Raw genomic sequence first — 144,179 nt, 5'->3', positions numbered from 1 at the left:
TTTTTATCGATTTTGAGCAAGTTTTCTGAAAATTCCACAGGCCACGTCTTTCACTTGTTTATGCTCATATTTTCTGTGGTTACTTCTTTTGTGCTCCTAAGTAAAGGAAAAATATCAAAAAAATAAAATAAAAAAGTTGAAATTTCCCAAAAAAAACAACGACAGTCCAAAAATAGAAAAAAAGAGGGGTAAAAGAGGAACAATATTTAGAGGAGCACATTGAGAAGACCAAAGTGAGCTGTGATAGTGTGTGCTTTCTGGTTCCTTGTTTGTGTTGCTGTTTCCATCCACCATACTTGTTTTTCATATACCTGTCACCTTGCTATCCACCATACTTTTGTCACACACCTGGTACTTGGAACATTTTAGATCAGCAACGAGAACAAGTACTTTAGACTATAATTCAGCATTACTTTCTATTACTGACTTGTGTGCTAGATATACATATTAATTTTTGTGTGCCTTCCAAGCTCCACAAATTCTTTAGATCAGTACAGAAAAAGGGCTTTATAATCTCGGTACCACTACCTCACAGGTATCACGAGCCAACCACCGGTTGTACCGCCTTTACGTGGGTTGGTAAGAACTTTGTAGGAGCTTGGTAAGACGCTTCCACTTGCTATGAAAAGTGACACCACTGCAACCACGTAGTCATTTGGTAGGGATAACTTTCATCGTTTGTTCCTTGTTTTTGTGTTTACAATGACAGGTTGTTCGTATCTACCGACTTATGATGGTATAGGTGCTGATGAGTACATGGAGTGAGAAATTGCCATCGATAACATATTTGCTACTCGCTTTATGTGTCCAAGGAGGAAGGTAAAAAATATAGCTAGTGTTTTGCGATATTCTGCTTTATCTTGGTGGGAGTCTTTAGATCCTTCTGATAAACCTCAAACTTGGAATGATATGAAACTTCTTATGCAAGAAACCTTTGTTAATCCACCTCCTGTTTTGACTTTGTATGCTGAGATGCACCATTTAGAGGAAGAGTCTGTTGTTATTTCTCTTGCTTTGACTAACCTTCTACAGAATAATGTACATAAGCGAGAGGATGATGTGGAAGAAAATAAGGAGCTCACAACCTCATATGTAAATTCAGAACCATCACTTCACCATGCACCTATTACTCCTGCTGAGAACATAGGTAATGCCCATGGTCCTACACTCACGGAAGGTGAAAATTGTCTTAATGTACTAAATTTTTCCACAAACCATGCTATCATAGAGCAATTGCTAGTGGAACCCTCTCTTGATTTATCTTTGTTCTATGATAATTTGCTTGATGTTCCTTGTGACAAAGATGAATTGGTTGAAGATGCTTCAGTTTTACATGTTTTGGAACTAGTGACTTGTGCTAAAAATAAATATGTTATTCATATTGCTACTAAAATTGATGAGTTCAAATTGTTGTCTTCTTTACATACTTTGGGTTACATTGAATTTGATGTTTTATGTAACCTAGATTGTTTAGAAAAGAGCTTTTTGAAATATGCTGATTTGCCTTGGTTTTCTAAACACACATATCATGTTATTGGCAGATATAACAACAAGGGACAATATATGATACATCGAGTATACATTCATAATAATATGAATTCTCCTTTTGTTGTACAAGATTATGATCGTTTAGAGGGCAGCCATAATAATACAAACATTTTCTCATGTTCCTTAAAGAAACAAGTTCACTTCCAAGAAGGGGAGCATTGTTGGTTGCTACCTATGTCTGATCGACCATCTATTCCTGTATTGTCTTTGGTCAGTTCTAATCTTTCGCAGGATATTGTTAACATACATCGTGTGCATTCGGATCATGGAGTCTACATGCTTGCTAAAATTTTTATGCGAGATGACATGCTAGAAACTTGGAAACATGGTCACATTCCTTCTCACAATTATTTCAGTTTTCTTTGTCCTCGCAACCCTGTTCTCCTTTATGTTGTGCAGGATCAGTTTCAAGCACAATCGACGCCGAGGATGGCTTTTCATCAAGAAGGGGAGGATGATGAGGACATGACACCCATGCATATGACCATGTTTGGTGCATGAAATGGAGGGGAAGGAGGCCAGCAAGGGTGTCCAAGCCAAGAAGGAGGCCCGAGGCTAATTCAGTTCGAGTCCTCGAGGTGGAGGCCCAAAGCAACTCAAGTTCGAGTCTGCCTCGGAATCCAGGACCAGTCTGCCTTAAACTGGTCACTCAGGACGCATCCGGACTCCATTTTTGATGATCCACATATGGATGGAAAGATAATTTGATAAGGAAGCCAATCCAAGTAGTTTCACATCAAAAGCTCTTTGGAATCAACGGGAATCATCGAAACAAGTCAGCATCCAGAATCTGCCAGGGTGCTGCGACACCTTTTGGTCCGTTGGACCGTGTATCATGTTTGGGCCCATTATGGGGCGTGTCCATGGTAGGCGATGACACTAAGAGCTTTATAATCATATGCCGCCACCATCATTAGGGTTTGGGTTTTGCTTAGATTATTCTGTCAAGAACAGTTTCGCCATTCATCGGTTTGTGAGACCCCAACTTTGAGAGATTAATCGTTCATCTGCAATTTGGTTGTGTTCTTTCTTGTTCTTGCTTGTGTTCTTCGTTGCGCAGGTAGGGATTAGCCTTCTTGGCGAGGTCAACCTAGTCCGAGACTCGGTTGATAACTAGAGGAGCTATGGTGCTAAGATTGCAGGGTTTGATCTTTCGATCTAAAGCCGGATCGGTGTGTCATTCTCCGCCACAATGATAGTTACCACCACCTGACGAAAGATCGGGATCCCCGTTCCCATTAATGGGGAATTGAATCAATTCCAGCACGAGTCCAAGGATCAATCCTCAGGCACACACCAACACAAATCCTCGTAGGGATCCAGAATGGTAAACCTCTAGGGTTTCATGAGCGACGGCTCGACGGGGAATAACTCCATGAATAAAATCCAATCTAATCTTTAGGCACACAAGCCCTAGGCATATATGGCATGCAAATCACCTTGGACTCTAGGTCGGACTCAACCACATGGTGCACGCATGTAAAAGACTCCAAGTCCGACCACTAAAACCAAAACCCACGTGACAAGCTTGCTAACCCAAACCAAGTCCTAATTACCTAGGACTCAAACAAAACCTTCCACATTATAAAATAATTAAATAATTCGACAAGGATACAAATCAATGTGAGGACCTATGGCCTTCACCTATTCACCGGCAGCATGAAGCAAATAGCGAGCACTTCTCTAAGTTTTCCTTGATGCCAATAATATTTCTGGTGACATCAACTTTCATAGAACCAACTTAAATATATTTTCTTGGCTTTTCATCATCTTTGTTCTTAAATGTTGCACCCTTAAAGATGATCGTAGATGAAAGTCCACCTGGAACAAATATTTCCTTTGCCTTCTTTATATATTTTTCATCAGAAGAAAAAGCACCAAATTGAGGACCAGTTACCATATTTGAAACTAAACAAGTATTTTTTTTAGATATATTCTGTGAAACCATGAGCTCATTAGAATGCCCCCATCCTAAGAAGAACAACAATTAGAACCAGAGCAATCAGAGATAGGCAAATCCTAAAGCACGTCCTACTTACGTGCATTATACCGCTGTTGAAGAGGTTCCTACAGGAGAGGTTGTCACCGCTGGTGTGTTTCTTGTTAACAAACATCCCGCCATTATTTTTATTTTATTCTGGAGCTTCTCATTCATTTATGAGCCAAGCATTTGCATCTAGAAATGATCAGAAAGTAATTGAGGTAAGCAAGGGTGGTTATAGTATAAGTTCAGCTGAGATACTATGTCTACAAATAAGATAGTCAGAAATGTGCTCATCTCTATACAAGAGAGGGAGTATACGATGGATCTGATAGTATTGCCCGGATTATCTATAGATGTGATTTTAGGCTTGAAATGGATGAGTGATCATGGAGTTCTCATTGACACTAGAACTCGTACAATTATGTTGAGAGAACCAAAGGAAGGTAATGTGTCATAGAACCGACCAATTTATAAGAGCACAAGTGCAAAAACAATCGCCAAAACGATCAAATTGTCGCACTTGAGCCCATATAAACCCGTTAGTCAACTAAAACCTCGAAGGATTACAAACCAACTTGCATATAACCAAGATCACAGTAATTCAAGATAACATATCGTACATTACAACATTTCACAGACGGTTTGCAAATAGGTTACAACACCTCAGAGTCATCGTTATTACAAAACAAGTCTTGTAAAGTACGTGGAAGCAAATAGTTTAACTTACACACCCGAGTTCAAATACAAATACTGGTTTGCTGATCACAACCCGCAAAAGCATTCAGATAAGAGAAACAGAGATCATGCCCATGATCTAGTCTTCGTCACCCACTGGGTGGAGACAATACTTACAGAATCCTTGATATAGAAGGTCATCTGCGACAAGAGGGAATAAACCCTGAGTACGAGAATGTACTCAGCTAGACTTACCCATCGGAAATCAAAACAAATCACACCAAGGATTATGCATAGCTTAATTTAGTGGATCTAGCTGACACTTTCTTTTTCAGAAAAGCATAAGTAATAATGATCAACTCTTAACCTAAACTAGCAGTGACTTTTAGCCATTAACCTATCATCTATATTAGCACCTGTACTATGCAATCATTTGATTAAGATGTAAACATTAATAACCATATCAGGTATAAATCTTGGCAACATTATCATCATCATCCATTTAACCATATCGTTAAATTAATTGAATCTACATTGCCGCTGCTCAGTCAAGTTCTCACTATCCAGGAGAGACGACGATTTGAATCGATTCCTATCCAGCTGGAGGGGTATTCCTAAACACAAACCCTGCTTCCCCCATCAGGGTCGCAAACGAGTCACCTTTGGTACGATTCAGGAGTCGTGAGTCTGAGCAGATCGACATTCTCAGAGAACAACTCTGCCAAGGTTGTTCGGGACTCTAACCTGCCTTGGACTTATGCCAATGGTTCTCCGCACATCCTTACTACCTCCAGAATCCACGTCACTGCTCACGTCCCCAGCCTGAGTCGAGCTACTAGGCTTCACGGTTGGAACGACTTATCTGGCCAGCTAAGTGTTAGGCTACGTTCAACATGACATAAGGACGTACAGTGTATCGGTCCTTAAATGACTTAGACGGAGTCACTATGTCCAAACCTACACAAGACTCCGCCTGGTCTTAATTCATTATTAACATGGTTCTTTTCCACAATAGCAAATATAGCCAACCATGATCCACCTCATCCTAAAGCTCGTAGGTGATAGAAAATCACCTGACTTCTACCGCACTAAGCATGGCTAAGCATTTAACCTGTTCCTAAACTTAAATAGGATTCCAGTGCGATATCTAGACAAGGATGGATATATAATGCAACAATTGATTCCAACCAATTCCTATACTTAATGCATCATCAACGAATAAAATATACTCAATGTATTTGTAAAAACATGGGAGGCTTAATATGCTCTAGGGCTTGCCTTTCAGGAAAGAGGAAGGACGGTGGTCAGGGCACTCAGGCAAGTCCTCCTCGGTAGCTGCTTCGTCGGCTTCCTACACCTCGGGCTCCTCCTCCTGGTTGGCTCCCTCGAATTCCAATAGCATCACTCCCTCTAGCACACCTATTGCATGTATGCGCATGATAAATATCATGGATACACATGAACGAAGTTACGGATGCTCGGGGAATACACATGCTCACTGCAGTCCGTATATTCCAACTTAAGCTCTATTCAAATCACTTTAACTTACAAAGTTTATACAACCTAATGTATAATTGCTCATCTTTAGTTAAGGACCTAGCACCTGCACCTAAGCATGTTCTCAAGTTAGGCTAGCCCTAAACAATTAACAAGCACATTGCAACAAAACATACACACAAGCATTTGTATTTCAGCAAAATAGGAACTATATAGCGGTACAGTAAACTGGTCATAACTAGAGATTTAGAAATCCAAATGACATGCAACAAGACAATTTGGAAATCTTAAGAAATTGTATACAATTCATTTTCAGACCTCAAAGCATGATTCCAACCTTTACCAGGTCAAATTCTTTAATCAACAGAAATCTGTCTTCACAAGACAGAGAGGAGGCAAAGCTGTGATCCAACTTTAAACGACTGTAACTCCTAAACTACTAGGCCAAATGCCACCAAATTGTGACAGGAGCTAGATACATAAGTTATCTACAACTTTTGTATTCACCACATTCATAGCAAACCAAACTATCATGGGGAACTTTGTAAAGTCCCTAGAACTATCCCGAAAGACATAATGCAAGCGAAATAATTATTAACTTATATTGCAAACACATAATTGGACCAAACTAACTTTACTCACTCATTACACATATCACAAGAACACCAGAAAGTAAGGTGTTCCTCACCAAACCATTTCTTTTAATACCTTTCTTAATTTAATTAATTAATTAGGGGAAATGGTAAACATATATGAAAACTATACCATTAAATCTACAAAAATTATAGTAGGTACTACATGCTCTAAGTAGACCACTATAAAAGTTTCACACCATTTGAGCAAGTATAACAGCGTACACAAAAATGATAAGGCATAATGGCTTAAAATGACATAATTAGGAAACCTTAGTGAAAAGTGTCAAGCAACAAATTTTATATTTTTCCTAGCATCCTTTAGGTACTAGGATACTCCCCACAAAATTTCATGGTCATAGGATTCCTAGATAATTTATAAAAATTCACACAAGTATCAATCAATGATAAAAGGAAAATGTATAACTCAAAAACCATATATGCAATGACTCTCAAATTTTTACCAGAGCTTCTACTAAGCAATAATAGCTTATCCACAAAATTTCATAATTTTTAGAGCACAGAAACTCAAGATATAATTTAAACAAGTTTACATGCATTTAAAAACACATTTCAAGTTCCTATTTAATTCATCCAAAATTTCCACTTCAAGTGTTCATGTGATATTTTTCCTAAATACTAGACTTCCCTATGATCCTAACAAAATTGGAATCACTCCATTTGGATGTACCAATTTGGAGATACAAAATTCACAAAACAACATTCAAATCTGCAAATTTGAACTAGCTTTTGAATAAACAGTCACTGGCACGCGGGGACCACACGTCGGCAAGGCCCACATGTCAATGAGATAGAATAGGGGAGGCGGCTTGTGACGGCGTGGCAACGGCGAAGCTCGCCGATGGTGGCTTCTCCGATGACACCGAGGGCACCTACATGATCTACGTGATGAGCCGCATCGAATGATGCTACCGGCAAGACCTAGAGCTAACCGGAGATAGCTCGTCGTCGGCCAAGGTGGCACGGTGGAGCTCTGGTGCAGGGTACGGACAACGGCGAGCCCCCAATGCCTCTTCCGAGCTCAGTACGAGCTTCACGAGGTCACCACGGAGCTAACCAAGAAGAAAAGGGAGGACGAGAGGACTCCGGTGGTGGTTGGCCTCGATGAGCTCTGCTCTGGCGACGTATGGCCAGAGCAACGGTGTCAGAAAAATGGCCAATGGTCCTCACCTACAATTCAGTTGGCTTGGCTAGAAGGTCAACGAGGTAGAGGAGGACATGGCAGAGCTTCAGGCTAGATGGAGGCATCAATTTTGCGGCGACGAGTGAGCTAGGCGATGACGAAGCTTGCTCGGTAGCAATGGCGAGGCGGTGCTATGCTTCGGCTACGGTGGGAAGCAAAGGAAAGCGAGAAATGGAACTATGAGCAGGTCGGGCAGAAGGGCGCGGGTTCAAGCAGCGGCCAGCAGTGCTAGGATGGCCATGGCACGTGGCTTGCATGGTCAGGTGGCCGGCGACAGGTGGCCTCCACGCGGCGTTCATTTTCTAAAACCGGTCAGTCACTGTAGCTGCGTTTCAGCATTGCCGGTCGAGCCTGACAGCAAGGATTGAAAAAGCTTGATCTCCTAAACTGTGAAGAATCGGTGGAAACAATATACATGAAAGTTGTAGAGCTATGATAGGGCTACAACAATGTTTTAGAAATCATCAGCTAATTCTCAAGGGATCACAAGTTACATCAAGCCAAAGTCAGCTCAATCAAACTGAAATTGCAATCCAGACTTAGAAAATTTTCTAAGTGTTGAATCAGCCCTCAACACTGACTTGTGGGCCCTTTTTGAGCATGTTGTGCACATTTTCATGACTTGGCTTCTAAACAAAGTTTGTTCCTTATAAAATTTGCTACAACTTTGCTTTAGGTTGCTTAGACATGTAAACACTCTAAGTTGTACTTTTTAAACAGTCAAACAAAAGAGTTTAGGGGTCAAAACAAGTCAAACCACTATTTGAAATCATAATTAGACAACATGGTCAACATGAACAATGTTCCAAATGACATTATAAGTATAACTAAGTTACTTAAGAGGATTATTAGCCACACCACACATTGGTCACAAAAAAATCAAGCATTGCATGTACTAAAACATGGAAAAACCAATGAAATGTTACCTTTGTTTCATAGTGATGTTTCACATGTTTCATGATTTTGTTGCATAGTACTAACTAACCATGTTTCACTAAAGTGAGTTGCACATATTGCACTTGGGTGTTGCACACTATTCATTTCATAAAAACAACACACAGGAAATATAATAATATGTTGCAATGTTTTAAAAACATGTTTCATGCAATATAAGCTCATGAATGGATGAATGATGCTCATGTTCATGAAATGCAAGTGCAAATGTGGAAGCCAAACACCTAGGGTGTTACATAATGCTTTTCTAGTACCACTTTCTCGAAGCTTTGAACTCCAATACTTGTCTTGTGCTATCCAAGCCACTACCCTTTGTGATATTCTAGTGGTTTGTGAGTTTCCTAATGTATTCCTAGATGAGTTACCCTGTTTACCACCTAATAGGGATGTGGAATTTAAGATTGAGCTAGTGCCAGGTACGACACCTATCTCAAGAAGTCCCTATTGGATGCCACCAAATGAGTTAGCTAAACTTAAAATTCAGTTACAAGAACTGTTGGACAAAGGTCTCATTCAACCTAGTTCGTCTCTATGGGGATGTCCAGCTTTATTTGTAAAGAATGACAAGTCATTGAGAATGTGTGTGGATTATATTCCACTTAATGTTGTGACCATTAAAAATAAGTATCCTTTGTCTCGTATTGATATCTTGTTCGATCAATTGGCAAAAGCAAAGGTATTCTCCAAGATTGACTTGAGGTTAGGCTATGATCAGATAAAGATCAGGCCAGAGGACATACCTAAAATAGCTTTCTACACTAGGTATGACTTGTACGAGTATTTGGTCATGTCTTTTGGACTAACGAATGCCCCTACCTACTTCATGTACTTGATGAATTCGGTATTCATGCCCGAGCTCGACAAGTTCGTGGTTGTGTTTATCGATGATATCTTGATTTATTTAGAGAATGAGGCAGATCATGCGGAGCATCTGAGAATTGTTTTGTCCGGATTGAGGGAATATAAGTTATATGCCAAGTTTAGCAAGTGTGAATTTTGGTTGAGCAAAGTACCTTTCTTGGGTCATATCTTATCTAGAGATGGAATATCTGTAGACCCATCTAAAGTACAAGAGGTCAGGGATTGGAAGGCCCTAACTTCAGTTCATGAAGTTCAGAGTTTTCTAAGGTTAGCAGGTTACTATCGTTGTTTCATTCTGGATTTCTCCAAGATAGCTAAGCCCATGACCAGACTACTTTAGAAAGATAAAAAGTTCAGATGGACTCTACAATGTGAAGTAGCTTTTCACACACTAAGGACCTTATTAACCACAGCTCCTATTTTAGCACAACCCGACATTGAAAAGCCTTTCAATGTGTTCTATGATGCATCGGGTATAGGTTTGGGGTGTGTGCTCATGCAAGAAGGAAGAGTTTCACCTATGCTTCTTGGCAATTGAGAAAGCATGAAGTCAATTACCCTATGCATGATTTAGAGCTTGCAGCAGTTGTTCATGCGTTAAAAATTTGGAGACATTATTTGTTGGGCGACGTATGTCATATATATACTGACCACAAAAGTCTCAAATATATCTTCACTCAACCGGAGTCAAACATGAGATAGCGAAGATGGTTGAGCTGATCAAGGACTATAATTTGGAAGTGCACTACCATCTAGGAAAAGCCAATGTTGTAGCAGATGCACTTAGTCAGAAATCTCATTGCAACACTTTGGAAGCATTATTGGAAGATGGATTTAATTTGTTACATCTTGTTGTGTTGCACAATATCACTATCAGTTGTTCACTTGAGAGCAAAATCATAGAACTACAGAAGATAGATGTAGGTATATTTCACATCAAGAGAAAGATGAAAGAACAAGAAACTAAGCATTTCAGGTTAGATGAAAGATGTGTGCTATGGTTTGAGGACCGACTTGTGGTACCAAAAGACCGTGAGCTTATAAATCAAATTTTAGATGAAGCTCATTCATCTAAGTTGTCTATCCATCCGGGTAGTAGCAAAATGTATCAAGATTTGAAAACCCGTTTTTAGTGGACCAAGATGAAGAAAGAGATCGCCGCCTATGTCGCTAGGTGTGATAATTGCTGTAGAAATAAGTATGGACTTTATTATAGGCCTTTTGGTGACACAGCAAGGTCACGATTCAATATGGGTCATTGTTGATCGCCTCACCAAGTCAGCACATTTTATACCGGTTAACACAATGGATCACGCAGGGAAATAAGCCAAACTATATGTTTCTTAGATTGTGAGACTACATGGAATACCAAGGACCATAATCTTATATCGGGGACCACAATTTATAGCTCATTTTTTGGAACACTTGCACCAGGCTTTGGGGACTAAACTAATCAGAAGTTCAGCATACCATCCACAAACTTCAGGACAGACCGAGTGAGTGAACCAGATCTTAGAAGACTTGTTGAGAGCTTGTGTTATATCTTCCAAGGGTTCATAGGAGAAATGGCTACCTTTAGCTAAGTTCTCCTACAACAACAGTTATCAAGCAAGCATCAAGATGGCTCCGTTTGAAGCCTTGTATGGTTAGAAATGTAGAACTCCTTTGAATTGGATTGAGCCCGGCAAAAGAAGATACTTTGGTATTGATTTTGTCACTGAAGCTGAAGAGCAATTGTGTATTATCCAACAACATATGAAAGTAGCTCAGTCAAGACAAAAGAGTTATGCTGATAAAAGAAGAAGACCACTGACTTTTGAAGTGGGAGACTATGTATACTTAAAAGTATCACCCATGAAAGGAGTACAAAGATTTGGAGTGAAAAGAAAGCTTGCGCCTAGATATGTAGGGCCATACAAGAATACTGAATGGAAATGGAATGTTGCTTACAAGTTGCAACTTCCCCTAGAGATGATTGCTATATTCGATGTCTTTCATGTTTCTCAATTGAAGAGATGTCTTCGCATATCTGAGGAAGCCATTGCACCCACCAACATTGAGCTCCAATCAGATTTGAGTATGAAGAGAAACCAATCCAAGTGTTAGAAGAGATGGAAAGAGTCACATAGAGCAAGTTCATTAAGTTCTACAAAGTGGTGTGGAATAACCACAGTGAACAAGATGTCACATGGGAATGGGAGGATTACTTACATGAGGTTTATCCTGCCTTTTTCAAACAATGGTAGGACTTGCAAATCTCGAGATGAGATTTCTATAAGGGGGAGGGGCTATAACACCCTAGGTGTTAATCTTGCATTTAACCTTGGCATTGCATGAGCATAAGCATCATTGATCATTCATGAGCATGAGTATCTCAAATATCATTTCTATGTTTGCTTATATTGCTTGTGTTGTCACTGAATTACCTTACCTATGCTAGGGTTTATATGTAACCAATGTATAAAATGATTGTGGAACCATAGGAATACCTTAAACATGTTTAGAATGTCACTAGGAACAACTTTGGTATTCATGACTAAGGCTAGTTTGGTCTCTAAGTCATAGTTATAGTGTAAGTCATCATTTTCAAGTGGTATGTTTAACCTAGGTTGAACTATATCATAGATTGTTTGCATGCTAGTGGACCCTTAAGCAAAGTTGTAGTACTTGATTAGAGCAACAACTTTTATTTTTGGGTCATGAGCTAATTTAGTGCCTAACTTGGTTATTTTGAGCTCACAAGAATCAACATTTCACTGTTTTTGGAACTTAGGAATTTTTCTAAGTCTAACTACTCTGATAGTGTTGATGTGCCCGATTTTGTGATGATTTAACTCCATAAACAGCTTGAATTAGACCTTAATCACTTAAGCAAAGTTGGAGCTGGAATGTAGCTCTACAATTTTTGTTTGTGTCGTGCACTAATTCACTGTGGTTTAGGAGATTGGAAGGGCTTAATTGGCGCTGTCAGTCGCTCAATCGGGCTCTGATGGCTGAGTCGACCTGGCCGTGGTGGCTGACCGGGTGCAGCACCTAGCCACCACGTGGTCACCGCTGGCCAGTGTTGGGCCCTCATCATAGCACATTGGCATGCGCTTAAGGATAAGCTGCACCACTCTTTTTCACTCTCGCACCCGCATTCTCTCCCTCTCTGTTGCTCTCTCTCGCGCTTGCCGCGGAAGCACCGAGCACCACCGAGCCACAGTGCTGCTCCATTGTTGCCTTGAGCCCACGCCACTACACCATTGCCATCTCCATCTAGCCAGTAGCTGCATCGTCTTCTCCTCCACCTCCTCGACGTAGTAGCAGTGCTAGGCGAGCTGCGGTGAGGGCGAAATCGCCGTTCTTGTCTGTGTCGGGATCTAGGCTTCCATAGCTGCCTTCACGGTGAGCTTGCCATTGCTTAGCTTTGTTGCGCATTCCTTCTTCTTTGTCATGTTAGGGCTTGGTTAGGGTGTGTCCTTGCTTGTGGCATGACGTTATGGTGAATAGTTGCCTCATCGGCACGGAACACGACGACCAGCGCCACCGCGCTCTCGCCGTCGTGCCACCGCACACGTGGACAGATCTGTAGCGGCATTCCACCTAGCCTAGGTAGCCTTGGTAGACTCGCTTGGTCACCGCGTATCTCATGCACTTCTCATCGAGCCTTGTTGTGGCCTATAATGGCCAACGTACCTCAGTGCAGCGCCGCCGTGCTGCCATGGCCGGCGATGAGGTAGCTCCAGTGCATCCGCTCCTCCACCACCTATATCAATCGACGCGGGATAGTGAGTAGAGCACGTAGGTGGGGTCGGTTTCACCGGAGAGCTCGTCGTCGGTGAGCTAGCACCGGTCAAACGCGCTCCTCTGTTTTGGTTAGGCTGATAGGTGGACCCCGCTAACACTTGGGTCCCACACGTCAGTGACTTCGGTTTAGAGTTTTGTTATTTCATTTATAGATTTTTGTGCTAAATTTGGAAAATCATATCTAGAGCTAGAAATGTCTAATTTTGGTGAACCAAATTTTATTGGATTCCTTATGAAGTGTAGTATTTTATAAAAATATGAGTTGCACTATTTTTGGTACTTTTCTAGGTGGATAAAATATAGCTAGATAAGTACTTTTTGAATGTTTACAATTTTGTAAAATGTGTAACTTGGGCTAGGAATGTGATAAAATTATGATTCTAATTTTGCTGGTCTTGTGTTGACATGCTCCAGCTAGAAAAAATAATAAACTTGCAGTAAACTTGATTGAAATATGATCTTTCTCTTAATCTATTAATAAATGGTGTTTTCTGAGGAAATTTATAGGGATAAAAATAAATAACATATTGCTATGCAAATTTTTTATACAGTATTATGTCACTAGGATGAAGCTAAGAAAAATATAGAATATGATGTTTCACACTTTTCTATAGGGTTAACTATTTTCACTAAAATAAACCTTGCTAGCTTGTCATTTTTGTAGAGGGTGTTATACAAGTTTAAATGGTATGTAATTTTTATAGTAGTCTATTGGGAGCACTTGAAAGCTACTGTAATTTATGAGAATTTATTGTGCACATTTATTATATGTTTGTTATTTCACTTAATTATCTAATTAAATTAATAAAGGCATTTAAATAAATAATTTGTGCTTGACCATGGTGTTTTCTATGGTAATTGTGATCCATATGAATTGTTGATATTAATAATAAGGATTAGAAGTAACTGGTTATATGCAACTAATTAATTATTGCTTTATAATTCAAATAAATGGTTGCATGTGTAGTTTTGGTTGAGTTGATATTTTCATATTGATAATGGCCTTTTCTGTAAAACTTATTAATAACAAAGTTGTAGATAACTTACTAATCTATCTTGTGTTAAAGTTTCATAGTCATTGGCTTTAGGGTTTAAGAGTTTTGGGTGTTAGAAGTTTGCTGTCCGAAATACTTGCTCTCTGGACAGATTTGTTTAATTGAATTTTTTGACCTAGATAACTATTAAATCACACTAAGGGTATTAAAAGAAAGTTGTAGACAATTTCATTAGATTTTCAGAATGTCCACAACCATATTATTTTGATTTATATAACTCTAGTTATGGTCAAAACAAGTAACTGTTGTCTTATAGTTCAGAAAATAATTTATAGAAGTGTTTGCTTAAGTAGTAGAGAATAGATATGCACCTACTCAGTAGAAGAGGATGCACTTGTTATTACTTTTACACCATGCTATTGAAAGTACTTATGAGGATACATTCATCATGTTATATCATACTACACGTGTCATCGTATATGCATTCGTGATATCTTATTTCATGCTCATGCATATAGGATCGTCCGAAGAGATAACATTGATGGAATTCAACAAAGAAGAGGAGGAGGGTCAGCAGGAGACTCCTCAAGCCATTGCTCTAGGAGAAGAGTAGCAAACTCCTGAAGATCTCCTTGAGTGCCTAGATCACCGACCCACCTCTTTCCTCAAAGGCAAGCTCCGGAGCATTCTAAGTCTCCCATGTTTTATAAAATATTACTTGAGTCCTTTATGTTTGATGCATTATGTTATAAGAGTTGGTTGGAAACACTTGATGCATGGAACTACTTTGTCTATATACCTATACCTTTAACTCTGTGTAGGTCCAGGATCGAATATATGCTTAGCCATGCTTAGACCGGTAGAAGTCAGGTGATTTCCTATCACCTACGAGATATAGGTGGATACCAAAGCACGGTTAGCTATATTTGCTATCATGGAAAAGAACCATGGGGTAATGTAAATAGAGGTTGGGTGGAGTCTATGTTTAGGTTGACTCATGTGATTCCGTCTATGCCGATTAAGGACCATACCGTTGTTGGCCCTTCTAACAAGATTAAACGCATGCCTATCACTTAGCTGACCAGATTACTCGTTCCGATCGCGAAGCCAAGTAGCTCAACTCAGGCTGGGCCCCATTCTATAAAAGTGTGCACTCTAGATGGTAGTAAGGATGTGCTGGGAGCCAGACATGAGCCCAAGGGTAGGCTAGGCCTAAACGTCCTAGCAGCTGGTTGTCCCTGATTGTGTGGCGCTGGGCGAACCCGCAAAATGGGGACTTGAGTTGTACCAAAAGTGACCTAAGGTGACCGCTGATCTGGTCTACCTGGGTTTGTGTTAGGAATAAATTCCTAACTAGTTGAAATCGATTCGAATCACCATCTCTCTCAGACAGTGAGAAACTTGGCTAGTTCCAATATCGTAGTAATTATATTATAGAATGTGATGGTTCGGATAATTATGGAATTACTACACCGGCTATGGTTACTATTGTATGCTCTTAAATGATATACCACATGTTTGGCTTGGTTAGGGTGTGTCCTTGCTTGTGGCATGACGTTATGGTGAATAGTTGCCTCAGCGCGGAACACGACGACCAGCGCCACCGTGCTCTCACCGCTGCGCCACCACGCATGTGGATAGATCTTGTAGGCGCATTCCACCTAGCCTAGGTAGCTTCGGTTGACTTGCTTAGTCACCACGGAGCTCGTGCACTTCTCGCCAAGCCTTATTGTGGCCTGTCACGGCTAGCGTACCTCAGTGTAGCTTCACCGTGCCGCCATGGCCGGTGACGAGGTAGTTTCGGTGTGTCCGCGTCTCCACCACCTATATCAATCGACGCATGATAGTGAGTAGAGCACATAGGTGGGGTCGGTTTCACCAAAGAGCTCGTCGGCGGCGAGCTAGCACCGGTCAAATGCTTTCCTCTATTTCAGTTAGGATAACAGGTGGACCCCGCTGACACTTGGGTCCCACACATCAGTGATTGTGGTTTAGGGTTTTGTTATTTCTTTTACAAATTTTTGGGCTAACTTTGGAAAATCATATCTAGAGCTAGAAATGTCCAATTTTGGTGAACCAAATTTTGTTGGATTCCTTGTGATGTGTACTGTTTTATAAAAATATGATATGCACTATTTCTAATACTTTTCTAGGTGGATAAAATATAGCTAAATAAGTGCTTTTTGAATGTTTACAATTTTGTAAAATAAGTAACTTGAGCTAGGAATGTGATAAAATTATGATTTTAATTTTGCTGGTCTTGTGTTGACATGCTCTAGCTAGGAAAAATAATAAACTTGTAGTAAACTTGATTGAAATATGATCTTTCTATTTATCTATTAATAAATAGTGTTTTCTAAGGAAAATTATAGGGATAAAAATAAATAACATATTGCTATGCAAATTTTTGTATAGTATTATGGCACTAGGATGAAGCTAAGAAAAATATAGAATCTATTATTTGACAGTTTTCTATAGGGTTAACTATTTTCACTAAAATAAACGTTGCTAGCTTCTCATTTTTGTAGAGGGTGTTATACTTATTCAAATGGTATGAAATTTTTATAGTAGTCTATTGGGAGCACTTGGATCATTAATCGAGACCCATCGTGGTACTTGATGGACTACCAGGTTTATATGGGCTCAAATATGACAGTGTGACTGCTTGCGGGCTGCCATTGTACTTGTACTCTTATAAATTGGTCGGTTCTATGACACTTGCCATGGATCCCATCCCATAATGGGTGAGATCATACGCGCGTCCTGTCGGTCCATATTTGGATGGTGGATTTTGTACCCGTTGCCACTGTTGTGTGGTGTTGTCTTGTTGGTGCGGCATGATGTAGGGATGGTGTTTGTCCGGATCGAGGTGATCGTTGTCACATCGGTCCTTGTGGGTCAGTGCGGCATGCTCAGTTTTGTCAGAACTGGAGCGCTTTGGCCAGATGTGACCTCTCCCTATCTCTTCTGATGATCGTAATAGGGAGAGGTCATGCGCCGAGTGCCGCGCGGCTAGGGCTGGGGGAAGAGGTGGTGGCTGACCCTCGCTCTTGTGTCCGACCAGGCTTGCTTGGCTTGATTGGGCCTTGGTCTGTAACACCTCGGGTGTTTTAAGTACTAAAACCTACCATGTCATCATATGCATTGCTAAGCATTTGGTCTTAGTGAAAACGTGGGTATGCATTCACTAAAACAAGTTTAGTTTTATGTTATATGTGTTGACTTGGATGGTTGAATCAATTTCAAAACAATTGTGTTGGATTGGATTTCCGAAAATCCTGATTTCAACATTTAATTTTACCCTGGAAAACCCATTTCAAAATCTAAGCACATTTTAGGGTTGAGACCAAAAGCAAAAGTGTAGAGCTTGTCGAGATGTACAAAGTTGGTCTTTGGAGTTTTCAAAGTTGTTTTATATAATTTGAAGTAATTTGAAAAGACGTAAATTCTTGAAATGTCCCCTTTTTGAATTCAAACTTGCATTTCAAAATATAGACCGAATTTGGGTATGGTTATAAAAGCAAAGTTGTAGAACTTTGAATTTGGAACAACTTTTATTTTTTGATATTTTTGAGTTACCATATAAATTTGGGAGTATTTCGGGTTTCAAATCGAGTGGCAATTTTGTAATTTTGGTGAACAGTAACCACGGAAGCCACCTCACCGACGGTGAGCTTCTATTGCGTTCTGGTCATCGCCGTGGCCACCTTTGGCTCCACACTGGCGTGGAGAAGGCCCCTACATGGCTTCTCTTTGCTTCCTGGTCACTTTTTAAGCCCCGACGCAGTCGCCGTTCTCTTCTTTCTCCTCCTCTATTTTTCCAGTCGCCACCGTCGCTGCTCCGTCGTGCTTGCGCCGTCGCCGTAGTGTCTTTACCGTCTCGGCAAAGCCTATCCCAGCTCCACCTACTCCTTGTGAACCTATTTTACCAAGCCTTGGTGCCTGATTTCACCGAGGAACGCCGCTCGGTGCCTTTTTCCTCGTGGCCGGTAGCATCGCCGTCGCATGCACTTCACTGTGGCCGTTGCTCTACGGTGAGCCACTGCTCTTGCTACGTGTTGATCCAGCTTCACCTTGATGATGTGGTGCTTTATGCTTTGTTGCTTGGTCATTTCTTCCACCACAGCCATCGAAACATCGCCGTTGTCATTGCTCGCGCCGCCGCGGCTACTCTGACCGTCAACCTACCTCTCTGCTGCTCCTCCGGTCCCGCTTTTTGCTCAATCGCGTTCAAGGTGAGCTGCTGAACCTTCCCATGTAGTTTGTTTAAGCTCTACTAGTCTTGTTTCATCGGCATAGCACAGCCGCTCTGCCATGTCTGCCGTGGCCGACGTCGAGCTCGTATTGAGCTGTAATCGATGCAAGTAGTGACATCAGTAGGTGTGCCTCATCGTGATGAACATGTTGGTGCCTTTGTCGTTGCCATTGATCTCACCGATGGTAAGTAATCGCTCGTCAGTGTGTGTTGTCGCTGTGGTCAACATGGGGATCGGTACTGACAGGTGGAGTCGATCTGTCAGTGGCGGTTTGGTTTAAAAATGGAAATTTCTCTTTTTCAGAAATGGATGAATAGTATGAGTTCTTGTTATTTTTGTGTAGAATTATTTCGAGCTCCAAAAATTATGAAAATTTTTGTGTGACCTCTCTGTGATGTATAATATCTAGGAAAAATATGAAATGTTGCTTTTCAGTAATTATTTAATGTGATAAAAATTGCTCAATTAATTAATAAATGAGTTTCCATGATTTTTCTAGGCCTAAATAATTATCCAAAAATTATGAAAACTGTTTTACCACTTAGTTATCATGTGGTGAACCTTTACAAAAAATTTGAACTCAATTGGAACAAGTTGATTTATTTCATAATTTTGAATTAAATAATTAATTCATAAAAGCAAATAGTAACCTTTAATGATTTAGGTTTTGTTTGAATTTTTGGATTGAGTGATGACCTTGGGTCATTAGTTGGTAATGATCCTTGGCAATTGAAATAAGTGTTATGAAAAAGGTTTAGTTAGTTTTGACTTGTAACTGTACCGCGAAGGAAAGTTGTATTCAAGTTTTTAACTTTCGCATCCATTATCAAGCTTCACGTTTTGTATCTCGCATCATGTAAAACATGGCATTGTTACTACATGTAGTGAATGAAAGTGAGCACGTGGTAGTTAATTAAGTTGAGGAGGTGAATCCATCTGTTGAGGTCAGATTTGATATCTGTTGAACGACTCTAGAACCTGACTTTTCCACCAATCAAGGCAAGCCCTAGATGCATTTAAACCTACCTTGTGTTTTACAAATTTATATCGCTTTTGCTTTTCTCTACTGCATTAAGTGATTAGGAGTGAGTGAAAACCTAATTGGTGCATTACCAACCTTGTTTTTCCATATCTACCTTGTTACCAGTTTTACTTCATAAATGCCTAGTTATGCTTAGCCATGCTTAGACAGATAAAAGTCGGGTGATTACCTGTCACTTGCGAGTTTTAAATGGATCTTTGGTTACATTTGGTTACTTATGTTATCATGAGATATGAGCATGTGGAATAATAAATCTAGACTGGGCAAACTCAGTGTATGAGAGCCACAAGACATGAATGTCTTGTGAGCAGGTTCTTTCTGCCTGTATCGATTGAGGCCCATCCGTTGTTGAACTACATGAGGTGAGACTTTGTAGTACTAACCATATACTCCGGTAAGCCTTAACTTGGCGATTCTATTACAAGAATGGCTACTCACGTAGTGGGAGTGGAGAGATAGCGGGAATAGCGTGTACCCATGTGGCAATGGGCTAGATTGGAGGAGTACTATATTCTCGGGTGGCGCAAACCCGTTCTTGCTTTAGAGGACCTAAGTGTAGGTTGGTATATGTAGGTAGGGACCTGCATATGTCGTGTGGTTTAGAATCCCCAGCTGGGTTTAATCGGTTTGAATCGTCGTTGCTCCTCGGTTATGGAGACTCAACTCACTGTTCATCATCGTCATTTAATAGTTAGAACTTGAGTAAGGTTTGAGAAAGTGTTGGATATGAAGTTTCATGATCTCAATACGGATCATGTCAGCTTTGTATATGATCTTTTTGATGATAAAAATGTTGATATAAAGAATCTTGTTAGAGAGCTTTTACGCAAAAGAACTTTGATTATTGCTAAAGCCATACCTTGAATCCCTAAGCCTGCATTCCTGAGTCTTCTCAATTTTATTTCGGTTAAGTCTTGTTGAGTACTTTTGTACTTAGGGTTCGTTGACCCTTGTTGCAGGTGAGCCTCATGAGCAGGTCTGTTTTGGACCGTGCTGCATGACTATTGTTCGATCCGATGGCGATAAGTAATTGTGTGGTCCTTGGGCAGGGCACTTTAATTGTGTGTTTTGTATTATGTTACTAATGCCACTCCACTACTATGGTTTGTAATATTTATCGAACTTAGTTTGTAAGTTTTGAAACAACTGGTTTATAAACTAAGTTATTGTAAGACTTTCGCTAATTTACTCTGATGTAGATATTTGAATAAATGTTGTAATACTGCAGTGACTCTGTAATGGGATCCTGCTCAGAAATCATGGATAATTCGGGGTTCTTCGTGGACACCCGACAGTCTTCTTAAGTTACCAAGAACATATGCATAGTCATCAGAGGTCATTGAATAGTGGCAGTTGCATGTGGGCCCTATAATTTAGGAGGTTCTACCATAGAGTGGTATCAGAGCGATCATTACAAAGTCTTAGTTGTATTGTTTTACAAAAACTTCAAAATGATTGGGGACAAATATATATAACTTGTTAATTTGGTCTAAATTGCTTCCGACTTATCTTATTTCATTCTCTCCATTCCTTATTTGATTAAAAAGGCTTTGTGTGGTGGAGTAGTAATCTTATTATGCCCTATATAATAACAACTGTTGTTTTTGTACCTTATAAGTTTTGATGTTTATGTTCGTATGGACGATTCATGCATCATGATTAATCAACTTGTTACTTACTTTTCCTCTTAGTCTAGAGTTAAGTAGTGAGTCTGGGTTAAATAGTATAATCCATCCTGGCTGCTATTGAGACTTGTATTAGATTGTCTTATTTGGATTAATCTTGCTTCCTACAGTATGGCTCGTACCAAGATAATGCCCTGTAAGTCCATTGGAGCCAAAGGAGTTCCTCGTCACTAGCTTGCCCCTAGGAGCGATGGTGCTAGCAGTAGCAGTTCTAGGCCTGATCCCTAGTCAGAGATATAGAGGCTTTTAGCAGAGTTAGCATAGGCTACTAGAGATAGGGCTTTGGACGCCGTCCAGGTGGGCAAATTGAAGGATCAATTGAGGTGTCTCAGCACTGTGCATAAGAACTGCGAGCGTATGTTAGTTCATATGGTGGAAGGGAGAAATGAGGCTTGGCATAGGGAAGATGTAGCTAGAGCCCGAGCTCATGAGCTAGAATTCTATGTAGAAGACTTAGAAGAACATAATACTAATCTGCATGAAGAAGTCCATAGGTTGAGCAATCTCCTGGATCCAAATCATGAACCTCAAGCTGATGCAATGGACCCTGGTTTCATCATTGCTGATAATGATGAACTTGAAGAGGAAGAAGAAGAAGATCTAGAAGAATTAGTGATGGTCGATGAAAGTGATAATGAAGGCAGAAATGTTTCCGGAATGGATACCGATCCCAAAGCTTGAGGTGATCAAGGAGAAGAGTAGAGTTGTAAAATAGTGAGATCTAGTTAAGTTAAGTAGTCTTGTTTAGGTGTGGGCTTGTGTTTAAATAGGTGAAACCAATGTAATGCGTTGTAGTAAGCTCTTTTATCGTTTAATAAAGGCTTGTGAGTAAAGTTTGGTTTGTTATGAACAGATGCGTCGTACGCGGGGTTCACATATTCCTGGTACTTCACAAGATGAGGATGGTATTCCTGATCTGCCACTGGTTCCACCAAATCTGGCTGATGTTATCGCTGTACTTGTTAATGTGACTGTTGAGAATGCTCGGTTGCTTTGAGAGATAGCTCAAAGCAATCAGAATATGATGCAAGGAAATCGTGGCCAAAATCATCCCAGGCAGGAGGCTACATATGTTGACTTTACAGATACAAGACCACCAGTGTTCACCAAGGCCGATGAACCATTTGAAGCTAATGATTGGCTTCGTATAATGGAGTAGAAGTTTGATCTCATTCCCTGCATGGAGTATCAAAAGCCTATTTTTGTTGCCCAACAGCTTAGAGGTGCAACATGTGTTTGGTGGGCAAACCTTGTGGCTATGCAACCAACAGGTGTTTAGTTAACTTGGGCAGAGTTTCGTACTGCTTTCTGAGCCCATTATATCCTAGAGGGAGTTATGGCTATGAAGCTGGATGAGTTCCTTGCTTTGAAGCAAGGGGATCAAATGGTTATGCAATATGTGGGTAAATTCAATCACCTATCACAGTATGCATCTGAGCATGTCAACACTGATGCCAAGAAGAAGAGGTGGTTTATGTGAGGTCTGAATACCAAACTATAGACAATGATGACTACTTGTATCAATATCACTTATCATAAGGCAATGAACATTGCTATTGCTTCGGAAGAAAAATATCGGCAGCATAAGGAGATCAAGAAAAAAAAGAGTGTGGCATCTAGATCTTTTGGTGGAAATCAAAAGAGGCAAAAGATAATCTATCACCCAGTCAATCATTATCATCCTCCTTATCGCCCGCCACAGTTCTAAGCCGGGCAACAATCAAATGTCCATCCTGCCACAACTTACCAGAATCCATAATAGACAAATGCTCCTAGTGTCCGTGCTCCAACACCCCAAGGTCATAGTTATCCATGTTTCAATTGTGGAAGGTCCGATCATTTCTCTAGGGAATGTCCGTATCCCAAATAGTATAATCCAAATTTTCAGAAGGCTCCTAGCAATCAACAACAGGGTCAAGCTCAAAGCAAGAACAACAACCAAAATGCTCAGAAGGGCAAAGATGAAAAGAAGATGGGACGGGTGTTCTATATTCAAGCCGGGGAGATTCCAGAAGGGGAGCCCATGATGATGGGTATGTTTCCTATCGCCGATCATCCTACAGCTATGCTTTTTTATTCTAGTGCATCTCATTCATTCATCAATAGAACCTTTGTCGTAAAGCATGAAATTCCAATGGGGGAAACAAAGGAAAATTTCTTTATACAGTCGCCTGGGGGACATTTGTGTACTAAGGAAATGGTATACCAGGTACCCATAAACCTGGGTGGGCATATTTTTCCCACTACCATGATTATTCTCAATGATCAGGATATAGATTTGATCTTGGGAATGAATTGGATGTATCAGCATAAGGCTGTTATAGATGCTTTGAATAGGACAATAAGGGTGAGTTTGCCTAATAGTAATTCCCAACTTCTTATCCAACTTCCAACCCTATGGAGATCAGTGGAAAATGTTTATGCAATTTCTATCAAGGAGGTTAGAGATATCCCAGTAGTTTATGAATTTTCAGATGTTTTTCCTAAAGATTTACCCGGTCTACCACTAGATAGGGCTGTTCAGTTTAACATAGAGTTAAAACCTAGAACAGCTCCGATCTCTCGGAGAGCTTATAGGATGCCTCTCAAGGAATTAGCCGAGTTGAAGACTCAGTTGCAAGAGTTGATTGATAAGGGGTTTATCCAACCTAGTTCATCACCTTGGGGATGTCCTACAATTTTTGTGAAAAAAGAAAGATGAGACCCTGAGGTTGTGTGTTGACTATCGTCCATTGAATGAAGTAACCATTAAGAATAAGTATCCCTTACCTCGGATAGATTTGCTTTTTGATCAACTGGCTAGAGCCATAGTTTTCTCCAAGATTGATTTGAGGTCAGGTTATCACCAAATCAAGATTAAGCCTGAGGATATCCCCAAAATGGCATTTACCACAAGATATGGATTATATGAATACCTGGTAATGTCTTTTGATTTGACGAATGCCCCAGCTCATTTCATGTATCTGATGAATTTAGTATTTATGCCTGAGCTAGACAAGTTTGTAGTGGTCTTCATTGATGACATCTTAGTATATTCTAAGAACAAGAAAGAACATGCGGAACACCTCAAAATTGTTCTAACCCGCTTGAGAGAACATCAGCTTTATGCCAAATTCAGTAAGTATGACTTTTGGCTAAAGGAAGTATAGTTTTTAGGACATGTTTTGTCAGCCGAAGGTGTTGCTGTGGATCCAAGCAAAGTTAAGGATGTACTAGACTGGAAACCACCAACCACAGTTCATCAGGTTCGGAGTTTTCTTGGAATGGTGGGTTATTACCATCGTTTTATTCTAGATTTCTCTAGAGTATCCAAGTCCATCACTAGGTTGTTGAAGAACCAAGCCAAGTTTGTCTGGTCATCTGATTGTGAAGAAGCCTTCCAGACTTTGAAGAGATTGTTAACCACTGCACCAGTATTAGCACAACCAGATATCGAGAAGTTATTGGACGTTTATTGTGATGCTTCTGGTATTGGTATTGGATGTGTATTGATGCAAGAAGGCCGAGTCATTGCCTATGCTTCTAGACAACTTAAGCAACATGAAGAACATTACCCAACTCATGATTTGGAGTTAGCAGCGGTTGTCCATGCTTTGAAGATTTGGCGGTATTACCTGCTTGGTAATACTTGCCATATGTATACAGATCATAAGAGTTTAAAGTATATCTTTACTCAATCAGAATTGAACATGCAACAAAGAAGATGGTTAGAATTGATTAAAGATTATGACTTAGAGGTACATTACCATCCTAGTAAGGCAAATATGGTTGCAGATGCCCTTAGTCGTAAGAGTCATTGCAATTGTCTGACAGTAAAAACAATAGATTTGACTTTATGCCAAGAGATGGAAAAGTTGAGTATAGAGGTAATTCAACAAGGTAGTTTGACCAATATAACTATTGGATCAACTATTCGAGACTAGATTATTGCCGCTTAGAAAGAAACAAGGGTATAGCCCATATCAAAGAAAGAGTCCAGAATGGAAAAGCGGAATGCTTCAAAATAGATGATGAAGGTGTGCTATGGTTCAAGAATCATCTTGTGGTACTAAAGGTTCCTGAGTTGCGACAGTCAATTCTTGAAGAGACACATGCTACTAGGTTATCTATTCATCCAAGAAGTAATAAGATGTACCATGACTTGAAATAGAGATTTTGGTGGACCAAAATGAAGATAGAGATTGCTCGATATAAAACAAAGTGTGATACTTGTCAAAAGGTAAAAGCTATACATTTGAGGTCCGTTGGAGAGTTACAGCCATTGCCTATTCCAGCTTGGAAGTGGGAGGATATTAGTATGGACTTTATTGTTGGTCTACCCAAGACATCTAAAGGCTTTGATTCAATATGGGTTATTGTAGATCGACTAACTAAGTCAGTACATTTTCTTCCAGTCATGAGTACATACCCCACTATCCAATATGCCAAGATATATTTAGCATGAATCGTGAGCCTACATGGAATACCAAAGACTATACTGTCAGATAGGGGTACACAGTTTGTCTCCAACTTTTGGAAACAATTGCATGCTTTGTTGGGTACCAAACTCCTGCATAGTATAGCTTATCACCCATAGACTGATGGTCAGACTAAAAGGGTCAATCAAGTATTTGAAGATATGTTGAGATGTTGTGTTCTTAACTATTCCAATAAGTGGGATGAATGTTTGACTTTGGCTAAGTTCTCATACAATAATAGTTATCAGGAGAGCATTAGAATGGCTCCATTTGAAGCACTCTATGGTCGTAGATGTAGAACATCACTAAATTGGTCTGAACCTGAGGAAAGATGGTTCTTTAGAGTTGACTTTGTGAAAGAAACAGAAGAGAAGGTTAGACAGATACAAAGTAATTTGAAGATAGCTCAGTCTCGACAAAAGAGTTATGCAGATAAACAACGTAGACCATTGGTGTTTAACAAGGGAGATTTTGTATATCTAAATGTATCACCAATGAAGGGAGTTACCCATTTTAGTGTTAAAGGCAAGTTGGCACCTCGTTATATTGGACCATTTCAAATTTTGGAAAGGTGTGGAAAGGTGGCATATCGCTTGAAGTTACCAGAACATCTTTTAGCTGTGCATGATGTGTTCCATGTTTCTCAAGTAAAGAAGTGTCTCCGAGTGCCTGAGCAGAATGTTGAGGTTGAAGGAGTGGAACTTGAACCTGATTTGACCTATTCTGAATATCCTATCCAAGTTCTGGATCAGAAAGATTGTGTCACTTGAAGGAGGACAATCAAGTTCTACAAGATACAATGGAATCAACATTCCGAAGAAGAAGCTACTTGGGAATCCGAAGATTACTTGCTAGAAAAGTTTCCAGAGTTTCTTGCGTCAATATAGAATAATGTTAGTTTTGCTCTGTCATTACAAATCGTGTTTTGTAAAAGGACCCTAGCTATTTTATGGATAGGTTTTGTATGTGTTCGCTCGACACATTTCCTTTTCCATTACTTACCCTTGGACTTTATATCTCAGGACGAGATTTCTTTTAGGGGGAAGGATTGTAACACCTCGGGTGTTTTAAGTACTAAAACCTACCATGTCATCATATGCATTGCTAAGCATTTGGTCTTAGTGAAAATGTGGGTATGCGTTCACTAAAACAAGTTTACTTTTATGTTATATGTGTTGACTTGGATGGTTGAATCAATTTCAAAACAATTGTGTTGGATTGGATTTCCGAAAATCCTGATTTCAACATTTAATTTTACCCTAGAAAAGCCATTTCAAAATCTAAGCACATTTTGGGGTTGAGACTAAAAACAAAAGTGTAGAGCTTGTTGAGATGTACATAGTTGGTTTTTGGAGTTTTAAAAGTTGTTTTATAAAATTTGAAGTAATTTGAAAAGGCGTAAATTCTTAAAATGTCCCGTTTTTGAATTCAAACTTGCATTTCAAAATGTAGACCGAATTTGGGTATGGTTATAAAAAGCAAAGTTATAGAACTTTGAATTTGTAACAACTTTTATTTTTGGATATTTTTGAGTTGCCATATAAATTTGGGAGTATTTTGGGATTCAAATCGAGTGGCAATTTTGTAATTTCGGTGAACCGTAACCGCAGAAGCCACCTCACCGACGGCGAGCTTCTATTGCATTCTAGTCGTCGTCGTGGCCACCTTTGGCTCCGCGCTAGCACGGAGAAGGCCCCTGCGTGGCTTCTCTTTGCTTCCTGGTCGCGTTTTGAGCCCCGACGTAGTCGTCGTTCTCTTCTTTCTCCTCCTTTGTTTTTCTAGTCGCCACCGTCGCTGCTCCGTCGTGCTTGCGCCATCGCTATAGTGTCTTTACCATCTCGACAAAGCCTATCCTAGCTCCGCCTACTCCTTGCGAACCTAGTTCACCGAGCCTTGGTGCCTGATTTCACCAAGGAACGCCGCTCGCTGCCTTTCTTCCTCGTGGCCGGTAGCATCGTCGTCGCGTGCACTTCACCGTGGCCATCGCTCTACGGTGAGCCGTTGCTCTTGCTACGTGTTGATCCAGCTTCACCTTGATGACGTGGTGCTTTATGCCTTGTTGCTTGGTCATTTCTTCCACCACAGCCACCTGAACATCGCCGTCGTCGTTGCTCGCGCCACCACAGCTGCTGTGACCGTCAACCTACCTCTCCGCTGCTCCTCCGGTCTCGCTTTTTGCTCAATCGTGTTTGGGGTGAGCTGCTGAACCTTCCCCTGTAGTTTGTTTAAGCTCTACTAGTCTTGTTTCACCGGCATAGCACAGCCACTCCGCCGTGTCCGTCGTGGCCGGCGTCGAGCTCGTATTGAGCTATAATCGATGCAAGTAGTGACATCAGTAGGTGTGCCTCGTTGTGATGAACATGTTGGTGCCTTCACCGTCGTCGTTGATCTCACCGGTGGCAAGGAATCACTGGTTAGCATGCATCATCGCCGTGGTCAACACAGGGATCGGTGCTGACAGGTGGGGTCGATCTGTCAGTGGCGGTTTGGTTTAAAAATGGAAATTTTTCTTTTTCAGAAATGGATGAATAGTATGAGTTTTTGTTAGTTTTGTGTAGAATTATTTAGAGCTCCAAAAATTATGAAAATTTTTGTGTGACCTCTCTGTGATGTATAATATTTAGGAAAAATATGAAATGTTGCTTTTCAGTACATTTTGAATGTGATAAAAATTGCTCAATTAATTAATAAATGAGTTTCCATGATTTTTCTAGGCCTAAATAATTATCCAAAAATTATGAAAATTGTTTTACCACTTAGTTATCATGTGGTGAACCTTTACAAAAAATTTGAGCTCAATTGGAATAAGTTGATTTATTTCATAATTTTGAATTAAATAATTAATTCATAAAAGCAAATAGTAACCTTTAATGATTTAGGTTTTGTTTGAATTTTTGGATTGAGTGATGACCTTGGGTCATTAGTTGGTAATGATCCTTGGCAATTGAAATAAGTGTTATGAAAAAGGTTTAGTTAGTTTTGACTTGTAACTGTACCGCGAAGGAAAGTTGTATTCAAGTTTTTAACTTTCGCATCCATTATCAAGCTTCATGTTTTGTATCTCGCATCATGTAAAACATGGCATTGTTACTACGTGTAGTGAACGAAAGTGAGCACGTGGTAGTTAATTAAGTTGAGGAGGAGGTTAATCCATCTGTTGAGGTCGGATTTGATATCTGTTGAACGACTCTGGAACCTGACTTTTCCGCCAATCAAGGCAAGCCCTGGATGCATTTAAACCTACCTTGTGTTTTACAAATTTATATTGCTTTTGCTTTTCTCTACTGCATTAAGTGATTAGGACTGAGTGAAAACCTAATTGGTGCATTACCAACCTTATTTTTCCATATCTACCTTGTTACCAGTTTTACTTCGTAAATGCCTAGTTATACTTAGCCATGCTTAGACATATAAAAGTCGGGTGATTACCTGTCACTTGCGAGTTTTAAATGGATCTTTGGTTACATTTGGTTACTTATGTTATCATGAGATATGAGCATGTGGAATAATAAATCTAGACTAGGCGAACTCGGTGTATGAGAGCCACAAGACATGAATGTCTTATGAGCAGGTTCTTTCCGCCTGTATTGATTGAGGCCTGTCCGTTGTTGAACTACATGAGGTGAGACTTTATAGTACTAACCACATACTCCGGTAAGCCTTAACTCGGTGATTCTATTACAAGAATGGCTACTCACGCACTGGGAGTGGAGAGATGGCGGGAATAGCGTGTACCCACATGACAATGGGCTGGATTAGTGGAGTACTGTATTCTCGGGTGGCACGGACCCATTCTTGTTTTAGAGGACCTAAGGGTAGGTTGGTATATGTAGGTTAGGGACTTGCATATGTTGTGTGGTCTAGAATCCCTAGCTGGGTTTAATCCGTTCGAATTGTCATTGCTCCTCGGTTATGGAGACTCAACTCACTGTTCATCATCGTAGTTTAATAGCTGGAACTTGAGTAAGGTTTGAGAAAGTGTTGGATACGAAGTTTCATGATCTCAATACGGATCATGTCAGCTTTGTATATGATCTTTTTTATGATAAAAATGGTTATATAAAGAATCTTGTTAGAGAGCTTTTACGCAAAAGAACTTTGATTATTGCTAAAGCCATACCTTGAATCCCTGAGCCTGCATTCCTGAGTCTTCTCAATTTTATTTTGGTTAAGTCTTGTTGAGTACTTTTGTACTCAGGGTTCGTTGACCCTTGTTGCAGGTGAGCCTCATGAGCAGGTCTGTTTTGGACCGTGCTGCATGACTGTTGTTTGATCCGATGATGACAAGTAATTGTGTGGTCCTTGGGCAGGGCACTTTAATTGTGTGTTTTGTATTATGTTACTAATGCCACTCCACTACTATGGTTTGCAATATTTATCGAACTTAGTTTGTAAGTTTTGAAACAACTGGTTTGTAAACTAAGTTATTGTAAGACTTCTGCTAATTTACTCTAATGTAGATATTTAAATAAATGTTGTAATACTACAATGACTCTATAATGGGATCCTACTCAGAAATCGTGGATGATTCAGGGTTCTCTGTGGACACCCGATAGTCTTCTTAAGTTACCAGGAACAAATACATAGTCATCAGAGGTCATTGGACAGTGACAGTTGCATGTGGGCCCTATAATTTAGGAGGTTCTGCCACATGGTCATTCGGGCCTTTGCCAGCCAGCGCATCACAGGCCTCGTGGCCTACTAATCTAATCGGTGCCTTGAGACACCCTAGGGTTATGATCCCGATAGTAGCCCTCGAGTGTTTTTGTGATCATAAAGTGATCGCGAAAGCGCTGATACACGCGTGTGTTAGAGCACAGGCTTGTGGTCATGTCCTGCTTGAGCTTCATTGCTCAACCCCTTGTGGGCAAGTGTGTTTAATGCGTAGGTAGCTACGGTACTTTGGTGTGTCAATGCCCCGTGTGTCAGGGTTTGTGACCCAAGTGGAACCATGTAGTCTCGTCGATGTTGTACAAGTCCACCTTTATGAAGGTCTTGATCTTCCCGCCCTTGCATGGGCATTTGACATTGGATGCATCTCCCCATGGTTCGCCATGTGGCATGGGGGATATATATATATATAAAAGTCTACTCATGGTTGCGACTCCAATTCCTCCTAGAATTTCTAGAAAGGCTAGGTGTGGAGGAGGCGAGGAAGCGAGAGTATCATTGTTCGAGGGGAACCGCATAGTTCTTGTTATTCATCCCACCATGGGTCGCTTATGATGGCCACGGCCAATGTTGTTCCTTTAACAGTCGATGCTAGAAGGGAACTTGCGAGCAAGGAATGATTAGGGCAGTGCTTAGGCCGACCACAGGATCTCATGACTCAAGCGCTTCCTCGAACCCATAGGTTTTGGGTCACCAAGGCACGAGCACCAAGGATAACTTCCCGTTTCTCCCCATACCTACAGATAGCTTTAAAAAGCCACCTTAGGTTCAAGGGAGGCATTGTGTCCCTTGGTGATCCCTTCATGCCTTTCGAGGCATGATGGTGGCGGCCTATGGGTTCATCCTAGCCCCATTCTTTCTTCCCTATGCGCCCCTGCTCCTGAGGCTAGGGTGCTTTGGGGAGGAACGGGAGGTGATTTCTCACCTTTCTTCCTCCCGCGCTTGTAGTGGGCGCCTCCAGGGTCCCTAATGAAGCTGCCTAGACAGTGATGTCATGGTTCAATATGTTCAAGCGGATCATCTGCTCTAGTATTGCCCAGAGTTGGGTGAAAAGAATGTTCTTTTCAATATGTTTTGGCTCCCTCGATGAGCCCCCAAGCTCTTGAGTCAGGGTCGCATCTGTGTTTTTGGGGTTCCTTAAGGGTGCTTCGCGCCTTAGTTAAATAGGGGTGCATTTCCCCGACCTCTCTCTTGCTCGATCATGAGGATTTTTGCGATCGTGCGTTGGCTCGTAGGTCTTGGACCTTTGCTTTTTCTATGTGACCGAGCCGCGATCATGCTTTGGGCTTCACATTGCACATTGCCCCAGCCTTTTTGCTTTGTTGATCTCTCCCTGAGAGATCATGGACCCCTAATGATTTGTGAGTCTCTAGAGCAGGCCTTAGGTCTAAGACTAGGTCGTGGGGTAGAGTCGATCGAGGCTTGGCCCTGACCTCTTTTGGGGTCATGGGGACCCAACTCTATTTTCCCTAGTTTCCTTGCCATCCTAGAGGGGTCGTGTTGCCTTGTTATAGGCAGTTTTGGTTTTGCCCCATGCGGGTAGAAGCATGTCCACCATAACCACGTGGTCAGAGTGGTGCACCTTGTTGGGGTCTATGGGTAATTCGAGCAGGACGCAATATCCTCCCCAATCAACATGGAGTTTGGTTGTGCCTCACGTGAGACATCCCATAAATCATTGGTCGACAATCCTATTGGTCCCTAACTACCTCTGCAATGGCTAGAGGGCAAGATGCCTCCCCCAGAGGGGGTCAACCTGGGAGACTTTGAAGTGGACGACTCAGACATAGGGAGAGATGGTCATGTGGCTCCACACCACCAATTAGAGCTATGATGGCCCATCTCTTCCCTGCCCTTATCCTTTTTGTGGCCTCGAACCCTTCTAAGGGTTGGCCCAAGAGAAGTTTTCCTAAGCATGACATGGGGTCGTGGATGTGGAGGGTCACTTAGTGCGTGACCCTAGGGGGTTGTCAACCTCCCCTAGCCACATCGTGTCTTGGCAGTACTCTCTTATAAATGGTTGTGCGCCATAAACCATGGGCACATGAATTGAAAGATAATGAAAGATACGAGACTTACTCAGGATATGTTACCATGTTGGCATCCGCCGCTCGCTCTTTCGCCTAGCCACCTCCCCTTTGCAATGAGAAAGCGGTTAGTAAATGTTAGGGAGAACTCATGCATTTGATGTATCTTCGACGACCGTTGCTAGTCTCATGTTGCCTGGGGGACTAAACCACTGCGTCTTCTGCCCCTTAATTGTGAGTGCACCTTAGGGTCTGCACCCATCCTGAACGCGAACCACTGTCTTCTCTATCTTCATCTTCGTGCCACCTATTTAAGTCAAGGGGAAGAGGGTAGCAAGCTTCATCCCTACTTCTTTCCCCAATCTTCGAGTTTTGCCTAGTGTTCAATCTGAGTAAGAGAACGACTGCCTTCTTCAAGCGTAATGGCTCGTGGGCTATTCTAGCGGCTCCGCCGTGGCCAGGAAGGATCTACGGAGATTGGACTCTACCATGCCCTATCGGTGTTCATCCTTCATAGGTGTTAGAGGAAGTTCCACAAAGATAGGGAGGAACATGGCCATGGAAGGCTCAGGTCGCTAGGTTCCCCATGGTTGGCAGGCACACGGCTCCCAACTCTAGTCTAGGAGCATTCGAGCATTAGCTCGGTGGCTTGCTTGCTAGCCCATCGCCATGTGTTCCTCCCCTAGCTCTACTGGAGGTGGTGTCAAGGCAGTTTTTGGTGGGCTTCTCTTCCTCAGATGTAAGAGGAAGCTCCACGAGGTGGTCATCCCCGAGGCTTCTTTCGATAGTCCTCTCTTGCTCATGGTGCAGCTTTAAAGGTTAGAGACACCTTGTATAGGTGTTCCTACTTCATGAGGTGTCCATCATGAGCGGGAGGGGATTCGATGATTATCGTGACCTTGGGTCTATCTAGTTATGTAACGGCTAGACTAGAGGTTCTTGTTCGTGGCTTCAGAAGCCGATGATCCTAATGTTTAGGATAGTATTGTAATTGGCTAACACATGAGTCCTTGAGGCTCCGATGTATGCGTTGCTTTTCCCAATTTCCCTTTTGTAATCATCAATGTCAGTTGTTCGACTGGCTTATTTAATGATCCTTGGCGTAAAGGGTTTTTGGCCCGAGCTAGTTGATCACTGTGTTGCTGATTCTCACGAATCTTTCTGTCTGTCTAGGCTTGCCGTTGAGCCGTTAGTGGGCTATGGGGATTCGTGCCCATGTGCTGCAGTGCATTCTACCGCAATCAGGAGATGAGGCATGTTTATCATTCCTCACTGGGTTTCCCTCTAGGGGAGCAGTTCTTGTAGGCTCAAATGGAGTGGCCCTAATACACCATTTGAGTGTGCACTAAGGCGCCCGATGTTCTTGAGTGGATCATGCTTCTTGGGGCCTTATGGCATTTTCAACGGTTTCATTTGGCCAGATGATGCGCCTGCCATGGTCATTCGGGCAAGCACAAGCGCTCCACAAGTGAGTCATTTGTTGACTTGATCCTCATCGAGTTCGCCATGCGGGACTCGTTCTTGTTGAGGTCGCTCACTCAGCCTTCTTCTCTTAAAAGTGTGGGGTCGACTGTGAATGACTATTTGCTTCTAGCACAGGTGGATCGACTTGCTCGAGCATCATGCTTGTTGAGGGCTACTTGGTTGTCGTGTAGCTTGCCGCTCCCGCGTGTGGTGTTGCTGGTGTGTGATCCCATCTTGTCGTGTTGCCACTTGTGTTCCTCTTGTTCAGGTCAGATGTGCTCCTTCTCCATTAGCCTTGTGAGCACGGGTGCATGTTTTAGCCTGGGGACTGGCCCATAGAGTTGAACATTATGCGGCCCGACATTGTGATCGAGACATTAGGGTTGGGTTGCTGATAAGGTTTGATGCAAGGGGAGAAAGAGAGTAGAGGGCATTGGCTTCGATTTTCCCTGTTCCCCTCTCTCGGGCAGAGCGGCTCTTTGTTTCCTTTTGCTCCCTATCCACGTGAGTGCCTAACTTTGCCTTGGAGCTAGTCCGAGAGGCTTGGCCTAAGAGGCGTCTCGTTATGGTGAGGAGCTTGGAAACTAGTTCATCGTTCTGCCCCACTACGAGTATACATGGGGAGTCTCGGAGCAGGTCTCTCATTTGATGACGGATGATGCTTGGGGTCTTTGCACCTAGAGTGCAATTGGTTTATTCGCTTGTCATTCTACCATTCTTTCTCTTACTTTCTGTTCGAATTAGAAAGTGCTTCACACCTTAGATCTATGTCTGCGATTGCGTGTCTTAACCTAGGGGCTAGCCCACAAGGCTAAAATGCATGCGATCCGTTGGAGAGACAAAATGGCAAGTGATGATCATAGATTCGGCACGGTACGAGAAGAAAGTGAGAGATCAACATGAATCATCCTTTCCTTTCGCCTCCTAGTCCTGAGTGAACAAGTTTCCCATTTTCTCTCAGGCTCATGCGTAGGTGATGAGCCTCGCCTAGGAGCTAGTCCATTGGGTCAGCTAGAGCGACGATCGAGCGAGAGGTCAGGACGTGGGCCACCGGCTTGTCGCGACGCGGTGAGTGGTCAGAAGACGCTCAAGAAAGGGTCTCTAGGACGGTGACAAGTAGTGATATGTCATGGGACATGTGTACGTGCCCTCATGTGTGGCCTCCACGACTTGTGTTCGACTGCTGGCACGAGCTAGATCGGGTCACTTAGGAATCTAAGTGGCTCTAGAATGGGGGGCTCGAGCGCGCTGTCTCGTGGTTTGCTCCGTGAGCTGGTCATGTTTTTCTAAAGCTAGGGGTGATCCTACATGTGTATGTGGATGTGTTTGGGTAGAGCGGCTAGAGCTAGAGATAACGTTACTGACCGGTGTACTGGATGCTACTGATGAACCAGTTGTCATAGCCTAGGGCACGTTGCGCCCCTGGGTGCTTGTTCATGATGGAGTCACTACAATCTCTGGGCTACAAGTTGATGAGGACACATCTTCAATGTTTGGAATGGTTGTAGCCAGCGTGGGTCAGCCTTTTGGCTAGCTTCAGGTCAGCCTCTACCAGCTTGACATCCTCGACGGGCCCATGATCCCCAAGCGCATTTTCTTAGTGTCCAGCCTACTATAGCTTCTAGCTAGGAGGGCTCGCATGTGCTAGCACTTGGGCCCTCATGGCGCGACGACATCGCGATCGTCGTGCCCTCACCTTTGAGTGTGACATGTGCCCTCAATGCGGGGCTAACACGACCTATTGCTGTGAAAGTGGATCCTGAGCGCGACGTAGTTTGATTTGCTTAGTATGGCGTGCAACACGCTCAAGGGGTCTTCCCCTCTGGATGCACGTGCCTCTGGGTGGTAACTGATAGCTTGCTAAGGCATGATGGGTGATGTATCTACCTTACGGGATGGAACCTTGGTTTTGGGCTTGACCGTGCACGGCGTCGCGTTGGCTCGTCCCTTGACCACTAGCAACAAAGCCGCGTGGTGGTGGGTGGCTTCATTATTCATGTGTGCCCTGGCTCACTGTGTTCCGCTGGTGGTGGAGATGTTGTCCGAGGTGTGACTCTATTGTAGGGTCTATCTTCACCATGCGACAAGTCTAGACTGGGTATACGCTGATGACGGGTGTTGCCCCATTGGTTCGAGTGATCTCGTGGTTCCCTAGAAGGATGTAGCCACCATAGGCCATTCCTTGGGTGAGATCGCCATGTGCTATGGCTGTCTAGCTCCCTGGGTAGAAGTCTTTGCCCTGGCTAGTGATGAGAGAAGGCCCTAGGCTCCCTACGTAGGTGAACTCTGGGATGTAGCCCCCGTGGGCAGTTCTGAGAGTGCGCCCACCATAGCTATGGGACCTAGATTCCTAAGGTGGAGGTCTAGGCCATAGCTAAGGGCATACGCGGATGTCATCCCTTTGGGGTGGTTAACCACGTCATTCCCTAAAAGGATGTGGTTGGTCAAGGTCATTCCTCGGGTGAGTTCATCGTGAGTCGTGGTCCTTTGGTTTCTTGGATAAGAAACTCGGACATGGCTTGTGACGAGCGAGGGTAATGGCCCCTCTAGGTAGGTGAATTCTAGGATGCAGCCCCCAAGGGTAGTTTTAGGAGTGTGTCCACTGCCGGCCATGGAACTCAGATTTCCAAGGTGGAGGTCTGGACTATGGCCGATGGCGGATGTGGGCACTAGCCCTTTGGTGCCGATGAACCCATAGTTTTCACGGTGAATGTGACCGCCACAGGCCATTCCACCAACAAGTCTATTGGCAGTGCATGGAGCCACCACTTCCATCTCAATAATCAAGAGTGTGCGACAGCCCCCTACCTAGCACGCCAACTGTCGGTGTTTCATAAACTGAACTAGTAAACTTATACAATTGTCGTGCTGCTCTAGGAAGATGATGGTAGCATCGAATAGACACAAGGATTTATACTAGTTTAGGCTAGAGCCCTATGTCCAGTCTTAGAGAAGATCGAGTGCTTGTTCCTCGCTTGAATGCTCTGAAGTTCTTACAATGGGGGTGCAAGAATGGTGAAAGAGGTGGTAGAACCTATGCTAGTTGAGGGGTAGCCTGAAGAGATGCTCTAGGAGCCCTACTGCTATGGTGAATGGATGGAGTGGTAGAGGATGATGAATGAGAATATGTGAATGTGGGAGCCCTGGCTGCCCTTATATAGAGTTGGGGGCCAAGGCTTGTTACAAAGGAGAGGTTCTCCCAACCAAAGGGCTGAGAGCCTGAGGGAGGTCCTAGCTAACTTGACTTGAGTGGCAGAACCACCCAAAATAATATGCTTTTAGAGGCACTTGTCTTCCACTAGACACTAAGCATCCCAAAAGTTAGCTACATCGGATAGTACCGTCTCATGAAAATGGCAATTCATGAATCAATGTATCCCAGCTAGGTACCCCAAAACACACGCCCCATTTGTACCCCAGTCACAAACAAGACCAGCCCATTCCACTCCTGTCACGAGGTCTAGGTCCCCGTCCAAACTTAGACTCTAAGCCCCTACACTTGAGACCCAGTCTCAGTATGGTGCTTAGACCTCCACGTTTCCCCGCCTCCAATCCATCGGTCCGAAAGAGCCAGAATCCACGACAAGAGTGTAACGGGCCTTCCAGGTCCCATAAGCAAGTATGTGCTCAGGATAATAAGTCTGTGATCTGACTACCATACATGGCAACAAATGGTTCTCAATCGACATGGACAGGGAAAATAGTGTAACCAAGCTAAGCCCCGTGGCCATGGGACACAACTCGTAACACCCACCAATACCCATACCATATCCTTGCCTGGTCTCCATTTTCCTTTCATAATTTTATCATGAGAGTAATTATAATAATCACCTATTGTGAGTAATGATAGGTTACTCACGCTACCAAAAACCTAAGCATAGCAGCTACTGGAACCTGCACTAGTAAGACTCATAGGATAGATAATCTATGCATGTGGTTTCCATAAAAATCCTGTAACATAAATGCACATCACATATATACATATAGTGATTATCAAAAATAAGGGTTATGCACCGAAGCTTGCCTTGGACAGGTGCGGTGTCAACTGTGTTAGTCAGTGGCAGCTTTAGGACCTCCCCCTGTACGAGAATCTCCTCTTACTCCTCGACGATCTCCTCAAACTCGTGATCGCCAGTGGTCACGATCTCCATCGACTCGTTCTCTATATGCATGTGATGATGATGCAACAATTCAGTATTTAGGTAACAACAACTTTTAAAATAAGAATACACATGTTAAGCTACTAAGCTAGCTCTAATAACTAAGATACCAAGCTAACTATCAGCTCTATCAAATCAAGTGTCAAGCTCACCCTAACAAGTGCTTAATTTCCTAAATCAGTATTATGCTCTTAATCAAATTAAAGGTTTAGTGGATATGTAGCTACCCTAATAAACAAGCAATATTAGGGCTACAAAAAATATAGTAAGCACATAATAATACAATGAAGCTACTGTAAAAATTTTAGGATCAAAGCTATCACCGATTTACCACAAAATTTTGTACAATAATTACCCTAATAATATTAAGCGCTTTCAAACAATTTAATAGCCCTTAGTATCAACATAGATATGCATGATCTATCTATCCTACTAGATAGATCATAATTTTAGGAACCTAACAAAATTTGTTTCGCAATTTTTGGACACCTACATGAATTTATATCAATTATACAAATCTAGCTCAGAAATTGAAATGGAAAAACTATTACTAATTCCTAAGAAAAAGAAAAAGCGGATTATACAAACCTGGAATAGGGGGAATAAAACCCTGAGTACTCGATTATACTCAGTAAGACTTACCAGACAGGAGGAAAATAAAAGACTCCAAGGATACGCAAGGGTTATTTGGCTTGTGGGTTACTGTATCTGCGGAAGCATTACTAAACATGCGTCCTTATATTCAATTTTATCAGCAGCCATCATTAGTTCATTAACTAACCATTCTATGTAAGCACCTATTCTACTTTCAAGTAGGTGGTAAGCAACCAGAACCATTTTATCACCTTTCATGTTCTAGTTCTTACTACGGTGCAAGACCATAGCCAAGTCAGATGGTAAGTGACCGGACTCGCTAGAGAGTCCGATCAACAGTGAGCACCAACGGTCGACTTCAATGGTCGAGACAACCGGACGTGTCTGATCAGGATGACCTGCGCGTCCGATCAATGGTAGAAAGCTGAGTTTTGCCCAACGACTACTTTCTCCATGGGACTTATAAATAGACCCCTCAACCAGCCATTTGAGTAGTAGAGAGCTGAGGAAACATGCCAAGGGTGTTGATACACTACTTTAGTGATCTTCACTTGCATAGAGCTTAGTGATACATTCGGTGATTAGCGTAGGTGCTTTGAGAAGTACTTAGGTTAGTTAGACCACCGCTTATACGCTTGCTCTAGGTTTAGGCCAAGTGTTTAGTAAAGTTTGCACACCTCTTACCACTATGTGCTTGCGCGCACCATTGTTGTACATCAGAGGGGCTTGTAGTCTTACAAGATCACACCAACCACATTTGTGGTGTGGCCACCACCGTGTATCGAAGGGAACAAGGCCTACGGTGGTTTGGCCGAAAGCTTGATAGTGAAGACAGCGGAGAGCATCCGGGAGAGGCTTACCGAAAGGCACGTCGGAGACCCACTTGCATGTGGGGAAAGCCAGAGGCTATCCATGGAGTTACCCAATTGGGAGCTTGGCCCTTGTGAGAGATTCCTTGTGAGGGGCTCTAACGCAATGAGGACTAGGGGAAAGCTTGCGCACTTCTCGATATCTCTATAAAAATACCAGAGTCGTCGACGGGAGTTTGCTTATCTCTACCTTACTCTTTAGCTTCTGTATTTACATTGCAATCTTGGTGTGTGCTTTACTTTTCTAGCTTAGTAATAGGCTAGTTGATAGGTTTGGAACCTAGGTTGCATAACTACTTTTGCAATAGAGATAGCAACACACGTAGCAAAACCGTAGTTGCACATTTAGATAGTTTATCTTTTGCATATGTTTTGACTAGGTGAAATTAGAGGCCTTAGTTAGAGTTAGAGTTTTAAGTTGCCTAATTCACCCTCCCCCTTCTTAGGCGTCACGGTCCCTTACAATTGGTATAAGAGCCGGTTGGCTCAATTTGGACCCTTGGCTTCACCGCCGTTGAGCCGACGCTATTTAGAGTGGTTGGGATAGATACCTCTAAGCCTCCACACATTGACGGCACTAACTTTCCCTACTATAAAGCTAGAATAGCTTGTCACCTTGAGGCAGTAGATTTGGGTGTTTGGAGAGTCACTCGTGATGGGATGCAACACATTAAGAATCCCGATAAATCCACAAAGAGTGAAGAAAAAGAAATTCATTTCAATGCCAGAGCTAAAAATTGCTTGTTTGAATCTTTTGGCATGGATGTGTTTAACCAAGTGTTTACTTTAAATATGGCATATGACATTTGGTTAAAACTCCAAGAGCTCCATGATGGCACAACTAATGTCTATGAGCAAAAACATTGTCTAGCTAAACAAAATTATAATTCCTTTAAAATGAATGATGATGAGCTTGTTCATGATATGTATTCTCGTTTGAATCTAATCATCAATAAGCTCTATTCAATAGGATTAACAAAGCTAGATGATGTGGACATCGTGAGGAAGATCATCTCCGTGCTACCACAAAAGAAATATGCAAGCATCATCACTATCCTTCATAACATGGAGGACTTGAGCACCATGACCTCGGCCATAGTCATTATCAAGATAGTGGCATTTGAAATGTCATAGAAGATGGGTCAAGAAGAAGCCTCATCATCAAGCAAAGGCAAAGCTCTCGCATGTAGCGAGAAAAAGAAGATGAATGGCAAGCAAGTTGAGACAAGCTCAAGCTAAAGCTCCTCAAGTGAAGATGATGAAGAAGAAGAGGATGATGATGATGATGACGATCATGTAGATTCAAGTGATGATGATCAATCTTCCTCCTCCACCTCCGACCTTAATGAAGAATTAATCAAACTTATCAACAAAGTGGAGAAGATGATCCAAAGGCTCAATGTCAAGAGTGTGCCCATCCAAATTCAAGATTTCATCTTCACCAATAAAAGAAATGAGCAAAAAAAAGAAAGGATGCTATGGATGTGGCGAGTTGGGGCACTTTGTGGAAGTTTGTCCAAACAAGCCCACATCCAAGACAAAGAAGAAGGCGTGCAAGGACAAAGCCCTCACATCAATAAGGTCATGGGATGATTCTTCAAGTGAAGAAGACCATCACAAGAGGCAAGGCCACAAGCGCTCATCATCAAGCTCTTCTTGAGTGTGCCTTATGGCATAAGGTAACGAAAGCTCATCCTATAGTGAGAATGAGAATGAGAATGATGATGAAATGCCTTCTCTTAATGAACTTGTGCAAGAAAATCTTAAATATGCTAAGGCTTGCACTAGCTAACAAAAGAAGCTAAAAATGTTGCAAGAAAAACTATATAGTTCATAAGAAGCATATAAAACATTGCTTGAACAATATGAGACATTTGTTAATCTCAATATTGAACTATCTACTAAAATTGAGCAACTTGAGGCTAGTGTAACAAAAAATGCATGCACAATCAATGATGAGCAACTTGTAAAAAAATGAAAAATTAAAAGAAAAGCTAGCTAGCTCACAAGATGCTTATAAAAGTTTGCTTGCTAAAATAGAAACCATGTGCAAACATTGTGATGAGCTAACTAATAAAGTTGCTAATCTTAAAGCCATCGATACAACCCTCACCAAGGCACCTAAAAAGAAAAGTTCTATCTTTGACATGCCTAAAAAGGATTCTTCTACTTCTTGCAATGATTTATGTTTAGACTCACCCTTGTGCAACCAAGTTTGTGCTGAGAAAGTTGTAGATACATGCACACAAGAGGTCGTAATGGAGAATGAGTAACTCAAGCAAGAAGTGGCTCGCCTTACCAAGGATTTGACTCAAGTAAAAGGCAAAACGGAGCAAACCCAACATCATGAAGATAACACTGTTAAGGGAGTGAAGAAGCTTGATGAAGGATAAACCATGGTTTGCTATGTGTGCCACAAGAAAGGCCACAAGTCCTTTGAGTGAAAGGTGAAGAATGGGGGAGGAGCTAAGAAGAAAGAGAAAAACAAAAAGGAAACAAGCAAGTCCTCCAACACATACACCAACAAGGAGGACAAAAAGGCCTCCACACCTTATCTCTTGAAGAAGAAGAAAAATGACATAGTGGTGGCCATCAAGGTGAACAAGCAAGCCTACAATGGGGGCAAACGCATTTGGGTGCCAAAGGAGATCATTTCCAACATGAAGAGCACCAAGAAGGTTTGAATCCTGAAAGGGAAGTGAGAAGTCTGATGGACTTCTGAGAATTTGGAGACTTGGCAAAGTATGGGTGTATTTCATGGGGTGCATCATTATGGACAAGGTAATTGCCAAGTGGGTTAGTGAATACTATGGAGCCAAATTCTCCTTCCCATGTTAGGTAACTAGATTTAATTTCTTGCAATTTCAATGAGCATCTAGTTCCTTTTCATGCCTAGGTTTGTATTTGCATGTTTAATCTTTTGTCTTTCATACACTAGGTATATCTTATGGTAGGCTTGCTCAGTTTCATTCTTAACCCTTGGAGCAAACCTACATGGTTTAAATTGTTTAGGAGCATGGCACATAGTTTGTTTTACAATTGTTCATCTAATATGTGCTAGAGTCTAAATTATAGATAATTTCTCTCGAATATCACCTTCGAAAATGATTCTCACATTCATGTGATGTCATCTTTCAAGTGGTATTTTTTTCTAAAATTAATGTGCATGTCTCCTACAAGTATTCTATATTTGTGTGCATAAATTTAGGGGGAGGTTACTCTACAAGTTAGATGCTTTGAGACTAACACCTCTTCAAGCTTATCATGTGTGTAGTAGTCTCATTGCAAGGAAAATGAAGTCTTCGGAGTTAAGCATCATACTTTAAATATCCACCACCTATTGTAAGTGGTATAAATCAGATTAGTTTCCACATGTGGTATTTCTAAACTGATATCATCATGTTGATTTTATTTTGGTATTTATATGCTTTCTCCATGCATTATATACATTAAACTCCCTTGAGCGTTAATTTGCCAATTATGCATAAACTAAATTCTCCATCATATGTATGCATATATTTAGGGGGAACTTAGTCCATGTAATGTGAGAGTCAATTTTGTGACATATTCCACTCCACATACAAAGGATCACAAAGTTTGACCCTCCCTTGTGCTACTAATGTCTTTCTTTTTGGTGTTTGATTCCAAAGGGGGAGAATTTATAGGACCATAAGCAAGCCCGATCATAATAATTTACAAGTGGTAATGGTCCGAGAAAGGGAGGATAGTGGATTATGGAGTTAGGGGGAGGCTTAAATCCATAATGCCACATGGGGACATTTGTAAGGGCATGATAAGTTTCCAAAGATGTTTACATGTGGTATTTTTTAGCATCATATAACCTTGCCTTTTGCATTACATCCTAGCAAGTAAATAGTTTTAAAATTCCAAAATTTTTATTATTTGCTTGTTTTGGTCGTGTTGTCATCAATCACCAAAAAGAAGGAGATTGTAAGGAAAATAGACCCTAGGCCCATTTACTTTGGATTTTGGTGTTTGATGACCAGCACAACCAAATTAGACTAATGAATTTGTAAGTAATTGTTTCGTAGTTCAATAGGGTGCAAGACATGACCTGGACAAATGCGACATGATAATCCAATGATCAACACCATAAGTAAGACCCTATAAGCACAAGAGAAGACCTAAGATATCAAGCAAAGTCCAATCATAAAGATGGGAACCAATCCGGACGCAAGATCACAAAGAAATGAGCTCGGTAGAGGTGACTAGACGTGGCCCTAGGAGGACCAGACATGTCCGATCAGTTGCTCAGCAACAACAGGCATCAGCAACAGCGACCAGACGCTGAGTGAAGCAGTGACCGGATGCATGGACTTCACTATTCATTATCATAGCAACAACTTAGTGAGGACCAGACGAAATAGCTATGGATGACTGGATGCGCCAGGCAGTGGCATCCGATCGAGTCTAGAGAGATTCTAGAACGGCGAAACGTCGATCGGACACGTCAGATGGTAAGCGACCGGACTCGCCAAAGAGTCCGATCAACAGTGAGCGCCATTGGTCGGCTTCAATGGTCGGGATGACTAGACGTGTTCGATCAAGATGACCTATGTGTCGGGTCAATGGTAGAAAGCTAGGTTTTGCCCAATGGCTGCTTTCTCCATGGAACTTATAAATAGACCCCCCAACCGGCTATTTGAGTAGTGGAGAGCTGAGGAAACATACCAAGGGTGTTGATACACCACTTTAGTGATCTCCACTTGCATAGTGCTTAGTGATACATTCAGTGATTAGCGTAGGTGCTTTGCGAAGTGCTTAGGTTAGTTGGACCACCACTTATGCGCTTGCTTTAGGTTTAGGCCTAGTGTTTAGTGAGGTTTGCACACCTCTTACCACTCGGTACTTGCGCGCACTAGTGTTGTACATTGGAGGGGCTTGTAGTCTTGCGAGATCACACCAACTATGTTTGTGGTGTGGCTGCCACCATGTATCGAAGGGAACAAGGCCCACGGCGGTTTGACCGGAAGCTTGATAGTGAAGACGGTGGGGAGCATCCGGGAGAGGCTTGCTAGAAGGCATGTCAGAGACCCACTTGCGTGTGGGGAAGCCTCGAGGCTATCCATGGAGTTACCCAACTAGGAGCTTGACCCTTGCGAGGGATTCCTTGCAAGGGGCTCTAACGAGGACTAGGGGAAGCTTGTGCGCTTCTTGATATCTCGGTAAAAATACCAGAGTTGTCGATAGGAGTTTGCTTATCTCTACCTTACTCTTTAGCTTTCGCATTTATATTGCAATCTTGGTGTGTGCTTTACTCTCCTAGCTTAGTAATAGACTAGTTGATAGGTTTGAAACCTAGGTTGCATAACTACTTTTGTGGTAGAGATAGCAACACACCTAGCAAAACCATAGTTGCATATTTAGATAGTTTATCTTTTGCATAGGTTTTGACTAGGTGAAATTAGAGGCCTTAGTTAGAGTTAGAGTTTTAAGTTGCCTAATTCATCCTTCCTCTTAGGTATCATGGTCCCTTACATCATGGATCTCATCCCATAGTGGGTGGGATCATACACGCGTCTTGTTGGTCCGTATTTGGACGTTGGGTTTCATACCTGTTGCCACCATTGTGCGGTGTTATCTTGTTGGTGCAGCATGACGCAAGGATGGTGTCTGTCTAGATCGAGGTGACCACTGCCACATCGGTCCTTATGGGGTTAGTGTGACATGCTTGCTTTTGTCAGAGCTAGAGCACTTTGGCCAAACATGACCTCTCCCTATCTCTTCCGATGATCATAATAGGGAGAGGTCATGCGCTGAGCATCATGTGGCTAGGGCTAGGGTAAGAGGTTCTGGTTGACCCTGTCCCTTGCGTCTGGCTTGGCTTGCTCAGCTTGATTGGGCCTCGGTTGTTTGGGCCTTTGCCAGCTAGCGCATCGCAGGCCTCGTGGTCTGCTAATCTAATCGATGCCTTGAGACATCCCAGTGTTATGACCCCGACATATGCACATTCATGAGCTCAAATACAACATTGTTTTCTTCATTAGTCAATCTAAAGTGCCATTATTTTTAAGCACCATTCAAAGCTCGTGATACCTAAATGGCTTGCTTATTTTAAAGAGTTGTCAGGAACCGAATGTTTTTAAATTTTAATAGTTGATTTTGAATGTGTTGACAACAAGTTGACAACCAAAATTATCAAAAGGAGGTTGATTATAGGTTTTCAGATGGTTTCCCAAACCATCGAGGGTGGTTTAGGAACTTTGTCAAAATGCATAATAGACTTCATCATTGTGTTCCTCTCATCGAGCCGATCAAAAAAATATATGCAACATCTGATTGGGAGTTCGGATGAAGAAACTATAGCTTTGGAATGCAAACCAAATATACCATTAGTTCGATTACTATTTGACATCGTTAATTCTTGTCTGCTACTCCCCCTGTTATAAGATGTTTGACTTTTTAAAATATATTGTTTACAATTTATCTAGATATAGTGTATATATAAGTGCATATTCATAGGTGGATGTAGGGGTATTCTTGGGTGTTCCTAGCAATAGTCAACTTTTTTTGATGTACTTTCAAGTATATATGTATGTATACTTATATATAAAAATGTATAATGAAGTATTCTCTGATATATTCATTGATTTTAGCCCACAACAACCTATATCAGCTTGGCTCCCAACCTCTCTTCTCAAGCTTAGAGTTGAATCATATTCCTTCTCAACTAAATTTGTACATTACCGATATGCACACTGATGAAAGGTTTAGAAGTGTGAGAAGTCTTTGCTAGGTTTTCCATTAGGCTTGTTGAAACAAAGAAGCATCTTTTACATGAAGATGTTTACAAGCTTCTCAAATTGGTGCTAGTGCTTCCAATAGCAACCGCTAGTGTTGAAAGAGTACTTTATTTTATGAATTATGTGAAGAAAAAATTAGAAAATAAGTTGGGATCAATATTTCCATGATTGCTTGGTTACATTTATTGAGCAGTTCTTTCTACAAGTTAAGGACAAAGACTATCATCAACCCCATGAAGAATGGCAAAGTTAAAGCAACATTATAGTATTTTGTAAGTTCTAGTTTGTTTCATGCATATCTTAGATCTAAACATTTTCTTATTTGTCTATTTTTATGACTTTAATTGTCGGTAACATACTACTCTAAACTATATTTTGAACTTATGTATTAGACTTTTTTTGATGTGGAAATACTCAAGATTGAAATTCTGGCTCTACCATTGTGCATAGCAAAAGCTATGTATTTAGAAAAGCCAAAATGTCTATGATTTAGAATGGAGGGAGTACTTCTGTCGGGTTCACAAACCCAGGGTCCCTAATGGGCTCACTTCCTAGCAAAAGCTCGGCACAACAGATGACATTACAAATGACGCGCAACTCCTGGACCGGCCTAGATACCTAACGATAGGCCGGAAGAACAATACAGTCTCCGACTAGAAGGCCTGGCCAAGGAGGGGACGGTGCTCACTTCCGACTCTGACCTGCTTCTCTGACCGGAAGACCTAGCCATGGAGGGGACGATGCTCACTTTTGACTCTGACCCGCTTCTCTGACCGGAAGGCCTGGCCAAGGAGGGGATGGCGCTCGCTTCTGACTCTGACCCGCTTCTCTGACCAAGAATACACCGAACCTCTGCTTATGGCTCTTCTCCGACCGACGCGGTCAAAGCCAACTGGGAATGACCGGCTGGGGATGCCTGCTCAGTGAGGACCCAATAAATTAGGTCGAGCAGATAAGGCAAGGTGCTCAAGTCAACTACAATACCAAGGACCGTATCCTGCACACCTGCAGGATAGTACTATCAGGCCATGTCAGAAGGGTGCTTTGCAACCTTCCAAACATGTCAGAACACGAATAGTATTGTGGACGTCGACATTTGTCCTACAATATGGTAGGCACCGGCATTTTCCATACCAGAAGAACACGATGGAGCCTACCACATGCACCTAGGCGTCAATAGTATTATGGGCGCCAATAAACCATCTTGTACTCGACGGCGTGGGCAACAAGACTAGGTAGCACACACGCTCTCTTTCTCTCACACACTCTCTCCCTTGTAAGGCTATCCCCTTCACCTATAAAATAGGATGCGCTCTCTCCTAAAATGGATGACAGACGATCAATTCTGACTCTCTCTGCTAGCTTTAGGCATTCTGAGCACGAGAACAGCTTCACTACTCTAGAACTCTAAAGCTACACAGAGCATACATTCCAATACTTAGTGCACATAGGAGCTCCTATCACTCTTGGCCCTTCAGCCTAGAGTTCGACCGGACCTCTAACACCCCCATCTTATTCCCACTTGTTTGTAACCCCACAGCAAACTTCGAGCACCTAGGATCTGGAATAAATTCACCGACCGACTCAAACTAGACGTAGGGCATGTTGCCTGAACTAGTATAAACCCTGTGTTATTGAGTGTTAGGCCACATCTAATCACAATGTATGGCAAAACTACAAATATTTACATGTTGGTTAGTTTTCGCACCGACAGTTGGCGCCGTCGGTGGGGAGGACGATGTACATTCACGCTTTTAGTCATCGGATGGCCCACCTTTCTGCCATCTTCATCATAACAGGCTCAAGCGATATGACTCGCTTCTGCTCGCTATAGTTTCCCGCACTCCCACCTATTGGGATGTGGGTTCCTCCCATCTTTGAGCCATCCTAGACCTTCCTCTTCGGAAGCCTAGATTTTGTCACCGACTAGCTTGACGTGCTTCGCCTTTGCAAGGAGGCACTTGTCCCGGCCCCTGTCGGAGGAGGAGCGCCCTCCATCAGCTCTAGACCACTCGGCGACCTCACTAATGAGACGCCTATGCTCCACTCTGAGCCCACACTGGGCTCAAACTCCACTGTGAGTAACATACATAATGTTCTTTACTCGCTTTTTTATATCTTCCGCCAACTCTCTGGAGGGACCCTATTGTCCCCACTGCAACCACCATGCGACCGATTCTCCTATGGCCTTGTGTCTCCTATGGACATGTACGCATGAGGGCTCCGAAGGATGCTAACACCGCCCCCTCTCACATCCAAATTTGTGGGGATGGCGGGCTATGCTCCCGCCTCTTTCCACAACCTCATGGATGATGAGGTTGAAAGCGACAGCTCCAGCATCGGCGATGTCGTGGCATTTAGCCACCCTCTGTCCCGGGAGTGCACTATGGCAAATGCTCTAGGATAGCCACCGGTGGGAGCGGAGTCTCCATAGACTCACACCCCTCCGGACCCTCATGTGGAGGCCCTCACGCGTGCACAGGAGCACGGCAAGGAGTTACGACAAAGGCGGCAGAGCCAGCCACCACCTGCACTGGCGCGCTCAGTGTAGCACGCTATGCCACGCATGCATGACCTAGCAAAGGCGCTTGGGGTCATGCCCGCCAGGTCCAGTGCAACATCATGGATGGGGAATGAACCCCCTAGGGATGAAAACGGTATGGATATTTTCCGACCGTATTCGAAACCAAATCCGTTTAGAGGGGTTGAGATCTGTCCGTATCCGAGTTCGGATATCCAACATCTGATACCATATCCGTATCCGAATACTCAAATTGCATATTTATGATGTCGATATCCAATTGTATCCTATCCAACATAGTTGACACTATCCGTATTTGAATCCAAATCTAGATAGAAATATGAAAACAAATGAAATATCGGTGATATCCGTCTGTATCCGATCCATTTTCATCCCTACCCCCATAGTTCGCCAGGGCTGCCCAAAGTTTGCTATTGCAGTGATGCTTCTGTGCGGCCTTCCAGAACCTGTTGACCCCTAGGGGCAGGCAATCCATGGGAGGTCGCTGAGCATGCATTACGCCTTGTTTCGGGCTCAAAGCCCACCAAGCAGCACCTGCGTCGCTTTGATGATGAGAGGCGTAGGGCCATAGGCGAGGAGGTCACCAAACTCCTGGCAACCAAATTCATCAAGGAGGTATACACACTCCGACTGGCAAGCCAATCCTGTTCTTGTTAAAAAGAAGACTGGGAAATGGAGAATGTGTGTTGATTATATTGGTCTCAACAAAGCATGTCCAAAGGACCATTTTCCTTTGCCACAAATAGACCAGATAGTCGACTCCACCTCAGGATGCGAAATCCTCTCCTTTCTGGATGCCTACTCAGGCTATCACCAGATCACGATGAAAGAGTCCGACCAGCTCGCAACCTCATTCATCACCCCGTTTGGTTCATACTGTTATGAAACCATGACTTTTGGTCTAAAGAACGCTAGCGCCACCTATCAACGGTGCATGCAGTAATGCTTTGCCGATCAAATTGACCTGCTCGACTAGCCTAACCAAGTTGAGCGGCTAAAACCAACAATTGTCGTCTATATTGATGACATAGTGGTCAAAATGGCTCAAGCTTATGACCTGATCGCAAACTTGGCCGCAACGTTCGCGAACCTCCAAAGCTTCAACATCAAATTAAATCCTAAAAATGTGTTTTCGGGGTTCCAAAGGGGAAGCTGCTTGGATACATCATGTTCGAATGTGGTATTGAGACCAACCCCAAAAAAATCACAACCATCTCCAACATAGGCCCTATACGCAATGTCAAGGGCTTACAAAGGCTCACCGGCTGTTTGGCCACCCTAAGCCAGTTCATCTCCCGACTAGGCGAGCAAGGGATGCCTCTCTAGTCTCTACAAGCTTCTAAAAAGACATACGCGTTTATCTGGACTGAGGAAGCACAACAGGCTTTGGAGAACCTCAAGGCATCATGGACGTTGGCCCCAATCCTCGTCGCTCCTAAACGGAGAGAACCCCTCCTCCTCTATGTCGTGGCAAGCAACCACGTGGTGAGCGCCACCCTAGTTGTCGAAAGGGAGGAGCTAGGACACCACCTTAAGGTCCAATGACCCATATACTTCATCAGTGAGGTTTCACTAATGCCAAGGTACGGTACCTCTAGGTGTAGAAACTTCTATATGCTGTGCTAATGGCGACCCGAAAGCTCCTACACTACTTCACCGAGCACAAAGTCATGGTCGTCATTTCATTCCCGCTAGGAGACATCGTCCGCAACCGTGATGCCTTAGGATGGATCTTCAAGTGGGCACTCAAACTAATGGGCCATGACATCAGGTATATCCCCCATACCGCTATTAAGTCTTAGGCTCTCACGGACTTTGTCGCTGAATGGACGGAGGTCTAGCTCCCAACCCCAGACATCACCCATGAGTACTAGACGATGTACTTCAATGGGTCAGTGATGGCGTCTGGCTCTAGGGCTAGAGTGGTTCTGATCTCCTCGGATGGGAGCAGGCTCCGCTATGTGATCTAGCTCCACTTTTTTGCCTCAAACAATGCCACGGAATACGAGGCCCTCATCAACGGAATACGCATCGCCATTGAGCTCGACGCTACGTGGCTATACGTCTATGACAACTTAGAGTTGGTCATCGACCAAGTCATGAAGGACTCCTCTTGCAAAAGCCCCCTTATGGTAGCATACTTCTAGGAGGCGCGCAAGCTCGCAAACAAATTCCAGGGGATCAAACTACATCATGTCCCCCAAAAGGACAATGATGCCGCCGTTTTTCTTACAAAATTAGCTGTCAGGCGGGTTCTATCTCTAGATGGGGTTTTCATCAATGAACTTCATGAGCCATCTACCTGCATCCTAAAAGGTCTAATCTAGAGACACCCCAATGCCAACCTAGCACTTGGGGCTCCAACCTCGGTGCCTCCATGATGATGTTGCCCGCCGATGTCGCCGTGGTAGCACTCGATCAAGCCAACTAGCGAGCACCGCTACTCGCCTACCTCCTCGAGGAGGTTCTCCCACCTAAAAGGACTAAAGCACAATGGATCGCTCGATGTGCCAAGATGTTCATCACATTCGGTAATGAACTTTACAACCAAAGTCCGTCGGGAGTACTCATGAAGTGTGTCCCTACCAACCAAGGGAAATAGCTCCTCCTCAAGGTCCATGCCGGAATCTATGGACATCACGTAGCCCCATGGTCGTTGGTCAGAAAAGCCTTTTGCCAAGGTTTTTACTAGCCCACTACGCTACGAGATGTAGAGAAGGTCGTGCGCAGGTGTGAGGGATGTTAGTTCTATGCTCGGTAAACTCATTTGTCGACACAGAAGCTCCAAACCATCCCCACCACCTGGCCATTCATAGTCTAGGGCCTTGACATGGTAGGACCCCTCAAAAAGGGCCCAGGCGGCTTCACTCACCTACTTGTAGTAGTGGACAAATTCACCAAGTGGATAGAGGCAAAGCCCATCACCAACATTCGTTCAGAAGAGGCGGCCAAGTTCTTCCTTGACATCATCTACTGTTTTAGTGTTCCTAACTATATCATCACTGACCACAGAACTAACTTCACCAGAAAGAAGTTCCTAGACTTCTGTGATGGATACAACATCATGATCAACTGGGTCTCGGTCAGACATCCATGTACCAACGGTCAGGTCGAGCGGGCCAATGACATGATCCTCCAAGGACTCAAGCCACGCATCTTCGACCGACTCAATAAGTACACCGGGTGATGGGTTGCAGAGGTCCCAACAATCCTCTAGAGCCTGAGAATGACCCCAAACTGATCCACAGGGTTGACACCCTTCTTCCTGGCCTACGGAGCTAAAGCAGTGTTGCCCTTCGACCTTGATCATGATGCCCCAAGAGTGAAGGCCTTCGACCAAGACCGAGCCACGGAGGCTCAGCAGGACATGGTTGACCTGCTCGAGGAGGCTCACGAGATGACCGTCATCCGCTTGGCTCGCTACTAACAAACTCTCCTCAGGTACCATGAAAGAAGAATCAGAGGGCGGATCCTTGAGGTTAATGACCTCATGCTTCGAAGAACCCAATCAACTAAGGAGAAACATAAACTCTCTCCACCATGGAAGGACCCTATATAGTGACCGAGGTGATCTGACTAGGTGCCTACTGACTAAAGGACGATAAGGGTAATGTTCTCATCAACAATTGGAACATCAAATAGTTATGTCGTTTCTTTCTCTAAAAATTCGGTCTTACCGCTTTCTTTCATTCAACGTTTGCTCCTACAAGCACCCCAGCCCGAACACTCTTGGCCTGGGTCACTTAGGGGCTCCACGAGGGTGCGATACCACCTCTCTTTTTTACTATCGTATAGTAAATAGTTTTTGCTCGAATGAAAGGGTAGTTCCTTCCTTTAATTACCCTACGTAACTTTGCCATAAACTCCCGACTGATCACACCCCGCCATGACCTACGGTTACGAGCAGCTGAGCCTCATGGGCCATGCTTGGGTTCTTAAGGTTGTAGCCTATGGGTCAAATGGGCAGGTGCGAAAAAGAAAGGATAAAAACATAGCTATGCTAGGGTAAAAACAAAGAACAGATGGGACAAGCTTCCCCTTACGAAGTGATTCTGTCACAAAACAAAATTGATGTATTCATGAATACAAACTGTTCACACGGGGGCTCCTCCACAAACTTAACTTTTACATATACTAACTACTTCTACTCTAAATTCTATTATGGCTGCCCAGAGGCATTGGCTAATGGCACGGTCGATGAGGATAAGGGCTGCTCACTTGCCGATGGGACAATGTTTGGCTCGGTCAGAGGCGGGACGATGCTCATTTCTAACCCAGTCTCCACCCTATCTATAGGCTGGATGATGTCCTCCTAGTGCATGCCTTTAGCCACACTTGCACGGCGAGCCTCCATCACCCACTGCGTGGAGACTTGGCCAGCAACCATCTATGCGTGTGGCACCAAGCTCTCCCCGAGTTCGTGGATGGCATCCATGCTCTAGCCGTCGGCATACCCTCTATAGATGGTGGTGAAGTCCAGGTCCGAGTGGTGCGTCGCCATTGAGGTTAGCACCCTCAATGTCCCATAGAACATCTTGTTGGAGATGAGCACCCGAACCTTGTTTGGGACCTCCGCTAGCTGGATGGCGGGCATAATGGTGCTCGGCGTCGACCCGAACACCTCAGAGACAACAACCTAGGCGACATTGCAGATTTGGTCAAGCTCTCCCTTGAGAGCATGTTGCTCTTCAATGGACTTGGCTAGCGCCTCCATGCTCTGACCGATCGCTACCTTGGCTGTCTCCAGCTCTAGTTCCAGACAACCAACTTTTCTGCCTAGTTCTAGAAAAAGGATGGCAAGCTCAGAAGTGAAGGAAAGGAAAAATCAAGGCATCAGCCAAAGGTGGAATAGGTACATATCAAGGTGGGTGTTCTCGAGGATGGAGAGTCCTTCCTCCTGCCGAGTCACCTTCTCGAGCAGCCAAGCGTGACTCCTCCGCCCTAAGCACCTGCCCCTAGAGCGCGAGCACTTCTTGATCAGCCTCTGACTGGGCCTTCCACTCTGACTCCAGAGCCTCCAGGGACTTATAGAGTGACGCCTTGGTCTCCTCTAGGTGGACCTTCGCTACATCAAGTTCTTGCTCGATAGCAGTCACCCGTTCTATCGCCCATGCCCCTGTCGCCTCAATTGACCGGTCTTGGGACTCACGGTGGGTGAATTCTAGCTAGCGCTCAAGCTCGTCGACTCACCACAACATCGCGGCCTCCTACTCCATCCGACAGTGTTCCTCTCGAAGGAAACGAGACTTATAGATTGATGTCGCCTCCAACTCCTGTAAAGCGAGAAGCAGGCATGTTCAAACAAGCAATGAAAGACCAAAGAGTTGAGGACAAACACTAAAAACATAGAAGGCTTACCTCAGTGACGTGCGGCAGGTTGACTAAGACCGCCTGATGGACGAGCTCAACCCGCTCTAAGGCCTCCTTAAGCTTCGCCTTGGTTTGGGCGAGATCGGACTCCATTGATAGTCCTCTCTCCTCTAGGAAGTGCCAGAGCGCCACCTCCTCCCCATCATGCAGGATGAACCGAGCCTTCCTCGGGTCACCGGGGTAGGGCCACACCAGCTCGCGGGTCAACCCAACCCGCTGGAAGATCCAGCCACCACAACATCATGCGACAACCGGACCACCACCAGCTCCAGCGATGGTGGGATGGTCAGTGGCTCCACCCTAGCACCTGCCTCGCCGAAGTAGGGGATCTCCACTACCTTGACTCCATGGCCCACTAGTGGATGTTCTGCCTCTGGCCTGGCCATGTCACCTCTAAAAGGTCCTAATGGCTAGAGGGGGGTGAATACCCTATTAAAAATTTCTACAACAACACTTAACAAACTGGATAGACAATTATGAGGCGAAGCAAGTGTTGCGCTAGCCTACTAAAAAGCAAGCCACCTACCACTATTCTAGTTTATATAGTTTCTATCCACACGATAGCTATGACACTACACTAAGTTAGTGCGCTCTCAAAAGGTAACTAAAGAGCCACACTAACCAAACTAACATGCTCTCACAACTAGCTACACTAAATAGCTTGACAACTAGTTTGCGGTAAAATAAAGAGAGTGAGCAATTTGTTTATACCGCCATGTCGAAGAAGGAGCCAATCAATCACAAGAATGAATACCAATAAAGACCAATCACCTCGGAATCAAATGATGAACATAATGATTTTTTACCAAGGTTCACTTGCTTGCCGGCAAGCTACTCCTCATTGTGGCGATTCACTCACTTGGAGGTTTAATCGCTAATTGGCATCACACGCCAAATCCTCAATAGGGTGCCGCACAACCAACACAAGATGAAGATCACACAAGCCACGAGCAATCCACTAGAGTACCTTTTGGCTCTCCACCGGGGAAAGGTCAAGAACCCCTCATATCACCACGATCGGAGCCGGAGATAATCACCAACCTTCGCTCAACGATCCTCACTACTCCAAGTCGTCTAGGTGGCAGCAACCACCAAGAGTAACAAGTGAATCCCGCAGTGAAACACGAACACCAAGTGCCTCTAGATGCAAACACTCAAGCAATGCACTTGAATTCTCTCCCAATCTCACAAAGATGATGAATCAATGATGGAGATGAGTGGGAGGGCTTTGGCTAAGCTTACAAGGTTGCTATGTCAATGAAAATGGTCAAGAGAGTGAGCTTGAGCTGACCATGGGGCTTAAATAGAAGCCCCCATGAAATAGAGCCGTTGTACCCCTTCACTGGGCACAACACGGGGTGACCGGATGCTCTGGTCATATTGATCGGACACTGGACCTCAACGTCCGGTCACGTGATGTGTGCCACATGTCCCCTCTCTTCAAATATTGATCGCCCGATTTCAACGGTCAAGTGACGACCGGACGCAGCAGCTCAAAGTGATCGGATACTAAACCCCAGTGTCCGATCGTTTCCAGGAAGCATCTAGAGATGACTTTTCACGACAGGACGCGTCTAGTCATGCTCGATCGGACTCACCCAACGTCCGGTCACTTGGCGTTTCCCCTATGCATGACCATGTCAATGTGACCGGACATAGCCAGCCAGCGTCCGGTCGACGACCGACGCTGCGCTTCTTCTGCTGCTACTGACTGGACATGCCGGTCCTTCAGAGACTAGCTTCCGGTCACTTATAGTGACCACGTTCACCTGAGTTTAGGGCACCGGTGGTACCGTCAGACTATCCGCACTCTACGGGCGGATACTCCGCCGATGAAGTTCCTAACCCTTGCTCAAATGTGCCAACCACCAAGTGTATCACCTTGTGCACATGTGTTAGCATATTTTCACAAACATTTTTCAAGGGTGTTAGCACTCCACTAGATCCTAAATACATATGTAATTAGTTAGAGCATCTAGTGACACTTTGATAACCGCATTTCGATATGAGTTTTACCCCTCTTAATAGTACGGCTATCGAACCTAAATATGATCACACTCTCTAAGTGTCTTGATCACCACAATAAAATAGCTCCTACCATTTATACCTTTGCCTTGAGCCTTTTGTTTTTTTCTTTCTTCTTTTTAAGTCCAAGCACTAGATCATCACCATGGCATCATCATCATCATGTCATGATCTTTATTCGCTTCACCACTTGGAATGTGCTACCTATCTCATGATCACTTGATAAACTAGGTTAGCACTTAGGGTTTTATCAATTTACTAAAACCAAACTAGAGCTTTTAATCTCCCCCTTTTTGGTAATTGATGACAACCCTTTCACAAAGATATGAGTTGAAATTCAATTGAATCCATGTTGCTTGCCCAAGCATTTTTACCATTTGTAAAAGGTTATGGACAAGTTTCATGAACCCCAAATGGTAGCAATTACTCCCCCTATATATGTGCTAAGAGTTTGGATTGTAGTTTGCACATATACTTAGATAGGAAATATAGGAGACAATGACTACCAAATAATGCTAAGGTATAAAAGATGGACCTTTGAAGCGTGATACCAATTGGAGTGCACCATTATACCATCCTTAGCACCATGGTTAGCTCGATATCACTTGGAAATACTTGGAAATGAAATCACTAGATAAACTTATGCATGCTAGATTTCCATTTCATCATTCAAACCTATAACTAGCATACACCACACAAGCATGGATATTGAAATTTAAAACTTATGCCATGCAAGCAAACATATGAAATGCACATTCAAATGTACCATACAAGTTCATGAGTTTGCCCCCCTACTTGTGTGCTCAAAATTTTAATTGATCCCTTTCCTTTGTCATATCTCTCTCCTTATGTCAAGTTTTCCCACTTTGTTATCTTTCATTATATTAGTACACTAATATCTTTGTTTTTCTCCCCATGTACTAATATCACTAATATCTTTATTTTTCTCTTATATTAGTACACTAATATCTTTGTTTTTCTCCCCTTTTGTCATCAATGACCACAAAGGCTTAAAGTATAGATAGGTTAGGATTATCGATGTCAATCAATAGGGTGAGGATCATTTTTCCAAATTTGGTCCAATCTAGATCATTTGCTAAAGATATTTAACTCGGTTTGATCCAAAGACAAGCTTCTTCACACCTCTAAATAAGGGTTATCTTATACCATGTTGAGTTAAACACTTATAGCTCATTTTCTAGATTAAACACTAGGTTTACAAGCCCATAAACATGTCATATACTACTACTAGTTCAAAATAAGCATAGAAGCAATAGTGGTATCATATAATCATCAAATTCATTTGATTTTCATGAATGAGCCTATTAAATGTGAAAGATGTCTAGATACACTAAACATGTCCTTAGCAAGGATATATGTCATACCAATCAACTTTTACCTTGGATTGCTCGAAGGAGAGGCATGTCATATAAGTGGGGGTTGCATCAACACATATTTGAGAAAATTCAATATGTTCCACTCATTCCTTAGCTTGTAAAACCTTTTCTCATCCAATGGCTTGGTGAATATATCAGCAAGTTGATCTTCGATGCCTACACTCTCAATACAAATATCCTCTTTTTGTTGGTGATCTCTTATGAAATGGTGGCGGACATCTATGTGTTTTGTTTTTGCATGTTGAACCGGATTATTGGTTAACTTGATTGCACTCTCACTGTCACATAGCAATGGCACTTTCTTAAACTTGATTCCAAAGTCACTCAAAGTGGTCTTCATCCAAAGTATTTATGCACAACAACTATCGACGGATATGTATTCGGCTTCAGCGGTTGATAATGTAACACTATTTTTCTTTTTTGATGACCACGAAACAAGTGATTTCCCCAACAATTGATATGTGCCCGATGTGCTCTTTCTTTCAACCTTACATCCCGCATAATTCGAGTTGGAGTAACTAACTAACTCAAACTTTCCTCCTTTGGGATACCACAAACTAATATTTTGTGTATGTTTCAAGTACCTTAATATTCTCTTTGTAGCCTTCAAATGGCTTTCTCTTAGTGAGGCTTGAAATCTTGCACACATACATACACTAAACATGACATCCGACCTTGATACGGTCACATAGAGTAGGCTTCTAATCATAGACCAATACAACTTTTGATCCACCATATTTCTACTTGCATCACTATCTAAGTTGCCATTTGTTTCCATTAGTGAAGATCTGCTGGAAGAAGTCCACGTGCGGCTCCATCTCGAGGAAGGCCTCGCAGACGATCATGAAACCAGCAGCGTGCAGCACCCCAGTCGGATTGAGGTGCTGCAACTCTAGGTCCCACTCATTGAGGAGCCCGCGCAAGAACCAATGCGTAGGATATCCTAGCCCACGCTCGTGGAAGGCGAGGAAGGAGACAACCTCGTCAGCCCGAGGTCACAGAACGGCTTCCCCTAGCGCAGGAGCCCTCCAATGCGCCATCTCCTTCGATGGGAGCAGCCCCTTCTCGGTGAAGGTGGCTAGTACTGCCTCGTCCATGTTGGATGGCCTCCAGTTCCACATTGCACTCCAGATTCATGAACGGATCTATGAGTTCTCCTCTCTCTCGCTTTACCCTCTTTCTCCTAGGAGCTATCGTGGCACATGAACGCGTTTAGTGAGAAGGAAGAAGGAGAGGCAGCAGTTGGAGAATAGGTGAAGTAATGGGATGAAAACCCTCTCTATTCCCCTATTTAAGGAGAGGTAGCAGTTGGAGAAAGGCGAAGGATTGGGGCGAAAAAACCTCTCCCTTCCCCTATTTTAATGCGGATAGGCATGCGGTGGGACACGTCTTGACAGATGGGACGTGCCCTACTGAATGAAACGATGCCTGGTTAAATGAGACGTGGCCTAGGCATAGCCCACCACTACTGCATGCTAGGCAAATGGCCCCCCGCCTTCCTATGCAGGGCTTGGAAGGGCCCACCGATGGGATCTTTGTTGAGGAAAGACCATCGGGCTACCTGAGTCGATCAGATAGCCCAGGCGATGGTCGAGAGATAGGTAAGCAGCAGTGGAATGCCCTATGTGGGCTATGCCGACTCCATCACGAATGATGGACACAGATCCCATTCGGACATGTCCAATAAGAGCTCCTCAAACCCGCCACTCGAGTCATCAAGGTATCTTTACCAAACCTTCTTACTTTATTTTCTGAGGCATGGTCATTCATTCATCCTTTCTCATACACGCATTCACACATTCATTCATACGATCATTCATTCATCCCATACATCCAAAGCATTGTATATGTAGTTAATGCATCACAATGCTTCGTGTTGCCTCACGAAGCGGTAGTTGCCTCATTCAACATGAGCAATGACCGACCGAGGTTCGAAGGCCGGCCCGTGAAGGGCTCGAGGCCGCCTCGCGTCAAACAGAGCCAGGGGAGAAAATGTAGATGAGCCCGAGCGGCCCTCGCCTGATCTGCCCAAAAGTAGATAGGGCCATCTCAACCTTCTCATTCTATCCTAATCTTGAGCCATGCCCAGAGAATCCCCAACAAGGGGTGACCAGCGGACCACCTGAGTCGGTCTCCAGAATGACCTGGGTATCTGCCGAGACGCGGGTTAAGGAGTAGTGGAATGCCACATGAGGGCTATGCCGACCCTGTTATGAATGACGGACCCGGATTCCACTCGAACATGCCCATTAGTGAGCTCATCAAGCGCATCACTCGAGCCATCGAGGCAAGCGACGTTAGCTCAGCCCCTCTAGTTGCAGAAACCACGGTCAGGGTAACGCACAGAACTAGACCAACCCCTACCGAACCTAACGAGGCTTAGGGGCTCAGGTCACTCGACGCTGACTCGAGAAATCAACCGACCGCACAGGTCGTGGGCGGGACAAACAAGGGCGAACACCTCTAACAGGAGAAACACAGGAGTCTACGGCCCCAGGAAAAAGTACCAAGATACTCAGCCTCCGATCGACTCACCAGTCGGATGTAGGCTCAGGGGCTACACCCGCCGGGTGCGCTCGCGCGCACCCGCTAGCAAGTCAAAAAAATCTCCTAGACGATTCTACCCAAATCACCCAGGGGCTACACCCACCGGGTGCGCTCGCGTGCACCCGCTGGCAAAATAAAAAAAATCCCTCAGACAATTCTACCTGAATTGCCCAGGGGCTCGGGGGCTCCTGTCGGGTTCATAAACCCGATGTCCCTAATGGACCCGCTTCTCAGTAAAAGCTCGACCTAGCAGATGATATTACAAACGACGTACAACTCCTAGGCCGGTCTAGATACCTAACGATAGGCTGAAAGATCGATCCAGTCTTTGACCGAAAGGCCTGGCTAAGGAGGGGACGGTGCTCGTTTCCGACTCCGACCCATTTCTCCGACCGAAAGGCCTGACCAAGGAGGGGACGACGCTCGCTTCCGACTACGACCCGCTTCTTCGACCGAGAATACACCGAACCTCTGCTTACGGCTCTTCTCCGACTGGCGCGATCAGAGCCAACTAGGAACGACCGACCGGGAACATCCACTCGGTGAGGACCCAATAAATCAGGTGAAACAGATAAGACAAGACGCTCAAGTCAACCACTATACCGAGGACCGTACCCTACACACCTGTAGGACAATACTGTCAGGCCATGTCAAAAAGGTGCTTTGCAACCTTCCAGACATGTCAGAACACGAATAGTATCGTGGACGCTGACATTTGTCCTACAGTATGGTAGGCGCTAATATTTGCCATATCAGAAAAACACGATGGAGCCTACCACATGCATCTGGGCATCAACAGTATTGTGGGCGCCGACAAACCGTCTTGTACCTGACGGCGTGGGCAACAAGACTAGGTAACACACACTCTCTCTTTCTCTCACTCTCTCTCTTGTAAGACCATCCCCTTCACCTATAAAAGGGGATGCGCTCTCTCCTAAAACGGACGATAGACGATCAATTCCGACTCTCTGTTAGCTTTAGGCATTTTGAGCACTAGAACAGCTTCACTGCTCTAGAACTCTAAAGCTACACAGAGCGTACGTTCCAATAATTAGCGCACGTAGGAGCTCCCATCACTCTCGGCCCTTGAGTCTAGAGTCCGACCGGACCTCTATCATTCCTCATCTTATTCCCACTCGTTTATAACCCCACAGCAAACTTCGAGCATCTGGGCTCGGGAATAAAGTCACCGACTGACTCAAACTAGACGTAGGCCACGTTACCTGAACCAGTATAAACCCTGTATCATTGTGTGCTAAGCCACATTCGATCATAACGTACGACAAAACTATAAATATTTACGTGTTGGTCACTTTTCGCACCGACAACTTCTATCTACTTCCTCCGTTCTAAAATATTTGATGTTTTAGATTTGAAAACATGAGAATTTAGGATGAGTGAAACGTGTGGTGCATAGAAAGCAAGAATGAGATAGAGAGAAATATAGATAAAGATGTATGGAGAAAAGAAAAAATGTATATTGAAAAGTGAGAATATCAAGTATTTTAAGACAAAATTTGAATCCTATAAAATTATTTATTTTGGAAGGGAGTGAATATGAAATTTGAGTATTCCTCTCCTCAGGCCCTTTTTTTTATAACCGTTATAAAAGTTAACAAATACCTTCCGTCATCATCGTCATTTTACTAAAAATAAAAAAGGTGAAAAAGTAAACAAGAAGAGAGGAAAACGAACGAATTGCCTCTGAATCCTTAACGGGTCAAAAGAACAGACCGACCCGCCGGGCCTCGTCCCCTTCGTCCTCCTGCACTGCAAGTCTGCAACCAGCATCTGGCTTCCTATTCCGCTTGACCGCCTCCCTCCTCCTCCCGCTTGCGCGCGGAGTGAGCCGGAACCAAAGGGAGAAGCAGGCGCCAACCGTTGCACCGAGGATACCTCCCTGGGGGCCGGTGATCTCCGGTTCCGGCGGCGGAGATGGGATCGTCGTCGCGGATCTTCGAGTACTTCGTGGTGTGCGGGCTGGGCCCGGAGATCCGGTCCCTGGATGGCATCAAGGGTTTCCATGGTGTTGAGGAGATGTACATGTCGGCCTTCCTCGACCAGTTCCCGCCGTCCAACCACGCTCTGTACCCTCCGCCGCCGCCGCAGCTCCCCACCGTGAGTCCGCAGATCCCGCCTCTCCTCCCTTCCCCTCGCCCCGTTAATTTGATCGAGCGTTGATCTGCTTTCGGTGATTTCCGGTCGAATTCCCGGCAGAGTAATGGACCGAATTGGCGATCACCCAAACACGTGCATTCAGCCTCGGCATTTGGTTAGGGGTGGCTTGTTGCTCATTTCGATAAAAAGAACACTGATTGTAAGGAGTGAATCATGCCGCTCTTCTTATGCAGATGGCTTATTGCTAGTATCGTGTGTTTATGTGGCTGCCTCACTAGCATAGTGGTGGAGCCAGAAAATTATGGAAGGTGGCAGGCGATGAAATTGTCTAGCCTGCTGCAGAACATGCTTTCTCTGCACCTGCTTGCTGAACTCACTAGCCTGCTGCTCCCCTGTGCCTGCGTGTTGGCCCTCCTGGAGGGCTCGTTCTGCACTGCTGATGCGTGCTTGCTCGATTGTTGACTGGTTGTGAATCTGTTTTAACTTAAATGATATCTAATCTCTCTTTAAATTGAGAAACTGCTCTTTTTTTTCCTCTGGATTTATGAGTCTGATCCTATGTACTAACATTGACTGGTCACAAATGCAGTGTGTTTTGCCAGCGGGAGTACGAATATATTCTTCAGGGCTGGACACAGATGATGTCTCAACTCATCCACATAGTTATCCTATAGTTTTAACAGGTACATGTCATAGCCATTCATATTTACAGGTCTGGTTGGAAAATAATAATATTTTGTATAAATTTTGTAGTATACTGTCCAAGCCTTATGGTCAAAATTGCTATTGCTTGCTGTATACACGTCACCTTTTTAACTATGTTGTCATTTCTTGTAGAGGGAGATGGCTCAAAAATTTATGTCAGTTGTATTTCATTTCGGGATCCTATTTGTGAAGATATAATTGAAGCTTACCAAATTCCGGTGAACTCCTTTGCTGATAAATGCATCTGCGTTGTGTCCCATTCTCCTACTTTCCAAGTCCTGCGTGATGCCCTTGAGGAAATATTTGTTCTTTGTTTTTCTCCTGCAGGGTGTAGGTAAATTTAGTATTCATGTACTTTGTATGTGCTTGTTTCAAGTTTCAACTACCTCAGAATCTAATTTTGTGTTATCGGATTTCAGCAAGCCTTTGTGGGACATAATATCTCATATGGTGTCACATGTGACATTACCCACACCAGGAAAGAATCGTGTCTTATTTGCCATTGAGAATTGTCTTCTTTCTGCGGAAGCTCCTCCAAAAGAATGGCTTCCCCACGCTGATGTATGTTTCCTGTTTCCGTTTGTTCTTATGCTATTCAGCCTCGTTTCCAGTATAATTCCTATGTTAAATTGAATACATTCATTTTATTCACATCAGACTGGTTATATCAAGCTTTTCTGTGCCTGCAGATATCGTTCCAGCCATTGGTGCAGTGTCTGGATGTTGATAAACTGATACTGCTCTTTACTGCTGTCCTGCTTGAAAGAAGGATATTGCTTCGATCAAATAAGTATTTGATCATTCTGTCCCCACTTCCCACTTAGCAACTTTGATCATTTTGCTCTCTCCTATCAGTTTATCCTTATCTAGCCTACTCCAATTTACTTGGGACTAAAGTGCCTTGCTGTATCTCACCCCTATCTCTGCGTGTCATAGCCACATAAGTGAAGGAACTGTATCATTGCATGTGTTACCTAGACATGAAAGAGTTCTTGACACATTCGCCACCATTAATGATGAAATTATTATGCGTTTGATAGACTTCTCTTTGATTGATAATGCAGGTATACTCTATTGACTCTAGTTTCAGAAGCCATTTGCCATTTAATATACCCAATTAGGTGGCAGGTAGGTTTCACTCAAATATGTGGTTTCATAAACTTTTTCATTGGACTTGAAAAGTACCTTGTAAAGCAATTGCTGTGATTGAGGAATTCATTCATGTCTGTATCCATAGTTCGTGCTGATATTATGTTCCTAATCATGGAGTGAATTCATATAGCTTATTCTGTTTGCTGCAGCATGTCTATATTCCAATAATATTCTCTAGTGGGGTTGATTACATTGATGCCCCGACACCCTACATGATGGGACTTCATTCTGGTGTTGACACATCTGCGGTGACAATGGATGGTGTAAGTTGTAAAATTAAGACGAGGTTTTCCATCTGCTAAACTTTTGGTCTTGCTCTTTCTCTTGTAGTGTTATATCAGTTCTCATTTATTTGGTATGAAACGGGATTTTCTTTCTTATTTTTTTTCTTATTAAAAGGTAGTTTTGGTTCCCTTGATATTCACAGCCGATGTTTAAATGAGACATCTTCATTCTATTTGATTTGCAACATAAAAGTCGGAGGTGTGTGCAATGCATGTTAAGAATCTTCCAAAGTGATAACGCTTGCTTGAACTTCCAACATATTTGATTTTTGCAGAGTTTGTAAGTATACTAATATTTAGAGCTTGAGGGCACTAGGTTTTCTTCCAGATGTGTTAATAATTTCCATTATGATAATATGACTACTTCTAATCAAGGATGATTTTGTATCAACTCAAAGTAACTTTAGTTAGTTAAGTACCTTTTCAAAGTACTCTTAAGAGAAGTTTTGTTTTGGTTATGTGCATGCATGCTTCAAATAAAAGATTCTTTTGTTGCTTTATATTTAGCTGTTTTCTAACCATGGTGTAATTGTCTTTTTCTTTTTTTGGTTTGGCAACCAATACATGCATTAATCTATCACACTTGACACATTCTCAATTATATCAAATTAATCATTAATGCATTTCACCATTGTTATGATAAGGTATATGACTACAGGTAGTGGTGGTAGATCTTGAATACAACCGGATAACAACGTCAGAAGAAATTCCTCCAATACCAGAAACTGAACATAGCTTCCTTCGTGGTGAGATATTAAAATTACTACAACCCAACGTCATGGGAATTGATTTCATGAAAATCAATCTTGCCAATATGGGTGACCGTTCTTTAAGGGCTGGCACAAAATCATGGAGTCAGGAACATGATTTCCAACTTAGGTAATTCTGTTCTCCTGTCCTATGCTTACCATGCTCTGCTTAATACCACCTTAGATATGAATAGGGATGAGTAAGTTTCTAGTACATTTAGTTCCTGCACCATCATATGCACATGTGCTAGATATTTGGATGATTTTTGCCATTTTCTGTGTCACATGATACCAGAGTCAGTGGGTATAAACTATTTTGTCATAAGCAATGTAGAAACTACTGGAAACTGGAAAGAATAATGTTCATCCGTAGTCAGATAGGGACCTTAGAATTCTTTGTGATGTTACTCCCAATGCTTCACAATATTTGTCCATTCTCTTGGGAATCATTATTTTTAAGTCTTGGAGTTTAGTTTTTGTATTATTTCCACTCTCTGCCATTTGATGTCGTGAAAGAAGTTAAATTGTTTCAGCATAACATTCAGTAGGAGCACGTTTTATTAGTTGATATTCTGTTTGTATGCAGGCTGATATTTTTGAGATTCTTTGCACAGATCCTGAGTGGTTACCGTAACTTCATTGTAAGCCATCATGTCTAATAACTTCTGAAGCAGCTATTTATAATGTTCGTTGTGGTAACTTAGGAGTACCTTTCCCCCCTTGTCAGGATACTACTTCAACGACTGGTTTCAATTCTCAAGCTTTTCTTAAAAAGCGTTCTCGAGCAACTAATCAGCCTGTCGAGTCCATGTCAATGGTATGCTTCCAACTTGTGCTTACTCATTTTTATTTTCTTTTTCATGCTGTCATAATTGTTAGTGTACAATTGAGATGTCCGAGGAAAGAATTTAATGGTGAACCTAGGAAAGTTCGTTTTGTTTCCTCAACTGCTGTTGTAATTTTCTTTATATGGTATTTTGTATGTTTGTTTTTTATGTGATGGGGGGAAAGCTTTTTTTAATTACTATCTTATAGGGTTTCAAGAAGAGACCTAACTGCATGTTTCTAAAGCGCAACTACCTTGGTTATTATAAACTACATTATACAATCTTTAGATTCTATGTTCATTGGTCACTAATACCAAAGTGGGGTGGTTTAGGAGACAAAAGTATATGAGCAAGAGACAAATTTGGGGCTTGTTTGGCAGGGTTCTGAACGAGCTCCACAATAGAGCTATGTGGATCCCTGCCAAACAGGTGAGCTCTAAGACGTTTGTAGAGTGGCAAATCACTAGAGCACCCCTAACAGTAGTACAAAAATGTAGAGAGGTGAAAACCTAGCTCGTTACGTACAGTTGCGATTGAAAACCGGAGTGCCCATACACGCACTACGTAACTACAAGGAATTGCCATTAGGGGTAACCCCCTCGGTCTCGTTCGCCCCCTCTCTCCCCTGACTTGTTCGTTCCCATCGCCTCTCGCTCCCACATGCTCTCGCTCCGCCCCTAAACCCTAGGGCATTGGCACTAAACCCCACCACCGGAAGAACCTGTAGATGGTGAAATCGCTCCAGACCGATGCCTCCTAACCACTGCCCCCTCCTCGATGATGCCGCTCCTCTGTGCTTGGGCACCGTCGTGCCAGGCAACCATCACAAAGCAATAACCGGAGGGAAGATGATGTCTCCTAGCCGTTGCTGCAAGGACAGCTTGCCACCGAGCCGTTGCAGGGAGGATTCATGGCCGAGCAACTCACATCGACCAGGTCGCCCACAGAGTTGAGATCCATATCCATGGCTGTTATGTGATTTGGTAATTTCAGATATTGTATTTGGGGTTCTTGGTTAGGATTGTATTGACTGTGGATTGTGTATGTGAGTTTAGTTCAAACTAGAAAATGATATGATGCAAGTGGATTATTTGTACTGTTGTCTACAATTTCATTGTGCTTGGTAGCCATCTTACTGTGCAATTTCACAAGTAACCATTCTTTCTTGCCCTGGATCAATGGGTCCATGTTTGAAATTTTTGCCAAAAAGGAGTCCACAACAAGGTGCAATCAATGGGTCTTAATCACATTTGATCAATAGGTCTGAATTCTGTGTTGGATGATTTTGATTAGCACTTCAACTACTAGAGCATCTCTATTAGAGATATGTATATAGTCTAACACATGTATATCATGTAACTTGTCCTCCAAGTTGTACTTTGACTACATATGTGAAAGCCACCTCCCTAATGGGTGTGAGGTGTTCCCATAATTCTCCACATGGTATCAAGAGGTCGGGCCCCTTCCGACTCCTTCCTCTACCATAACTTCTCTCCCGCACCACCGAATCCATGGCCGTGGGGCCACTCACCTCGTGACGCCTTTGTGTGCGACTTCCTCTGTCCGCGGGTCCTTCTCCCTGTGCATGATCCCCTCTAGCACGCTTGCACGCGCGCTCCTCCCGATCGTGGCTCCTCTTTGCCCGATCGGTCATGGATGATTCCTGCCTGCGTCCACAGTTGGCTTCTCGGATCTATTGCCGCCGACGTCTAGGACCTTGCCATGGCGCAAGATCAATCGGCGCGCCAGCTCTGGGTCGCCGTCGAGGGCCCCTTTTTGGCCAACAAGGAGCCCCGCGCCATCTTCCTACATGAGGAATTCTCCTCTATGAAGCAGGGACCTCTCCATTAACGACTACAGCCAGCACATGAAGACCGCAGCCGATGCCCCGCGCGATGTCGGCCATGCTATCTCTTCGTTGCAACTGGTCCTCAACTTCCTCCGCGGCCTCAACCCGCGCTTCTCAAGCTTGGCGGACAAGACACCATGCCGCTTCCCGACTTCAGGGTGGTCAGCGGAACTCCTCCAACCGCCGCAACAACAAGAAGGGCGGTGGCAGGGGGTAGGCGCGATCACCAGCAGCAGCAACAGCCGTGGTTTCAGCGGCAGCAGCAGCCGGCTGTTAGTCGCTGAATTCTCACTCTTGGTAGTAGGAGAATTCTTACTCTCATCGAGAGAGGATGACACTAGGAGTTGGGGCAATTTTGTTAGTCGCTGAATTCTCACTCTTGGTAGTAGGAGAATTCTTACTCTCATCGAGAGAGGATGACACTAGGAGTTGGGACAATTTTATTGTCTATTTCTCACACAAGCTCACACAAATGCCATGCCAACCTGAGGGGTTGGGGTTACATATTTATAGGCTGCTAGCCAGCCAAGCATATGCCAAGATGCTAGTCTAAGATGCTAGTCTAAGATGTTAATATGCTGTCCTAGCTAAGATGCTGTCCTCTAGTCTAAGATGCTGTCCTCTAAGATGCTGTCCTCTAGTCTAAGATGCTGTCCTAAAAACAGAAAAACAGCCACAAGGACCATGACCATGTGAGCATCATAGCCCCACAAAGACCAGCCACACATGAGACTTATCCATCATTCTCCCCCTAAGTCTTGTGCGTCGTCTTGTGGGAGAGTTGAACCATCCTGGTCCTGGAGCAGAGCTCAAGGAACTTGATCCTCCCAAGGGGCTTGGTGAGCAGGTCCGCAAGCTGGTCCTTGGTGTTGATGTAGCTCGCCTTGATGCTCCCTTCCTCCAAACAGCCTCGGATGAAGTGGTACCTCACCCGGATGTGCTTGCTGCGTTCGTGGAACACGGGGTTCTTTGCCAGGGCCAGAGCGGACTTGCTGTCCACCCTGAGCTCCACCGCTCTAGTGTCTCTGCCGAGGAGATCACCAAGCAGTCGAGCGAGCCAGAGCGCCTGAGTCGAAGCGGTGGAGGCCGCTATGTACTCGGCCTCGCAGCTGGACAGGGCCACCACCTGCTGCTTGACCGACTGCCAGCTAACGAGGCACTTGCCGAGAAAGAAGAGGATCCCGCTCGTGCTCTTGCTGGTGTCGATGTCGCCGGCGTGGTCGCTGTCGCTGTACCCGACGAAGTGTGCCGCCCCAGGGCACCTTGGGTAGTAGAGGCCGTGGTCGAGAGTCCCCGCAACGTAGCGGATGATCCTCTTCACAGCCTGCTGGTGCTCCGTCGTCGGTCGCTGCATGAACCGACTAACGTAGCCGACGGAGAATGCCAAGTTCGGCCGTGTGTGGGCGAGGTAGCGAAGGCTCCCCACAAGACGCCGGTACTGCGTAGCGTCCACCTCCTCCGTCGTGCTGTCGCGGCTCAGCTTCAGCCTCTCCTCCATCGGAGTGAGAGCTGGGTTGCAGTCGGTGAGCCCAGCTAGCTCAACGACGCGCTTGGCGTAGGCGGTCTGTCGAAGCGTGATCCCAGAGTCATCCTGGTGTACCTTGATTCCTAGGTAGAAGAAGAGAGGCCCCAGGTCACTCATCTGGAAGGTGGCCTTCATCTCTTCCTTGAATGCCGCCACCTCCGCATCCTTGGTGCCGGTGATCACCAAGTCGTCGACGTAGACACCCACCAGCAGGGCATTACCTCCATTGCCCCGTCGGTAGATGGCCGCCTCGTGCGGGCTTTGCTCGAAACCCATTCCCTTTAGCGTGGAATCCAGCTTGGCATTCCACGCCCTCGGTGCCCGCCGCAAGCCATAGAGGGCCTTGCGCAGGCGGAGCACCTTGCCCTCCTTGCCGGGGATCGCAAATCCCGGCGGCTGGTGCATGTAGACCTCCTCCTTCAAGTCGCCGTTAAGGAACGCCGACTTGACGTCCATGTGATGAACATGCCAGCCCTCCTGGGCAGCTAGCGCAAGGAGGAGTCGCACGGACTCCATCCGTGCCACGGGAGCAAAGGCGTCGTCGAAGTCGACCCCCTCCTGCTGCACGAAACCTCGTGCCACCAAGCGAGCCTTGTGCTTGACGATGGCGCCGGCTTCATCCCTCTTCAACTTGTACACCCACTTAAGGGTGATCGCGCGGTGACCACGAGGAAGGTCAGCAAGCTCCCAGGTGCGGTTCTTCTCAACCGCATCCATCTCCAACTGCATCGCGGCGCGCCATGCCGCGTGTCTCTCGGCCTCTGCAAACGACCGAGGCTCGCCGTCGTCACACGCAAGGTGCAACTGCGCCTCCAGGTCGTGAGGCACCGGTCCCGGCACCGGCTGGTCGCCGAGAAGGTTCTCCACCGTACGGTACCGCAACGGCTCGCCGTCGTGGTACGCGTCGACGCGCTCCTCGTCGTGAGAGAGCGGAGTAGCGAGCTCAACCGGGCCGTGCTCGACACGAGCTGGTGGTGGAGTAGACGTGCCCGGAGTGGTGCCTGTCGGTGCTGGAGTGCGTGGTGTTGCCGGCTGTGGTGGAGCCGGCGAAGAGCTCATCGCAGCCGAGGTCCTGGCTGGAGAGCGTGGTGCTGTCGGAGTAGCAGGTGCCGGGGTCGGTGGAGGCTCGGAGACTGGGGTAGACGCGCTCGCCGAAGAAGAACTGCCTACTCCCCCAGCTCCCTCGAAGTGGACGTACTCGACAGTGAAGTCGTCGTACGTCGGAGCCGAGCCGTCGTCCACTGCCTTGTCCCACGCCCATCCTCGCCCTTCGTCGAACACAACGTCGCGCGCCGTGCGCACACGCTGTGTCTTCGGGTCGAGGATGCGGTAGGCCTTCGAGCCCTCCGCGTAGCCGATGAACACTCCCGGAGTGCTCCTGTCGTCGAGCTTGCTGATGTGGCCAAGCTCCTTGGCGAACGCGAGGCAGCCGAAGACCCGCAAGTGGGAGACCGCCGGCTTGCGCCCATGAAGCCTCGTACGGCGTCCTGTCGTCGAGCGCCTTGGTAGGCGAGCGGTTGAGGATGTAGACGGCCGTCACCACCGCCTCTCCCCAGAAGACAGCCGGCATCCCCCTCTGCTTGAGGAGGGCCCGAGCCATCCCCACAACCGTCTGGTTGCGCCGCTCGACGACGCCGTTCTGCTGCGGGCTGTACGGCGCGGAGTAGCGGCGTTGAATGCCCTCGTCAACGCAGTACGACGCGAATTCAGCCGCCGTGAATTCGCCGCCGTTGTCGGTGTGCAGCACACGCAGCTTGCGGCCGCACTCCGCCTCCGCAGCAGCCTGCGCGCGTCTGATGGCGTCCGCAGCCTCTCCCTTGCTGTCGAGGACCATCACCCACATGTACCGGGAGAGGTCGTCGACGAGCAGCAGGAAGTAGCGTCGTCCTCCCGGTGTGGCCGGTGTCACCGGGCCACACAAGTCCCCGTGCACGAGCTCGAGCCTCTCCTTGGCTCGAAAGCTCGCCCGCTGGGGAAAAGGGAGTCGCCTCTGCTTCGTCAACACGCAGACGTCGCAGAGCTACTCCTCATGGTCGAGGCATGGCAGGCCTCGCACCATCTCCGTGGCATTGAGCCGCTTCAGGGCCTCAAAGTGAAGGTGCCCGAAACGCTCGTGCCACTGCCACGCCTCGTCGTCCCGACGAGCAGCGAGACAGAGGGGTTGTGCCACCTGCACGTTAAGGACGTAGAGTCGATTTGCGCTTCTGGATACCTTGGCAAGAAGGCGACGACGACGATCCCAAATCCTCATGACTCCGTCCTCAACCACCACGCGCGAACCGTTCTCATCCAGCTGTCCCAAGCTGATGATGGAGTTCCTCAACGCGGGGATGTAGTAGACTCCGGTGAGCAGCCTGTGCTCACCAGACACGGCGGTGAAGATGATGGAGCCGACGCCCTTGATCTCCACGCCGGAGGCATCCCCAAACTTGACGGAGCCTCGGACGCTAGAGTCAAGCTCGGTGAAGAACTCCCGACGACCGGTCATGTGATGGGTGGCGTCGGTGTCGAGGCACCACCCGTCAGTCTTGTCGTTGCCGGAGCTGTCGCCGAGGAGGGCGTGTGCTTTTGGCTCGTCAAGGTGGAGGAGAGCCGCTGCGGCCGGTGCCGCTGGAGGTAGCTCGATGCTGGCATGTGCCATGAACAGAGCCGGCTCCTCCTCCGCCTATGCGACGTGGGCCTGGCCGCGTCGTGGCTGTCGACAGTCCTTGGCCCAATGGCCAAGCTGGCCGCAGTTGCGGCAGGCGTCGTCTTGTGCCGGCTTGTGCCTGCCGGCGGCACCGCCCTGGGCGCCTCCGCGGACATCACCCTCGGCACGTCCTATTGCCCCGGCCTGGGCGTCTCTGCGCGCCTTGCATGGCTTGCCACGCTTGCGGCCGCCCGTCGCGGAAGAAGGCTCCCCCTTCCTCCGGTCACCTTGGCTGGCAAATCACTGCTCCCGAGTGAGGAGGAGCTTCCCGCCAGTGGTGATGGGCCCCGAGAGGGACTGTGGCTCATCGCTGTCGACGACCTTGAGGCGACCTATCGCCTCCTCGATCGACATCGTGGAGAGATCCAGCAGAGACTCGATCGAGCGAGCCATCTGCTTGTACTTCTCGGGGACGCAGCGGAAGAGCTTTTCGACAGCTCTCTCCTCGCCGTAAGTGTCGTCGCCGAACTGCACCATCTTCTGCAACAGAGTGTTGAGACGGAGAGCAAAGTCATCAACGTCCTCACCTGGCTTGAAGGCCAGGTTCTCCCACTCCTTGCGAAGTGCCTGCAGTGTGGACTTGCGGGCGCGGTCGCTGCCGATGCGTGCCGCAGCGATGGCGTCCCAAGCCTCCTTGGCAGTCCGCTTGCTGGTAAGCGAGAACTGCATCTCGGGCGGGACTGCAGCGATGAGAGCATCCAGCGCCCGTCGATCTAGGTCGTAGTCGACGTCGCCATACCGGACTGCCTCCCACATGTGCCGCACCTGGAGCTTTACCCTCATCACCGCAGCCCACTCGACGTAGTTGGTCTTGGTGAGGGTAGGCCACCCACCGCCGGGACCGACGTCCCTGACAACAGCCTGGAGCCCGTGGTAACCACGGTACCGATCCGGGGAGAGAGAGCCACGCTGCCTGTGAAGGCCGCGCTCTCCATCGACCCGTCGGTACCGATCCGGGGAGAGAGAGCCACGCTGCCTGTGAAGGCCGCGCTCTCCATCGACCCGTCCGCCACCGTTGCCGTGCGCGCCTCCTCCAGGAGCGCCGCCGCCGTGCGCGCCTCCTCCAGGAGCGCCACCGGCGCGTCCGCGCCTGTCTGGGCTGCCGCCGCGCTCGTGGGCGTGCGCGGCTGCCCCAGGAGCGCCGCCGGCGCGTCCGCGCCTGTCTGGGCTACCGCCACGCTCGTGGACGTGCGCGGCTGCCCACTGCGCCGCCCGCGCTCGCGCTGCCTCCCTCCCTAGCAGCTCGAGGTCCGCGTCGGCGGTGTCGTCAGCGGAAATGGAGCTGCCGATGCTGCCGCGCAGAGCCTCGACCTCCGCTGCCGCCGCACGCGCTGCATTCGCCGCCGCCGCTGCCTCCGCCTCCGCTCTGGCTGCTGCCAGCTCCGCCGCTACCAGCCTCGACGCCCTTGCCGCCGCCGCAGCGGTCTCTGCCGCCGCTCGCTCGCGTTCCTCTGCCGCGGCAAGTTCGGCCTCCTGCCGACGCCACGTGCTCGAGGCGACCGAGCGCTGAGACTGCCCTGCGGACATGACGCGCTACCGGGGGGCTGCTGCGTGGGGAGAGGGCTGCTTCAGACGAGCTAGGAGAGGAGTGAACAGGAGCGGCCGGAGGAGCTGCTGCTGCCAACAGCTGGGGCTGTTGTGGGGCTGGGAGAGAAGATGAGCAAGAGATGCTTAGGCTACAGGATAATACGGCTCCGATACCAGTTGTTAGTCGCTGAATTCTCACTCTTGGTAGTAGGAGAATTCTTACTCTCATCGAGAGAGGATGACACTAGGAGTTGGGGCAATTTTTTTGTCTATTTCTCACACAAGCTCACACAAATGCCATGCCAACCTGAGGGGTTGGGGTTACATATTTATAGGCTGCTAGCCAGCCAAGCATATGCCAAGATGCTAGTCTAAGATGCTAGTTTAAGATGCTAATGTGCTGTCCTCTAGTCTAAGATGCTGTCCTCTAAGATGCTGTCCTCTAGTCTAAGATGCTGTCCTAAAAACAGAAAAACAGCCACAAGGACCATGACCATGTGAGCATCATAGCCCCACAAAGACCAGCCACACATGAGACTTATCCATCACCGGCCTGGCGCAGGCAGGGTGTCCTTGCTCCCCCCCCTTCATCTATCACAGTGGGCAATGGTCACTCTATAACTGTTCCATTGAATTTGACTCTTTTGTTTTTTTTTCTTTCAAGGACACGTGCAAAAAAAAGGTGTTTATACATTCATTGTTCTGTGTGCTCGAATCTAAATGTCAAGGAAATTGGCCTGGAGCGAGTACTTAAATATCAATTTGTTTGGCAGATTATGCAGTTTTTGGAGACTCAGGGGTTCTTGGATTATCTGGAGAGATGCAACAGTGCAGAAGAAAATGGCCACAACCTTCTTGATAAGTTGCAGGATGCAACCGGAAGAGGACAAAACCCTCTAACCATCTTTCCTTCTCAAGTTGCTGATCCTGAGATTATAACAATAGCTAATCCTGCGATTGAAGGTTCAGGTACTCTACTTATTCATTTTTTATTATTCTGCACTTATTCTCTCCATTTTTATTGTAATAATTAATTGTATGTTCTTGTAGTTCAAGCTCTACATTAGAATCAAATGTACATCACTTAAAAACATAAACCACAGTGCATCATACAGTTGCACCGAATGGATCATGTTATCTACTCTCGGTACCAGTAACATTCACATGCACACTGCTGCACATGTTCCTTGTCAATTGGAGTAATGTTAGCATCATATCATCTAAAAAAAGGGCACACTTAGAACTATGCAGATTATCATGCACGAAATATAGTTTATTGGATCTAACTCATCATCCTATAGGATTTGTTTTTTATGAACAACCAAGTTTCTCTAGTGAAACTAATTGAAGGTATTGAATTTGTGTATTAACGGTCCGTTTGGTTGGTGGGATAGGCTGGGATGGAGCCTTCCATCACAATTTCTATTGTGTTTGGTTCACGGACACGAGGGATCTCCCCTACTGGGAATATTTCTCCCAGATACTGGACAGGCTCCTCCCAAAAACTGGTGGAACGCACTCGTGCCACGTGCACAGAATTTTTCTGCCGTTTCTCTCCTTGCGCCTTTCAGGGTTGGTTGTGGGGCTGTGCCATGGTCATGGCCTGCGATCTGTAGAAGGAGGCGGAGCAGCTGCGCCTCGCCGTGCTCAACGATACTTGCCTCGCGCCACCACCTTTGCTCACACCAACACGACTCCTCATGGCTGCTGCTGCTGTCCGCATCTCTCTCATCCCGTGTTGCCGCCTGCTCTACCTGTTTGCTGCCGCTGACAAGCACTACATGGAATTAGGGAAGTTGGTGGTGCTGCTGGAAGCCGCATGGATGGCACCCTGAGCCCAGATCTACTTCACCATGCAATGGAAATTCAATGGTGCTGCTGCTCACAGAAGGGAAGGAACAGGGACTTACAGGCTGGTCCCACAGTGATGATGACTAATGGGTGCTGTTATCCCATCATCGGCATTCCTCCAAGCAAACACAAACATTGAACAGTTCCATCCCTCCAAACAAACATCAACACAAAACCATTCCATCCCTGAAACCAGGGTTGGACTGATCCCATCCATCTTGCTCTCCAACTAAATGGACCTAAAGGATCCATGCATAATTACCTTATTTCTAATTTCCTTATGTTGAGGTCCATGGTTGATCTGTAATGCTTGACGATCAAGGTGTTATGTATAGTGCTTAGGTTTCTAGTGTTTTGGAAAGATAATTAACCTTATATCTGTATGCAGAACCAGGCAATAGACACTGCTATAAGAGGTTTCCAGCAAATGCAAGAACAGAAGAACAAGAAGAAAAACGTAAGTCGATTCTGGCGTTAGCTAGTGGGGCTAGTAAGCAAGTACCAAGGTAAGAAGGCATGCTTGAAAAGCTTCTTTGCTGTTATTTTTTTATCCAAGTATGTATTATTATTGCAATCACTTTCATTTTCAGTTCTCCTTCTATCCGAGTAAATGGGGGTCCAAAGGCAGAAAGTCTGAGCCCAAGAGAGAGGGCGGTAAGACGTCCTTCTATGTGAAATAATCTCTACCATTGGCCCTCAACATGAATAACAGCATAACAATCTTTTGTGCATATTTTGTTATTTGGGTAAACAGGCTGAGAGAGAAAGGATGGTTCTGGACATAAAAGTAAAGCTCCAGGTAATTATCGCCTTCATCTCTATTACCCCAACCGCAACACATTGGGTTTCATGCACTTTTTAGCATGTATTAATATTAATTGCTATAGTCAGCATTATACAAAGCTATTGTGGATTATGGAAATTATGTCCAAATCTTTGAGCATGCCATGGATTTATTTTTCTTCAAAAATGACCTTATTAATTTGCAAACAACTAAAGTACCCTGAAACCAAAATGAAACAAGAATTGAGACCCCAAGTTGGAATCTTATCTAGTAATATTTCAATTTAAAGCCCAAAGTAACCAAGCTACTATTGATGCATTGCAGTTAATTAAAAAAAAACTCGACATGCGGGGGTAATACAGCCCCTAGGCATTGCATTAAGAAGACCTTCTCATGCAGGTCGAGAAAACCCCTGAACCCCTTGCCTCACCCATACACAACGGTACCGTAGCCCATGTGAGAACGATCATGACCGGGGCTGGACCTTATTGCAGTTAATATAGATATTTTTATATTAGTTCTTGGGCTAACTGATAAACCTCGATTCTTTATATGTTGTGAAAGATTTGACTTTTCTGTTGATAGTTTCAGGTTTAAGAATCTTTCCGTTTCAACTCTTGTCAAACCAAAAGCTCAATCTTGAGATAACCTAGAGTAGCGGAAGATGTTTAGATGGCACTATTTTCTATCAGTGTCATGGGCTTTCATTACTGATATTGCTTAGCGGTGTTTTCTGTACTGGTATAAATTTAGCTTGTAGTTCTGTTTCTGAGGCAAAACACTGTAATACGTTCATTATGCCTGCAATTCTATTTTTTTTTTGCTGTTCTATTTTTTGCGCAACCTTTTATGTAGGCCACCACAAACTCTTCGGTTATGTATGAAGTACTGTTCTGATTGTCCCTTCCTAGGGCAGAGATAATTACCATTATTGTTTATTATGTATGCACATAAGCATGTTATTACTAAAACCATGCATATTATCTCCAGGGACTCTGGCTTCGTCTTCTGAGACTTGGGGCCACTGAGGATCCTCTCTCATCTTTTGAATATGGCACCATCCTAGGTATTCTGAAGTTTCAGTTTACTATTTGTCTGTGCCTTCCATATCCTCCCTGTATTTGTATTCCTAAATTTCTTTTTGCAGCTTTGATTGAGTCTGATGCAGAAGGCATCGGGGGAAGTGGCTTTGTTGAATGCATCAGAGAGCATATTCATTCGGTAATCTGGATCTTAGGATCTTGCAATTGATAAATCTTTGCTCGGGCACTTTCTAATCCACTTTATATCTTGCTTTACTATCTTTGTAGGGCTGGCAATGTCGCTTGACTGATGAACAGTTTATTGCTGTAAAAGAACTGGTGAGTCAGATTTCTAATTCCCCATTTCTGCACCCCTCAATGTGTAAGTACTAGTTTCTCTTACAAGCTACAATTGGTGATATCTGCTCGAGTCATTGGCATGCCGTAACCTGGATGGTAGGATGTAGTGTGATGTGATGGCTGGTACGTTCGTAAACCAACAAGCCAGCTGGTGATACTCATCAGGTTTGATTCCAGGATAATGTAAATATAACCTGTGTGTGAGGTGAGGTTACCGATAAACCAGCTTTATCTGGTTTATAATTTTTTGCTAAGTATTACTCAAGTTTCTTTTTGTCAACACTCATTTCAAGATTGGCCACTAGATAGCTAGCAACATCTGGAATTGTGGATACCATGATACATTAATGGTGCCATTAGATTCATGTTATGTTCATGATATTGTTGTTGTTTTGAAGTTTATATATTGTAGAGAAACTAAGGGTTAAGTTTGGTTTTAGATACCACCACGAGTCAAATTATGCCTTTTATCTAGATACATTGGGAGTGCCTGCGAAAGGGTCTCTAGCTGAGTTGGTTAGGTGGCTTGAGTAGCACTCCTCAGGTCTGGAGCGAATTTCAGGCTGGGGTTCAAAAAAATCCCCTCGTCTGTCCCATGCCAAAGCACAGGCAGGGGCGAAGCTACAGGCAAATGAACCCTGGTGCACTGCTTAAGTAACTCACACTACTTTATTGAAACATATGGTGAAAATTAGGCCTTTGAATGGCAAAAAAAATTTACTCTGGTGCTTGTGCATATTGGTACCAATCTACAAGAACAAGGGAGATATCCAAAGTTGTACTAATTATCGGGGAATTAAGTTGATGAGCCACACTATGAAGTTATGGGAGAGAGTCATCGAGCAGCGCCTGCGAGGAACAACGCATATATCAACAAACCAATTTGGTTTCATGCCCGGAAGGTCAACCACAGAAGCAATCTTAATAAGACAGGTTATGGAGCTGTTTAGAGAGCAGAAGAACGACCTTCACTTGGTTTTCATTGACTTGGAGAAGGCTTATGACAAGATACCAAGAAATGTTATGTGGTGGTCTTTGGACAAATATAAAGTCTCATCAAAGTACGTGACCCTCATCAAGGACATGTACAACAATGTTGTGACTAATGTTCGAACAAACGATGGTAATACAGATTACTTCCCGATTAAAATTGGACTTCATCAAGGGTCAGCCTTAAGCCCGTATCTCTTTGCGTTGGTAATGGATGAGGTTACCAGGAACATACAAGGGAATATCCCTTAGTGCATATTGTTCGCTGATGATGTAGTGTTAGTGGACGAAAGCCATGCGGGAGTAAATAGGAAACTAGAGTTACAGCGGCAGACCCTTGAGTCTAAAGGTTTTAGATTGAGCAGAATTAAAACCGAATACATGAGATGCGACTTTGGCGGAGTTGTACAGGTGAAAGGTTCTAATGGCTAGAGGGGGGGTGAATAGCCTATTAAAAATTTCTACAACAACACTTAACAAACCGGTTAGACAATTATGAGGTGAAGCAAGTGTTGCGCTAGCCTACTAAAAATACAAGCCACCTACCACAATTTTGGTTTATATAGTTTCTATCCACACAATAGCTATGACACTACACTAAGTTCGTGTGCTCTCAAAAACTAACTAAAGAGCCACACTAACCAAGCTAACAAGCTCTCACAACTAGCTACACTAAAGAGCTTGACAACTAGTTTGCGGTAATGTAAAGAGAGTGAGCAATTTGTTTATACCGCCATGTCGAGGAAGGAGCCAATCAATCACAAGAATGAATAACAATGAAGACCAATCACCTCAGAATCAAATGATGAACAGAATGATTTTTTACCGAGGTTCACTTGCTTGCCGGCAAGCTACTTCTCATTGTGGCGATTCACTCACTTGGAGGTTCACGCTCTAATTGGCATCACACGTCAAACCCTCAATAGGGTGTTGCACAACCAACACAAGATGAAGATTACACAAGTCACGAGCAATCCACTAGAGTACTTTTTGGCTCTCCGCCGGGGAAAGGTCAAGAACCCCTCACAATCACCACGATCGGAGTCGGAGACAATCACCAACCTCCGCTCAACGATCGTCGCTGCTCCAAGCCGTCTAGGTGTCGGCAACCACCAAGAGTAACAAGTGAATCCCGTAGCGAAATACGAACACCAAGTGCCTTTAGATGCAAACACTCAAGCAATGCACTTGGATTCTCTCCCAATCTCACAAAGATGTTGAATCTATAATGGAGATGAGTGTGAGGGCTTTGACTAAGCTCACAAGGTTGCTATGTCAATGCAAATAGCCAAAAGAGAGCTTGAGCCGGCCACCCCACGAATAGAGCAATTGTACCCATTCACTGGGCACAACACGAGGTGACCGGACGCTCCGGTCATATCGACCGGACGCTGGGCCTCAGCGTCCGGTCACGCGTTGCGTGCCACGTGTCCCCTCTCTTCAAATGTTGATCGTCCGATCTCAACGGTCAAGTGACGACCGGATGTTGAACCCCAGCGTCCGGTCGTTTCTAGTATCCAGAGACGACTTTTCATGACGCTCGACCGGACACACCCAGCGTCCGGTCACTCGGCGACTCCTCTGTCCACAGCCACGTCAGCAGGACCGGACGCACCCTGTCAGCGTCCAGTCACTGAGTTGATGCTACGCGCCCTCTGCTGCCACTGACCGGACGCGCCGGTCCAACAAAGACCAGCGTCCGGTCACATATAGTGACCTCCGTCTTTTATGTCTAGGGCGCCGATGGCACCATCGGACTGTACGCACTCTACGGGCGGACACTCCGCCGGTGAAGTTCCTAACTCTTGCTCAAATGTGCCAACCACCAAGTCTATCACCTTGTGCACATGTGTGTTAGCATATTTTCACAAACATTTTCAAGGGTGTTAGCACTCCACTAGATCGTAAATGCATATGCAATGAGTTAGAGCATCTAGTGGCACTTTGATAACCGCATTTCGATATGAGTTTCACTACTCTTAATAGTACGGCTATCGATCCTAAATGTGATCACACTCACTAAGTGTCTCGATCACCAAAACAAAATGGCTCTTATCATTTATATCTTTGCCTTGAGCCTTTTGTTTTTCTCTTTCTTCTTTTCAAGTCCAAGCACTTGATCATCATCATGGCATTACCATCATCATGTCATGATCTTCATTTGCTTCACCACTTGGAGTGTGCTACCTATGTCATGATCACTTGATAAACTAGGTTAGCACTTAGGGTTCCATCAATTCACCAAAACCAAACTAGAGCTTTCAATAGGAGGAGGGAGATGTGAGTTTGGAAGGTCAAGTAGTGCCTAAGAAGGATACCTTTCGGTATCTGGGATCGATGCTACAGAAGGATGGAGATATTGATGCGGACGTTAGCCATAGAATCAAAGCAGGATGGATCAAGTGGCGACAAGCTTCTGGCATTCTCTGTGACAAGAGGGTACCACAAAAGCTAAAAGGCAAGTTCTATAGAACGACGATTATACCGGCTATGTTGTATGGAGTAGAATGTTGGCCTACAAAGATTCGATATTTTCAACAACTGAGTGTTGCAGAAATGCGTATGTTGCGATGGATTTGCGGTCACACAAGAATGGACCGAGTTTGGAACGATGATATACGTGATCGCCTAGAGGTAGCACCAATTGAAGAAAAACTTGTCCAACATCGGTTGAGGTGGTTTGGCCATGTCCAAAGGAGACCTCCAGAGGCACATGTGCATTGTGGAGTCCTAAGCCAAGCTAATAATATGAGGAGAGGTAGAGGAAGACCGAAATTGACATGGGGGGATGCAATAAAAAGAGATTTGAAAGCTTGTGATATACCTAGAGATCTATGTTTGAATAGGAGTACTTGGAAAGCAGCTATTGAAGTGCCTGAACCGTGACTTGGGGCTCTTGGTGGGTTTCAACTCTAGCCTACCCCAACTTGCTTAGGACTGAAAGACTATGTTCTTGTTGTTGTTGTTGTTGTTGTTGTTGCCTGTGCACCAGGTAACTTCAACGTGGCTTAGCCCCTGAGCACAGGTCTAAGGCCCGGCCCCGGCCCCGGCCCCGGTCGTGGTCGTTCTCACATGGGCTACGGTGCAGCTGTGTATGGGTGGGGTAGGGGATCATGGAATTCTCGACTTGCATGAGAAGTTCTTCTTAATGCAATACTCGTGGGCTGTCTTAACCCCCAGCAGGTAGATGGTTTTTTTTTAACACTGAGAATGCCTCTATGTTGGTTTGGGATTAGTTGGATACCGCCTTTTAAACTCTAGTTCCTAGTTTTGAATATTTGCTATCCAGTGCAGTGCAGTACATCTCATTCTGCTGCTAGGCTTTTCCTTATCAGATTTTCTTCACCTTATTTGTTCAGCACTTCTTCTATTCTTATTTCGTCACATCTATTGTTTACTGGGTTATGAAACACATGTTCTATATACTTGCAGAGCTAACAATATGAAACAACCTCATTGAATTTTTTTTTTCACGTGCAGCTTAAGATGGCTATAACTCTTGCGAACTCCCGCAATGACCTGGCGACCATTAGAGATGCTCTTGAAGTTTCTGCTGAAATGTACAGAAAAGACCCAAACAATGTTCAAGATTACGTTCAGCGCCATCTATTATCATTGTCAGTATGGGAGGAGCTTCGGTATGTCATACTTAGTGTGAAAACCGATCAATTTCGTTTTAAATTGAGCTTAATTCTCAAATTCATGTAAATCAATTTGCTCCAATAATGTTGATCTTGCCACTTGCGTTGTAACTTTTCAGTAGTAAGAAAGTTTATACAAAAGATAATCTATAATCGATACCCTTATTGAGACTGCAAGAGGACAGTATCTGGTGGTCATGCACCAGTCAGGAGGCATGAAAATCCCATAACTATTCAATTGCTTGTAATCTATACTTTATTTACTACTGTACCGCTGAGGGTAATTGGTGAATAGCTGCTGTTTTCTTGACCAGTATGGTCAGGTTTCCGAAACCTTAGTTACACCTCTTGCCTGTCCCCAGCAGAAGCAATGAACTGGCATCTGCTTTCTGTTTGCCATGTCATTCCCGATTGCCCCACATGGACTTGAAGGCACATGTGCTTGTCATGTGATCCATTTTTAGTAACACCAAGTAATGCTGCTACTCCACAAACTTTCTAAATTGAGAGAAGTTGAGGTAATGTATGATCCAAATAGAAGTTCGAGGCTTAGCACTTGAAACAACTTTTGATCAGAGGGACTGCTGGTTCAGCTATCTCTTTAAGTTGGAAGGACCTTTTTTTCGATGAACTAAATGAAAAGAAGCTGCATTTCAATCTGGAACCATCGGAACCCTTACATTTTCTTTGGAGTCCGTCCTAGTTTAATTGCAGTGTTGACTGCTGCTTGGGAGAGCTGCAGCTATGGAGCATGGCCAGTGCTTGGGTTGTCTCACCTAGCTGCCCTTGCGCCAATTGGAGGCTAGTCCTTGGAGGCTACTGTTCCTAGGTCGAGGTCGTGTGTGTTTCTGATCAAAGGCGTGTGTGTTCTTATGTAAAGCTGTGAGCGTGTTGGGTTTGTATGGGTTCTAAAACCTTTTCTTTCTTCTTAATATAATCATACACAGCTCTCCTGCGTTTTCGAGAAAAAAAAAGAAGTTGCATGGAATTCAAACAAATATGTTATCAACAGAAGCACTGCTATTTAATTTGTTTGTGGAAATCACTGTCCAAGTAGCATGTTCAGAGTGCCAACTATTAGTCTTTTGATCTGTTGATTGTATATGACTTGATTTTCAGTACACTAGTTTAGAAATTTGTAATTGTTCTGTTCTTATTTATTGATTTATATCATGTTATCAATTTGTGTCTTCGGTTATGACTTCTTCTCTTGCAGCTTCTGGGATGGCTACTTCGAATATTTGATGGAAAATTGTTCTAATAAGTAAGTAGAGACTTTGAATTGTTCTGTAATAGTAATACTGCTGTCTTAATTCCATGCGTTGAACTGAAAGAACAATATTCTCAGTATAAATGCACAGCCTTGTGCACAAGTAGTATAAGGTGAGATTATTTGATGCAGCCTAAAAATATCAGTTGGTAAAACAAAGTTTGTGCACACGGCGACTTTAAATTTTTTTCCTTTTTCTTTTAGGTACATCCAGGACTTAAAAGCCATGTAAATCACAAATATGATTTAGAATATTGGATTAAGTCGGTTTAACAGAATTATGGAAGCAATCAATAGTTTTTTTGGTATGCAGAAAAGTTCTAGTATAGTTTTAATGAGGAATTTTATAAGGCTGCATGTGCTGTTTTATCTTATGTTTTGTTTCTTCTGCTCTTCAGGTCAGCAAATTATGTAACATTAGTTACTGCACAGCTCATTCTCATGGCAACTCACATGGTACTTGAAGCTTTCATCTTATGTTCTTTCAAAAATAACTTTATTTGTCTGTACTATCTTAACTTTTTTTACTAAATAATGAAGGCTGGATTGGGATTACCTGACGTTGACTCTTGGAATATGATTGAGAAAATAGCTGAGAGAAACAACTTGGGTTATAAGCAGCTTGTAAGTCAAACTGCAACTTTTGTCATTGAGAATTGGTTGCTTTAAACACTTGGTTTCTTACATTTTCTTTACACTTGTTCAGATCAAACTTAGAGCATTGCTCACACATCTGCAACAACTCCGGATTGGCTATTGGGGGGTTGCTACAGGGAAAAGCCAACCATTGCAGTCATATGGCATGGCTTCACCTCATGCGATTGATGTGTCTGATGAAAGCCAACAACCTGCTGAAGCATCTGGGTTGGGCCGAAGTTGGGTGCAAAGTATGTTCAGCAGAGACAGAAGTTTAAGAGCCACCTCTTTCAACCGAGCCAGTAAGTTTTCAGCTACTACCATCTCTGCCCTTCTGAGGACCTTAATACAATTTTTTTGAACGCAATGGCAGGAGCTCTGCCTTTCAATTAAGAAAAAGAATTGACCTAGTTTATGAGGGAAACCAGACCTAAAAACCTTACAGTCGCACAATTTATTAAAGGAAAACTGGCGAAAAACCTAAACACGACAGCCTAGACAACTAACTCTGAGCAACCCATTAAGGACCCGTTTGGAGGAGCTCCGGGGGAGCCGCCGGGAGCAGCGCCAAACGCGTCCTAAGGGCCTCTTTGGCACGGCTTATGCTGGCTTCGGCTTTATCTATTTTGCGCAAATCGAGGCACTGTAGCGTGAAGCCGTTTTGTAAGCCGGGGTTAAAATGAACTAGAAGCCGGGAAAAGCCAGTTTTTCTGGCTTCACCGGCTTTGGCTTCACCGGTGAAGCTGTTTTGGATGAGCCGTGCCAAAGGGGGCTTAAATACCCAAAGGTGACACACAACCAACAGAGCCCACCACATGTCATCGTTGCTCAGCTGCTCCAACTTCCCACGACAAACATCAGCCAAAGCTCCTAACACGTCAACACTCACTCGCAACAAGCTTTGTTGCACCCCACAACCAAAGCAGCTTCGACTTCGCCATTGCATATCCACTCTGAGAATCAGAGATGCGCCACAAGCAAGTAGTAGAACTAGAGAGAACCCAACCTCGTTTTTTTTTTACCGCAAAAGACTGGGGGAGATCCCCACAGTGATAGATTTTGTATTTACTAAAAGGTAGAACGTACTTACAAACATGGATTAACTAAAGCATCCAGCCAAACACAAAAAGGATGACCGCAGGTCATCCTTGAAACGAACAGACTGCAAGAAACATTGATTTTTAAAGTTTGCCAACCAGGCCGATGGAGTTGGATCACGCCTCTGAAAAACCTTGTCATTGCGCATTTTCCACAACTCCCATGCTGCTATCAGGGCTGCCTCCGTGAAGTAAGGAACATTGTGAACCTGTCCCGCCTGTACCAATCTATTCGAAAGTTGCAGCGTGTCATTCCAGTCAAAATGGATGATTGCCCAACATTCCTTTGCGAAGGGGCAGTCGAAGAATAAGTGATCAATGGTCTCCTCTTCACCACGGTTGCACATGACACAGATGTTGTCATCCTGTATGTTCAGATGTCGTCTCTGGAGCATAGACTTGGTATTCAAACGGTCCACCAGGACAAGCCACAAAGAATTTCACGCGTGGAGTGCATCTAGATTTCCAGATGGCTTTGAAGATTGGATGTGCTTCCATGGTACTGAAGACATGAGAGTAGAAACGCCGTGAAGTATACACATTGCCCCAGGTGGGCAGCCAACAATCCTTGGCATCAGCATCGTATGGCAGGTTCTGTAGTTGTAGTTGCAGGACTTCATATTCCTCAAAAGCTTGCTGCGAGAGCGGGAGGAAGAAAAGTTCATCAAGGTCTGTTGCTTGCATGACCTCCAGCACGGAGGCATTCTCATTACTTGCAAAGGATGCTAACCTTGGAAGCTCTTGGGATAGAACGACATCAGACCACATATCATCCCAGAAACAGACTGTCGAACGATCCGCAATCTCACACTTGGCTATACCTCGGAAGATGATGCTGAGATGAAGAACATCCTTCCACCAGAAGGAGCCAAATTCCCTAGATGCATGGGGTACTTTGGTGGTATAATATTTGCTCCACACAAGGTGCACCCATGGGGTGTCAACTTTGTTATAGAATTTGAAGAGATGTTTGAGTAGTAGCGCATGTGACCAGAAGGTCCCGGGTTCGAGTCGCGGTCTCCTCGCATTGCACAGGCGAGGGTAAGGCTCGCCACTAACACCTTTGCCCAGACCCCGCACAGAGCGGTAGCTCTCTGTACTGGGTACGCCCTTTTTGAGTAGTAGCGCATCATTTTGCAATCTGAGGTTAAGAACTCCCAGTCCCCCTTTCTCCTTGGGCTGCATAACAACTTCCCATGCAACTAAATTCCCCCCTTTCTTTTGGGCATCATTACCTCTCCAAAGGCATTGCTTTCGTGCTCTGTCGATGCTGTCAATGACCCCTTTTGGTAGCTTAATGGTACACATAGCATATGTGGTGATGGTGGTTATAGCCGAGTTAACCATTTCCAAGCGACCTGAGTAAGAAAGCCATGTGGAGCACGCAGAGAGCCTCCTCTCTATTCTGTCCATCATCGGGGTGAAGTCCTCAATGTGTGGCTTGGTCGCGCCCATGGGCAAACCCAAATACGTGAACGGCATAGAACCAATATCACAGCCCAATGTGTTTGCCAGATGGGTCATCTTCTCATTGACGTTGATGGAGTACATATGTGATTTACTGTAGTTAACTTTAAGTCCAGTTGACTCCAAAAAGCTGTGCAACAAAGCCTTAAGAAAGATCAGCTGGCTAGCATCGGCTTGCAACATCATCAGCGTATCATCAGCGTACTGAACTATTGGAAAATCCCCAGTTGGTTGTGGAATTGGAACTCTGAGCAAATTCATAGCAGCAGCCCGGTTGATTAAAATCTGCAGAAGTTCAGCCGCTATAACAAAGAGTAGGGGCGACAATGGATCGCCTTGACGGACCCCTCTCTTGCACTTGAAATTTTTTCCTGGGACGCCATTGAGTAGGACAGCAGATGAATCTGAAGAAAAAATGGCTTGAACCCAATCCAACCATCTCTGTGGGAACCCCATGTGAGCCATAACTTGCACAATAGCTGAATGTTCCACTGTATCAAACGCTTTCTCGAAGTCTAATTTTAGGATGATGATCTCTCTTTTCGACTGATGGCACTGGTGAATGTACTCATAACTCCATGCTAAGCAGTCTTGAATCGTGCGAGAGCGAATAAAACCATATTTGTTTTGATGAACAACTCTCAAGATGACAGCCTGCAATCTGTCAGCTAGAATCTTGGTGATGACCTTGAGCGAGATGTTCATTAGGGAGATGGGGCGAAAATCATTTACTGTCTCTGGACTGTCCTTTTTAAGAACCAGGGTGATATAAGAAGTGTTGATGCATTCAAGATTAATCTGACCCGAGAAGAACTTTGAGCAAAGGGAGTAAAAATCACCTTTGATAAATTGCCAACACTTTTTTAGGAAACGGCCGTTAAAACCATCAGGGCCTGGAGCCTTGTCAGCCGGCATAGGCTTCACCACCAAATCCACCTCCTCCTGCAGAATTGGGGCAGCAAGAGAATCTAGGTCGTTCACCGGCGTAACAAGTCTAGAGAGGTCAAAAAGCATAGTAGGTGATGACGTGGTACCCATGCGATTTCTGAAGGAGTTCCAGAGAAGGCCTGCCTTCCCTTCATGGTCGTGGATCCAAATGCCTTGGTCATTCATGATCTGCGCAATGGAATTTCTTCTATAAGAAATAGTAGCCATGCCATGGAAGAATTTTGTACACTCATCGCCCAACTTTATTCTATTGACTGTGTAACGATTCCTCCAGTAGAGATTCGTATCGCAACCAAATTTGAAGTTCTTTCTTGATAACAGCCCGTAGGTTTGCTTCTTCATTAAAAAGGCCTCTTATATCCTCCAAAGCATCTAGAAAACCAATGACTTGCCTGCAGTTGCTGATGAGCATTCTTATATTTGATAAATGCTTGCTCCAGTCCTTCAGTTTGGCTCTTAGGGCCTTGAATTTGGAAGAGATGGTACGAGCAGCATCACTGTTAGCTAGCGTAGAGGTCCACGAGTCATATACTGTGTCTAGGAAATCATCTTGCTCTGCCCAGAAATTCTCAAAACGGAATAGATTAGCTCTAGGAATTTTTGTGCTAATCACCACTATTAGGCAATAGGAGATTGTATATTGCATATATTAGGCAATAGGAGATTGTATATTGCTTATTTAGGCAGTCCAGTCAATTAGGATCAGAGATTTACTCCTGTCCTTGTATTTGTAAACTGCCATGTATAGCAGCAGCAGCTGCCCTATAATATAGGCGCCCCTCTCCCATTGAGAGTGTGGCTTATTGCCCCAACATCATATTCTACATGGTAATCAGAGCCATCTGATCTTGGCCCTCCCTCTCCTCCCTCAAGCCTGCGCCGCTCTCTCCCTGAGTGCCGCCCAAACCTTGCCGCGCCGCCAAACAGCCGCGCCGTCATGACCACAGAATCCTCCACCACCTCCGCCACCTCTCCAGCCATGGCTGAAGCCATCAACCCAACCGTTTGCCCATATGCTCTGGTAAACGTCAAGACCCACATCCCCATGACCCTCGAGCTGCGACCCTCCAACTACACCAAGTGGTCCACAGCTTTCAACGCCATGTGTGGCAAATTCGGGCTGCTCTCGCACCTTGACGTCGTCTCCCCTACGCCCACTGATGATGCATGGGTGCAGGCTGATTTCTGCATCCGCAGTTGGATCTTCGGCACCGTCTCCGACTCCGTCCTCAACCTCGCTATGACCGGCGCCCAGCAGACCGCCGGCCAGCTCTGGACAGCCATCGCCGCCTTATACCAGGCTAACAAGGCGCCCCGCGCCGTCTTCCTAAGTCACGAGTTCCACTCGTTGACCCAGGGCGACTCCTCCATCGACGAGTACTGCGTGCGCATGAAGGAGGCTGCCGACAATCTTCGCGACGTCGGGCAGACCATCACCGAGCCCAACCTCGTCCTCAACCTGCTCCGCGGCCTCAACGAGAAGTACCAATCCGTCGCCGACAACATCGCCGCCCAGGAACCTCTCACCTTTGCTGTTGCCAGGAACCAACTCCTCCTCAAGGAGCTGCGTCTCAAGAACGAGGACAAGGTCCGCGCCGCTTCGGCCCTTCTCGCTGCCTTCACCGGCGCCCCTAGTGGCGCCCCCCCGGCCGGAATCCCACAGCAGCAGTCGCGCCAGCGGCAGCAACCGCGCCAGCATCAGCAGCCGCGCCAACACCAGCACGGCAACGGCGGCCGCCGCGACAACCCTCGGCGTGACAGCAAGCGTCAGCCCTGGGGCTTTGATCCTTGGACTGGTGCACGTGTCAACCCCGGCGACCGCGTCATACCTCCCTGGGAACGCGACCAGGGCGGTTCCGGCGCCCCTGGCAGCCACACATGGCAGCCCCCACGCCATCAGGGGGTGCTCGGTGCCTCTCCTCAGGCGCACACGGCGTTCGCCCCCGTCCAGGCTTCCTCCAACAACACTGGCGGACCGACATGGGACTCGGCCGACCTCATTACTGCCCTGCAGCACTTGGCTGTCCAGGGCAGCCCCTCATGGGTCGTTGACTCCGGCGCTTCATCCCACATGACGTCCTCCGATGGTATGCTCCTCCAGCGCCTACCCCCCTCCACCTCCTCTATAACAGTAGGCAATGGCACTAGTATTCCGGTCACGTCTAGAGGTCACTCCATCCTACCCACCGCCACAGCAAACTTCTCCCTCAATAACATTCTCGTCGCCCCTTCCCTCGTCCGTAATCTTTTATCCGTTCGTCAATTCACCCGTGAAAATCGCTGCTCTCTTGAATTTGACGCTCTTGGTTTTTCTGTTAAGGATACCCAGACGGGACGCGTGATTCATCGCTGCAATAGTACCGGTGATCTCTACACCATACCTGCTATCCCTCCGACCGCTGGCGCCTCCTCACATGCTCTCCTGGCTGTTTCGTCGACTCTGTGGCACCAGCGTCTCGGCCATCCAGCCCCTGCTGCATTACAACAGTTAAATAAAATACATGCTGTTTCCTATAATAAAGTAGATCGCTCCCTCTGTCATTCATGTCAACTAGGCAAGCATACGCGTCTACCCTTCAGTGCCTCTCAGTCTTGTTCCCATGCCCCGTTTGAACTACTTCATTGTGATGTTTGGACCTCTCCAATACCTAGTATATCTGGTTTTTCATACTATTTAGTTTGCCTGGATGATTACAGTCACTATTGTTGGGTTTTTCCTCTCCGACGCAAATCCGAGGTCCATCAACACTTAGTTGAGCTCACAGCTCTTGCACAAACCCAATTTAACCTCCCTGTAAAATGCTTCCAAACCGACAATGGCACCGAATTCGTCAATACAGCCACCACCACCTTCTTCGCTGCTCGGGGAACACTTCTCCGTCTCTCCTGCCCATACACTTCCCCTCAAAATGGCAAGGCGGAACGCACCATCCGCACCCTCAACAACTCAATTCGCACCATGCTGCTCCACGCCTCCATGCCGCCTGCATACTGGGCTGAGGCTCTCGCTGCCGCCTGCTACTTACTCAACAGGCGCCCTTCCTCCTCCATATCCCATGAGGTTCCCTTCACTCGCCTCCATGGACAGCCACCCACCTACAGCCACCTTCGCGTTTTTGGGTGCCTATGCTACCCAAACCTACAGGCTACCTCCCCACATAAGCTCGCACCTCGCTCCGCGGCATGCATTTTCCTTGGGTATCCATCCTCTCATAAGGGTTATCGGTGTCTTAACCTGGAAACTCAACGCATCATTATTTCTCGTCATGTTGTGTTCGATGAGACTGTTTTTCCTTTTTCCACTGCCAGCGTCCTCCCATTCCCTCGCTCCCTGGATTTCCTTCTAGACAACGATTCGGTTTCGGTGCCTTGCTCTACTGTTCCTGCAGGTGGAGGTCCCTCCTCAACGACCACGGTTGCTCCGTCCACCCTGGACGTTGTGCAGCCGCCTCCTGATGATGACCCGGCTCTTCTCCTGCCTGGGGGGCGCGGCCCTGTGCCCCCTAGCCCCAGTTCGGCTTCTCCACCACCGGGCGGGTGTGGTCACGTGCCCCCGCCTGGCCTTCCTGTGGCTCCGTTCCCACGGACCTACAGTCGACGACCCCAGCCGGTGCCAGCGCCATCGGTTGTCCCTACAGCACCGGCGCCTCAGGCTGCAACCCCATCTCCGCCACTCACGCGCACCAGGACCGGCGCCATCCCGCGTGTGAGCTACGAGGGGCTCGCTGCCACCTTCTCGCCCTCACCATCGCCTTTACCGGCGAACTACCGCAGCGCCCTCGCCGATGCCAACTGGCGGGCTGCGATGATGGCTGAGTACCAGGCACTCGTCGACAACGACACCTGGCGTCTTGTTCCGCGCCCTCCTGGCGCGAACGTTGTGACGGGCAAGTGGATTTTCCGGCACAAATTCCATGCCGATGGGTCCCTCGCTCGTCACAAGGCCCGCTGGGTGGTCCGCGGGTTTTCCCAACGAGAAGGTATTGACTACGACGAGACATTCAGTCCGGTGGTCAAACAGGCTACCATTCGGACCGTTCTCAGCATTGCCGTCTCCCGCGCCTGGCCGATCCACCAGCTGGATGTGAAGAATGCCTTTCTTCACGGCCACCTCGACGAGACGGTCTACTGCCAGCAGCCACCAGGTTTCGTCGACCCCGCCGCTGCAGATCACGTCTGCCTCCTGCAGAAGTCCCTGTACGGATTGAAGCAGGCCCCGCGCGCTTGGTACCAGCGGTTCGCGGCCTTCCTTCAACAGCTCGGCTTCGTCACCTCCGCCTCCGACACGTCCCTCTTTGTTCTCACTGAGGGGACGAGTCTCGCCTACTTGCTGCTCTACGTCGACGACATCATCCTCACCGCCTCAACTCCCGCTCTTCTGCAGCGACTCATGGCACGACTCCAGTCTGAGTTCGCCATGACCGACTTGGGTGCTCTTCACCACTTCCTCGGCGTCGCCGTTACCCCGCACCCCCGACGGCCTGTTCCTGTCACAGCGACAGTACGCCGTCGATCTCCTCCAGCGGGCGGGCATGGCTGAGTGTCATCCTACGTCAACCCCTGTTGATACTCAGGCCAAGCTCTCCGCCCATGACGGCGACAAACTGTCAGACAAGGACAGCTCAGAGTTCAGGAGCTTAGCAGGGGCTCTTCAGTACCTGACTCTGACGCGTCCTGATCTGGCTTATGCAGTTCAACAGGTGTGTCTCTTCATGCACGCCCCAAGGGAGCCCCACCGTGCGCTCATCAAGCGCATTCTGCGCTATGTGAAGGGCACGCTTTCCTCCGGTCTTCACATTGGCGCCGGCTCCGTCCAGACACTGACCGCATACTCTGATGCTGACTGGGCTGGTTGCCCTGACTCCAGGCGGTCCACTTCTGGTTTCTGCGTCTATCTCGGCGACAACCTGGTCTCCTGGTCCTCCAAACGCCAGACCACGGTCTCCCGCTCTAGTGCTGAGGCCGAATACCGTGCTGTGGCTCATGTTGTGGCCGAGTGCTGTTGGCTGCGGCAACTCCTTCAGGAGCTCCATCTTCCGCTGCCCCAGGCCACGGTGGTTTTCTGCGACAATGTCAGCGCCATCTACATGACGGCCAATTCAGTCCACCACAAGCGCACGAAGCATATTGAAATTGACATTCACTTTGTGCGCGAGAAGGTGGCTCTTGGCGAGATTCGAGTCCTTCATGTTCCTTCATCTCATCAGTTCGCTGACATTATGACAAAAGGGCTCCCAACGCCGCTGTTTCAAGAGTTCAGAACCAGCCTGTGCGTCCGCAAGCCTCCCGCTTCGGCTGCGGGCGGGTATTAGGCAATAGGAGATTGTATATTGCATATATTAGGCAATAGGAGATTGTATATTGCTTATTTAGGCAGTCCAGTCAATTAGGATCAGAGATTTACTCCTGTCCTTGTATTTGTAAACTGCCATGTATAGCAGCAGCAGCTGCCCTATAATATAGGCGCCCCTCTCCCATTGAGAGTGTGGCTTGCATGGAATATGATCCGAAGTGATCTTTGCTAAAGGGAGGACCTCTGTGTTGGGGAAGTCGATAGTCCAGTTGGTGGACGTGAAGAACCAATCAAGTTGCTCAAGCAGCGGATCGGATTGCATATTGCTCCAAGTGAATGCCCGACCCTTCAAAGGCAGCTCGACTAAACCAAGATGCCCAATCGCATCATTGAAAATAAAAGTGTCAGCAAGATTGCCACCAGGTCTATTTCGGTTATTCAGAGAGCGGTAGAAATTAAAATCTCCCAGGAAGATCCAATTCTCTGAGTCAGATATAGCATGACTACGAAACCAGCTGACAAACTCTGAGCGGGCAGGATCATTACATGGTCCATAGACTCTGGTTAGTTTCCAGGTCTCGCTGGTGTGTGTCGCAGTGAAGCTAACCGTGAGACCAAAGCTCTGTTTATCAGTGACTATGCCTGAAAAAACTGCACTGTTCCAGAGAACAAGGATACCCCCGGATGCTCCTACCGAGGGTACATAATCAAAATGGTCAAAACGCCGCGGTACAAATTTTCTGATAAAGGATATATCAAAGGTTTCTTTCTTCGTTTCTTGCAAACATATTACTGAGCTAGCACTCTCTTCGATTTTATCACTTACTGCATCCCATTTCTCTGTGGCATTGATCCCACGAACATTCCAGCACAAAATAGTCCATTTACGTGTACCCATTATGTAACAATAAAAGGGAGACGGTAGTTCCTGATATGACAAGCACTGCATTTCAGATGGTATATTGATCGAGAGGATGAAGATCAACAGAGAAGTAGAAGCCAGATAAGTGAAAATGCTAAGATTGATAGTAGTGTCCAAAGAGGGAAAGATAGTAACATTAAAGCAAAGGACATAGTTAAAATCTGACCACACGACTGTAACAAGATAAAATGAGCAAACTGCCGCCCCAGGCGTTCTACAAAAGTTTACGATCATAGCACTTGGCGATAACTTAATTAGAGGATTCATCATTGGCCACCGGATTGGAAGAGGGCGCCTGCATCAGCGCTTCTTGGGATAACTCTCCAGGAGCTACTCCACAATTGATACCCCAGCCCTGCAGGATATCAAATGGTATTGATCCAGTTTGACCCGTAGGCTCGACAAGCAGTACTGGACATGTCTTTGTCTTCTTGCATGGATTTCCAGCCAACCTGACCTCATGGAAGCCATCCTTGTCACTAAGTCTTGTGCTGCGTCTCACAGTACTGTCCACCAGCGGAGTAGCAGGATTACTAGAGACATCGGGTAGAGACATGTTATTGTTCATCCTTGTGCTGCGACTAACAGAGCCTTCCACCACTGGCGAGATTGTGTTACTCGAGGCCACAGGCAGGGAGAGCATGGCAATCCTCTGACGTTGGTCTACTCTCATGCCTGCTTCACCACATGGACTGGGCTGCATTTGCTCACTTTGAAATTCAAAACCTGACGAGCCAGAAGTAGCTGGGCCCTGCTCGACACGAGGATCAGGCAGGATGATAACAGAGGACCTTGGCTGAGCACATGCTGCCCGACGACTCGCCACAACAGATGGCCATAGCTGGAGAGCTAGAGCAGGAAGGACCGGCTTCCAGGGGACAATCTCCATGCCTGTGATAGCTGGCATTGGCGAGGACAGGTGGAGGGATGGTTGCAGAACAGCTCTGTCAATCACAATGGGTCCCATATTGTCATTGGCCTGAGAAGATGAGGCCCTGTGGAATACTTCATCAGGCATGTCTTTTCTGTTGAAAATCAAGATGTTGGTGCACCTCTTCTGTGCAGCAGCAAACCTTGCTCTGTCCTCCACCAAAGTGGGGCTTGCATCACTAGACGAGGAACTACCATCCTCAACTGAAATACCCTCCAGTACACGGTCAAGGGAGATGTCTGTCCCATCACCACGTAAAAACCTCATAGAGGATCCTGACAGCTCGAGATCAAGGTGATCCTGAGGAAACTGAGGATGCTGATGGAGCACCTGACCATTGTCAGCAGCAAACACGGCAGGGTTCCATGCTGGCCACTCATCATCAGCTTCATCTACTTCCATGTTGTCCACATCTAGCTGCTGATTCTGCTGCAGACCTGGGTGTTGCTGCACCGGGCCCTGCTGGGCATGCTGAACTGGTTGGTTAGGCGAAGGGTTTGGGGGATCCACGCGAGAATCGAGGTTCAGCTCAATTTCCTTGCCTTTTGGGATTTTCGGTTTCCAAACCAGGTGGGGAGCAGTATTCGTAACAAAATTTTTGGTGCAGTCAAACTTTCGTTGCCAGACCCAATTGGGCCGGGTACATGACCGGCAATGCTTTCTAGTATGTCCCCAATTAGAGCATTTCCAGCATCGGATACGAGAGGGACAATTGGAGCTAATATGGCCCAAACTTGAGCAACGGGAGCAAAAAGGCCCAGAGACAGCAGATTTGGAATTTGACAAGAGAGCCATAGTCCTGCGCTGATTGAGGGAATCTTCCGAAACAGCCGCGGAATGATGGATAAGTCTCATGTGTGGCTGGTCTTTGTGGGTCTGTGCTGCTCACATGGTCCTTGTGACTGTTTTTCTGTTTTTAGAACATCTTAGACTAGAGGAAAGCATCTTAGAGGACATCATCTTAGACTAGAGGACAACATCTTAGCTAGGACAGCATATTAGCATCTTAGACTAGCATCTTGGCATATGCTTGGCTGGCTAGTAGCTTATAAATATGTAACCCCAACCCCTCAGGTTGGTATGGCATTTGTGTGAGTTTGTGTGAGAAATAGACAAGAAAATTGCTCCAACTCCTAGTGTCATCCTCTCTCGATGAGAGTAAGAATTCTCCTACTACCAAGAGTTAGAATTCAGCGACTAACAACTGGTATCAGAGCCGTATTATCCTGTAGCCTGAGCATCTCTTGCTCATCTTCTCTCCCAGCCCCACAACAGCCCCAGCTGTTGGCAGCAACAGCTCCTCCGGCCGCTCCTGTTCACTCCTCTCCCAGCTCGTCTGAAGCAGCCCTCTCCCCACGCAGCAGCCCCCCGGTAGCGCGTCATGTCCGCAAGGCAGTCTCAGCGCTCGGTCGCCTCGAGCACGCGGCGTCGGCAGGAGGCCGAACTTGCCGCGGCAGAGGAACGCGAGCGAGCAGCGACAGAGACCGCTGCGGCGGCGGCAAGGGCGTCGAGGCTGGCAGCGGCGGAGCTGGCAGCAGCCAGAGCGGAGGCGGAAGCAGCGGCGGCGGCGGATGCAGCGCGTGCGGCGGCAGCGGAGGTCGAGTTTCTGCGCGGTAGCGTCAGCAGCTCCGTTTGTGCTGACGACAGTGCTGATGCGGACCTCGAGCTGCTAGAGAGGGAGGCAGCGCGAGCGCGGGCGGCGCAATGGGCAGCCGCGCACGCCCACGAGCGTGGCGGCAGCCCAGACAGGCGCGGACGCGCTGGCGGCGCTCCTAGTGGAGGCGCGCACGGCGGTGGCGCTCCTGGGGCAGCCGCGCACGTCCACGAGCGTGGCGGCAGCCCAGACAGGCGCGGACGCGCTGGCGGCGCTCCTGGTGGAGGCGCGCACGGCGGTGGCGCTCCTGGGGCAGCCGCGCACGTCCACGAGCGTGGCGGCAGCCCAGACAGGCGCGGACGCGCTGGCGGCGCTCCTGGTGGAGGCGCGCACGGCAACGGTGGCGGATGGGTCGATGGAGATCGCGGCCTTCATAGGCAGCGTGGCTCTCCCCGGATCGGTACCGTGGTTACCACGGGTTCCAGGCTGTTGTCAGGGACGTCGGCCCCGGCGGTGGGTGGCCTACCCTCACAAAGACCAACTACGTCGAGTGGGCTGCGGTGATGAGGGTAAAGCTCCAGGTGCGGCACATGTGGGAGGCAGTCCGGTACGGCGACGTCGACTACGACCTAGATCGACGGGCGCTGGATGCTCTCATCGCTGCAGTCGCCTGAGATGCAGTTCTCGCTTACCAGCAAGCGGACTGCCAAGGAGGCTTGGGACGCCATCGCTGCGGCACGCATCGGCAGCGACCGCGCCTGCAAGTCCACACTGCAGGCACTTCGCAAGGAGTGGGAGAACCTGGCCTTCAAGCTAGGTGAGGACGTTGATGACTTTGCTCTCCGTCTCAACACTCTGTTGCAGAAGATGGTGCACTTCGGCGACGACACCTACGGCGAGGAGAGAGCTGTCGAAAAGCTCTTCTGCTGCGTCCCCGAGAAGTACAAGCTGATGGCTCGCTCGATCGAGTCTCTGCTGGATCTCTCCACGATGTCGATCGAGGTGGCGATTGGTCGCCTCAAGGTTGTCGACAGCGATGAGCCACAGTCCCTCTCGGGGCCCATCACCACTGGCGGGAAGCTCCTTCTCACTCGGGAGCATTGGCTTGCCAGCCAAGGTGACCGGAGGAAGGGGGAGCCTTCTTCCGCGACAGGCGGCCGCAAGCGTGGCAAGCCGCGCAGAGACGCCCAGGCCGGGGCGCGAGGACGTGTCGAGGGTGATGCCCGCGGAGGCGCCCAGGGCGGCGCCTCCGGCAGGCACAAGCCGGCACGAGATGACACCTGCCGCAACTGCAGCCAGCTTGGCCATTGGGCCAAGGACTGTCGACAGCCACGACGCGGCCAGGCCCACGTCGCACAGGCGGAGGAGGAGCCGACTCTGTTCATGGCACATGCCAGCATCGAGCTACCTCCAGCGGCACCGGCCGCAGCGGCTCTCCTCCACCTTGACGAGCCAAAAGCACACGCCCTCCTCGGCGACAGCTCCGGCAACGACAAGACTGACGGGTGGTGCCTCGACACCGGCGCCACCCATCACATGACCGGTTGACGGGAGTTCTTCACCGAGCTTGACTCTAGCGTCCGAGGCTCCGTCAAGTTTGGGGATGCCTTCGGCGTGGAGATCAAGGGCGTCGGCTCCATCATCTTTACCACCATGTCTGGTGAGCACAGACTGTTCACCGGAGTCTACTACATCCCCGCGTTGAGGAACTCCATCATCAGCTTGGGACAGCTGGATGAGAACGGTTCGCGCGTGGTGGTTGAGGAGGGAGTCATGAGGATTTGGGATCGCCGTCGCCTTCTTGCCAAGGTATCTAGAAGCGCAAATCGACTCTACGTCCTTAACGTGCAGGTGGCACAACCCCTCTGTCTCGCTGCTCGTCGGGACAACGAGGCGTGGCAGTGGCACGAGCGTGAAGGGCACCTTCACTTCGAGGCCCTGAAGCGGCTCAGTGCCATGGAGATGGTGCGAGGCCTGCCGTGCCTCGACCATGTGGAGCAGCTCTGCGACGTCTGCGTGTTGACGAAGCAGAGGCGACTCCCCTTTCCACAGCGGGCTAGCTTTCGAGCCAAGGAGAGGCTCGAGCTTGTGCACGGGGACTTGTGTGGCCCGGTGACACCGGCCACACCAGGAGGACGACGCTACTTCCTGCTGCTCGTCGACGACCTCTCCCGCTACATGTGGGTGATGGTCCTCGACAGCAAGGGAGAGGCTGCGGACGCCATCAGGCGCGCGTAGGCTGCTGCGGAGGCGGAGTGCGGCCGCAAGCTGCGCGTGCTGCGCACCGACAACGGCGGCGAATTCACGGCGGCTGAATTTGCGTCGTACTGCGCTGATGAGGGCATTCAGTGCCACTACTCTGCGCCGTACAGCCCGCAGCAGAACGGCGTCGTCGAGCGGCGCAACCAGACGGTTGTGGGGATGGCTCGGGCCCTTCTCAAGCTGAGGGGGATGCCGGCTGTCTTCTGGGGAGAGGCGGTGGTGTCGGCCGTCTACATCCTCAACCGCTCGCCTACCAAGGCGCTCGACGGCAGGACGTCGTACGAGGCTTGGCATGGGCGTAAGCCGGCGGTCTCCCACTTGCGGGTGTTCGGCTGCCTCGCGTTCGCCAAGGAGCTTGGCCACATCAGCAAGCTCGACGACAGGAGCACTCCGGGAGTGTTCATCGGCTACGCGGAGGGCTCGAAGGCCTACCGCATCCTCGACCCGAAGACACAGCGTGTGCGCACGGCGCGCGATGTTGTGTTCGACGAAGGGCGAGGATGGGCGTGGGACAAGGCGGTGGACGATGGCTCGGCTCCGACGTACGACGACTTCACTGTCGAGTACGTCCACTTCGAGGGAGCTGGGGGAGTAGGCAGCTCTTCTTCGGCGAACGCGTCTACCCCAGTCCCCGAGCCTCCACCGACCCCGGCGCCTGCTACTCCGACAGCACCACGCTCTCCAGCCAGGACCTCGGCTGCGATGAGTTCTTCGCCGGCTCCACCACAGCCGGCAACGCCACGCACTCCAGCATCGACAGACACCTCTCCGGGCACGTCTACTCCAGCTCGTGTCGAGCATAGCCCGGTTGAGCTCGCTACTCCGCTCTCTCACGACGAGGAGCACATCGACGCATACCACGACGGCGAGCCATTGCGGTACCGTACGATGGAGAACCTTCTCGGCGACCAGCCGGTGCCGGGACCGGTTCCTCACGACCTGGAGGCGCAGTTGCACCTTGCGTGTGACGACGGCGAGCCTCGGTCGTATGCAGAGGCCGAGAGACACGCGGCATGGCGCGCCGCGATGTAGTTGGAGATGGATGCGGTTGAGAAGAACCGCACCTGGGAGCTTGCTGACCTTCCTCGTGGTCACCGCGCGATCACCCTTAAGTGGGTGTACAAGCTGAAGAGGGATGAAGTCGGCGCCATCGTCAAGCACAAGGCTCGCTTGGTGGCACGAGGTTTCGTGCAGCAGGAGGGGGTCGACTTCGACGACGCCTTTGCTCCCGTGGCACGGATGGAGTACGTGCGACTTCTCCTTGCGCTAGCTGCCCTGGAGGGCTGGCGTGTTCATCACATGGACGTCAAGTCGGCGTTCCTTAACGACGACTTGAAGGAGGAGGTCTACGTGCACCAGCCGCCGGGATTTGCGATCCCCGGCAAGGAGGGCAAGGTACTCCGCTTGCGCAAGGCCCTCTATGGCTTGCGGCAGGCACCGAGGGCGTGGAATGCCAAGTTGGATTCCACGCTAAAGGGGATGGGCTTCGAGTAAAGCCCGCACGAGGCGGCCATCTACCGACGGGGCAATGGATGAAATGCTCTGCTGGTGGGTGTCTACGTCGACGACTTGGTGATCACCGGCACCAAGGATGCGGAGGTGGCGGCATTCAAGGAATAGATGAAGGCCACCTTCCAGATGAGTGACCTGGGGCCTCTCTCCTTCTACCTGGGAATCGAGGTGCACCAGGATGACTCTGGGATCACGCTTCGACAGACCGCTTACGCCAAGCGCGTCGTTGAGCTAGCTAGGCTCACCGACTGCAACCCAGCTCTCACTCCGATGGAGGAGAGGCTGAAGCTGAGCCGCGACAGCACGACGGAGGAGGTGGACGCTTTGCAGTACCGGCGTCTTGTGGGGAGCCTTCGCTACCTCGCCCACACACGGCCAGACTTGGCATTCTTCGTCGGCTACGTTAGTCGGTTCATGCAGCGACCGACGACGGAGCACCAGCAGGCTGTGAAGAGGATCATCCGTTACGTTGCGGGGACTCTCGACCACGGCCTCTACTACCTGAGGTGCCCTGGGGCGGCACACTTCGTCGGGTACAGCGACAGCGACCACGCCGGCGATATCGACACCAGCAAGAGCACGAGCGGGGTCCTCTTCTTCCTCGGCAAGTGCCTCGTTAGCTGGCAGTCGGTCAAGCAGCAGGTGGTGGCCCTGTCCAGCTGCGAGGCCGAGTACATAGCGGCCTCCACCGCTTCGACTCAGGCGCTCTGGCTCGCTCGACTGCTTGTGATCTCCTCGGCTGAGACACTAGAGCGGTGGAGCTCAGGGTGGATAGCAAGTCCGCTCTGGCCCTGGCAAAGAACCCCGTGTTCCACGAACGCAGCAAGCACATCCGGGTGAGGTACCACTTCATCCGAGGCTGTTTGGAGGAAGGGAGCATCAAGGCGAGCTACATCAACACCAAGGACCAGCTTGCGGACCTGCTCACCAAGCCCCTTGGGAGGATCAAGTTCCTTGAGCTCTGCTCCAGGACCGAGATGGTTCAACTCTCCCACAAGACGACGCACAAGACTTAGAGGGAGAATGATGGATAAGTCTCATGTGTGGCTGGTCTTTGTGGGGCTGTGCTGCTCACATGGTCCTTGTGGCTGTTTTTCTGTTTTTAGGACAGCATCTTAGAGGACAGCATCTTAGACTAGAGGACAACATCTTAGCTAGGACAACATATTAGCATCTTCGACTAGCATCTTGGTATATGCTTGGCTGGCTAGCAGCCTATAAATATGTAACCCCAACCCCTTAGGTTGGTATGGCATTTGTGTGAGTTTGTGTGAAAAATAGACAAGAAAATTGCCCCAACTCCTAGTGTCATCCTCTCTCGATGAGAGTAAGAATTCTCCTACTACCAAGAGTGAGAATTCAGCGACTAACACAGAAATCTCTCTAGGCCGCTGCATGCAAGGAGGACATTGCGTGTAATCCTCTCCAGGCTGCTGCTTGCAGGGAGGACGCTGCATGCAATCAGGCCGAAGAACACGATTATGGGCTTCCGCCAATTTGAATTTTGGTATTCCCAAACAGAAGATTTGTGGATTCTTTGATAGGAGCAGAGAAAGCACCAAAACAAATTGACGATTGTGGAGTGCTTAGGAGGAGAATGATCAACCAAATTCTTAGCAAAACTAACTCTTTTTTGAGGTTTGGAGGCCTTTACAGCTTCCCTTTTGGATCTCTTAGAGAGTACTTTTGTTCATTCTTTCTCCTGCCCTTCTTCCCAGGCACGTTTCTCACGCTCCCAATGAGGCGTGCCATTGTTCCATAGGTGGAAGTATAGATCATAGGTAGAGGTGATCACTCTACGAAGTCTATACACATGGAATCCGACTTGTTTGGAAAAGACCGAGAACCGAAAATGATTATTGCTCAGAAAAGTCACATGGAAGTCCAAAGCACGGCCTCCCAAACAAGATTGTAAAGCCAGAGAAACTGAATCTTCCGTTAAACGAAACAAGTGACACCGAAAGGTGACAAGAAGGAAGAACGAGCCATCGGGAGAGTGGTGAGGATGGTGCACCGGAGATTTGTATAGCCGGTGGACCTCATCTTGGAATTGCAGCCCAAGATCAAAGTCCATCCGGGAGGCCAAATCTGATGCTGAACCCATGGCCTGCCGGAGGGGATCAGGAAATCACCGGTGGGCCTTGCTTGGATGTTGTTGCCGCAAAACCTCGAACACCTTGCAAGCAAGATCCGTAGAAGCTTCCTCCAACCCCGAGGAGACGCCAAGGAGCTAGCTCGGGTCTTCTGGACACTAGCAAATCGGCGGACGCCAAGGCCGGAGTAGGCAGCAGCAATGTCGATGGCCACCGGGGTCGGGGTCAAGTGGCAAGGGGGACCACGGTCCTGGCGGTGCGCGTAGGCGAGGGCCGCGCCAGGACGAGGCACACCTTGACTGCAGAGGGGACTCGACGGCGATGGAAGGAGTGGCGGCGGAGCGTGGACTCAACGGCCAGAGGGAGCAGGGACTTTGACGGGGACGGGGATGGGGGGGGGGGGGGGGGGGGGAGCCGTGCCACGGGCCTGCTGCGCCACAGCGGGGAGTGAGGAGCCGCGCCGCGAGTCTGCCGTGTTTGAACCCAGCCTCGTTGAAACCCAAAGCTTGCAGAAGAGCAAAAAAGGTCCCACATGGACCAACATCCAACTAGGAGGTGCAAGATCTTCTAGGTGACTCCTTCAGTTGTACCTAGGCGGAGTTTCCTCATAAGAATCCTGCAAGATGAGGGGAGGCGCCTTGACGACCCTTCCAAGGAAGGGAACGACACCGAAAGTGTCGCAGTCGTCGGCTCCTGGTAACACTGGCCAAGTATTCGCCCGACGCGCTCCACCTCACACCCACACAAAAGGGCCACACCACCACTCATCAGCCGATCCTACAAGCACCACGGCACGTGGTTAGAGACCAACACATGCAGCCAAACGCAGCATCTTCCACACAGCCATATCAAGCTGCTTGCCGTCCGCCACTGCACGCAGCTCGTGATCTGAGCTCATGGAGCCATTGCAGATGGAAAACCATGCCCACAACTGGTCGCCGTGGCCAGCCGTGCCATGCCCCAATAGCACGTGTGTAGATGCATCGAGCGCGGCCTCTGAGCCACCGTCGTGTGGCTCCGCACCGCAACCACCTTGCTGCCTGCATGCCGCAGTTAGCCGCCTCTCTATGACGGCGCCATCCTCTGAGCACAGCCGGCCTGCAGCCTGCGCCTCCATGCCCACGCCCCACCACCAACGGCCTCCGGCGGCCAGCTCCAAGCGCGGAGTCTACAGATCCGACTGAGGGGACGCCGGATCCGCACGCACCGGGCCAGACGCCGCCCCGTGCAGGCCTAGCCCGGGAGCCCCTTTGGAAGGGGCAGAAGACCTAGCCACCGCATTCCTTGCCCTCTACTGTACTGCCAGCGTCGAGCTCCGGTGGTGGCCGGGCAGTGGAGGCACGAGGGAGGTGTCCGGCGGTGGAGACGGCGCCGCCCGAGCCGCCCCTTGGAGAGAGCGACGTGGGGGCCTTTGGGTCGCTGTCCAAACTGTCCCTCACTCCCAAATTGGACCTTAATACAATAGAGCTTATATTAGTGGGTACATAATTGCAGACTCTATATTTCCACATTTCTAATATAGCCATCATTGTATCATGTCAGGTGATGCAAATGCTGTTGCTACCACGGGCAAAACTGACATCTCAGCTGCACAAAAGAAAACTCAAACTAACATGAGGACCCTTAGAGGACATACAGGTGCTATTACTGCTCTTCATTGCGTAACAAGAAAAGAGGTCTGGGATCTTGTTGGTGATCGTGAAGATGCTGGTTTTTTCATCAGCGGAAGCACAGATTGCACGGTTAGCTTAAAGCTTATGCTGTTCTACTTATCCTTGTTCGATTACTTTTTGCAATACTTGCTCTAGCATCACAGTTCACTTTGTTATCAGGCATGCAAACATGCTTGAGGGCCAGTATCCATAAGTTAATCATATTACCTTTCTTCAATTATGCCAACATTAAACAGATGAACCTTGCGAAGAGAAGGAAGATGCATTACACTAAAATAGGAATTCGTGTGTGTTATGAGAAAGGCTACCATCTCCCCACAGTAAAGAATACAATGTTCTTGAGAAAAGATAGCATTTCATCGTACTCTGTTCTTTCCTTTTGTTATGTTTTAGGAGTTGGAAATTGAAATAAGAACAACAAAGCCTTCTTGTCCTAAGTATGTCAGGGTAGGTAGAGATAAAAGCCAATGAAAAGGCAATAAAACAGGAACTAGTAAAAGGCATTTGACATAAGAATCAAGGAACAAATGTGAAAGAGTAAACTGCCTCCTTGAATGGCTTAATAACAGTAAATGCATCAACTCTAACATGCATGAGCTACGAGTAAATTCATGTCAACCAAAATTCCATAAATGCACTAGTAAATTAATAGTAATACAAATTTAGTTGATAATGTACAATTTTAGATGCAAGACCATGATGGTGGATTTGAAAGTGGGAAAAATGAAAAGCCACCTCGAAATTGTAGAATGTCATGTCTTTAACAGCAAAATTTGCATGCCAGAGTGACATTTATTTTGTAAGATAGGGAGTTCAACTTATTGGAGGCCCTTAGAATTGCTTCATTACCTTCATCTTAACGGTACCAAAGCCTGTGTTTATTGTTGATATGAACTAAGCAAAAGTTCATGTGCACTTTATTTAGAATTTTATGGTATTTTCATGTGATATGATTGACAACCATCCCTTGATTTGAATTAAGCTATGCTAAATTATTACATGATATCTTTGTCTGTCTTTGATGTGGACACTGAACATTTAGTTTGTTTCGTACATCTCACAGGTAAAAATTTGGGATCCAAGTTTGCGTGGTTCTGAACTTCGAGCAACACTTAAAGGGCATACTGGGTAGTAGCTATTATCTAAATTATTAAATACTTCATTGTCACTTTGACCATATTTCAGTGTCTGGTTTGTTATGATACATCTGTTTGATACTTCTGGGAATTTATATACTGAATAGACTAAAGCCATTTACCCTGTTCCTCTTGTATCGTTCTTTAGATAGTTGTAGATTGTCCATTTTGTTTACTTGTCCCCTGATTTTCTCTATCAATTTATTCAAATTTGCAGGGCAATTCGAACAATCAGTTCAGATCGTGGCAAAATAGTTTCTGGAGCTGATGATCAGTCTGTCATAGTCTGGGATAAGCAGACTTTTAAGCTTTTGGAAGAACTGAAGGGCCACGAGGCACCGGTGAGGTTCTTACATTTAGCTGTAGATTTGATTTAATGTCTCCATTGCCTCTCCTTAGTAACTCTGAAGCATGTTCTGTTTAATATCGGTATAGGTTAGTTCTGTCCGGATGCTCTCAGGAGAACGTGTCCTTACTGCATCCCATGATGGTGCTGTGAAGATGTGGGATGTCCGGACTGATACTTGTGTTGCTACCGTGGGTCGTTGCCAAAGTGCTGTTCTCTGTATGGAATATGATGATTCCACTGGAATCTTGGCGGCTGCTGGAAGAGATGTGTATGTACCCTTTTAACCTCAGGGTTTTGGATACTTCAATCTTTTAAATTTATGTGAGTTTGGTTGGACTTTGTTCTGAGAAGTTTATGCTCACCAGAACGGCGCATGTCTGGGATATTCGTTCCAGCAAGCAGATGTTCAAGCTTCAAGGGCATACAAAGTGGATAAGGTAATTTCTACATTGCATTTTCAACTCTCTCTGTGTACAGTCATGTGTGACTCTTACAAATCATTTATCGACTAAAAGATCAATGAGGATGACTGGAGAGACCATAATAACGGGTAGTGACGATTGGACCGCTAGAGTGTGGTCCCTTAACCGGGGAACATGTGATGCAGTGTTAGCATGCCATGCTGGTCCCATACTATGTGTGGAACACTCACCTTCAGATAAAGGAATTATCACTGGTATGTGACTATATCTCATTTCGAGAACAGGGTGGCCTGAAATGTGGCTCTATATTTGAATACTCTGCATGTCATTTGCTTCTGACTCTTAATTTATGCCAGGTTCAGCTGATGGGCTCATAAGATTTTGGGAAAATGAAGGTGAGTTCTTAGTGATTGTAAAACTAATTTCAGTTATTTTTTATGTTTTTGTTCCTTGTTTTTTTGGGGAAACTAGAGTGTGTTTTTTTGCATGCTCTACGGTGGGTTGTTTGTGTGATGTTTATTGCATATCAACACCTGTACACGGGTGTAATCTAAATGTGTCTTTCGGTGAAATGTGTTTATAAAAACATGAATACAATTTGCAATAGGGTGCTGTAGTAAATGATGTCCCTTCGGGATGCATACACATATTTCACAAACACTACCATTTCATTAAAAAGCGTCTAATTAAAGTTCTCAGTTATTTAAGATAGATATGTTAATGCTCCAATGTAGTTGATCCAATGGTTGTAGTTTAGAGATGACATGGCATAACATGGATTTGGCTTAGAAGTCAATTTTAGAGTAAAGTAGGATTTGTGGTTTTGTACCATATATCCAGACATGATAAACATGCTGCCTTTTTTAACACGCAGGAGAGCTGCGTATCATTTCATTAGGAAGAAAGGTCTGAAACACAGGGAAGAAATCCCCAACAACACTTGCACACTCAAACACCCACAACACTCTAGAAGACTAGAACATAAACTGAAAATAAAGACTGAAAGTAACACAATCAGAACTGTGTTGTAGGCTTGCAGCACTAGTTTTCAGTCTCTGAGGCCCAAATCTTACCAATAATCACCTATATGATAATGGATACAAGGTTATCTGGATTTACCATTAACTAAATACTCAATATCATATTATTAGTACTACCTCCGTTCCATTTTATCTGGCGCACACGCATATCAAGATTCAAACTTTAAAAACTCTGACCAATAATTAGGCTAATAATTTTTAACTATTATAATACAAACTTTATATGATTAGATCCGTAAGGAGTTATACTATCCAATGATTATAAGATTATAAGCATAAATAATACAACATAAAGCAAATGAATGGTCAAAGTGTAATCTAGGAGACCGTGTCAGTTTAACTTGCGCCAGATAAAATGGAACGGAGGTAGTATTTAGTAGGTTTCAGTTTAGCAACAATACATCATGCCAATGATTTCAAGACATATTAATAGTATTTGCTGTTAGCACCAATTCATTGCGTTATATATTTATGTCTATCTATTAGCCCTGCCAAGGTTAGGAAAAAAAGTGTAAGCAAGCCAGTTTGCACCAGGTGAAAGTCTCTCTCTCTCTCTCTCTCTCTGTCTTCCTTGACTTTGGAAGTACTCAGCGAGATATGTTGTTTGGGGTAGAATTTGTAGGAACTTATAGAAAAGTTTGGAGAACTATTTGATTTACCAGATAATGAAAAGTGATGGGTGTTGGGAAATTTCTGAAGCTCAAAATGTTCTGTGAGGGTTGCTGTTTTTACAACTAACATACATTTGTTGAATGGACATCTTTTTTTCCTGTTTTTTTTGGAAGTTTGTAAAGTCTATCATTTAGCTACTGCACATGGCTGAAAAACTAAAGCATTTCGTTCTCTTTTATAGGAGGAATAAAGTGTGTCAAGAATCTTACACTCCATACAGCATCCGTTCTGTCCATTAGTGCTGGTGATCACTGGCTAGGGATTGGTGCTGCTGATAATTCTATGTCTCTTTTCCATCGGCCACAAGAAAGATTCGGTGGCTTCTCAAATGCAGGATCAAAAGTTGCAGGATGGCAGCTTTACAGAACTCCCCAGAAAACTGCTGCAGTGGTATACTATCATCTTAATCTGCACACAATGCTTTCTTTTTAGCTCAATCGTAGCAAATTATTTTTCCAGTAGCAGTGCTGCAGGGCCACACATATTGATGACCGCTAGAAGATCTAACACAATAATGATATATACCAAAACCACCTCTTTTAGAAAGAATGCCGTATACCTGAGATCGCCACCAACAATGCTCCTGGGATTGTTTTATACTCACTACTATTGTACTGAATCAATTGTTAAGGGCATGATGCATACCTACTAATGCAATGTTTATGTTTGCTTAATTAATCTAACTTCTCTAAGCATGATTATAGGTCTGTAGTAATGATTAAGCTGTGAGGTGCTTGATATACTTGTACATAAACGTTTGTAGCAGATATCATAAGGCTCATACCAACTCAATCTTGGGGCAACTGCTCTTATGTTCTGAGCAATTGTATTTTTTGTTCTTTTCGTGATATTCTGAATTACCCATGCTCAAAATATTCTGAATTACCTGTTGCAGGTGAGATGTATAGCATCTGACCTGGATAGGAAAAGAATATGTAGTGGTGGTCGCAACGGACTCCTGCGGCTTTGGGATGCAACTACAAGCATCTAGAACTGATAGATGTTCATGTAAAAAGGCAATTGACCATGATGTTGCATTCCGTTTTCCTTCTTGCTCCTTTTCCTTTTAGCTAGAAATTTCTATGCTATTTAGACTTTAGAGGATAAGAAAGGAGCCGGTCTTTGTTCACTCTATTTCCTTCTCATATATATATATAAAAAACTGTCCACTTGAGTTTATGCTTGATGTAATGATGTCTCGTGTAAAATTTTGTTTATAAATTCGGGTTCAGATAGCCTGACATGGCTATGATTTTGTAAGAACTATGAGAAACATGGGAATTTTTGTGCTACTACTAATGCAAATGTTTGGTGTAATATAACGTTCTTTTCATGTGCATATTCTTTGTATGGACCTACCCAAGTGCGAACATGGCATGCATCACAACATATGTTAGGCCCCGTTTGCCATGGCTCCACTTCACTAGTGAAGCCGTTTTTTTGAGCTTCAACTCCATAAATAGCTCCTTTGGTGGAGCCGTTTTGGTAAATTGTTTGGTACAACAGCTCAACATATAGAGTTTTTTAAAATATGCTCTCACAACGCCATGCAGTATGAGGTGAAGTCTGGTGAAGTTACTATTTTTTGCTTCATCGCACCTCAAACCTTTGTGAGAGAATGATTTAAGGAGTTTTTTTTGATAAAGCCGTTTTGTTTTACCTGGCACAAAACGACTCCAAAAGCCGGTGGAAAAGCACTATCAAACGAGTGCCATCTTCTGCAACCTCTCGGGTCACATCAGGGCAATACAGGGTTGCTTATTTGGTAGCCAAAGACTAAACTATGAATTTTATGGCACGGCACTAGCAAAATCAGGATTTCAGGAAGCTCGCAGCGTAGCTTAACACATAGAACGCGGAAGGTTACCAACTACCAAGCGCAAGATATCAATGCTACATTAAATGAGAAGCAGGAATAAACCATCACTGTTCTGTGGTTTCAAACGTTGAATCAGCGAGGACACTCATGCACTCATAGTGTAGAAATTATCAATAGTTTCTATAGATTAGGATATCGTGTCGAGACACTATACTTTACAATGCAGTTTTTTCAACGTAGAGTTGAGAGATAATCCAACCAATCATCTTCTCTTCTGTATTTGGATCCTCTGCGCTATGAACCGGTGCGCAGGCCGGCGACGTGACATTCGGTTGGCTTATAGCCGCAGCGAAGCCGAGTAATGCTAGCTGATTTGTACGAGAGAAAAACACTATTTTACCTCAAAATTTACGATTGCGACGAGCCACAGCCAAACCAAGAGGCTGGGTTCAGCACGGAAGTCCTCCGGCTCCCTGCGACTTGCTCCCGTTCGGCACCGTCGGAGCTCCGTCGGCGTGGCAGGGTCTGGATGAGGGTGACGAAGATGCGCGACCTCGGCAGGGTGGGCGGACGCGGCGCGAGCTCCCCGGCAGCCGCGCACGAGCAGACGACCTCATCTTTGCGCTGCGCTGCAGGCCCGGGTCCCCGCCGCCGGTGACGTCGAGGAAGGCGCGATCCACACCGAGCAACACGAGGTGCGACGCCGCGCCCGGGATCTCCGTCGTCGCTCCGGTGCGGCCTGCCATCTCGGTTGGGGATCTCCGTCGTCGCTAGGGCCTCCCTGCGTGCGGCCGGCCATCTGTTCCGTGGCGACGGCGAGGCTCCAGGCACACCGCATCTAGAGGGAGGGGATAGAAACGAAGGTCCTGTCCCCAACGCAGTTGCCGCAGTTTCTTCCGATCTCGGTTATCGCGTAGACGTCGTTTCTTCTTTAGACCCGTTTGTACAAATTTTCTTCTCTTTTCCCATTAAATCGATTCCGACTTTTGCTTACGTGGCAGGTTCATTTAATTCCTATAGAAACTACCCTTATGCTGCGTTTGGAGTGCCCTAATGATGCTGGTATCTCTGCCCAAAAAGATATAACTATGATATATGTGTCGGTTAAAGTGCTTTTCGTTTGACCAAATTTTCAAGTAAAGTATTCATATTTATGGCTTCAAATCAATTTATTATGAAAATACATTTCATAATTAATCTAATAGTATTTATTTGATATTATAAAATATTTATACTTTTTATCTATAATTAATCATACTTGGTATACTAAAACATGACCATGTTTCAGAATTACATTCTTTTAGGGAGGGAGGGAGTACATGGAGTGAAGACTAGCTAGTATTGATACTATTTCAACATTTGTAATAGAGTAAAATGCACGCAAGGTCTTCAAACTTTTTTTTTTGACATTCCTATCTAGAAACTTGAACTACAAAAACGACTATATAGGTTCCTAATCTACTGTCGTCGCACACCAACGGTCCAAAAATTGCCAATAGGTCACAAATTAAATGTTGAATTACTTCATGGAATTTGTTTGACTTAGGTTTACAAGTTTTTTAGTTAAGTTTTCAAAATTGTTGAGTGAATCTAAAAGATGCTTTAACCAATTTTGTATAAAATGTTACTATATCATGCAAAATTGTTGAATAAGATTAGAAAACTATTAAATAGATCTTAGTTTTTGTGTGCGTTTAAAATTCAAAAAATAATAAATATAGTAGGCTTTAGTTCATCACTAAGAATGATTATCACATACTTTATATAAGGAAAAAAAAGAAGGAAAGTTTTATTTGTTGAAAAGGAGGGAGAAAAATTCCTACAACATGGCCGTTGGGGTGCATGGATGAAGGAGTCTTCCGTTTGGACGCTGCAAATTTTTTTCGATATAATGATACGATTAAGACATGCGGACGGACGGATGCCTCCCACCGCTCACTCTCGCACGTGCTCACACTCCTCCTCATTCTTATCCCTTCTGTGCTCGCGCCCTGCCCCACCCCGGTGACGGGCCATGGCTGCTTTCATGGCCGGCGGTGGTGCCCTCATCCACCCCAGCGTGCGCGCTCCCCTACCCGATGTCCTCCTCTCCTACCCAGTGCCCTCCTCCCCTACCCCGGCGGTGCCCCTCCCTCCATCCCGGCGTCCTCACCCATCAGGAGCGCCCAACGCCCGAGGATTTGGTGGCCCTCTCCTCCACCCGACAAGATCCATTGATCACAAGCGAGATCCATGGAGGTGGCGCGACGGTGTTGCAGGGGGTGGGCGGCTCTCCCTAACCCGGCGCGGCGCCCTCCCCACCCCCGACGACACCCTCTCTCACCCCGATGACCGAGCTCCCTGAAAGGACCTTGATGTCGCATAGAGGGGAGGTGAATAGGCGTTTCTAAAAATTATCAACAAATAAAACTTGCAGCGGATTGCAGACCGCGGAACCTCTAGGAAACTGTGCAGAACCTCCGGGGTGCGGAACGTCCGGGGGATGTCGCGGAGCCTCTGGGCAACACAGAGTACTCAGCAGCTGCTACGCCTAGAGATCAAACTCAAACCAAACATGATGATGTGCTTGGAGATGTCTAGTGGCAAGTCCATAAAGTCCCTGCACTCACAAACATGTACAACTAAGTAGATCGAGTGAAACACAAATAATGCAATTCAAAACACAAGGGACAAGACACACGATTTATCCCATGGTTTAGCTCGCCACCAAGGATTGCCTATGTCCACGTTGTTGAGGAAGCCACAAAGGCTTTGGGTCTCTTCCAACCCTATCCTCTTCTCAAGTCCAACACCGAGGTTGAGCTTGAGGGTTCCACTAAGATCTCCAAGTAATACAAACTTTCCCACGGCTCACCATAAGCATAGGAGCTCACTGGGCAACGCCTAGCCATCTAGGAGGCTTCACCTCTAAGAGTAACGAATGTGCAACGAATGCTTGACGCAGCCCAACAAGTGCTCAAGGTTTGGTTTGCTCTCAAACTCTTAATCTCTTACTCCCAACACTTAATCACTCACTAAGCACTTCACTCTCACAAAGAGAGAGGTTGGGAGAGCTCACACAAGGCTTGGAATGGGTTTAGAATGGCTAGAGATCCAACAGCATGGCCAGGAGACGTGGGATGGGTATATATACTCACCCCACAAAAACTAGCCGTTAGAGGTCAAAACTAGCCGTTATGGCCTACAGACCCTAGAACCTCTACGCACAGGCGGGGAGCCTCCGCATAAATAGGTGGAACCCCCGCGGGTCTTCAGGATAGCACAGATCACCATATGGAAAAAGGCATAACTTTTTACTCCGAACTCCGTTTCCGGTGATCTTGGACTTTTCGGAAAGCTTGTTTTGAGGGATTTCCAACCCAACAAAGAACAAGACCCAAAACCAACAAGTGCAAGTGCTGTGTCATTGTGTTTCTCTCATGTTAGCACTTGGGTTTGGTTAGTTTGAGCACTTGAGACTTTATCTATGATTAGTGTTGTATCCCCCTTGATAGTACGACATACCTATACTCAAGATCAAGAGAATATAACCATTTCAACCACTTGAGTCTTCAATGTCTTCATATGCCATTTCTTCTCAATATCTCTTCATGAGGGGTTGCAATCACCTTTGTCTCATCTCTTTGAGCAATCTCACCTTGAGCATGTCACTTGAATCATTTCAACACATATGAGTTCAATCATGGCTTCAAGTCACTTCCACTAATGATTTGATCCTCAATACAATATGACTCCTCATAGCTTGATTGGTTCCTCGACTCAATGCAAGTACTCTCTTCTTCACCTTAGCCATGGTACCTTGGTCCTCAAGCCATCGCTTGCCCTTCACCCCTGCCTCCGCTTAGTCCCTCAAAGCCCTTTCCTTGCTATCTTCACCTTATCAAGCGATACTCAAGTCACATCATACTAAGCATCCATTAAAAAACCATTTCTTCAATATTGTGATCCTTGCTTGAATATCTTCTAGATATGAATGTTGAGATCAATCAAGCTTCAGTTTAATTCACATTGACACATATATGAATAAATATTAATATGGTCAAGCCAATTCACGGTTCCTCATATCCTCTTTATTTTGGCTTGACATTCCTAACACTCTTTTCAATATATATATCTTCATACTTCTAGCTTGATCAAATCAATGCAAAGTGATTTTCTAAATCTTTATCCATACAAGCAAACCAATGTAGAGACTGACTTATATCCAATATGAATTGTGTCCTTTGTCATTTAACCTTTGCTTGGTATTTCTTCATTTATGCATTCTTGACTCATTCTTTAATCCTTGATCAATGCTAATCTACTATCAAACTCTTCTTGTTCATGTGAAGCAAGCCATTATTGTGACCAATCCAAAATCACAACTCATGTCTCTTTAGCCATTTGCTAAACATGCTTGCTTTCTCATGATACTATGATATCCCACAACATAGAAGCCATTTTATCAACTCCATTTGCATTGTTGTCCTTTTCTTGAACTAGATTGTTTCCATGATCTTCTAACACAACAATACACAACTTTGGCCTTGATTTGAACATTATGTGGAATATCATCAAGTTTGCCTTCTTGTTGAACCTTTAGTCACTTCTCATTCCATAATCCAGAAGTATATGCAATAGACTCAATTTCCTGTTCAACACTTAGCAAACTTATTAGACCTTTAATTATGTTGTCATTCAATCCACCAAAAACCCACTAAAAGGCGAGATGCACTTTCAATCCCCCACCCCGGTGGCCGGAATCGACCGGCCCAGGCTTCACCCCTATGTTGCATTTGTATATTTCAAGTATTTCAGGCGTTTCAGATGTATGTTGCAATTATTTCATATGAATGTTGCAAAGTAAATCTAGGGATGTTGTAATTGTTTTAGAGGCATGTTGCAAGCATATGTTTCGAGTGTTTCAGATGTTTTCAAAGGTATGTTTTATCTGTGTTTTCCAGACGCATGTTGCAAGTGTGTTTATATGGATGTTGCATACATTTCACACATGTTGCATGTGGGGCTGTTTGGCTGGCTGATAAGCCGACTGATGCTATTTTGTTGTGAGAGAAAAAATATTATACAATGGCTGATAAGCTGGGCTGATAAGTTCAAGCGAACAAGTGTTTTTGAGTGTTTCATAATCATGTTTAAGTGTTTCAACTGCCTTCAGACATATATTACAAGTGCTATTTTTTATGTTTCAAAAGTAGATCGGGTGTTACATCTCCCCTCCCCACCTTCTATTATCATCTTTCCCGGTGTTGGGTCCTTCTGAATCATAGACGCCGCATGCCCTTCCCCTCTTGTCGCTTGAGTGATGTGAACCCTATGTGGAGTGTAAAACAGAGTGAAGCGCGTGGACGCCCTAGGTGACACGAACCTCGTGTGGATAGCAAAACGGAGTGCAGCCCGGATGTCTGGATGCGGGTGACTCTGAATGCTTGGGCGCTGGCGCTACCATTTTTTTGGGAACATTTTTGGCCAAACACCCAAAGCCACACCACTACGGTGCATCCATTTCCCTCATCTTCCTCCCTGCCTTCCACTGTCTCCCCATTGTCATCGTTGTTACCACCACCGCTACCGCCGCGCGGCTGGTGCATCTGCATCGCTCCTTGGGCCGCCCGTACGAGGACTGGACCGTTATGGAGTTAAAAGGAGGAAGCGAGGCGGTTACGCGCCACCGTGTTTTTGTCGCCCCACCTCTATCTCATCACAGTTCCATCCAGTGAGCCTCTGACTCTAGCCCCACTGCTCCCTCGAATATATAAGATTATCCACACCATCCTAGCAAGGTCTCCTCTGCCAGTATTTCTGAGTTGGATCTTAAACTTAAATTTCTAGTTGTAAAGGCCTCCTATGAAAGATAACCTCATCTTAGGGCCTGTTTGGAATGGAGGATCTTCATAGGAATTTCAAAGGAATCCCCTTCCTCTATTTTGCTGATGTCATGTAGCGTTTGGAATGGAGGAAAGCAACTTCCACGTTCTAGAGGAAAGGATTGGTCTCAGTGGCAAAACATAGGAAAAAAAGAATCCAATCCAACCCAAGGGAATCATTGGCACTCGCACAGCTCTCTGCTTAACAAGAGTGCTTACCTTGATCACTCAGGAGTCGTTAATGGTGTCATGGACCTAGTCGTCTTGCGCTCTCACTGTCTAAAGAGCCCTGGAGTGCACCCCCAAAGACTAGCAGTAGCCCACCCTTTTTGATTGGAGAGATCGAGAGTAGAGAGAGTTATAATTTTGGCCTCAAATGCACTTTCAAGCTCCCCCTTTTTGGTGATTGATGACAACACAATTAAAGCTTACAAGAGATTTATAAATAATAAGATTTTGAACCCTATGATATAGGGAGCTCCCCCTAAATATGTCCATTGAAAGGAATTTAAATTTTGGCCTCAAATGCCAAATGCACATATTTAAGAAGTGGGAACTCTCCTATATCATAGCATCCATGGGATGCAAGGTGTCAACATGATAAACGTGATGCTCATGATAGTTCATGCACTCAAGAAGTTGCTAAACTGCCAGTCTATGGAACCTCCACGTCCTGTCACAGAACCTCTGCGACCAGGTGCGGAACCTCCGCAAGCTGTGCAGTTAGCAAAAATAAATAATACACTATTCAAGGCATGAACATCACACACTAGCATACGAGGTCCTTATTAAGAGCGTCAATTTAAACTATTCTTGCACACACCACATAATAAAAATTGAAAAATCTTATATGCCTCTCTTTTACCCCTTTAAATCCACAATCTCTCTCCTCTTACACTCTCTCCCAATATTTCTCCCCCTTTAGCATTAATCTCCAAAAAGGATCTCTCTACCAAAAGAAAGAAATGATGGTAGACAGGTGAGGGCAAGAGGTAGGTAAAAGTTTAGCATATAGGATTTCTCTCCTAAGTCTTCTACCAAACAAAGTATGCAACAATTTAAGTCAAGATTCTTGAGAAGTTAGCATATTTAGCTCACACCTCACTTAGATGACACTTTTAACATGAGACTAACTCACACCATCACTACAAGAGGTATCAACCAAATATCTAAATAATTCTCTAATCGTCACCACAAGAACAAACTTATGGTGTGACTCAAAATATTGCACACACATGCACACTCTTTGTTGATAGGGTCTTGGGTAATCAATGGGGTGGATCCATGTGCACTTGTTGAGCTCTAGAGAGGAGAAATAATAATGAAAGTCCACTCTTTGATTCTTTTCTCCAACTCATTCAAATCTAGTTCCACTAAAGGATTGGGGCATCCGATATTAAACTGAGAGCACTTGGTTTATAAATACCAGGACCCCCTAGAATAACCTTTGGAGTACCCAAAGATTCCAGTGGAACTATCCATCCACCTTTGATGTTCTTCTTTCTCCAATGTGTGAGACTATTCAATACGAACTTGAAAGAAGCAATTAGTCTCACAAGATATTAGCTAAACTCCCCCTCAATTTATGCATACAAGAGTACACAAAGTACGCTCATGCATATCAATACCATGAGGTCAAGGGGGAAATTTACACTATATTCCAACTAGTTTCAAACTCCTTCAAACTGCTTGCAGTCCACTTAGTTTCAGCTAGTTTAGATGCTTCCAATTGAGGTTAGCTAGTTCCAACTGATTGTAGCTCATGGCTGCTACTTGTAACTGCTAAAGTCAACTAGTTTCATCTAGTTTGAATTGATTTCAGCTGCTATTTCTGAACACCTGCAACTGATTTCTTCTAGTTCCAACTGGTGTCAACTACTTGCTGCTGCTTGTATATTGGTTGCACCTTTTTTAGATCAAACTAATTGTTGAGTTCATAAACCCGGGGTCCCTAATGGGCCCGCCTCCCTGCAAAAACTTGACCCAGCAGACGACGTAGCAATAATGCGTGCCTCCTAGGCTGGCCCAGATACCTAATGATAGGCTGGAAGAATGATTTGGTCCTCGACCGGAAGGCCTAGCCAAGGAGGGGACATAGTCTGACTCCGACCTCCTTTTTTGATCAGGGATATGTCGGACCTATATTTGCAGCTCTTCCCTGACCAACACGGTCGGGGTCGACTGGGAACGACCGACTGGGGACACACGCTCGGTGATGGCTCGGGGATTAGGCAGAGCAGATAAGGTAAGACGCTCAAAGTCAAACCGTAATACCGAGGACCGTGCCCTGCCATACCCTGTGCACCTGCAAGGCGGTGCCACCAGGCCATGCCAGATAGGCACTATGCAACCTTCTAGGCGTGTCAGAACCCAAACAATGTTATAGGTGCTGCCATTAACCTTACAGTATTGTAGGCGCGGACATTTGCTAAACCATGTGAACACGGTAAAACCTGCCACATGCATCTGGACATGAACAATATTATGGGCGCTGATGACCGTCTCATACCCGACAGCGTGGGCAACAAGACTAGGTATCACACGTATATATTCTCTCTCTCTCACTTGTAAGAGCCCATCCCCTTCGACTATAAAAGGGGATGAGCTCTCTCCTAAAAAAAGAATCTGATTTTTGGATCTGAATAGCTCTAGAACTCTAAAGCTACACAGAGCATACGCTCTAATACTTAGTGCCCGTTAGAGCCCCTATCACTCTCAGCCCTTTGGTTTAGAGTCCGACCGGGCCTCTAACACCCCCCTTTTTTATTCCTACTCGTTTGTAACCCCACAGCAAACTTTGAGCACCTGGGATCAGGAATAAAGTCACCGACCAACTGAAACTGAACATAGGACACGTTGCTTGAACTACTATAAATCCTGTGTCATTGAGTGTTAGGCCAAATCCGATCACAATGCACAACAAAACTACAAATATTTACTTGTTGGTCACTTTTTGCATCGACAGTTGGTGCCATCCGTGGGGAGGACGCCATGCATTCACACTTTTGGTCATCGGATGGGCCACCTTTCCACCATCTTCAGCATGGCAGGCTCGAGCGATACAATTTGCTTTGGCTCACTGGAGTTTCCTGTGCTCCCACCAGTTAGGATGTTGGTTCCTCCTATCTTTCAGCCACTCTAGACTTTCCTCTTCGGGAGTCTGGACTTCATCGCTAACTGGCTTGACGTACTGTGCCTTCGTGAAGAGGCGCTCATCCTGATCCCATACTAGGCTCAAACTCCACGGTGAGTAACATACATGTTGTTCCTTACTCGTTGTTTAATACCTTTTGCTGACTCTCCAGATGGATCCCGTTGTCCCCACTACGATCGCCGTGCGATCGGTTCCCCTACGGCTTCGCGTCCCTCATGGACGCATACGCATGGGAGCTCTAAAGGATGCTGACGCTGCCCCTTCTCACATCCAAATTCATAGGGATGGCGGGCTACACTCCCGCCTCTTTTCATGACCTCGTGGATGACAAGGTCAAAAGCGACGGCTCCAGCATCGGTGACGTCGTGGCACCTGGCCACCCTCTATCCTAGGAGCGCACTATGGTGAACGCTTCGGGACAGCCACCGGTGGTAGCAGAGTCTCTACAGACTCACACCCCTCTAGACCTTTATGCGAAGGCCCTCATGTGTGTGTGACAAGGAGTTATGACAAAGGCAATAGAGCTAGCCGCCACCTACACTGGTGCGCCACGCGCAGCACGCTACACCACGCGAGCATAACCTGGTGAGCGGCGCCTAGGGTCACGTCCATTAGGTCTAGCGTAACATCCTGGATGGAGGGAATGACCCCCCTCAATTAGCTCAAGCTAGCAAGAACATCGCTGCTGTGGCTATGCTTCCGTGTGGCCTCCCCAAGCCCACCGACCCTCAGGAGCAAGCAATCCACCAGAACCTCTAGGTGATGGTGGAGACCGCCGCCGTTCAATAGGCGGAGAGCTTCGCGTTGCGACACTAGCTCACAGCCTCTTGCCCAACCGAAGGACTAGGGCCACACTAGTCGAATCGCTCCATCCACCCACCACTGCTGTTGCCAGGGTGGGGCAGGATGCTGTGGCTACACCATAGCCTGACCTAGCACCCGCTCCACACTGACCACCTATGCGCAAATGCCTTAGGCCGAACCATGATGCTCATAGCGTCATCAACAATCGATGCCATGCCCGGCACGATGATGACACCTATCGAGTGGCGGTGAGAGCAGGCGATATAGACCCCAGCCTAACCATCGAGGAGTGTGGGGACACGCACCCTAGGCATGGTGGCCAACCAAATGGCTAGAGTCCCAGCCCAGATGGCCCAAAACCACGTGCCTTTGGTCATCGCATCCAGAAAGCATTGTTCCCATAGTGCTTCCGACCACCCACCAACATCACCAGATACACCAGGGAAATGAACCCTGGTATATGGCTCGAAGACTTTTGACTCACCTGCCAAGCCAGAGGAGTAGATGATGACCACTTCATCATTCAATATCTCCCCATCTACATGGGAGAGCATGTTTGAGCATGGCTCAAATTCCTCCTGCCCGACAGCATCCATGGCTGGGTGGATCTCAAGAGGGTCTTTGTCGGAAACTTTTAGGGGACATATGTCCATCCTAGGAATTCCTAGGACCTCAAGAGCTGCCAATAGGAGCCCAACGAGTCTCTATGGGATTACATCCGTAGGTACTCAAAGCAGTGCAACTCCCTTCCTGATGTCATTGATGCGAACGTCATCAGCGTGCTCCTCTCTGGGACAACCTGTGAGTCCATGATCCACAAACTCGGCTGTGTGAAGCCTCGTACCACTCGTGACCTGCTCAATATCGCCACGAACCTTGCCTTGAGTGAGGAGGTGGTCAGAGCTATCTTTAGCGGCGATCGGGATAGGGGCAAGGCCAAACGTGAGGACCAAGGCGAAGGCCCCTCCACACAAAGGGGCAAGAAGAACAAGAATGATCGACACTGACTGACCAACTCAGCTTTGGTCATCGTAGTCGATCGTGCGGGCAAGCAGCCCTAGCAGGGCCAGCCCGACCACTTCAACAAGCTCATGGAGAGTCCATGCACCAACCACGCCTAGCCCATCAAGCACCTTTACAAGGACTATGAGCTCCTCAAGCGCTTTCTGTGGCACACTAGCAAGCTAAAGGAAGGAAAAGGCAAGGAAGAGGCTGTCAAGAAAGGAGGCGCGGTGGGCAAGGATGATGATGGCTTCCCTAACCCTGAGGAATGCCTCATGATCTTTGGGGGATCCGACGCCATCCACTCCAAGCGCTAGCACAAGGTTCGCTACAGAGAGGCATGCGCCGTCGAGTTGGCCATCCTCTCTTTCCTTAGTTGGTCGGACTCCCCAATCACTTTTGATCAGAGAGACCATCCTTCCCACATCACACGACCGGGTCGCTACCCACTTGTCATCGACCCCATCGTCCATAAGAAGGACCTCACCAAGATACTGATGGATGAAGGTAGCGGCCTCAACATTCTCTATGTCGATACCCTCGATGCCATGCGCATCCCTCGATCAGAGCTCTGCCCAGTGAGCTCTCCCTTCCATGGTGTGATCTTGGGGATGCAGGCATACCCACTCAGGTAGATCGACCTGTCCGTCATGTTTGGTGACTAAGCTAACTTCTGCTCAGAGGTCCTCACTAAAAGCATCTAGGCCCCTAGTTAAGTTTTGGTAATTAATGACAATACAAGATTACAATGACTAACGTGTGTTTTGCAGATGCAATTAAGTTAGGTCATGGTAATGGAGATCAATCAGGCAATCAAAGTTGTCATGCCCCTACGATGAAAATCGTTTCGGTTTTCAAAGGATGGACGACAAGGTTAAGGATGACTAGTTCTAAGTGTTGATTGGAGTTGGAGTGACACTTAGAGTAGTTTAGGACTTTGTTTTTCCTTTGGCCATACTATTAAGGGGGGTATGGATGGGTAGCTTGACCTAGTTAAGCCTAGTGAGTTAGGTGTGGTGCACACTTGTTAAAACTAGCTCTAGGTAGCTCCTATGAATGCCTAAGATCCTTTGGAGCAAACTTCATTCACATATGTTCGAGAGTTGGAAGTGAATGGAGGGTCAAATACTGACCGGACGCTGGCCGCAGGGTCCGGTCAGTTCATTTGATCAAGCAGACAGCGTTCGGTGTGACCGGATGTTGGATCGGTTAAGTGACCGGACGCTGAGAGGCAGCGTCCGGTCAACTCCAGTAAGGTTCCAGAGAAGGGAATCTGTGACCAGATGCGTCCGGTCAGTACTAACCGGACCCTAAGGGTTTAGCGTTCGGTCGAGTCCAATAAGGGTCTAGTAAGGGTTTCATGCGACCAGACACGTCCGGTCAGTGCTGACCGGATCCTGCCAGCGTCCGGTCAATACATTTTTACTGGTTCATGGGTTGAACTGACTGGAGCGTCTGGTCAACACGACCGAAGCGTCCGGTCACCCTGCAGAAGCTCATAACGGTTCGTTTTTTAGGCTGCCTTATAAATAGAAGCTCCACTCATGTGTGGAGTTACTTTTGCTCATTCCAACAGCTAAGAAACATGTTTGTGAGTGCCAAGGAGAGCAAGGTCCTAGTGAGGTGTTTGTGATTTGAGAATCCAAGAGTGAAACCTCATTAGTGAATCAAGAGTAGACAAGTGTGCATCCATCTTCTCATTAGGCTTCGTGTGGTCAAGTGAGAGTTCGTGCTTATTACTCTTGGTGATCACCATCACCTAGACGGCTTGGTGGTGATTGGGAGCTTGGTGTTCACCCGGCGGAGCTTGTGGGTGACCCAACTCAAGTTGTGAGCGGCTTTGGGTGATTCGCCACGACGGAGTGTCGAAGAATCAACCCGTAGAGAGCACTTGATCCTTGCGCGGATCAAGGGGGAGCTACACCCTTGTGCGGGTGCTCCAACGAGGACTAGTGGGGAGTGGTGACTCTCCGATACCTTGGCAAAACATCGCCGTGTTCCTCTCTCCATTTACTTTGAGCATTTACTTTAAGTATTTACTTTGAGCAATTCAATACTTGTCTTTACATTCATAGAATTGCCATACTAGAGTAAGTTTGGAACATAGGTTGCAAGTCTTTTGTGCGTTAATTTGATAGAAATACTTTTCTAGGCACAAGGGGTTAATTGGGCCATCCGTAGGATTTGATTATTGCAAGAAAATTTAGAATTAGCCCAATTCACCCCCCCCCCCTCTTGGGCATCTTGATCCTTTCAATTGGTATCAGAGCCTCATGCTCACGTTTTTAAGCTTAACCGCTTAGAGTAAGATGTCTCACGGGGATGGACCTCCTCCTATCTTCGAGGGGGATGATTTTCCATATTGGAAAATTCGTATGGAGGCATACCTAGAAGCTCTAGACGTTGGAATTCTTAGAGCCGCCTCTCAAGGGTTCCCAACACCTAAGAATCCCGCACAACTTCAAGGCAATGAAGTAAACTATGAAAAATGGAATGCAAAGGCTCGCAACACCATCTTTAGACGTCTTTGCAAAGATGTGTTCAACCGCGTAAGGAACCATAAAGACACCCATGCACTATGGTCGGACGTTTGTGCGCTCCACGAGGGAACTAAGAGTGAGCGTGAGGATCGCTATCATCTTGTGATTAAAAAGCTAAATTCATTTGAGATGCTTTCCAAAGAATGTGCTAATGAGATGTATTCATGTTTGAATGTTCTTGTAGAGGAAGTCAATGGGCTTGGACTTACTCAAATGTCGCCATCCAACATTATGAGAAAGATCTTGAGTGTCCTCCCCATTAACAAATATGGCCATATTGTGACCGTGCTACACCAAGGTGATCTTTCCACCACTACACCGACACAAATCTTGGGAAAGATCAATGCTCATGAGATGTACATGCACATCACCCCACAAGATGGTTCATCCTCTACAAAGAAGAAAGAGAAGGACTTAGCATTCAAAGCGAGTCAAGATAAGGGGAAAGCAAGACTTGAGTATGAGAGCTCAAGTGATGAAGAAGATGATAAAGAAAGTCTTGCTCTCATGGTGAAGAAGACCGCCAAGATGCTAAAGAAGCTAAACAAGAGTGGCATCAAGTTTGATGGCAAGAAGAAGTTCTTCACTAGCTCAAGAAGAAAGCCAATCTCCGAGATGGATTGCTACAATTGTGGCGAACTTGGCCATCTTGCTCATCAATGCACAAAGCCCAAGAAAGACAAGTTCAAGAACAAGAACAAGGGCAAGAAAGATGACTCAAGCAATGAAGATGAAGATGAGAAGAAAAAGAACAAGCCATACAAGAAGAGAGATGGCAAGAAGAGGGATTTCCACAAGAAGAAGAAGAGTGGAAAGGCCTACATTGTCGGTGATTGGCTCACGGACATAGATTCATCAAGTGGATCATCCGATGAAGATAGTGACGATGAAAAGGTGGCTGCCATTGCTATTGATCTTGCATCTTCACTGCCACCATCGCCATCATCCTCTACACACCTATGCTTTATGGCCAAAGGTGAACGCAAGGTAACTAAGAGTGATGATAGTAGTGATGATGAGCATGCTAGTGATGATGATAGCGATAGCGATGATGATGACTCACCTACATATGATGATCTTGTCAAAATATTAAGAAAATACACTAAGATCATTAGAAAGAGTAGAGCTACCAATGAAAAGCTTGATGCTAAAAATGATTCACTCTTAGCTAAGTGTGATACATTGGAAAAGGCTAATGATGAGCTTCGAGAAACTAATAATGCTATATCATCCAAACTCAAGGAGCTCAAATCCTCCAAGAAAGAGCTTAAAGATAAACATGATAAACTTAAGTGGGTGCACAATAAACTCATCACTAGCCACAACAAGCTAAAAGATGAATACACTACTCTTAAGATTAATCATGATACTCTTGTTATTGCTCAAGAATTTTTACCAAATGAGCCACATGATGCTACTAACCATGTTGTCAAGATTGATATAGCTACTTCATGTGATGATTTAATTGATGAAAGCATTGAGCATGGATCTAGTAGCAAAGGCAAGCAAGTGGTTGAGTGCAATAATTATAATGAGTATGTCAAGCTCAAGAGTGATAATGAGAAGCTCATGAAAGATCTTGAAGAGATGAAAAGCCACAACACCATTGTGCTAGAAACTCTTGATCATGACAAAGAGTTAATCCTTGAGAATGAGAAGCTCAAAGAAGAAAACAAGAAGCTCAAGGAAGAGAAGAACAATGATGTTCTCAAGGAAGAGAACAAGAAGCTCAAGATGGAAAAAGAGCATCTCAAGGTGGGATTGAGCAAGTTTGCTAGAGGCAAGCATCTTCAAAGTGAGCTACTCATGAACACAGTCATGAAGATGGATAGAAGTGGCATTGGATATGTGGCAAGTGTAGAGAAGAAGAAGGCTCAAGCTCAACAACAACAATCAAAGCCAAAGCCAAAGCCTAAGAGATGTTTTGAGTGTGGACAAGAAGGCCACTTTGCTCATGAGTGTCAAACTCCACCGCCACAACCCTTGCCCAAGCATGCTAGACCCTTTGCTTTCAATGCTCACTACATGCTTAGAAAAGATTCAAGTGGAAAGATGAAAGTCATGTTCTTAGGACCCCCCAACAAGAGTAGACATAAGAAGATTTGGGTGGCTAAGTCACTTGTTGAGAAGGTGAAGGGTTCTCAACAAGTTTGGATTCCTAAAGTTTGAATCTCATGTGTGTAGGTGAACTACAAGACCGGTGGAGGTCATTGGGTTATTGATAGTGGTTGCACTCAATATATGACCGGTGATCCTCGTATGTTCACCTCACTTGATGAAGAGGTAGATGGGCAAGAGAAAATAACATTTGGAGATAACTCAAAGGGCAAGGTTAAAGGATTGGGCAAAGTGGCAATATCAAATGATCATTCCATCTCTAATGTGCTATATGTTGCTTCATTGAGCTTCAACTTGCTATCCGTTGGGCAACTGTGTGATCTTGGCTTCCAATGCTTGTTCACCGAGAAGGAGGTTGTTGTATCCAAGGTAGATGACAATCAAGTGATATTCAATGGATTTAGATACAACAACTTATATCTAGTTGACTTTACCTCCGAAGATGCAAATTTGAAGACTTGCCGATTCACCAAAACAACTCTTGGGTGGCTATGGCATAGAAGACTTGCTCATGTTGGGATGAGCTCACTCAAGAAGCTTATGAAGAATGATTTGGTGAGAGGGTTGAAGGATGTGAAGTTTGAAAAGGACAAGCTTTGTAGTGCATGTCAAGCCGGCAAACAAGTTGCAAACACTCATCCAACCAAAGCTTTCATGTCAACCACAAGAGTGCTAGAACTCCTACACATGGATTTATTTGGACCAATAATATACAAGAGTTTGGGAGGAAATCTCTATTGTCTTGTGATTGTGGATGACTATTCAAGGTACACATGGGTGTTCTTCCTTCATGACAAATCCGAAGTTGCCTCGTGCTTCAAGAAGTTTGCCAAGAGAGCTCAAAATGAATTTGAAGTGAAGCTCAAGAAGATAAGAAGTGACAATGGCAAAGAGTTTGACAACACAAACATAGAAGCTTATTGTGATGAAGTTGGAATCAAACATAAAGTCTCCGCAACTTATACAAAATGGTGTAGTTGAGAGGAAGAACCGGACTTTGATCACTCTTGCAAGGACAATGCTAGATGAGTACAACACCCTCGAAGCTCTATGGGCGGAAGCAATCAACACCGCATGTTATGCATCCAACCGCCTATTCCTTCAAAAGTTCCTTGGCAAGACATTGCTCAATGGGAAGAAGCCAGACGTCTCATTCTTTAGGGTGTTTGGTTGCAGATGCTACATCTACAAGAAAGCAGCAACACCTAGGGAAGTTTCAAAGACATTGTGATATAGGTTTTCTTGTTGGTTACTCATTGAAGTCCAAAGCATATAGAGTATTTAATCATGCCACCGTCTTGATTGAAGAAACATATGATGTGGAATTTGATGAATCTAACGGCTCCTAAGGAGCACATGAGAATCTTGATGATGTAGGTGATGAACCGTTGAGAGAGACTATGAAGAATATTCTGGTGGGAGACATCAAGCCAAAAGATGATGAAGATGATGTACAAGTCATTAACCAACCTTCTTCATCAAGTGTACCACAAGATGGTGAAAAAGATGGGAGAGTAGAAAATAAAGATACTCATATCTCCCATGAGCAAATGGTGGTACAAGCACAAGATGTTGATGCTCCACAACCTCCTCCTCAAGTGGTCAATAGAAGAAATACACCTCTCCTACAAGATCATCCACAAGATCTCATCATAGGGACTCCATCAAATGGTGTAATGACTCGATCTCAAAAACTTACTTCATTTATTGCTCATCACTCTTTTGTCTCTTGCTATGAGCCTACCAAGGTTGAAGAAGCTCTTAAAGATCCAGATTGGATCAATGCCATGCATGAAGAGTTGAACAACTTCACTCGCAATGAAGTTTGGACTCTTAAAGAGCGACCAAAAGGAGCAAGAGTCATTGGAACAAAGTGGGTGTTTTGCAACAAGCAAGATGATCAAGGTGTTGTTGTGAGGAACAAGGCAAGACTAGTTGTAAAGGGGTTCTCTCAAGTTGAAGGTTTGGACTTTGGAGAGACCTTTGCACCGGTTGCAAGATTAGAAGCCATCCGTATCCTTCTTGCATATGCATCACATCATGAAATGAAACTATATCAAATGGATGTGAAAAGTGTATTTTTAAATGGCTTTATTAATGAACTAGTCTATGTTGATCAACCTCCTAGGTTTGAAGACCCTAGATATCCTAATCATGTTTATAGGTTGTCCAAGGCACTATATGGGCTTAAGCAAGCCCTAAGAGCTTGGTATGAGCGCCTTCGGGACTTCCTTATTGAGAAGGGCTTCACCATTGGGAAGGTCGACACCACACTATTCACCAAGAAGCTTGATGGGCATATCTTCATTTGTCAAGTATATGTTGATGATATTATCTTTGGATCATCAAATGAAGACTCATGCAAAGAATTTAGTGAATTGATGTCGAAGGAGTTCGAGATGTCAATGATTGGTGAGCTTACATTCTTTCTTGGTTTTCAAGTCAAGCAAATGAAAGAAGGCATCTTCATCTCTCAAGAGAAATATACAAAAGATCTTCTCAAGAGATTCAAGATGGATGAATGTAAGCCAATCAAGACACCAATGCCGACAAATGGACATCTTGACCTAGATGAGGGAGGTAACCCAGTTGATCAAACTCTCTACTGTTCTATGATTGGTAGCTTGTTATATTTAACCACATCTAGGCCCGACATCATGTTTAGTGTGTGTATGTGTGCTAGATTTCAAGCTAGTCCTAAGGAAACACATCTAATTGCCGTAAAAAGAATCCTTAGGTACCTTAAGCACACACCAAGCATTGGCCTTTGGTATCCTAAAGGAGCTTTATTTGAATTAATTGGCTATTCCGATTCGGATTACGCCAGATGCAAAGTTGATAGAAAGAGCACATCTGGAGGGTGCCATTTGCTTGGTAGATCACTTGTGTCTTGGTCCTCCAAGAAACAAAATAGTGTGGCTTTGTCCACCGCCGAAGTGGAATACATTGCCGTGGGTGCTTGTTGTGCACAAATATTATACATGAAACAAACTTTGCTAGACTATGATATTGTTCTAGAAAAGGTACCTCTTTTGTGCCACAATGAAAGTGCGGTAAAACTTGCAAATAATCTGGTTCAACACTCTCGCACCAAGCACATAGATATCCACCATCACTTTCTAAGAGATCATGTTGCTAAAAATGATATATCACTAGAAGGTGTAAGATCCGAAGATCAATTAGCGGATATCTCCACTAAACCGCAAGATGAGGCTACTTTTTGTAGATTGCAGAATGAGCTCAATGTACTTGATTTTAGCAACTTCACAAAAATTTGAGCTTGTGTTGTCCCTTGCATTCATTGTAATATACAACATGTTTAATATTTGGCAATGCATATAGGGCTTGTCTAACATGGTTAAGATAACCGCCGAAAAGCGTGTGAAGAAGCTTAACCTTGGATCAAACTTGACAAGCAACTAGATTTACTTACAAGTATTGCATATGCATGAATGTTGTTTTTGTCATTTTGTTTCATTTGCCCTCTTCTTGCCTATTTTCTTAAAAAGAATTGTAGCCTAAGGCAAAATATTTTGAAAAAAATATGAGGGTTTGAGAGAGGTCACTCACATCAGTCCCAATTGGTGTTTATTTGGATCTTATTCAAGTTGGGACTTGATTGGGAACAGGCAGCACGAAGGAAGTTTGAAGATTTGCTGGAAAAGGTGCACCGGACGCTGCACCAGACGCTGCTGTCCAGCGTCTGGTCAGTTCACAGGAGGTGAACTGCTGGTGAAGGAGTGACCGGACGCTGCGTTTGTGCGTCCGGTCAGGAGGGGATCCAGCGTCCGGTCGATCGAAGGAAGAACAAGCTATACTAACCGGACCCTGCCTGCGTCCGGTCATGGACCACCGGACGCGTCCGGTCCTGATTCTAGAGGAATTGGACCTCTCTGGAATCGACCGGACATTGGGTGGTAGCGTCCGGTCGCTACCACTGGAGCGTCCGGTCAGTGGATTTCGCGCGGCTTTAGAACTCTTTTCTCCATTTCCTTCTCTGTCATGTTTGGGACCCTCATATAATCGTAGCCTTCGGGTTCTTTTCTCCTTGACCTAATCTAGATAGCCCCCAGCGCCGCCGAATCCCGCCGTGCCATGCCAGCGCCGCCGCTCCCGCGCCCGAGCTCGCCACGCCGCCACAACCTCCTTGCCATACTCCTTGCGCTAGCCACACTCACCACCGCGCTACCGGAGCCAAGCTCGCAGCCGAAGTCACCACCTCGCCTACCCTTGCCCACGCTCGCCCCTGCTCCGCTGTAGTGCCGTGTGACGCCTGAGTCAAGACCGAAGGGGTCTCAAGGCTGATTCAAGTACCGCTGTCGGTCTCTCTGCCACCAAGGGCAGTTGCTTTGCCCTAGCTTCCCCCATTCGATTGGTAAGTGCCAATCCGTTCCTCCACAAATTTCTTCACACATGATCTAGTTCAAAGTTCAATGCACTGACCTAAATCATTCAGGGCCACTGAATTCTTCGAAGCGATTCGCGATCCCTAACCCTAGTCGGTTCCGAGGTTCCCCGCGCGACGTCTTTTCTTTTCTCGGATCGCCGGATCATTAGGTAGCTTGCCCGTCGTCTCAATTTCATACCTACATTGCTTGCTTCCTAGGTTTTCGCATCTAGTAGATATATTGTATTTATTCGTATATCTATCTATTCTATCGTGCAGCGAGTCGGTGCCGTTGTGGTTCTTGTGGCAGTTGGCAGTCAACTCGGAGCCAAGCTCACGAGTAAGGATCGAGGCCAAGACTCGAGAGTGTCAGTTTGTCTGTTAATCTTCATCAGCGGCAGTTCACTCTCTTGTCAGATCAAATGGCTTGCACCAAGAACATTGGTGGTGGCCTAGATGATGATGATCGGAGGCCCTCGCCTTGCCAGCCTGTAGGATCGAAGGGCAAGTCAACCAAGCAGGTGACATCCAAGAAGCGCAAGTACCCCAATGCAGAGACAGCGAGAGCAGCAGCTGTTGTAGAGGCCATAGAGCATGCCGAGAGAGGCGGTGTCCACAGTGGAATCGTCATAGCAGATCAGCTGGCACCAGATGCATAGGACAGATTGAGGGAGATTGAGCGGCTTCATGGTAGTCCACCTAGGACTATCATGATGGCAGGACATCATCTAGTTATTGAGGAGCCTCAGCATCAGGGGGAGTCCCAGCAGGAGGCACAACAGCAGCCCCCACCAGCAGAGCCTCAGCCAGCCTAGGAGACTCAGGAGAGTCAGTAGACCGAGGAGACCGAGCCGACACCCCAGCTACGCCACTCAGGTCGTACCAGTGCTACAGTCCATCGAGGCTAGCTACACAGTGCAGGGGGTCACGCCCTCCACCTAGACCATAGGGTCCACCTCTAGTGGTACACCTCGACTTGAGGGCCGCTACAGCTAGGTAGGTTCACCAGTTGTGCTTTGTTGAGTTCGACGTGTGGTTCTCTCCGAGGAGGGATGAGAGAGTAGCTGAGGGGTTCTATACACCGCTCTAGAAGGACTTCTACAATGCCTATATCAACAGTGGGGCAGTGTTCAGATCACAGAGGGTCTACAGTTTGGAGTCTATTGTGGCAGCAACTAGAGAGCATATCTGCCCCTACTTGTCATATTTACCTGGGCTTGCAGATCTAATTGGCTGGATAGGAGTATATGTACCATCTTGGGTCCGGTAGTTCTATGCTTCACTCTATATTGATCCGCATCACAACTTCATTCATTTTGCATTCAACGGCAGAGATTACCGGGTGAGGAGCTCTAGGGCCCGGGAGATACTGTGGCTACAGGATCAGCCTGTCAAGCTGCATGAGGTATGCTATGGACAGCAGGAGCCTCCCAGGCGTCCTCATGGAGGGTTGGTGCTCCCTACAGATTTAGTGCGACATTGTTTCAAGGAACCCTTTGGTGAGGGGTCGAGCAGGAACCCCAGTGACTTGACTCCTACAACGAGAGTGCTAGAGGCCATTATCAGGAGGACACTGCTTCCTCGGTTGGGATATAGGGAGGGCCTGACTCGCTTACAGCTCTGGCTTCTTAATGCCCTGATGTAGTAGACCGTATTCGACATTTGGGACCTCCTTCTATTAGAGATGGAGGATACTATTGCTGAGGGTTTCAAGGGTCGCCGACAGCTTCCTTATGCACATTGGGTCACATTCTTGATGCTCAAGAGTGTGCAGGTCAAGACTCCTGAGTTAGTTGCCGAGTACAGGGCTGCCACCACAGAGTTTCCAGCATACAACATGGCACAGAGGATCAAGCACAGCACTCCACAGGCACCAACTCGGCCCAACCATCGTCTAGATGTTCCCGAGTCAGCAGCTTAGTAGGACGAGATCATTAGAGGCATCGCCGCTACAGAGGAGGAGGAGCTTGAGGCATAGCAAGAGATGACCGAGTCTAGTGATAGCTCGGATGATGACTATCTACTGATTCCTCAGATACCTCCACACAGACATGATGCAGAGGCCGGTAGTTCTAGCTCAGCTCCACCAGCCCCACAGACGGACCCCGTATTGATAGCTATTCTTGAGCGGATGCAGCAGGACCAGGCACGACAGGCATAGGAGACCGCTGTCAACTTTGCACAGTTCTAGGCTCGTCAGGACGAGTTCCAGAGGCAGCAGCAGATGCATCACCAACAGATACTCATGCAGCATGTCGTGATAGCACTTGGGGCCCCACTGCCACAGTCTTCACCCTAGCTTGCTCAGCCTGCCTCCACCATGATGACTCCAGCTATACAGCCCAGTGGGCTTTAGAGTCAGGGATAGCCTCTAGCTCCATTCGCTTCACCTACAGTTCAGGTGTCCCAGTGGTTGTACTCACCGGTGGTTGCCCCGCAGTTCACTCCATATCACACGGGTTTCTCACCAGAGCCATCACCCTCACTATTTGTGCCTGACACGTCAGTCTCCAGGAGTCTTGGAGCATCTTTTAGCGAGCTGACCGGCATGCCTACACCACCTCATATGCATGCTGTCAGTCCTTCTACAGCAGCCCCAATCACAGTGACTACTCAGAGGCTCCCTAGCTCAGTTGCATCATCAGATCCTACAGATGTACCAGCAGCTTCACAGGCAGCACCTGTCCCAGCTCAGACCCAGACCGCTTCAGCAACACTTCCTGCCACAGAGGGTCAGTCAGTTCAGAGCTCAGGGTCAGATGATGATGGTGCCCAGTTCCAGCTTGCCCCATGTACTTCAGCGCCCGACTCATCCGCTATAGCCCCACCGGCCGACCCTTAGGTTTTGGTGTTTGACGCCAAAGGGGGAGAGGGTTTGAGTATGTAGACTTAGGGGGAGCTAGTTGTCTAGTATTAGCTTATTATATACATTTGGAGTTTTATTTGTGAGATACACTATTACTTATGCATTCGTGTGATTACTTTCTTGCATATTATTATATCTATGTGACAGTGCTATCTACGTGATTGTGATATATGACATGTGTGCTCTCTACTTTACATTATTTATGTGTCATATCACTTGTGTTATGCTCATTTGCCTTTGCTTCCATAGTTTTACTCCGATGCAAATGAGCTTTGTTACTTGTACTCATGCTTAATTCATATTCTTTGAGTACATTGTGTTGGCTTGGGTCATATAAGCTTGACTAACACTTTTGTTCTTACCGACAAAAGCTTATATGAACTAAGCCCATCAAAAACCTCACTCTTTCACAAACTCGAGGTGGTATTGTCATCAATCACCAAAAAGGGGAAGATTGAAAGCATCTAGGCCCCTAGTTAAGTTTTAGTGATTAATGACAATACAAGATTACTATGACTAATGCGTGTTTTGCAGATGCAATTAAGTTAGGTCATGGTAATGGAGATCAATCGGGCAATCCAAGTTGTCATGCCCCTATGATGGAAATCGTTTCGGTTTTTAAAGGATGGACGACAAGGTTAAGGATGACTAGTTCTAAGTGTCGATTGGAGTTGGAGTGACACTTAGAGTAGTTTAGGACTTTGTTTTTCCTTTGGCCGTACTATTAAGGGGGGTATGGACGGGTAGCTTGACCTAGTTAAGCCTAGTGAGTTAGGTGTGGTGCACACTTGTTAAAACTAGCTCTAGGTAGCTCCTATGAATGCCTAAGATCCTTTGGAGCAAACTTCATTCACATATGTTCGAGAGTTGGAAGTAAATGGAGGGTCAAATACTGACCGGACGCTGGCCCCGGTGCGACCGGACGCTGGCCGCAGGGTCCGGTCAGTTCATTTGATCAAGCAGACAGCGTTCAGTGTGACCGGACGCTGGATCAGTTAAGTGACCGGACGCTGAGAGGCAGCATTTGGTCAACTCTAGTAAGGTTCTAGAGAAGGGAATCTATGACCAGATGCATCCGGTCAGTACTGATCGGACCCTGAGGGTTCAACATCCAGTCGAGTCTAGTAAGGGTCCAGTAAGGGTTTCATGCGACCAGACGTGTCCGATCAGTGCTAACCGGACCCTGCCAGCATCCGGTCAATACATTTTTACTGGTTCATGGGTTGAACTGACCGGAGCGTCCGGTCAACATGACCGGAGTGTCCGGTCACCCCACAGAAGCTCATAACGGTTCGTTTTTCAGGCTGCCTTATAAATAGAAGCTCCACTCGTGTGTGGAGTTACTTTTGCTCATTCCAACAGCTAAGAAACACGTTTGTGAGTGCCAAGAAGAGCAAGGTCCTAGTGAGGTGTTTGTGATTTGAGAATCCAAGAGTGAAACCTTATTAGTGAATCAAGAGTAGACAAGTGTGCATCCATCTTCTTATTAGGCTTCGCATGGTCAAGTGAGAGTTCGTGCTTGTTACTCTTGGTGATCGCCATCACCTAGACGGCTTGGTGGTGATTGGGAGCTTGGTGTTCACCCGACGGAGCTTGTGGGTGACCCAACTCAAGTTGTGAGCAGCTTTGGGTGATTCGCCGCGATGGAGTGTCGAAGAATCAACCCGTAGAGAGCACTTGATCCTTACATGGATCAAGGGGAGCTACACCCTTGCGCGGGTGCTCCAACGAGGACTAGTGGGGAGTGGTGACTCTCCGATACCTTGGCAAAACATCGCTGTGTTCCTCTCCCCATTTACTTTGAGCATTTACTTTAAGTATTTACTTTGAGCAATTCAATACTTGTCTTTATATTCATAGAATTGCCATGCTAGAGTAAGTTTGGAACATAGGTTGCAAGCCTTTTGTGCGTTAATTTGATAGAAATACTTTTCTAGGCACAAGGGGTTAATTGGGCCATCCGTAGGATTTGATTATTGCAAGAAAATTTAGAATTAGCCCAATTCACCTCCCCCTCTTAGGCATCTTGATCCTTTCACTCACCTTCGAGATGGTGGACTTTCTAGTGTCCTACCACGCCATCTTGGGGTGGCCATGCTACGCCAAGTTCATGGTGATCCCCAACTACACCTACCTCAAGTTGAAGATGCCAGGACCGAACGGCGTCATCACCGTGGGTAGCACCTTTTCGCATGCCTACATGTGCGACCACGAGCATTACGAGCTCGCCACTACCGTCATCAACTCCGCTGACCTCCCAGAGCTTGGGAATTCATCAACTCCAGCAGTCCTAGACTACAACAAGCCGACCTCATCGAGTGCCTTCCACCTGATTGAGGAAACCAAGGTGGTGGGGATCGACCCCACTGACCCAACCAAGATGGTGCAGATTGGGACCAAGCTCCTAGCCAAATAGGAGAGTGAGCTCATTGACTTCCTACGCGCCAATCATGATGTCTTTGCATGAAAACCTTCTAACATGTCAGGCATACCAAGGGAGGTCACCGAGCATGCATTATGCCTCGACCTAGGCTCAAAGCCCGCCAAGCAATGCCTGTGTCACTTTGATGATGAGGGGTGTAGGGCTATAGGCGAGGAGATCGCCAAACTCCTAGTAGCTAGATTCATCAAAGAGGTATACCACTCTGACTGGCTAGCTAATCCTGTTCTTGTGAAAAATAAGACTTGGAGAATGTGTGTTGATTATACTGGCCTTAACAAGGCTTGTCCAAAGGACCATTTTCCTTTGCCACGCATAGACCATATAGTCGACTCCACCTTAGGATGCGACATCCTCTCCTTTCTAGATGCCTACTCAGGCTATCACCAAATCACGGTGAAAGAGTCCGACCAGCTCACGACTTCATTCATCATCCCGTATGGTTTGTACTGCTACATAACCATGTCTTTTGGTTTGAAGAACGCTAGTGCCACCTATCAACGGTGCATGCAGCAATGCTTCACTGACCAAATCAACCCGCCCAACCCGCCTGACCAAGTCGAGTGATCAAAGCCAACAATCGCTGTCTATGTAGATGACATAGTGGTAAAAATGGCTCAAGCTAGCGACTTGATCGCAAACTTGGCCGCAACATTCGCAAACCTCCAAATGTTCAGCGTCAAATTAAATCCCGAAAAATGTGTTTTCGGGGTTCTGAAGGGGAAGCTACTTGGATACATCATGTCTAAATGCGGCATCGAAGCCAACCCCGAAAAAATCACGGCCATCTCCAACATGGGCCCTATACGCAACGTTAAGGGTGTACAGAGGCTCACTAGCTGTTTGGCTGCCCTAAGCCGGTTCATCTCCCAACTAGGTGAGCATGGGATGCCTCTATAAACTTCGCAAGAAGATAGACGCATTCGTCTGGACAGAAGAGGCACAATGGGTCATAGAAAGCCTCAAAGCAACACTGATGTCAGCCCTAGTCCTCGTCACTCCCAAACGAGGAGAACCCCTCCTCCTCTACATCGTGGCAGACAACCATGTTGTGAGCGCTGCCTTTGTAGTCGAAAGGGAGGAGCTAGGACGCCCCCTAAAGGTTCAATGACCGGTGTATTTCATCGGTGAGGTACTCACCGACACCAAGGCTCGATACCCCTAGGTGTAGAAGCTTTTGTACGCCGTGTTGATGGTGACCTAGAAGCTCCTACACTACTTCACCAACCACGCAGTCAGGGTCATCACCTTGTACCCGCTAGGAGACATCATCCGCAACTACGATGCTGCGGGACAAATCTCCAAGTGGGCTCTTGAGCTCATGGGTCATAACATCAGGTATGTCCCTCGCATCGCTATCAAGTCTTGGGCTCTTGCCAACTTCATCGCCGAATGGATAGAAGTCTAGCTCCTGACCTCAGATGTCGCCCACGAGTACTGGACAATGTACTTTGATGGGTCAGTTATGGTGCCCGGCTCAGGGGCTGGAGTGGTTCTGATCTCCCTGGATGAGAGTAGGCTCCGCTACATGATCCATCTCCATTTTTTGGCCTCAAACAATGCTGTAGAGTATGAGGCCCTCATCAATGGACTGCGCATTGCCGTCGAGCTCGGTGCTACGAGGTTGTATGTCCATGGTGACTCGGAGTTGGTCATCGACCAAGTCATGAAGGAGTCCTCCTACAAGAACCCTGTCATGGTAGCATATTGTTAGGAGGTGCGCAAGCTTGAGGACAAATTCTGAGGGATCGAACTGCATCATGTCCCTCGAAAGGACAACAATGTCGCTGATTTCCTCACAAAATTGGCTGTCGGGCGGGTGCCGTTGCCAGATGGGGTCTTCATCAATGATCTCCATGAGCCATCTACCTGTGTTTTGGAGGATCCGATCCAGATGCACTCCAACACTAATCTGGCATGCGGGGGCTCCCACCTCTTAGCGTGCCCCGACCCCGACCAAGTGCTCGGTGGCTCTGACCCGGGCGCCTTCAAGGCAACATCGCCCACTGACATCGCCATAATGGCGCTCGATCCAGTTGACTGGAGAGCACCACTACTCACTTACATCCTCGAGGAGGTTCTACTAGCGGAAAGGACTGAAGCGCGATGAATCACTCGACACGCCAAGACGTTCGTTGCCATTGGTGATGAACTTTACAAGTGGAGCCCATTGGGAGTACTCATGAGGTGCATCCCGACCGACCAAGGGAAATAGCTTCTCCTCAAAGTCCATGCTGGAATCTATGGACATCACATGGCCCTGAGGTCGCTGGCCAGGAAAGCCTTTCGCCAAGGTTTTTACTAGCCCACCGTGCTATGAGGTGCAGAGGAGGTTGTCTACAGGTGTGAAGGATGCCAGTTATATGCTTGACAAACTCATCTGTCGGCATAGGAGCTTTAGACCATCCCCATCACCTAGCCATTCATGGTCTAGGGCCTCAACATGGTCGAACCCCTCAAAAAAGCCCCGAGCGGCTTCACTCAACTACTCGTAGCGGTGGACAAATTCACCAAGTGGATAGAGGCAAAGCCCATCACCAACATCCACTCGGAAGAGGCGGTGAAGTTCTTCCTCAACATCATCTATTGGTTTGGTGTTCCAAACTGAATCATCACCGACCACAGAACAAACTTCATAGGGAAGAAGTTCCTAGACTTCTGAGATGGATACGGCATCAGGATCGATTGTGCCTCGGTCAGACACCCACATACCAACGATCAGGTCGAGCGGGCCAATGGCATGGTCCTCCAAAGACTCAAACCCCGCATCTTTGATCGCCTCAAAAAGTATGCCAGGCGATGGGTTGCAGAGGTCTCTGCGATCCTCTGGAGCCTAAGAACAACCCCAAACCGGTGCACGGGGTTCACCCCTTTCTTCCTCCCATACGGAGCTAAAGCAGTGTTGTCGTTCGACCTCGATCACGGCGCCCAAGAGTAAAGGCCTTCGACCAAGACTGAGCCACAGAGGCTCAGCAGGACATGGTCGACCTGCTCGAGGAGGCTCGTGAGACGACAGTCATCTGCTCCACTCATTACCAGCAAACTCTCTATAGGTACCATGAAAGAAAAATCTAGGGAAGGATCCTCGAGGTCGGTGATCTTGTACGCTGAAGGACCTAGTCAACCAAAGAGAAATATAAACTCTCTCCACCATGGGAAGGACCCTACACGGTGACCAAAGTGATCCGACCAGGTGCCTATTGGCTGAAGGACGACAATGACAATGTTCTCACCAACACATGGAACATCAAATAGTTACATCATTTCTTCCATTAAAGCTCGGTCTTACCTTTTCTTTCCATTCAACGTTTGCTCCTATAGCACCCTAGCCCAAGCACTCTTGGCCTGGGTCGCTTGGGGGCTCCACATGGGTGCGGCACCACCCTCCCTTTTTACTATCACATAGTAATACTTTTCACCCAGATGAAAGGGCACCGACCAAATGAAAGGGCATTCCGTTCCTTTGATTACCCTATGTAACTTGCATTTTAACCTTCTGACCAATCACACCCCGCCATGACCAACAATTACGAGCAGCTAAGCCTCGCAGGCCACGCCTAGGTTCTTAAGGTTGTAGCCTATGGGTCAATGGGTAGGTGCGAAAAAGAAAGGACAAAAAACAAAGATATGCTAGGGTAAAAACAAGGGCGGATGGGACAAGCTTCCCTCACGAGTGATTTCATCACAAAAATAAACTTAGAATAAATATTCACGAATGTAAATGCTGTTCACATGGGGGCTCCCCCATGAACTCATCTCTTACATGAACTGACTATTTCTACTCTAAACTCTATGGCCTCCCTGTGGCATCGGCTGACGGTATGGTCAACAAGGATGAAGGTGGCTCGCTTTCGGTCGGGACGACATTCGGCTCTGTTGGGGGTGGGACAACATTCGCCTCCGACCTAGTCTCCACTCCCTCCATATGCTGGATGACATCTTCCTAGCGCATGTCTTTAGCTATGCTCGAACAACGAGCCACCAACACCCACTACACGGTGACCTTCTCGGCAACCATCTGTGCATATGGCACCAAACTTTTCCCTAGCGCATGGATTTCGTCTATGCTCCACCCATTGGTGTACCCTCTGCAGATGGTCATGAAGTCTAGATCAGAGTGATGGGTCGCCACCGAGGTTAGCACTAGAACATGCCATCGAAGATAAGTGCCCAAACTTCATTCGGGACCTCCACCAGCTGGACAACGGGCTTACTGGTGCTTAGTCCTGACTCGAACACTTTAGAGACGACCACATGCGCAATGTTGTGAATCTGGTCAAGCTCCCCCTTGAGAGCACATCGCTTCTCAAGGGACCAGGCTAGCACCTCCATGCCCTGACCAACCGCGGCTTTGACCGTCTCCAACTATTGTTCCAGAGAGCCAATTTTTCCACCTAGTTCTAGAAAAAGACGACAAATTTAGACACAAAGGAAATGAGAAATCAAGGCATCAACCGAGGCTGGAATAGATACGTACCAAGGTGGGTGCTTTCAAGAATGGAGAGCCCTTCCTCTTGCCGGGTCACCTTCTTCACCAGTTGAGCATTCGACGCCTCTGCCCTGAACATCTGCCCCTAGAGCGCAACCACTTCTTGTTCAGCGTCTGACCAGGCCTTCCACTCCACCTCTAGAGCCTCCAAGGACTTTTGAAGTGCCGCCTCGATCTCCACCAAGTGGACCTTCACCACGTCGATTTCCCACTCAGCAGCAGTCACCCACTCGACCGCACGTAGTTCCACCACCTATGCTCTCATCGCCTCAGCCGCTCGGTCTTGGGACTCTCGACGGGCAAACTCCAGCTGGTTCTTGAGCTCGTTGACCAACCGTGATGTCGTTGCTTCCTGCTCCATCCGACCATGCTCCTCCTAAAGAAATCAGGACTTATGGATTGACATCATTTCTAGATCCTGTGAGACAAGAAGCAGGCATACTAAGACAACCATTGAATGGACAAGAAGTCAAGGACAACACCAAAAACACAGAGAACTTACCTCTGCAATGCGTGGCAGGTCGACTGTCATGGCCTGATAGACGAGCTCAACCCTCTCCAAGGCCTCCTTGAGCCTCGCCTTGGTAAGGGCGAGATCGGACTCTATTGATAGTCATCTCTCCCTAAGCAAGTGCCAGAGCTTCACCTCCTCCACATCATGAAGGACAAACCAGGCCTTTCTTGGCTCCTTGGGGAAAGGCCACACTAGCTCACGGGTCACCCCAACCCGCTGGAAGATCCAGCCATCGCAATATCATGCGACGACCGGATCATCACCAGCTCCTAGGACAATGGGATGGGTGGCGGCTCCACCCCGGTGTCTTCCTTGCCGGAGAAGGGAATATTCATTATTAGGACTCCACGGCCCACCGGTGGATACACTACCTCTGGCTTGGCTGTGGCTCCTCTAGACCCCTCTAGCTCTAACAAGGCGGGCGAACCAAGCGCTCCTCCACCGGGCGAGGCAGGGAGCTCGATTTCACTCCTCTCCTCCTCCACAGCCATTAGGGGAGGGACCATGAGAGTCACCTCCAACTCGACCCCCGCCATTACCACGGGGATTACCACCATCACCACCGCCACTCCCGCCATACTCGCAACCGACCGGGAAAATGCAACCCCCGGTAGGGAAGGTCACGCCGCCGCCAGCCTGCTTCCTCCGCTGCTCATTGAGACCCACTGCAGGCTAGGTCTCTAGTTTTCTCGCATAGGGGGTGGGGAGATTCCTAGTCCCGCTAGCCCCTGGCTATTGTCAAACAAGCGTGGGTTAGTCACACTAAAAAACTCAACTATGAGAACAATAGGGAGCATGAATGCACACCTAGATGAAAGCAGCAGAGTCTTGAAGCCCTGACCGACTGACGACAAGCCGACCGGATGAGGACCGCTCGTAGGTTGTGACCCATGCCCCCTCATATCAGCTGAGGGAGGGGCCAACCTAGCCGGTCCCTGATCGGCCCATGAACAGCTGTGACCGCCAGCTTGTGGCGAAACCACCGGAGTAACTAACGGAGCATCTCTCCATTGGGGGTCATGCACACGCGCTGATCCCAAAGATGCAGGGGAATGATCACGTCCCCCCGACAAATCAGCGTGCTCCACCACATTCAAAGCAGGGGGCATGGAGCCAATGATGCCTCCAAAGGGTGCATCGACCATGCCCGCTTTGCCTCTCATTCGATGGTGGTGTCTTCGCTCGTGTCATGCTTCCTTGGCTCAGGAACATCATCGTGCATCACCATATCACACCCGTCATCGATGGATGCAGCTATAGGCTCATGGTGCTCCACCGAGGTCATGATGGCGCCCCGGTCTCCTTTGTCCTCGGATGCACTCGTGTTGCCACCCATCTTCATGGGCCCCTTTGACTCGAGCTTTGCCTCCACATGGACCCACCGACTGATCTCCTTCTCCTTTTTGAACCTCCTCTAGGCCTTCTCAGCTTTCTTCTTCTTCTTGGCAAGCATTGCCTCCTTCTAGGCAGCTTGCTGAGCTACGCCCTCCGCCCCCTCAGAAGTTGCGGCTAGGATTTATAGCTCGAGAGTCCTTTCGAAATGGACAACTCAAAATTAATCAAAACATCAAAACAAGGATGATAAGGTCATGGGAAAAGGGGGCATACCAGATTGGACAACTTCATGGTGTGAAGAGGTCCAGGCGTCCCTTCGAGGGAGTCTTTATCCCTCAGTTACAACACCTGATCAAGTCGACTCTAGACTTTGTCCTTTGGCAACTCCTCCAACGACACGCAGTCGAGATCCATCGGGCTAGAGTACTCCCACATCGGCTACCTTCTCTCTGCCAATGGGGCGAACCAATGGCAGAAGAAGGTATGGAAGACTCACAACCCATCGAGGCCATGCTGCACAAGCCTCTGAAGCTCCATCTCGATAACCTCCAATTTATTCTGTCGACCGGCGGGACCCCACGACCAACTCTCCCTCCTCTCTTGCCTTCTTCTGGTAAATGTCAGGAATGGTGCTTCTGTTGGGTTCCTAATGTAGAACCACTCACCATGCCACCCCTAATTGGAGTCACAAGGGGAGTACATGGGGTAGGGGGCCAACGGCTTTGGCTTCTTCTGCAAAGCGAATCTCCCAACCGGCGCGATTCTAGGCAGCTTCCTCTCGGATAGGGCTCGCCCACTAAAGATCCACCGGAAGAAGTCCACATGTGGCTCCATCCTAAGGAAGGCCTCGTAGACGGTGATGAAGCCGATGATGTGCAGCACCCCAGTCAGATTGAGGTGTTGCAACTCCAGACCCCACTCGTTGAGGAGCCCACACAGGAACCAGTGCGTAGGATATCCGAGCCCATGCTTGTGGAAGAAGAGGAAGGTTATGATCTCATTGGCATGGGGTTGCAGAACAACCTCCCCCAACATAGGAGCCCTCTAATGCTCCACCTCCTTCGATGGGAGCAGCCCCTTCTCGACAAAGGCGGCCTGCACCTCTTCATCCATGTTGGAAAGCCTCCAGTTCGACATCACACCTCAGATTTACGGATGAATCTATGAGTTTTTTCTCTCCCTCGCTTTACCCTCTCCTAGAAGCCACCATAGTGCATGAACGGGCTTGGCGAAAAGGAGGAAGGAGAAGAGGCAGCAGTTCGAGAAAGGTGAAAGAATAGAAAGAAAACCCTCTCCCTTCCCCCTATTAAAGGTGGAGAGGCATGTGGTGGGACGCGTCTTGGCTGATGGGATGTGCCCTGCCCGACGAAATGTCGCTTGGTTAACGGGACATGGCCTAGGTAGGGCCCACCACTACCGTATCCCGAGCATGGGAAACAAGGCACAACCGCATGCAAACACCCCTCCACCTTCCTAGGAAGGGTCTAGAGGGGCCCACTAATGGGATCACCATCGAGGAGAGACCAATAGCTCACCCAGGTCGATCGCATGGCCTGGGTGGCTGACGAGAGATAGGTGATGAGCAGTGTGATGCCCCATGTGGACTATGCCAACTCCATCAGGAATGACGGACATGGATCCCATTCGGACATATCCGATAGGAGCTCCCTAGACCCGTCGCTCGAGTCATTGAGGTAACTTTACCAAACCCTTTTTTTATTTTCTAGTGCATGATCATTCTTTCATCCCTTCTCATACATGCATTCATACATTTATCCATACATTCATCCATTCATTCATCCCATACATCCAAGCATTGCATATGCAGTCGATGCATCACAACGCTTTATGTTGTGTCATAAAGTAGTAGTCGCCTCATTCGATATGAGCGATGACCGCCTAAGGTTCGAAGGCTAGCCCATGAAGGGCTCAAGACTGCCTCGCGTCAAAGAGAGCCAGGGGAGAAAAATACAGATGTGCCCCAATGGTCCTCGCCCAAGTCGCTCAGAAGCAGATAGGATCATCTCAACCTTCTCGTTCGATCCTAACCTTGAGCCATGCCCAAAGAACCTCCATTGAGGGGAGGCCAGCGAGCCACCTGAGTCAGTCTTTAGAACAACTCGAGCATCTATCGGGAGGTGGGTTAAGGAGCAATAGAATGCCACATGAGGGCTATGTCGACCCCATTATGAATGATGGACCTAGATTTCACTCTGACATACCCCTTATTAAAGCTCACCGAGCGCATCACTCGAGCCATCGAGGCAAGCGACGTTAGCTCAACCCCTCTAGTTGTGGAAACTGTGGACGGGGTAACAAACGAAACTAGACCAACCCCTCAGTCGCACCTAACACTTGGGTTGGCACTCCGCCTCGCCCGACCCCTTAGCCGTGCCCAACACTTGGGTTGGCGCTCCGCCTCGCCCGACCCTTCGGCCACGTCTGGCACTTGGGTTGGCGCTCCGTCTCGCCCAACCCTTCAGCCACGCCCGACACTTGGGTTGGCGCTCTGCCTCGCCCGACCCCTCACCCACGCCTGACACTTGAGCTAGCGCTCTGCCTCGCACGACCCCTCGGTCACACCCGATACTTGGGCTAGCGCTCCACCTCCTTGTAAAAACTCAGCCCAGTAGGTGGCATAGCAACAACGCGCGCCTCCCAAGCCGGCCCAAATACCTAACGATAGGCCAGGAGGACGATTCGGTCCCCGACCATAAGGCTTGGCCAGGGAGGGGACATATTCCAACTCTAACCTCCTTTTCCGACCGGGGATATGCCGAACCTATGTTTGTAGCTCTTCTCCGACCGACACGATTAGGCCCGACTAGGAAAGTCTAACCAGGGACGCCCGCTCGGTGAGGGCACAAGGATCAGGCAGTGCAGATAAGGTAAGGCGCTCAAAGTCAAACTACAATACCGAGGACTGTACCTGCCATACCCTATGCACCTATAGGGTGGTGTCACCAGGCCATGCCAAATAGGCACTATGCAACCTTCCAGGCATGTTAGAATCCAAACAGTGTTGTAGGCGTCGGCATTTGCCTTATAGTATTGTAGGCACCGACATTTGCCAAACCAGGCGAACACGGTAAAGCTTGCCACACGCATCTAGACATGAACAGTGTTGTGGGCTCCAACGACCGTCTCATACCCGACAACGTGGGCAACAAGACTAGGTAGCACACGTATATATTCTCTCTCTCTCACTTGTAAGAGCCCATCCCCTTTGACTATAAAAGGGGATGAGCTCTCTCCTAAAAAAAGAATACGATTTTTGGATCTGAATAGCTCTAGAACTCTAAAGCTACACAAAGCATACGCTCTAATACTTAGTGCACGTTATAGCCCCCGTCACTCTCCACCAATCACAATCTTCTTCTTCCTTCAAAATGTTAGTCCCACAAAAACTAGAGGAAATAGAAGTACCACATGTAAAAGCATTATTCTC

General features: G+C 46.5%; 1 protein-coding gene across 1 annotated transcript; it reads left to right on the top strand.

The window, feature by feature from the left end:
• The first annotated feature begins 61,763 nt into the window (after nt 1-61,763).
• LOC136456153 (DENN domain and WD repeat-containing protein SCD1-like) lies at nt 61,764-108,585 on the top strand. Its single transcript, XM_066455934.1, has 31 exons — nt 61,764-62,127; nt 62,717-62,810; nt 62,965-63,166; nt 63,252-63,393; nt 63,522-63,622; nt 63,897-63,960; nt 64,134-64,247; nt 64,927-65,147; nt 65,604-65,658; nt 65,745-65,834; nt 74,208-74,403; nt 75,674-75,791; nt 75,876-75,939; nt 76,040-76,084; nt 77,060-77,135; nt 77,217-77,290; nt 77,380-77,430; nt 81,922-82,079; nt 83,299-83,346; nt 83,751-83,808; nt 83,893-83,976; nt 84,059-84,290; nt 103,650-103,849; nt 104,844-104,908; nt 105,134-105,257; nt 105,352-105,533; nt 105,631-105,702; nt 105,781-105,941; nt 106,044-106,082; nt 107,581-107,789; nt 108,295-108,585. The coding sequence occupies exons 1-31, from the start codon at nt 61,945-61,947 to the stop codon at nt 108,388-108,390; spliced, it is 3,618 nt and encodes a 1,205-aa protein (XP_066312031.1). The 5' UTR covers nt 61,764-61,944; the 3' UTR covers nt 108,391-108,585.
• Nucleotides 108,586-144,179: the final 35,594 nt, after the last annotated feature.

This window comes from Miscanthus floridulus, chromosome 6 (assembly GCF_019320115.1).
Source record: "Miscanthus floridulus cultivar M001 chromosome 6, ASM1932011v1, whole genome shotgun sequence".
Lineage (NCBI taxonomy): Eukaryota > Viridiplantae > Streptophyta > Magnoliopsida > Poales > Poaceae > Miscanthus > Miscanthus floridulus.
The sequence above is the reverse complement of the archived record's forward strand: the minus strand, read 5'-3'. Positions and strand labels throughout refer to the sequence as shown.

Excerpts from the sequence above, each read along its gene's own strand:
- LOC136456153 (XM_066455934.1), top strand. The coding sequence starts at position 61,945 with ATGGGATCGTCGTCGCGGATCTTCGAGTACTTCGTGGTGTGCGGGCTG. Across the intron at positions 63,623-63,896 it reads ATATTGCTTCGATCAAATAA|GTATACTCTATTGACTCTAG; the intron begins GTATTTGATCAT and ends TTGATAATGCAG. Across the intron at positions 64,248-64,926 it reads CTGCGGTGACAATGGATGGT|GTAGTGGTGGTAGATCTTGA; the intron begins GTAAGTTGTAAA and ends ATATGACTACAG.